This window comes from Cryptomeria japonica, chromosome 7 (assembly GCF_030272615.1).
Source record: "Cryptomeria japonica chromosome 7, Sugi_1.0, whole genome shotgun sequence".
Classification (NCBI taxonomy): Eukaryota; Viridiplantae; Streptophyta; class Pinopsida; order Cupressales; family Cupressaceae; genus Cryptomeria; species Cryptomeria japonica.
Window position 1 is genome coordinate 210,277,637 of NC_081411.1, and position 144,179 is coordinate 210,421,815.

A 144,179-nucleotide genomic window follows, 5' to 3' on the forward strand; every position below is an offset into this window, starting at 1 on the left:
TAGGTATTCTCCCCCTTTGACAACAATGCCAGAAAGAAAAGAACTAAAACATAATTTGTTTCTGTAAGAAGTGATTTCCTGCTGTTGTGTATCAACTGAGTCTCGGTCAGAGAATTTGTCTTCAATTCCTGTTCCATGTAATATTCTCTATATTATTGCCAATATTAATTCTAGTACACTTTTAGAAAACATCCTAAAGTGTATAACTCAGCATCAACTCCCAAAAGATATTCAATAGTGTCATCAGATTGATGCTTTCACTGAACTCGGTTAGTGAGTAGAAGATAGAGGTAGGACCCCTAACTTACTTCTGAGATATTTAAAAGTGTCCTTTGGTAGTGGCTTGGTGAAGAAATTTGCTATTTGCTCCTTTGTGCTAACATATTCCAACCCCACTTTCTTCTCTTGAGCTTCTTCTCTAAGATAATGATATTTGATAGATATGTGCTTTGTCTTAGAGTGCATAACAGGATTTTTTGAAATATTAATGGCACTAGTATTGTCACAGAATATAGTTACTGGCTCAATAACTTTCTCATTTATACCTTCCAACAGTTGTTTGATCCATGCAATGTTGGTACAATTCAATGCTGTAGCAACGTATTCAGCTTCTGCTGTTGACTATGAAACACATCCTTGTTTCTTGCTAAGCCAACTCACTAGTCTTTCTCCTAAAAAGAAAGCTCCACCACTTGTGCTTTTTCTGTCATCAATGTTGCCTACCCAATCAGCATCAGTATAAACTTTTAAATCAAAATTATTTCCTTTCTGATATACTAAGCAATAATCCTCTGTGCCTTTCAAGTATTTAAAAATTCTTTTGATTGTTGCAATATGTGTTTCCTTAGGATCTGCAGAGAATCTTGCAACTATACCTATTGCATGTGCTATGTCTGGTCTGCTATGAACAACATATTGTAGTTTTCCAATCATGGATCGGTAGAGTGTCTCATCAACAGATGCAGATTCATCATTCTTTGATAATTTACAGTTGGTAGTCATAGGAGTACTTACTGGTTTTGAATCATCCATTCCAAATTTCTTCAAGATTTCCTTTATGTATTTGGATTGAGTAATGAAAATCTCATTTTTCATTTGCAGTATCTATAAACCTATAAAATACTTTATCTCACCGATTAATGACATCTCAAATTCTTTGTTCATTTCATTTCCAAAGTTCTTGCATAAAGAGTCATTTCCACAAAATATAATATCATCAACAAATATGGCTGAGATCAGTATTCCATTTTCATCATTCTTCATGTACACGTTGTTGTTCTCATTTGTCCTTATAAAACCAATCTTAATCAAATAAGAGTGCAATCTTTCATACCATGCTCTTGGTGCTTGTTTCAAACCATATAAAGCTTTGTTCAACTTACATACCTGATCTTTATTGTTGTCTTCAACAAATCCTTCGGGTTGCTCAATGAAAACTTCTTCTTCTAATATTCCATTCAGAAATGCAGATTTGACATCCATTTGATATACCTTGAAGTTCTTGAAAGCAACATAGGCCAACAATGTTCTTACTCCTTCAAGTCTAGAAATAGGTGCAAAAGTTTCACCATAATCAATTCCTTCTTCTTGTGCATAACCTTTGCAAACTAATCTTGTTTTGTTTTGAATGACCTCCCCTTTTTCATTTAGCTTGTTTCTAAAAATCCACTTTGTACTGATTACATTTTTGTCCTTTAGTCTTGGGATTAGTGTCCATGTGTCAGTCTTCTTGATTTGATCAATCTCTTCTATCATAGCATTTACCCAATCTTCACTATTAAATGCTTCTTTTACTATTCTCAGTTCAAATTCAGATATCAAACATGTGTTCTGTCTCAGTTTGTTCCTTGTCATTACTGGATCATCCTTATTTCCTATAATCTGACTTGGTGCATGATGTCTTCTAACATACTTGGATAATACAGGCTCGGTAGGCTCTGTATGATCTTCTTCATCACTCGGTAACTAGATATTTTCTTCAACAGTTTTCTCGATAGGACTTCTCGGTTGCACATAGACAAATTCATCATAGTCTTCTAGTTCTTTGGAATTTCCTTCATCATTTCTTTCTGTAAATTCATCAATTTTCACATTTGCACTTTCTGCTATTTTTTTAGATGATTTGATCAGACATTTAAATTATTTAGATGATTTGATAAGACTTGGTAGACCTCTTACTCTGTGCTTCTTACTTATCTTGATCAGGTTATCAAAATTTACATGACAAAACCTCTTATGCCATAGCTAGGTATCATCAATCTTTGCATGCAAACACTTATTCCGAGTTGAGTCAACGTGAAATGTATTACCTTTTGTTTATGTCCCAGTAGCAGCTAACTTTCCATTCTTGTCATGAACTTTTACAATTCCTTTATGAAATTCTATTAGGTAACCTGTGTTGTTTAGCTATGCTACACTCAACAAATTGTATTTCAAACCTTCAACCCAATAAACATCATTGCATCTTGCATTATCAAGAAGTGTTACAAATCCTTTACCTCTTACCAGACATGGTGCATCATTACCAAATCTAACATAGCCTCCATCATAATCTTCTAACATAACAAACTTGTGTTTATCTCCTGTCATATGATGTGAGCATCCACTATCTTTAATCCAAGAACCATTAGTGTTTATGTGAGATATTAGGGCTTTTTCTTCATACCTTTCTTCATCTGATCCATCCTTGATAGCCACATAAACAAATTCCTCTGTATCAGTCTCATCTGATTTATCATCATTAGATTCCTCATCAGTTATTAAGCATGTCTTTCTATCTCTTCTTTTGAAGTCTCGGTGTCCTCTGTAATAGTTATCTTTCTGTCTGTCATCTCGATAATCTCTCTTTTCAGTAAAATCTTTGTCAGGATAGTTAGAAGCCATATGTCCAATCTTATCACAATTGAAACATTTCAAAGGTAGTTTTCGTTTATACTTACCTTTGCCTCTCGGTAACCTTTTGGCCAATAGTGCTTCAAATTCTTCTTGCTTTCTGATTTCTTCATACAGTTTGTGTATTGCTTCCATGTTCTTCCAAAATCTTTCACTTGCTCCACTGTGATCTCCTTCAGAGTACTTATACTTTCTTTCATTGTAATCATTAGATTCATCAAGATGAAAAGAACTAAATGCAGAATCAACTTTATTTACCGAAGATCCACTATTATCAAAATTACTTAACTCAAATGCATGTAGCTTACCAATAGTAGCATCCAAAGAAACTAGCATATTAGGTACAGACCTCAATTCATTGATTGCTGAGACTTAGAATGCAGAAGCTAGTAGAAGGGTTCTTAACAACTTACTTGTTATATCTTTTTCTTCAATAGTTCTACATGCTCCTTTGATTTGATTGACAATGTCCTCTAGTCTTGTATTGTACTGAGTTATGTTCTCACGTTCATTCATCCTCATAGATTCAAGTTGTCCTCTTAAACTATCTACCTTTTCTCTTTGAACATGTTCATCTCCTCCATATACTAATATGAGCTTATTCCACATTGCCTTTGCATCATTGTAGCCTTCTAGATCATTAAACTCTGAATCGGTCAATGCAGATGTTATTTCAATCATTGCTTGAATATGTTCTTTCTTTTCCTTTATCTCTTCCATAGTCAATGGATAGGTGCTCGGTGTGACAAAATCATTCTCTAGATAGTATATAGCATATTCTCCAACTCCTGATAGATGTAGCTTCATCCTTTTCTGCCATGTAGAGAAACTTGACTTGTTCAGCTTTGGTGCATCCCTCTTATACATCTCTGGATCTTTAACTCAAGTGCCTTTAAACTTTCCTTTTGGAGTCCAAAGCTCTGATACCAATTGATAATTCTAATACTTAATATAAGTACAGATCCAATAGCCAACAAGATGAGAGGGGGGGGCGAATCATACAAACTTAATCATCCATAAAAACATCAGATTCAACCTCGGTAACATATATATCAGTCATATAACCAAAACTGTCAAACATGCAAACTCAAAAGCATATGAACAATATAAACCTCATAACACCAAATTTAACGTGGAAACCCAAATAGGGAAAAACCATTGTGGGATTTCAAACCCACTAAGAAATATACTCTTCTAGAGTATGCTCGGTTAAAAGAAAATCCTGTTAAAGATTACAAACACATTGCTAGATGTGACCCGGTTAAGGGATTTCCCTCAGATCTATTAGGATCTTCACTTTGTTAGAAGTGATCTTGTCAAAGGATTTCAAACACTCAATCAGAATGTCACCTTTCTAGAGGATTTACATATAAGACTATTAAGTCCACTCGGTTAAGAGATTTTCTGTCACTTTCACAAAATAATAGTAATAAAAATCTATCTGCAACTTCACATCTAAAATGCTAAAGCAGATTCTTATTTGTTCAATACAATTTAGACATAGAACTAATCTTGTCTATCTGCTGGGCTTCTATACTTTGTTATTCTAATAGGTCTTCAAGCTTCTGTGCTCGGTAATCACTATGTAGCATCCCTGTGCATACCCTTGCCCACATACATTGTTTATCAACAATTTCCTATTTATAAACAATTAGGTAACCGCTTAATCTCCTTGATCACATTTCCCATGATCAATCATAGCCATCAGATCTTCAAACTTGTCAAGGTTCAATGCATCTTTCAATCTGAAAATGTTTTACCCCACCTTAGTACTTGCATAATAGTCTTGGAACTTGTGCCAGGGTATTGCGGTTCAATCTAAGCTGTAGATCTTCATGCCAACTTTCCATTGCCTTAGATTCATTAACAAACTTCTTCCATGGCTTACCAATCATTGATTTGCTCCAGCTCATTAGCTTCTTTCATTAAATACTGCATGCAAACATTTAATGCATTCTATTATAGTTCGGTTACAACTCGATAACAACTCGGTGAATACTAAACTTCACTCAGTAGACATTCCGCCTTCATTAACCGATAGCGATAACCTTAGGGTTTATCGACTAGGTTCCTTAGGGTTTACCGACTAGGTTCTTTGCTTGATAAAATAGTATACTATTAACCTTTACATTTTACAACATATGTATGATGTTAAAACAATCTAAAACATCATGATCTTATCATTCTCTGACTCGGTAGTTGTTGCCCTTTGAATACCTTATTCATCCCTTTATTCATCATATTCTTTCCTGTGTCTTTTACTGACTTCTTTATAATCTTCATATCATACTTCTAAAGATATGGCAACATCATACTAAATTAGAAAATCACTTTCTTGACATCAATGACAAAATAATAATATCAAGATAGTAAAACATCTTTAATTAGTTATATCCATAATCATCAACAACCTTCTCAATATCCTTATTGAAATGCTAACAATCTTTCATTGTCTGTTATAATGCAATATTGCCAATAGCTTGTAGTGGGGTCTAACATGTATTACATTATAGAGTTAAAACAATAGTTAACAAAATCATTTTCTATGAAGGATTTGGGGAGAGAAAAATAAATCCTTGGTATAAAAATTTGCATAGACAGGCAGGACAAAATATTGACGCTATCCCTGGCTAATTATGTTGAAAAGGTGTTGTAGAGATTCCATATGCAGAATGCAAAAGATGTGGGCACACCTTTGCCTAGTCATTTTAAACTGACTAAGGATATGTGTCCAAGGACACAATAGGAGTAAGACAAAATGCCCAAGGTACCATATGCTTCACCTACAGGAAGTTTAATGTATGTCATGGTATACACAAGGCCAAATATTACACATGTTGTTGGAGTTGTAAGTAGTTATATGAGTGTAGACACCTAAAATTGTCCAGTCTAATTAAATAAATATATTTATTTAATTAATTATTTTAAGCCTAATACTTCTATTAATTAAATAAATCTTTATTTATTTAATTAATTCATTTATCCTCTTCTATCCTTATTTCTCATTTAAATAAATACTTTTATTTATTTAAATTATCCTTTTCCTAAATTAAATAAATATCTTATTTATTTAATTATCCCACTTCCTCTATTAATTAAATAAATATTTATTTATTTAATTATCTCATTCATCTCTTAATTCCTACACCACCTACCCTCTCATTATTTTCTTATTTCCTCTACCTACCCTTTAATCATAGCCAACTATTTATCTTTTACACCTCTCAATCTTATCCCTCCATTTCATATAGTGTCTTCTATATAAGGAGATGCTTCCTTCATTATCAACCTTGATCAGTTGACTACTCGACTACATTACACTTTCGAACTTGCATATGCAATCAAGCCTACTTGCAACCACATTTCCACTCTTTGTTGAGATCTTCTGCACATATAAAATCTGAGAGCAAATATATCAAGCAAAATCAATGGAGATAGGAAGAATGGAGATGGAAACCCTATAGGACATGTGATGGTATAATCTTTGTGATTTCATTTGATTTGCATTGTCTTAGGTAATCTTCATATGTTATGGTGGATCCTTGTTGTTGTTAGGCTAGGGTTTTTGTGGTTGAATTCATTTAGTCTTTCAATATTGTTGTATCCATTTTCACCATATACATTTTAGCACGCCCGATGGGACTCTTGTCCCCTTTGTATTTAACATCTTTTGTTGTATATTTTGTGCTTTTGAAGTTGCAGATCTAACATTTTAGACAACATTTGGATATTTTTTATGTCTGTGCACTTTCAGATCCTGCTTTTGATTTTCTGTCGCGTCTGTGACATCTATAATCGCGTTTGCATCTTCGACATTATTTCAAATTTTTTGTAGATTGCAGGATCACGTCATGTTCCCAAATCTCATCTGTGAACCTTTGAGCCACATCTGTGTTTCCAATAGTATTTTTATTTTCCAAATTGCAAGCTTTCATTATAGGCGCATCTGTGGGCAATTTAATCGTGTATGTGAGATCTAATCGCATTTGTGATCATTTTAATCACGTCTGTGTCTTGTAGGATTTTATGTTTTATATTTTTTTTTGCATAAATGTGTCTGTGAGTTGTTAAAACGCATCTGTGTTATGGAATTGTATATGTGTAGGGTAAAATTGCGTCTATGTAGGGTAAAATCGCGTCTATGTTTTGAAAAATAAAAAATTCCTGAATTAAGGTTTTCATTTTTTGCCATTTTGTCTTGCATTTAATATTTCAGATCAAGTTTATATTGAGTTAACATTTTTAGATCTAGCTAACTAAATTGGTGCAACTTGTCTTGAAAGCAAAATTGTTTTGTCGAAGGCCCCTATTTCACAAAGTCTTTTGGATCTAAAATTTACCTAACTTATGTGCTTGTAGGAAGGGGTGATCATTTGAAACAATCCAAACTACTAACAGATCTTTGTTGCAGGACCTTGGCAAGGGTTTTGATCTATATTATATGCCTTGTTTTCATACACTAGCAAACACTTCAATTGGTGGACTAAAATTGAACCAGTGTCATTTGTGTCTTGAGCAATAGGCTCTTTTTGTTTAATCTCTAGAGGGCCTCTCTCCCCATGTGGTCATTAGGACTACTAGTGAGGAGAGAATGACCCAAGTGGTAGTGATGAAAACCCACCTCTTCTGAACCACTATAAACAACTGTATTCATGGTGAAAACTATGGATAACATGTACTGATTAGTTCATACCGATACTATGTCTCCCCATAAACCCGTTTGATCAAATTTATTTGATCAGTTGCAGGGCGTAACCCCTACTGGTTGGGAGCCTTCTGTATTTACAGAGTTGAAAGTGCCACATGTATGGCCATAGGAGTGGATACCCTTACTAGTACCTTTTTGTTTTAGAAGCCAAAATCCTTCTAGTTGTTGGGTCAGGAGGTCGGACCTCTGGAGCAACCCACACACATACAGTTCTTAGTAGAGATACAAAGTTCACCACAGGGATTTTTTGTGGCGATTGATGCTTAGCTTCCCTGAGAAGTGAGTGTTGAGGGTGGAGCCAGTGGGATCAAGCATCTAAGTATCAAATCTGAATAGCGTAGCCTCAGGGGAAACCCCATGTGGGATCAACAACTATTGTTCTGGCCAACCATAAGAATTGTGCTTGTCTTATTTTGAACAATCAAACATTAAAGACCAAACATCAAAATATTGTGTCTTTTGTGTCTTCAAGTGCATGCAAAAACACTTTTACATCAAACAACACACTTTTCTTTGAGTCATTTTGAGTCTAAACACTTGCAAACATTGAGTCCTCATCAACATTGTGTCCTGTTGTCATGAAAAATAGTTGAAACATTTAGATTTGGTCACAAAAAAACAACTTTACAGATTGGAAAAATTGCACTCAGATTTGAGAAACATGTCTGTCTCTGAGAGAGTCATGTATGTGTCATATAACCACATCTATGAACGGCAGAAACGCGTCTGTGTTGTCTTGAGCAACATTACATTTATAAACTCTTAGAAACACATATGTGTTTGACATAACAACGTTCATGTCAGGAAATCACGTTTGTGAAGTATACAGGTACGTCTATGTTTAGAATTGAAAAAACTTTTACAGCCAAGCAAACAAAAAAAAATTAGTTTCAGACTTCTTGAGCCTCCTAGGTTATTTCTCCAGGATTTCATCTAGCAGTCAACCTATCTTTGGGTCTCACAAAGTCCATCATTGCTTTACACCTTACATTACATTCACATTTGTCTAAACTTGAGTCAAAAGGCAACTTTCTTGTCCTCATCATACTTTTTCAACATGTAATGCCCCGCCAGGAAACCCCGAAGGGATTAAGCCAAAACACAAGAATAGAGTGCAATTTTTTATTTTTTTTAAAGTTACAACACATAAGATGCAACAAGATATCAAAGATTCAGATTACATAGCAAAAGACAACAACTAACTCCTAAAGAGTTTCCCAACGAGATTACTTAAATTTTACAATTCACTTAACTCACACAATTAACCCAATAAGCTAATTATCTAAACAACGAGATAATTCTTAATCAGGATAATTTCTTTCAAAGGATGGAAATATAAATCACAAGCAAGATTTCATCATTAAGATCCATTCATGATTCTCATTCAAGCTTTTCATTTAAAATTACAAACCATACATCTAACATTTTCTAATACACTAGGATTTCATCATAACATAAGAGATCTTTCCAAGCATATTTAAATTTCTTAACAACAACTGAATATAATTCATTACTCTAAGATACATTATTCCATATACCAACTTATTGCATTAAAAGGACGATTACACACATACATTTACGATAAATCGCATCCCAACCAATTATGCATTCGAACAACATGGCATTCAAGATAGAATTGAATATAAGCATTTAAAGTTAATTCCAATTATCCACTTAACCATTCCAACATAAGTTAATCATACATGATAAAGCTGAATAGAGGAAACATAAGAGAATACATCACATAACACCATAATGATCTCGGAGTTCACCCCTAAAGGGCTACATCTCCGGGTCTGCGCAACTGCAAGACCCCTCTGATAATTAATAAAGTTAAGAGTACAAGAGGTTACACTATACAATCCAGCCATCAAGGCAATACATAAACAATATACAAACGACCGCATCGGTCCAGAAATACATAAACGATCCTTACAAGGAACAGGATCTAGCTGAACATAATCAAGTTAATACAAAGGTCCAGAAGAGCATCCATAAAACTGAGCCATCACCACCCAAGGTCTAACAAGAAACTGACACTCACAAGGGCAGCAACAAAGGACGACTCACACAGGTACTCAAAAACAAGACAAAATGACAACACCCTAGCGAATGTAGGGACAAGTGTCATCACACAAACTGGTATGGATACCATGGCAAGTCTTCATAGGTCCCGGCCCATACACTGGTAACCCTGGCAACCTAATCCGAACTTCCGGCCCATCCAAGCCTCATGTGGACCCACACATCCTCTCGTGAAGACAAGGAAGGTGGTTTGCCATTTCAGGCCTTCTCACAGCATGTCGAGTCTATGCTAGCACTCGTCCCATGTGTGAGGCACATTATCTTATTTATAAATTATTTTCTATTCTACTTAGGTTATCACTTATTAGACTCACTTTTGACGGGTTACCCAGCAGCCACTTTGGGCGCGGCCCCCAATCGAAAGCCACTTTCCCATACGACACTAGACTAAACTCAGACGAACTCAAAACCAAGGAATACACATGGTCAGACGAACGGAGTTCAAGAAGGAAAAACAATCATCTGGTCAAATACGACTCAAGGATGAACACTTACTGACGGTACTCTAACTAGAGACCTGACAACTAAGGTCAACCAGGAATCATTATTCGACTCACTCAAAGAGGATATGATTAAAACGACACTACCACAATACAATCGTCAACTCAAAATCGAGGACTGAAACAGGAACACCAAATCATCCATACGACAGGGTCCTTTTAAACAAAGCAAAACATGCCATTTCATAATTAAAGCGAATACAATAATTAAACTCGCAAGACAACAATCAGAAAAGACAATATTCCTCAAATTGATTTAAACATTACAAGGCGATCAAGTTTTCTACAAGATCCAAATCAGATTACAGTTATCTACCTCAACTGGGGATAAGTTGTTCTTGGTTTTCTAACTCCTAAGGTTCAAGCATTGAATAGGAGAATAAGCCATAATGAGTTTTTAAACCATTTCATAATAATAAAATTCAGACAACCGATTAATTATAAAAAGAGCGTCTAAAAGAAGATAATCATTTCCAAAAGCATATCGTTAAAATTTCTAATGCCCAATGGCTAATATTTCACTACTTACAATTACTCAAATGATATGTTCTACGATAAAATTTTTAACATCATCAATCAGAATGATATCACTGATGTTCAGTTGCAAAAATTCACAGTTTTAGAATTTAATTAAAAGGAGGCATCAATCACGAAAAGAAGTTGAATAATGCTTAATCCCTAAACTCCATTTTAAAATTACTCAATCCCAATTTAACATTTATCATTCCTATGCCCCTTAATCAAATTACGCAACTAATTATACTTAACATTAAAACAACTCTCATTTAAATGATATAAATATCATATGTTTTTTTTTTTTTAATACTAAAAATTACATTGAAAACGCATTTAAAACATCGTTTAAAACAAACTACGTTTAAACAAAAAAAAATGCATTTAAATAAAACTAAGTTCTACAACCAAGAAGCACGCGTTTGAAAATGTGGCTAGGGTTAGGGCTTCGCGCAGGGGGGCCCGTGGGTGGCGCCACTGCGGTGCCCGCAGGCTCAGCGGTGCCCTACGGCCACCGCGGACCTGCGGACCTGCGGCCACCGCAGTGCTGCGGCCCAAGCCTTTAGCACCAGCGAGCGGGGGAGTTAACAGTTGGAGCGAGCGGTAGAAAGGGGAGATGTGCGTAGGGAGGGGAGGAGGAGCGGGGGAGCTCCTCCGCTCCCCGCCCTCCAACCCCAAACAATGGTTTTTTTTTTTTTTAAAACAAAACTCCAAACACCCAGTTCGCCCCAAAACAAATAAAACGCACAGTCCATAAAAACCAATACGTTTTAAATTTTAATTCAAACACACAGTTCGGTTTACATTCCCAGAATGAAATTTGATAAAAACGAACTTGATTAAAACGCCCAGGTTCGTTCCCCATTTAAAAATAACAACGCACAGTTCGTAAAAAGAACAAAATACGTTTAAAATTTCGTTGAACACACAGTTCGATGATAAATTAAATGTTCTCATTTTCCATAAAAACATAGTTCGAACTATTAAAAAACAAAACGCCCAAAAGCAAGGAGGAATTAACAATACCTCAACAACACTTCCAGCCAAGCTGGTTAATTACTAAATCACTCAAAAGCATGGCATTCAATGGAGAAATCCAAAGCCACGATAAAACCCCCAATTCCATTTCAAACAAGAACTAAAAATGAGAGTTGGATCCTACCTGATCTCGCGTTCCTGGCAAGATCGGCTGAAGAATCCCAATCTTAGCTGCCAAGCCTCCAATTTTTCCATCTCCAATCCAAAATCTTCTCCAAAAATGTCCCCCCTTCCATTTTTCCCCAAATTTGGGTTAAATGGAAGAGTTGACCCAAAAATTTCTATTTTTGAAATAAAAATCTTTATTTACAAATAATTCACAATTTCATCCTTTCTAACTTATCACAACAATTTAACTTGCTTTCCAAACCAAAAATCGATTTCTTTCATTTAATCAAATTTAACCTTTCAGATTATAAACGCTAACAGAATGCAATTACGTCTATTGCAATTAATTATAAAACTTTCTTTTCAACAGCATATACCAAAAACCATTTAATATTCAAATTCAATCATTAACTCGAATTTACTCCCAATAAAAATAAGCAATTCATTAACAACGAAAATCGCATAATGAAACCAGAATAATCTAATCCTTTAATCATCAATGCAGAAACGCATATTTAATCAAGACAATTACTAAAGACTAAATAATCAATTTAATCATGCACACCAAGCACGCAAAACGAGAAGGTCAACCAAACAGACGACTTGCAAACCCAAACAAAAAGGGATTACCGACGATGACTGGCGATGCTCACTAGAGCACGACTAAGGTCAACTAGGGTCTTACGACCACCTAATCTGACTCTAAGGATTAAAAAGGGTACACTCAAACCTGCACATCCAGGTGACGACGAACCTCGCACTCATGCGACTTCATACATGAAATCTCCTGCAACCAACGATCATACATGCATACTTATATAAAACTTAATGAATGTGTTAGCTCGATGAATACCATGAAATAAGAACACTAAACAACTAGCATAAAACTAGTGTGAGAACCACATCAATAGCTATGCGTAAAATCAACATCTGACTATAACATAATATTACGATTAACAAATCAAGATTAAACCAAGGTTAGAAGTAGATTAGGGTAGGGGTACTACACAACACATTACATACAACAACATTTTGCTAAGTGGTCCCTCATCAAGGTCTGTCATCTTTGGGTCTCATTTGGTCTTACTTAGAGTCAAGGTCAACTTACCTCATCAAGAGAAACTATCATCTCTTTGGAAGCCACACCTACTCTACTACATACATACTTGGTCTTACACTTTGGACATTGCAAGTACACTTCAGATTCATTTACATTCCATCCAGCTCTTGGTTTTTCATACTCTTTCCATTTTCATCTAGTCTGACACATCTTGGTGAATACCTAGTTCATAGTTGAAAGTCGTTACCAAAAATATAGGAGAGAAGATAAAGAGGCTCAAGAGTCTGCAAACATTAGTTCCTATGAGTAGGACAATGATATCTTTTTCAATTTTGATCATACTACATTACCTGACATGGATGCCTATAGAAACATTACAAATGTTGAGAACATGGACACTACATAAAACAATGACACACATAATGAAAATATGGACAACATTTTAGTATATTCAGTAGAAGTTGAAGACTCCATTATGGATCCCCATTTCAATCGATTGGTTGAGGAAATAATGAGGAGAGATAGACAATACTTCTTACAAGTGATGGCACAAAGTGGAGTCAAGATTCCTCATGATTTTGACATGTCTCAAATAATGGAACGTAGACCTTTGAAACAACCTCACCCCAACATGGATCAAAGGATGCCTAATAGTGGAGGCAATAGAGGACCACATATGGTGCTTGAATCACCATCATCTTTGTTTCAAAAACCTAAGGTCCCATACACACATGGTCAAGCATATGATACTCACCTTCACAGACCATTATGGAAGTCTTATGCAAAAAAAATACTCAATCACATACCAATGCTAAGGATCAACCACCAAAGCAATTGGATATCCAAAGGCATGATCCAAATTTGGACACAAGGAAACCCCATGTCAAATTTGGGGGCAACACACTAGAACAAACTCATGGAGTGCCTGTAGAGTATGGTATACATGTACAAAATAGATATTCTATTCCTTATCATGACTCTATACCAAATGATCCTTACACACAACATCACTATAGACCTCCTCCATATGAACATGTTTATGATCAATATCATCCATATATGCAATATGCTCCTCCTCCACCTGGTGGTTTAAGCATGGGGTATTGTCCAAGAAGTCGATCTCCACCTAAGAACAATTTGGAACAGCAAATTAAAGACTTACAAAAGAAAATGGAGGACATAAATACATCGAAGCCAACTTACACAATGAGAGACATATGTCCCTATCCATTTGACAAGAGCATTCCAGTGCCTCCTTTTCCTACATATTTTGTGACACCTAAGTTTGATAAGTATAGAGGAAAAGGAGATCCCAAAGTACATATCAGACAGTTTTTCATAGCCTGCATTCAGGTAGCAGCAGAAGAGACATATTTAATGAGATTATTCCCACAAAGCTTAGGTGATCAAGCTATGGAATGGTTCTCCCAACTCCCACCTAGAATTAAGTCATGGGGTGACTTAGCAGAGGCATTTATCCAACATTTCTCATACAACATAGAGACACACATATCAGTCACTACTTTGTGCAACACCAAGCAAACAGATGGAGAGTCTTTTTCATCATTTTTACAAAGATGGAGAAATCTAGCCAACAGATGCTCTTGCAAAACTCCATAGAAACAAATGGTAGAGATGTTCACCCAAAATGTTAACAAATACATTGGTTATGACTTGATAAAATATTGTTTGTCCACCTTCAAGGATGCCATTGAAAAGGGCTTAGAAATAGAAAAGGTCCTAATTGAACAAGGAGTTAAAAAAATATTCAAAGAAAACAAAGAGGACTTTAAAGGAAAAGACAAGCCAAGATTTTGGAACAAAAACAAGAACATAGTCAATGATGGTGTTGTTGATGCTAATACAGTATGACCCAAAATCATTTTTTTCAGATCAAGCTCTACAAACAATCAAGTAAATACTCAAGCAACTTCCAAATCATGAAGGAAGTACACCTCATTGGGAGAACCACTGGAGTCAGTTTTCAAAAAGCTAGTGGCAAACAAAATGATAACAATTCCAGATTTGCCTCCATATGAACCAAAGGTCAAACCCAATTGGTGGAATGATGATGAGTATTGTGAATTTCATAAGAGAAAGGGTCATAAGATAGGAAATTGCCATCAACTAAAGAACATCATACCAGATCTCATTGATAGAGGTGACATTGAGATTGAAGGACACTCATCCAATCAAGAACACAAAATGTTTAAAGAACCATTCCCAAAACATGACAAGGGAAAATCCAAAGCCACAAATGACCAGACCAACTAGAACAGAGCATCCTAAAACTATGATTCAACTATCAATCATATTTCGATTGGCAATTACGTCTCTACCATTATTATCAAGGACAAAACACTTGAGAATTCTACTCAAAGACTCAAGATTATCCTCAAAGGTGTTGGATCCTCTTCCGAACCTACCTCTGAATGTAATGTTACAACTCATCGAGGTAAATTCACTTTACAAGGTGCTCCAGCTAAAAACACTACTTCCTCATCAACCAAGCCTGAATATGACCTTGTATAAGAGCTAGAGAAGACACACGTGCTTATCTCAATCCTTGAGCTCTTACGCATATCCCCCACACATAAAGACATTCTTTACAAAATCTTAAGAGATACTTATGTCCCCACTGATCTGAACGTGGACTAGTTCCAAGCCATGGTGGGATACCTTTCTATTCCACACTCTCTTACATTCATAGAAGCTAACGACGCCTCCGTGAGCCAACCACATAATGCACCTTTACACATTGAAGCCTTCCTACACAAACACCAAATAAAACGAGTCCTAATAGATGGAGGAGCTGGTCTCAATATATGTACATTGAATACTCTTAAGAAATTGGGATATTCTGAAAAAGTTGTGAATGCTACAAACAAAATTACCATCAAGGCATATGATGATGAAGAACGTTCATCCAAAGGCACAATCACCTTACCTCTCCAAGTTGGGCCAATTACTAAGGATGTATTTTGTCAAGTCCTTGATCTAGATCTCAAATACAACATACTCTTTGGATGCCCATGGATTCATGAGATGAGCGTAGTCCCATCTACATATTATCGATGTATAAAGTTTCCACACAATGGAGTTGAAGTGACCGTTAAAGCTGATCCAAATCCATTCATATATTGCAACAATCTGTGACCCAGATTAGAAATAACAATCTCAGTCAATAGAGAAGCAATTCCATCATCAACATATGTTGATCCTGAATCATTAAAAGCTTCTACATCAAAGCAAGGAGAGATCAGAGAAAAATTCAGGGTTAAATACATGGGATGTGGTGAGTATATCTTTCATGTTGATCAACTCCCACTATCTTCTAAGACATTTAGTCAACAAGAAGAACCTACAAAAAATTTGCAATGCCAAGGAATTGGGTGTGAGCCACTTAGTGTTGTGGCTACTAAGTCCAAATGTAAATCTCCTCTAGTGGTGCAAGCAATTCTTGATATCAATAGTCCTAAGAGTGGTTCCAACGAAGAATATATTGAGCATATCGCCAACCCTCTTGAGAAGTCACATAGCTCTACCATTTCATCTGCTCATTCCATTTCCACTCCGCTCCCAAACTTGGATCAACAAGAATTACAAAAGCCCTTACTAATTGGGGATGAAAAATCAAGCTTTGAAAAGAAAAATCTAAAAGTAAAAATTAAAGAAAAGTCCTTTAGTTCAAATCAAAATCAAAAGCTATTGGAATCTGCAAAAATCAAGGTCAAGTATAAAAGTTCTATGATGAAAACAGAGCAATATTTGATTTTCCCTAATATCACAATAACTGGCGGTAAAAGTTCTAAAATTTCAAGTCATAAAGCATACTTGTTGATCATAAGTCTCCATCATGCTATCCTACTTTCACTTCTTTTCACAATCATAAGCCTTCATAACTCATCCACTTATTCCACACATATATCCCCTTTTGGCAATACATCATGGACCTTTAATGGAGCTTCCTTGAAGGACTTTGTTATCAAGGATGCCCAAACTTCTTCAACTGACACACATACGGGCCTATGTAGTCCACACGCTAGTAATTTTATCTTAGTTCCTTTATCAAGGAAGATAGTCACTTGAGCTACACAACATTCAGTCAAGGAACGATCCAGTTACTATCATAAATTCAAGCCTCACACATTTGAGGTAGGTGACTTAGTTCTCAAAGAGAATCCTAAAAATCAGCAAGATAGAGAAAGAAGAAGGGCAAGTTCGAACCAAATTGGCTTGGTCCTTACATCATTACAACAGCCTATGGATCCGGTGCATATCAACTCTTGACCATAGAGGGTGACCCCTGGAGGATCCTATCAACAACATGCACCTTCACAGGTTTTACACATAGCTCTCCAGTGTATCCCAATTCAAAAATACAAAAAAATACAAAAATACAAAAAAAAAAAAATTGAAAAATACAAAAAAATCATAAAACATAAAAAATCGTTACTTGGTGAAAACCTGGTAAACAGGCGCCTTGTGACACAAAAAATTTGAAAAAAGAAAAACATTTCATCCAATGGTGAAAGCCACTTTGGTGGTGCCTTTGGCAAGTGCCATGCATAGAGACATTGCTCCTCCCTCCTTCAGGATTCACTTTCATCCTTTCACTTCGCACACACTCACAGCCCATACATCCATAATAAACTTACCCACTCGTATCATGGCTTGTTATTGATCTACCTACATTGGTTTTCCATTCATAATAATTGTTCCTTTTCATCTTTTTCCATCCATAATAAATCATCTCTTATTTGTGGCTAAGGTAAATCCTATGTCTAGTGATGGGTGTGGAACTGAGAGCATCACACATTCTGAGGAGTATAGTTTCTTCTAGTTTTCTTTAGTCTATCCACACACAATCTACAATAAAGCAAAATTTGCATCACCAATCCACAATAAAGTTCTATCTTCTGCACAATAAAGTATCAGTTTCATGGATTCAGTCAGTTTCAGATGAGACACAACAACAATAATGGACGTCAAAAAATCAAATCTTTCAACAGACTCAGACAACATTATGGTTTAGTGCTATCTATCCTTTTGTGAAAGTAAACATTGTGACCACAATCAAATAAGACTTATACAAGTGACAAGAGACACTAAACTTGAGGACTACAGTGGATGTCGGTGTCAAGTCTTGCTTTTCTTTTGATTTTATCTTTCTGGTGACATGTCTTTTAGCTTTTCCAGGATGTCTCTAACTAGAGATTTTATCTCCAGGATGTCTTTGACTCGAAAGGCGAGGACGGGGTATCATCACCTATTTTTGTTTGCTATCTGTCGATTATCTCTTAGTAATGCTATGACTTGTCTAAGGATATGAGGACATTGTGAGTCTAGTATGAACTGGGGCATTCCTTTTTTGTGACTATCTTATCTCCATGCAAATGGGTGTAATGACTTTATGGCTCAAACATATGCCTCGATTGCCATAACCTATTTTCCATAATAAAGCTCAATGATGATAATGCACAAGAAGCTCTTTCACTTTCATATCTTCTACCTTCATCTCCCTTTCTTGATTGACTTCCATCATCCTTCTTGAGTCCGTGTAGCCCACTATCACATGACTGAGTATAATGACATGCCAAAAACATTTGCATTTCAGGTAGTTGCACCTGCATTACCACATGTTAGAATTTCATACATACATATAGATATCATAATTACATCACATCCTACACACACCACGTGTTAGCACATTTTACATTTTCTTTATCATATTCATCTGCATTTCATACATTCACATTTGCATTTGCATAACATATAAAACATAAAAAGAACAAAAATATTGCTTTTTCTCATGTACATATTTGCATCCATATCATAAGCATCATATAGAAACATGAAACATAAAAACACATAGAAGCATAACATAGGTACACATGCATATAGCTGCCGCAAAGATGAATCATCTCATATATATATCTAAAAAATCATAAGTTTCATGATACAATGATGTCAAAATCATATGGATACAATCACCCGAAGGTGTCTACATGATCATACAAAATAGTACAAAACTGATACATAGGGAGCCCTCTAAGGCTATGATGAACTCCCTCCCTCGGAGCCACCTAGCCTCGATGGAGTCTGAGCCCTGGGAGAGCCTGCCCCAGGATCATCTCTCCTATCCCCTCTATCTAGTGGTGGTGGAGGACCCATGACCCCACCGTTGGATGCTTGTCTCCTATCCCTCTCTCCAGTGGTCATCGTTGTCCATGATGATCTACAGAAGCTCCTAGCCCATTGATCTGGTGGCACCGCTTCATAATATAGGTCTCGCTAGTAGCCTATCTCCTCCCCTATCTATAGAACATAGGCATATCCAGCTCCTGTGTCCTTTTTTGCCTACCTCCCTGCCCTCAGTGTTGTGTCAGCCTCTGTGTAATGCTGGATAGCCTGATCTCTATCCCACTAAGTGTCTCTCAGTTGCCACCTGAGCTTATCCCTCTCCCGCTTGAGATCCTAGATATCATCTATCTGTCCCTAGCAGATCTCCCTCAACTCCAGTAGCTCATCCTCCTCCTCGGCCCCCTATACCTATGGCTGTTGTTGTGGCTGCCCCTGTCCATATACCTGTGGCTGCTCCTGTGGCTACCTCTACCCCTATCCCTGTCCCTGTCCCTGTCCCTGTCCCTGTACCTGTCTGGGACCGTGTGCTACTGGCACCTATAATGGCAATCCATCTCTGCCTCTCACCACCTGAACCTGTCTCTCCTCTCCACCCTCTCTCTGTAGAGCCACTCTCCTCTCTCCTACTGCACCTTGCCTCCTCTATCGGCCTCTACCTCTACCATATCCATCATCATCCTCATCACCCCCACCATCCCAATCTATCTGCTCCCCCAGATTTGTTATTTGTGGAAAGGAATACTCAGCCCAATATGCAGTATACTCTACATCCATCCCTGCATCCTCTATCTTTGGCCACATATCCCAAGGCAAGGACACCATCTCTACCAACTACATCACTACCTGATCATATGACAATAATGGCCCGAAGTGTGCCTGATCTCTCACTGCCCGAACATACATCCCGAAACATTGTGGCATCTGCTAAATCCTACTGAAATGCCTGTCCACTTTGTCAACCAACTGTCTCTCAAGCACATAGGGCATTCGCCCAATTAGATACCTACTCCTAAAAGTATATGGCAACTCAACTACGTCATCCTCCCACTCCTCACACTCTCAGTATGGTCTCAATACCATAGTGTCAATCTCATTGATGACTCAACGCCAGTACTACACTCTGCCAATCTGTGGCTGTGATGTAATCATGTCATATAAATGAACAAAACTGCGTCCATGGCCCTTGCCACTGAAGTGAATCAGTTAGGTAGCTGGCAGATTCTCATATGCCCATACCTACAACAATGTCACTCTGCAGCCCAATCTTACGGATCCATGATATACGAACTGATGTAGCTCATAATACAAATGCACCAGTACACACAGTCCCTAGGCAAATCTAGTATGCTATGTCACCAGCATCTCTAATGTGCTCCCCTAGCCCATAGCCAATCCTCATGTAGCCCCATCGAGACATAAGAACCCACTGATAAGTCCTGCCAGTATTGGTGGTAATGCCAATCCAGTCCATCTCATGGTGTCCGATGCCACATATCTAGCCCTCATCTCTAGTACTGGATCTTGGAACACTCATCTCAGGGCATCCCTATCTCTGTCTCAATCATAGGGTATCAACTCCCCATCGATCAATATCCTCAGTATCCTATAGACATCTTCCAAGTTGACTGTCATCTCACCCATCGGCAAATAAAAACTACAAGTCTTTGAGTGCCATCTCTTGGCAAGTGCACTCAGCAACCCCATGTTAACCCGAAACTCAGGCACATACAAAATGTGACGTAAGCCCATAACCTCGATAGCTTCTCTATCCTCAAATGTTAGCTTTGGTCACAAGCTCTGAGTCAATGGGAATCTCTCTTGTGACTCCAGCATAAGTAGGTACTCCTACAGTCAAGCAAATCAACTATGTCAGTCAAAGTAGTATTCACTATTCATCACAAAATGCTGCTTTCTATCTTAGTGCTTATATTTATCATATGGTGTTCTATCCTAGTGACACTCACTGTTCATCACAAAATGTTACTTTTTATCCTAGTGGTACTCCATGTTCATCACAAAGTACTATGTTTTTGCACTCCCTATTCATCACAAAGTGTTGCTCATATTTGCACTCCCTGTTCATCACAAAGTGTTGCTCATATTAGTACTCCATGTTCATCACAAAGTACTATGTCTTGGTACTCCCTATTCATCACAAAGTGCCTTGATCTATCCTATCCTAGGGCCTCTTCTTGAGTGTATCCTCTTGAGTAGTTTCTTAATTGGCAATGTACATTCTATCATAGAATTGTCAATCTTATCCCTATCTGTTATTCTAGTCTTCCTTAGAGGACCTGCTTGAGTGTATCCTCTCAACAAATTATCTAATTGACAACATATGTTCATCACAAAACTGTCGATTTGACCTTGAAGATATAAACGCACTTTCATTACATAAATGTGCTTACATATTGCACATACGTGCTTGCTCTATATAGACGTGCCTGGAATACATAGACATGCCTCTGTTCTGTGCAGACACGTCCATATAACATAAACGCGCCCATATAACACAAATGCACCTACACAACACAGATGTGCCTCACACAAACATAGACACGCCTAGCCAACCCAGACAAGCCTGGCACCAACATAGACACGCCTAAGCATTTTTCGACCTTGTTTGACATTCCTAAATGTGCATTTATTGCTCTACCTAGTATGCATTAATGACAACATTTATTGTGATATTATGACAAAGTACAAGGAGGTTTTGTGGTACTCGTCGGCTCTCCTGCATCTACTGGCCTCTGAAATTGGTGAACACGATCAAATCTATGCACCATTGCCATCGTTGCTGACTGCTGCTGCTCTATTCTCTCTCTGCACTCTGACCTCTTGGAGGTGTGGATGACAATGAAGATGTATTCCCCTCATGGACTATCTTATAGACTGCCCTAGCCCTAGCCCTAGCCCTAACTCGAGTCTTCCGTGTCAGTCTTCATTATCCTGTGACTCTGTCACTCTATTCTATCTGATCAGTCCATTCTATCTCGTCTTTCTTATTGAGAGATTGTCTGCAATCTTTCTAGACATTTTCATCCAATCTCTCAAGGGGGGCATATCATTCCCATCTTGTGGCAACTTTGTATTAGTTCATATTATCTTCTTTCAAACAATGTGACAAGCTGCATTGTCTCAAAGAGGGGCAAAATGTAGACACCTAAAATTTTCCAGTCTAATTAAATAAATATCTTTATTTATTTAATTAATTCATTTATCATCTTCTAGCCTTATTTCTCATTTAAATAAATACTTTTATTTATTTAAATTATCCTTTTCCTAAATTTAATAAATATCTTATTTATTTAATTATCCCACTTCTTTTATTAATTAAATGAATCTTTATTTATTTAATTAATTCATTAACCTTTTCTACCCATGACACATGTCATTCATCTCTTAATTCCTACACGACCTACCCTCTGATTATTTTCTTATTTCCTTTACCTACCCTCTAATCATAGCCGACCATTTACGTCTTACACCTCTCAATCTTTTCCTTCCATTTCATATAGTGTCCTCTATATAAGGAGATGCTTCCTTCATTATCAACCTTGATCAGCTGACTACCCGGCTACATTACGCTTTTGAACTTGCATATGTGATCAAGCCTACTTGCAACCACATTTCCATTCTTTGTTGAGCTCTTGTGCACATATAAAATCTGAGAGCAAATATATCAAGCAAGATCAATGGAGATAGGAAGAATGGAGGTCAAAACCCTATTGGACATGTGATGGTATAATCTTTGTGATTTCATTTAATTTGCACTATCTTAGGTAATCTTCATATGTTATGGTGGATCTTTGTTGTTGTTAGGCTAGGCATTTTGTGGTTGAATTCATTTAGTCTTTCAATATTGTTGTATCCATTTTCACCATATACAATGAGTAATCCTAGATTATAGCATTGGAATGCAGTAAAATGGGTTCTTAGGTATTTGAGAGGTACGTCCAATAAAATTTATGTTTTGGGGGCTAAAATATTAATTTCGCAGGTTATGTAGACTCAGAATTCACAGGGAATATTGATACCAGGTGGAGTACTACAGGTTATTTCTTTCCTATCAGTTGGTCAATGCTGAGTCAGATCTCTAGGTTGGAAAAGGTGGTTACTTTATCCACCATATAGGAAGAGTATATAGCTATTTTATATTGTCATTGGTGTTGACATATTCTTGTGTTGGAGAGAGTTGTTTGGTGTTCTATTTATTGCATTGAGTTAATCTGGTTGATCTATCTATTTTGGATACTGGAATACTTCATTCCTTATTGGTTTCAATGATCCAGAAGTTTTCTTGATCATATTATTTGATTCGGTTTGGAGTTCAGTCCTTCTATTCAATGGTCAGCAGAGCTTGTTATTTGATCTGGTGAGCTCCAGTATGTTTATATCATTGGTTACAGATTTGGGAGAATGTTTTGGATGTTCATGTGTATTTTCATTTTATATGGTCTACGATTTGGTGCTCCACAAGTTATCTTTCAAGTCTGAATTGTTTTTGATTGGTGTTCTTGAGAGTTAGCATATTAATCTATGAAGATTTGAATAAACTTTGTGTTGGTGCATCTATTGGAGATGTTTATAACGTGCTTGTTGTTTTTCCCTACTCATGTCCTATTTATTTTGATGGTCTAAATTGATCCTTGTGTACACTCTTGGTGACTATGTTGATCCGGTGATATTCTTCATGTTATGTCTTATTTTTAAGGGTGTAACATGTTGCAATTGATCTTGGCGAGATTTTCGATAGTGATGAATGCTTACAAATTTTATTTAGGTCCATTCTATGTCATGTAAATCTTTGTATTGGTCTGATGGTTCACATATATATCGTATGATGTAATTTTGTAATTAAGAGTTGAGGTTTTGGATGAACTTGTAGTCAATGTTGGTATTTTGGTATGATTTTGTCATTGATGTCAACACCTACTAAATACACCTACTTTGGAGATCTAGCAACATTCATCGGCAATAAGTAAATTGTTCAAACAATCACCGGTAGGATATAATGTTCACCGGTACCTGCAATAACATGGAAGACACTTGGTAATGTCGAAGACATCATGTGGACACTTTTCCTTGTAGTAATATCATTGGTATATTCTTATTTGCATATTTGCTTTTACCGGCAAATAGGTCCAGGTTATCTAGGGTTACATCGGCAGGTTTATCTTTTCCAGATCAGCATGGCACGCTATGGTGATGATTTATTATTGTTATAAAAACATTAACCCGACATGTTCAATCGGTTATTGCATCGGATATTGTATTATTTGTAAAATGTTTTATTGTAATATCTTGTAGAGCCGACCTACTAAAATTGGTCTTAGGGTATGGTATAAATGTAAGATCTTATTTGTAAGATCAAATATGGAATGCAAAAAAGATTTAAGGAAGGATATATGTGAGATCAAGCAGATATATACATGAAGACATCTTTTGAAGGTGAAGTTAGGTTTTTGTAGAAGCATATCAACATTACACCGGTACTGAATCCAGCATATGGAGATGCTATTTTGTGTAGTACATTCTCATTGGATTTAACCATCCAACTATAGTTAGTGTGACTCCCATTTGTGTTTGAGTAGTGAGCTCTAGGTTGTTGGCCTTTCTGCATGTGCAGACCCCTCTTTGTACACTTACTATCTGCAGCAGTATCATCTGATTATGGGTAAGGTTTCCCACCATGGTTTTTCCCCTTAGAGGGTTTCCACGTACAAATATTTGTGTCATGTGTTGTGGTTGAATTAGTGCTTATGTTTCATACATTAATTCTTACCGGTACAGCATTTCCTGTTAACACTGTTTACCGATACATTTAACTATCTTACCGGTATTAAGCATTAAGTTGGTTAATAAGATTTTGGTTTGAATTTATTAGACAACTGATTCACCCCCCCCCTCTTAGTTGTCCCTGGGACCTACAATTGGTATCAAAGCCTAGTCCTCTTTTTTTTGCAGAAGTTTAACAACTTGAGGAGATCCAATGTCTACTAATTATTTCAAAAAGGATAGTCCTAAACTTGATGGAACCAACTATGGAATATGGAAAATCAAAATGGAGACACATCTGAATTGCATTGGTAAAGACATCTAGGAAGTTACTAAGAATGGTTATACTATTGTTGTAGCTAGTCAGCCTGCTCCTATTACTTTAGCTAAAGATGAAGAAAATGATTGCAATGCAAGAGAAGCACTTTTGAGCGCATTATCAGATCAACAAATCATGGGATTATCAAATAGATCTACTGTAAAAGCTATTTGGGATCATTTGGAAACACTGAATGAAGGGGATTCCACAGTCAAAATTGCAAAACTTGAAAGCTTCCAAGTTAGGTATGAACATCTGAAAATGGAAGAAGATGAAAGAATTTCTGCTTTTATGGAAAGAGTAAATGAAATTGTTTTAGGTATCAAATGTTGTGGAGGAACCTTGAGTGAAGATGAGATTGTTTCAAAAATCTTAAGAGGTTTTCCACCGGCATATAAAATGAAGGTTACTGCTATTAATGAGTTGAGAACAGTGCCTAATACATCAGTAACTAGGGATACATTGATTGGAAAACTTTCAGCTTTTGAAATTGAGGAATTTGGTCCTGTTGCTGCTATAAAAATTGATTTGGCCTTCAAAGCATCAACATCATCTGCTCCATCTTTTGACAAATCAGACTGGAGAGCCTTTTATGCAAGAGAACTTGAAGAAACTAGGAAGGAGAATGAAGAGCTTGAAGAACTTGAAGCACTATTTGCAAGAAAAATGCCAAAAGGTCCAATTGGAAGTAAGTATGAAGGTAAAGCACCCTTTAAATGTTTCAACTGCAATAAGATTGGTCATATGGCTTCAAGATGCCTTGATAGACATGCTAGACTAAGAGAAGAAGCTAGAAGGACATACAAACCTAATCCTGAATATCAGAGATATAGATTTAAGAAAAACAAAGATAAATCTTGTTACATTGCTGATGAAGGTGTGACTGATGATTCTGATGAGGATCCAACAGACAACGGATGGGTCTTTGTTGCTATAACAAAAGATCAACCGGTACCTATTGCTCAAATGGTATAACAAGCCCTAGCAGCTAAAGTTGAATCAAAGGATGAATGGATTATTGACTCAGGATGCTCACATCACATGATTGGAGACAAAGGCAAATTCTTGAACTTTCAAGAATACAATGGAGGTTTAGTAAGATTCGGAGATGACAAAGCCTGTTCAATCAAAGGTAAGGGTTCAATATCTCTTGATGGTAAACATAACACTGACAATGTTTACTATGTTGAAGGATTAAAACATAATCTTTTAAGTGTTGGTCAATTAGTTGAGAAAGGTTTTTAGTTACAATTAAAAAATGGAAAATGCAAAATCATGAATAGAACTGGTTTGGAAATTGCAACCGGTAATCAGACTAGAGGTAATATCTTTCATTTGAATAATAGTGAAAAGGCATGCTTAATTGCACATATAGATGAAAGTTGGCTATGGCATAAAAGACTATTTCATGTAAATTTTGATTGCATGGTAAAAATCAGTACTTCTAAGGCAGTTAGAGATCTACCTAAAATTATGAAACCTCAGAATACAATTTGCAAGGAATGTCAATTTGGAAAACAAGTTAGAACTAGTTTCAAAAGTATTCCAAAAAAATCCAATAATGCTCTTGATTTAATTCACACTGATTTATGTGGTCTAGCTAGAACTAAAAGCTTACAAGGTGATAGATATTTCATGCTAATTATTGATGATTATTCTAGAATGTGTTGGGTTACTTTTCTCAGGGAAAAATCAGAAGCACTTGGGAAGTTCAAACTATTCAAAGCAATGGTTGAAAATGAAACCAGTAAGAAAATTAAATGTTTAAGATCAGATCAAGGAGGAGAATTCACATCTAGAGATTTTAATACATTCTATGAAGTAAATGGAATCAAAAGACAGTTATTAGCACCTCAGACACCACAATAGAATGGAGTTGTTGAAAGGAAAAATAGAACTATTTTGGATGTAACAAGAAGTGTGTTATCAGAAGAAAATCTACCACATGTGTACTAGAGAGAGGCAGTAAGCACTACTGTCTATACATTCAACAAAGTTTACATCAAAGGTGAAACCAGTAAGACCCCTCATGAACTATGGTTTGGTAATACTCCTACTCTTAAGTATTTCCGAATTTTTGGAAGTAAATGTTATATTAGAAGAGATGAGTATATTGGCAAGTTTGATCCTAGAAGTGATGAAGGAATATTTCTTGGTTATTCATCTAAGAGTAAAGCTTATAGATGCTTTAATAAAAGATTATAGAAAATTGTTGAGAGTACAAATGTAAAGATTGATGAACAATTCAGAGGAACTTCAAGGTATATAGACTCTGAACCGGTAACAAAAATTATGACAAATGAACCAACAGTAAATCCACCGGTACAGAATGATGATCCAGTTACTCCGGTATCATCAGAGGATACCATAGTAATTGAAGAAGAACAACAAACTAAGACACCCCAGTATGTAAGACTGAATCATTCTGAAGATCAGATAATTGGAAACAAATGTAAAGGAGTCATGACAAGAAGAAGATTGGCAAATGAAGAAGTATGTCTTATTTTTCAAATTGAACCATTATCTATCAATGAGGCATGTGAAGATAAATTTTGGATTAAAGCTATGGAAGAAGAATTAGGACAAATTGAGAAAAATAATACTTGGACATTAGTTCCCTGGCCTGAAAATAAAAAATTAATTGGAACCAAATGGGTATTTAGAAACAAACTCAATGAAGATGGTAAGGTTGTCAAGAATAAAGCAGGACTAGTGTGTAAGGGATATTCTTAGAAAGAAGGAGTTGATTACAATGAAACCTTTGCACCGGTAGCCAGAATTGAGGCAGTTAGATTATTCTTGGCCTTTGCAGCTCACAAGGATTACAAAGTTTATCAAATGGATATTAAATGTGCATTTTTGAATGGAGATCTTGAAGAGGAAGTCTATATTGAACATCCTAATGGATTTTCTTTGACAGAAAACAATGATATGGTTTGCAGATTAAGAAAAACTCTGTATGGACTAAAACAAGCTCCAAGAGCCTGGTATGCAAGATTGGATAAGTATCTTTTAAAAATTGGTTTTACTAAAAGAAATGCAGATAGCAATTTATATTACAAAGTAACTAATGATGACATTTTGATTATGGAAGTATTTGTTGATGATATAATCTTTGGAGGAGAAGATGGATTATGCAAAGAATTTTCTCTTAAAATGCAACATGAATTTGAAATGTCTATGATTGGAGAAATAAAATTCTTTTTTGGATTGCAGATTTTACAGACTGATAAAGGCATATTTTTGAGTCAATCTAAGTACTTGAAAGAACCACTCAAGAAATTTGGGATGGAGAACTCTAAACCGGTAAGCACACCTATGACTACAAATGACAAATTATCTCAAAGGGATGAATCTACACCTGTTAATCCAACTAGATACAAATCTATGATAGGAGGTTTACTGTATTTGACACAAACCAAACCTGATATTATGAATGCAGTATGTATAGTTTCTAGATTTCAAAGTAATCCCAAGGAAAATCATGAATCAACAGTAAAAAGGATTTTTTGGTACTTACAAGGCACAGCAAATCTTGGATTATAGTATCCTAAAGATGAAAATTTTGATCTATATGCATACACAAATGCAAATTGGGAAGGAGATGTGGATGATAGAAAGAGCACCATTGGAGGAGCATTCTTTCTTGGAAAGAGATTAGTTTCTTGGTTAAGTAAGAAACAGAGTTGTACATCTTTATCAATAGCAGAATAAGAATATGTTGCAGCAGCAACAAACTATACATAGGTACTTTGGCTTAAGCAAATGTTGAAAGACATAAAGGTAAAATGCAAGGAACCTATTACTATATATTGTGATAACACTACATCAATTGATATATCTAAGAATCCAGTATTACATTCTAAAACAAAACATGTTCTATCAAACTAAGTTTTCTAAGGGAAAAAGTTGAAGAAAAGGAAATAAAACTGGTTTATGTGAATACTAAAGAACAACTTGTAGATATTTTTACAAAACCTTTGCCTAAGGAAACTTTTGAGTATCTCAGAGATCAGCTCAGAGTCTTACCTCCACCGGTAGAGACTTAGACAGTTGATGATTGTCATCAACCACCAGAATTAAATGGACAAATCTTTTATTCCAATATTTGATGAGGAAGCTACTTCTCAGGGGGAGTAGTTGGTATATTGAATTGGCTAGTATTTTGTATGAACTTGACCTTTTTGTGACTTTGGCATTTGATGTCAAAGGGGGAGAGATATATGGAAAAATGCATTATCTTTTTGAGGAGAGATTGGTATTGTAAATAAATCTTTGTATAAACACATATTACTCCCAGGGGGAGAATTGGTTTTTGTACTTGGCATTTCTATTTTGGCACTTTGATGGTTTTTCCATCTTGTGTTGCCATCAATGCCAAAGGGGGAGATTGTTGGTATTTTGGTATGATTTTGACATTGATGTCAACACCTGCTAAATACACCTACTTTGGAGATCCAGCAACATTCACCGGCAATCAGTAAACTATTCAAACAATCACCAATATATGGTTAACCGGCAGGATATAATGTTCACTGGTACCTGCAATAACATGGAAGACACTTGGTAATGTCGAAGACATCATGTGGACACTTTTCCTTAAAGTAATATCATTGGTATATTCTTATTTGCATATTTTCTTTTACTAGCAAATAGGTCCAGGTTATCTAGGGTTACACCAACAGGTTTATCTTTTCCAGGTCAGCGTGGCACGCTATGGAGATGATTTATTATTGTTATAAAAGAATTAAGTTGACATGTTCAATCAGTTATTGCATCAGATATTGTATTATTTGTAAAATGTTTTATTGTAATATCTTGTAGAGCTGACCTACTAAAATTGGTCTTAGGGTATGGTATAAATGTAAGATCTTATTTGTAAGATCAAATGTGGAATGCGAAAAAGATTTAAGGAAGGATATATGTGAGATCAAGCAGAGATATACACGAAGACATCTTTTGAAGGTGAAGTTAGGTTTTTGTAGAAGCATATCAGCATTACACCGGTACTGAATCTAGCATATGAAGATGCTATTTTGTGCAATACATTCTCATTGGATTTAACCATCCAGTTGTAGTTAGTGTGACTCCCATTTGTGTTTGAGCAGTGAGCTTTAGGCTGTTGGCCTTTCTACATGTGCAGACCCCTCTTTGTACACTTACTATCTATAGTAGTATCATCTGATTGTGGGTAAGGTTTCCCACTGTTTTTTTTCCCCTTACAGGGTTTCCACGTACAAATATTTGTGTCATGTGTTGTGGTTGACTTTGTACTTATGTTTCATGCATTAATTCTTACCGGTACAGCATTTTCTGTTAACACTGTTTACCGGCACATTTAACTATCTTACCGGTATTAAGCATTAAGTTGGTTAATAAGATTTTGGTTTGAATTTATTAGACAACTGATTCACCCCCCCCCCTCTCAGTTGTCCCCAGGACCTACAGTCAAGGTTGAGGAATTGTATAATTTAGTGTTAGATTCTTATAATTTGGGTATTGGTGTTGTGTATGCACTATCAGGGAGTGGTGAATGTGCTCGTAACAGAACTTATCTTTTGGTGTGGAGTATTGAGAAGAGTCTGTTGCACGACAGATATTTGTGCCTCAGCGAAAGTTTCATTAGGCATTATAAAATGCGATATTTGTAGTTCATGAAATCTGCATTGTAGTCCAAATCTTATTGTAAGCTAGTGAACCTTCCCTGAGGATTAGAGCCTTCTAGGTCATCTTATTTTGAGCAGTGATCTCTAGGCAGTGTGCCTGAATGCATGTGCATTTTCCCCATTGAAATATTCACACATACTACTACAGAGTATCATCTTATTGTGGGTAGGTTCTCACTCCGGTTTTTCCCTTAACCGGATTTTCCATATAAAAATATTGGTGTTATGTGTGTTGTTGTCATTGTCTTTTAATCTTTATTCTTACTGAAGTTGATTGGAATCTGAGATTGTGCTTAATTGGTTTAATCTAGTGAAAATTGATTCACCCCCCTCTTAGTTTTCCTTCATTGTTGCTGGCAACAATTGGTATCAGAGATAGATCCTCCAGAAGAATCTTGATCGCTTGAGGAGATCTGAGATGGAAGCTTATGTGTTCAAGAAGGAGAGTCGAAGATTTGATGGAAATAATTATACTATTTGGATGGATTGGATGGAAGTTCATTTGAAATGTCTTGGAGATGAGTATTGGAAGACCACAAAGAATGTCTACAATGGTCCTCAGAATGGACCGATTATTACTCCTGAGATCAAGGATGTTCAAAATAACATAAGAGCTAAGGAAATATTATTGAGTGTTGGCATTTGCATAAAGATTGCATTAATGATATGTTATGTTGTCATTAATGTTAATTAACCAGTAATGATATTGTTAATATTATTGTAATGTTGTTTTGTAACCAATAGGAAGAGCTAAGTGAAAGGAAACTATAACCAGTAGGTAAGTTTGTGGAGTAAATCGGTATTGCTATGTATTGGAGAGTTGAACCAGTAACTGAGAAACCCTATTAACCGGTAAACCCTACCTATTGATTTGATAAACCCTAACCAATTAAGTTTGGTGAATTAGTTATATTGGTTTATGATCTGATGATGAGCAATAATTAATATGACAAGAATGATCATTGTATGAAGAGAGTTTCAAAGTGATTTTTGTGTGATTAATGAAATAGTTTTTGTCTCTAGAATGCGCAAGTACATTTCATGTAATTCAAAGCGTGTGATGTGTTATTGAGTTTGATGAAGCGATGATAAAGGAGTAGTTGAGGTTTTCTTGATTGATGTGCAGAGATTGCTATGTAATCTAACAGTCATACTTGAACAACCTTGTTTGTAATATCTATGAGAGAATTAAGTTTTTGTTGTGTTACTAACCTAATTGATTTGTTTATAAGGTCGACGAGTTGTTTAATTTTAAAGTTGGCAAATTTTTAGTTGAGTGTTTGGTTGGCGAACCCGATGTTGTATCTGTAGTTTAAGTAAAGGTAGATAGGAGTATGAAAAGGATCTAAACAAGCAAGTGTAGTGCTATTCAAATAGATCAGCAAACTGCTGTTGTTTTCTAAAAATTACATTGGAATTGAGATCCGCTAGCTAGGTAATCTCTAACAAGCTTGGTTCTATTCAAACCTCTAACAAGGTGATCCATTAGCTTGGATTTTAAATCCTCTACCAAGGTTACTCCTTATAGGGTATTGCTTCTAACAAGGCATTATAGTCAATCCCTTAACCAAGTGGTCCCTAACAGGATCTGTTCTTAATAGGACTTTTGTAAAGCTTTAATAGGCTAGGCTCCTAACAGGGCAAACTTTAGAAGAGTTTAGATAGTTATCTTGTGAGTCTCATCTCATTGTGGTTTTTCCCATTTGGGTTTCCACGTCAAAAATATTGTGTCAATTGGTGAATGTTTTTGTGGTTATGTTATTATTGTTAGTTTGATTTACTATTTAATCCACTTTAATAAGTCATGATAACCGGAAGCATTATTAAATGAAGTTATACAGACATAAGCAAAAGCATTTGGATATTTGTGAGTTTGAAGTTGTTTACTGTTAATTTGTTGTAAAACAGTCAATGGGTTTATCTTGAGATTTTTTATCTTGACAGTGATATTGCATTGATAGTTCTAAGTTTACTTTGAGAGATTGATTTTGAGATTGGTGAAGTTAGTATTAACTTTTGTATCTACTGATTAACCCCCTCCTCTTAGTAGTTGACCGGATTATTATTCTTTCATCACACCGTCTATTGGGATCAGAGCATATCAGGGCCTCTAAGTTCTAAGCCTACCAACTTGAGGTAAAGATCTTGTATATTGTGGTGAAGAAGGAAGGTCCAAAGTTTAATAGAGATAATTATAGGATATGGAGTGATAGAATGAAAATTTATATCAACAGTCTAGGAAATAAATATTGGGAACATGTTGTTACTCAATATGTTGAACCTAGTGGGATTATGACTGATGATCAGAAGAAAGAGCAACAAAAAATAATCAAGCATTAGAGGCTATTATTAGTTCTTTGTCAAAAGAAGAGTATGTAGATGTTCATGGTCTAGAGACTACATATAGTGTATGGAAAAAACTTGAAGAGATTTGTAGCGGTGATGAACATGTTAATATTGCTAAAGAAGAGAGTCTAAGAGGAAATTTTGATGGCATGCAAATGGTTTAAGGTTAGAATATCCAGCAATATGATCAAATGATAAAAGAGATATTTAGTGAAATGAAGAGTGGAGGAGATAAAGTGGAAGATGCCATAGTGATTAGTAAGGTACTAAGAACCCTGCTACCGGTCTATTCTATCCAAGTTGTAGCCATTCAGAAACTAAAGTCTATTGACAAAATTAAGGTAACCCTTGACTCCATCATTGGAAAAATTACTACTTTTGAATTAAATGGTTATGATGGTAGTGTACACAAATCTAAGTCTTCATTTAGAGATTTTGTTTCTAACCCATCTATGAGGAAAAGTAGAGATGTCAATCACAATTATGAAACTGGATCCAGCAGAGAAGTTGATGATGAAGATGGTTTAGTTGAGGTTGAAGCATTGTTGGCCAAGCAGTTCCCCAGAGGTACTGGTAAATATAGAGGTAAATTGCCTTTGAAATGTTTTGCATGCAACAATACTGGACACATAGCTACTAAATGTCCTAATGATGATAATGAACACAAATGAGAGAAATTCAAGAAGTATAAGGGTAAAGGAAAAAGATATTGTCTTATTTTTATTGATGGTGGTATCATTGATGAGGAATCTAATGGTGATTCTAATGAAGATATTATGTTTGTAGGCATTAAAGAGGAGATATCTAATCAAAAGGAATTAGTATCTCAGATGGATAACTTTGATAATTGGACCATTAATAGTGGTTGTTCACATCACATGACCAGTGCTCAGAGAAAATTTCTTTCTTTGAAGGAATTTGATGATGGAGTTGTAAGATTTGGTAATGACTCACCTTGATGGTTAAAGGTAAGGGAACTATTTATCTTAATAGAAAGAGTAGTGTAGATGATGTCTATTGGGTTGAAGGTTTAAAGCACAATCTTTTGAGTGTGGCACAAATCAATGACAGAGGTTACCCATTGGAGTTTAAGAATGGTATGTACAAAATCTGTGGGAGCAAAGGTGAACTGATTACAACTGGGAAGGAAACTAAAGGTAACTTGTTTCACCTTAATCCTAAAGTTAGTAACTATTTAATTGAAAATATAGATGATAGTTGGCTTTGGCATAGGAGATTTTTTCATATAAACTTTGATAACATTGTTAAAGTGAGTAAGTCCAAGATAGTGAGAGGTTTGCCTTAGTTGGACAAACTGGTTAATGCTCTATTTAAGGAATGTCAGTTGGGAAAGATGACATCCTCAACTTTCAAGAGAAAATCTTTTTTAGTGGAACATCTGTTAGATTTGGTTCATACAGATCTTTGTGGACCAATAAGGACAAAAAGTATTCAAGGTGATAGATATTTTATGATCTTCACTGATGATTTCTCAAGGATGATGTGGGTCACATTCTTGAAGGATAAGACTAAATTTTTTAGTAAGTTCAAGGCATTCAGGGCATTTTGTTTTTGGAACCAAAAGCTGTGAAAGTTGAAACTAGTAAAGCAAATTCTGATATACCCGTTCAATCAAAATAGATAAATTTAGAAGAAGATGATGATAATGAAGAGATGAACAGGAAGATAATGATCATGCTATTCGAAGATATGTAAGACTAAATCACAATCCTAAGTAGATTATTGGAGATAAGGATGTTGTAGTGTGTGACAAAGATAGGTTGGTTTGCAAAGGTTATGCACAAGAGGAAGGAGAATTTAATGGTGAGACTTTTGCACCAATGGAAAGACTGGAAGGCGTCAGAACTTTACTTGCATTTTTAGCACATAAGAAATTCAAGGTATACCAAATGGATGTTAAGTAAGCATTTTTGAATGGGATACTGGAAGAAGAAGTATACATTGAGTAGCCAGATGGTTATGCTTTGATTGATGAGAAAGACATGGTATGAAGATTGCATAAGGCTTTATATGGTTTAAAGAAGGCACCAAGAGCATGGCATGAAAGGCTTCATACACATCTGATAAAGATAGGTTTTATGAGAACCAATGAAGATAGCAACATATATCTCAAATCTAAAGGAGGTAAAATATTGGTCAGTGAAGTATTTGTATATGGTATCATATTTTGAGGTAATGATGAAATGTGCAATGATTTTTCAAATGAAATGAAAAATGAGTTTGAAATGTGTCTAGTGGGGAAAAAAAATAATTCATAGGCTTGCAAATACAACAAATGAAGAATGGTATTTTCATCACACAGTATAAGTATGTGAAAGATGTCTTGAAGAAATTTAGTATGATTGACTGTAAACCAGTTGGGATGCCAATGGTTACAGGTTGTAAGTTGTCTAAGGAAGATAAAGCCACATCTATTGATGAGAAGGAATACTAGTCAATGATTGGAAAAGTGCACTATGTTGTTCACATGAGGCCAAATATAGCTCATGCAGTTGGGATAGTCACTAAATTATAGATGAATCTTAAGGAAACACATTTGATAGCAACTAAGAGGATTTTTAGATATTTGAATGGTTTTATTGACTATTGATTATGGTATCCATATGGAGGAAATTTTGACTTGAAGGTGTACACAAATGCAGATTGGGCATGAAATGTTGATGACATGAAAAGCACAACTGGTGGAGCATTTTTTCTTGGAGGAAGACTAGTTTCATGGAGTAGTAAGAAGAAGAGTTGTACATCATAATCTAGTGTTGAAGCTGAGTATGTTGTAACTTAAATGAATTGTACCCAAGCTATCTGAATGAGGCACATTTAAGAAGGTTTTAAGATGAAGATTTCAAAGCTTGTAAAGACCTTATGTGATAATACAAGTGCCATAAATATTTACAAGAACCCTATTTTGCATTCACAAACCAAGAATATTGAATTGAAGAATCATTTCTTAAGGGAAAAAGTGCAGAGTAAAGATGTGATCTTGGAGCATGTTTCTACTCAGGAGTAGCTTGGAGATATCTTTATTAAACCTTTGCCTAAGACTACTTTTGAGTATCTTAGAAGTCAGCTGGGGGTTGTACCCCTTGATGAGGTTAGTTGAGCATGATGTAGCTTACATCAGTCCCAAAGCCACTTGAAGAATTTTACAACCGGATTGGTGTAGAAGTGGAATTATTCCATAGGGGGGGCATCAAGTTCCAGGTTGTTGATGCTGAGTAGTGAAATTTGACATTGCATGTTCTCTTTAAATTTGGCTTTATTGTCAAAGGGGCAGAAGAACTATGTGATTAGTATGATTGATAGAGAGAAAGAAGACAAGTTGAAGACAAGGTGAATACTTGGTAATGTAAACCAAGATTCCTACTCACAATCACAACAATCAATGGTATTGATATTTGTTTTGCCATTAATGCCAAAGGAAGAGATTGTTGGCATTTGCATGAAGATTGCAGTAATGATATGTTATGTTGTCATTAATGTCAATTAACTAGTAATAATATTGTTGATATTGTTATAATGTTGTTTTGTAACTGGTAGGAAGATATAAGTGAAAGGAAACTATAACCGATAGGTAAGTTTGTGGAGTAAACCAGTATTGCTATGTATTGGAGAGTTGAATCAGTAATCGAGAAACCCTATTAACCGGTAAAACCTACCTGTTGATTTGATAAAACTTAACCAGATAAGTTTGGTAAATTAGTTATATTGGTTTATGATCTGATGATGAGAAATAATGATTATGACACATGGTTATTGTATGAAGAGAGTTTCAAAGTGTTTTTGGCACGATTGATCAAACAATTTTTTTCTAACAAATGAGCAAGTATATTACATGTTATGCAAAATGTGTGATGAGTTATTGAGTTTGATGAAGTGGTGATCAAGGAGTGGTTGAGGTTTTTTTGATTGATGTGTACAGAGTGCTATGTAATATAATGTTCATACTTGAACCGACTTGTTTGTAATCTCTATGAGAGAATGAAGTTTTTGTTGTGTTACTAACCTAATTGATTTGTTTATAAGGTCAATGAGTTGTTTAGTTTCAGAGTTGGCAAAGTTTTAGTTGAGTGTGTGGTTGCCGAACCGAATGATTTATTTGTAGTTTGAGTAAAGGACGATAGGAGCATGAAAAGGATCTAAACAAGCAAGTGCAGTGCTATTCAAATAGATGAACAAACTCTTGTTGTTTTCTAACAATTATAGCAAAATTGCAATCCCCTAACCGGGTAAGCTCTAACAAGATTGGTTCTATTCAAATCCTCTAAAAAGGCAATCCATTAACTTGGATTTGAAATCCTCTACCGAGGTTACTCCTTATAGGGTATTGCTTCTAACAAGGAATTATAGTCAATCCCTTAACTGGGTGGTCCCTAACAGGATCTGTTCTTAACATGACTTTTGTAAATATTAAACAGGCTAGGCTTCTAACAGGGTGAACTTCAAAAGAGTTCAGATAGTTTTCTTGTGAGTCTCATCTCACCGTGGTTTTTCCCATTTGGGTTTCCACGTCAAAAATATTGTGTCAAGTGCAGAATTTTTTTGTGGTTAGGTTCTTATGGTTAATTTGCTTAACTACTTAATCCACTTTGATAAGTCATGATAATCAGAAGCATTGTCAAATGAGGTTTATTGACGTAAGTAAAATTATTTGGATTTTTATGAGCTTGATGTTGTTTACTGTTAATTTGTTGTAATAGTCAACCAATTTATCTTGAGAGTTTTTATATTGACAATGATATTGCATTGATAGTTCTAAGTTTACTTTGAGAGATTAATTTTGAGATTGGTGAAGTTAGTATCAATTTTTATATCTACTGATTCACCCCCCCTCTCAGTAGTTGACTAGATTATTATTGTTTCATCACACCATCATTGAGTGGCTTGACCATTTTAAAAATGACTAATGTGATTGGTTTGAAGATTGCAAATGAGATTTAGAAGAAGCTAGATACCTTGTATGAAGGAGATGCACAAGTTAATGTTGCTAAGTTGTAGACTTTGAAAGGAAAATATGAAGAATTGAATATGGCTGAAGATGAAAACATAACAACCTTTATGGCTAAGGTGAATGACCTTGTCATAAATATCAGATGTGTTGGTGGAACCCTTGAAGAAGATGAGATTGTTTCCAAGGTGTTGAGATTGTTGCCTCTTTATTAAAAGCATAAAGTAGCTACTCATTTTCTCGGCCCATTAATATGTTCCATATGTAGATGTTGTCCAACACAACTTTATTTTCTCCTCCTATTTAGTAGTAATTCCAACATCAAAGTTTTCCTAGGGTCCTTCATCCTGCTCCTATCCCTCCCAAATGTAAGTTTGAGCTAGGCCAAGTTGCAGAGTGTCAAGGATGACAATCCTCATAAGTATGTTCCTTATACTTTTCTCTTCTTGTTTTAGTGTTTTAGAAGGCTCTGATTTCTCTAGAGTTTGTCACTACCCTTCTCTCAGAGGTTGGTAGTCCTATTGTTGTTTCATCTTCTTCGAGTGAGTAGCCTACTTCCTCTATGGAGGATTTCTTGTTAGATTATTTAGAGGACATCCCAAACTTGTCATAGATCTTCATGTGATTGTTGACCCTTACCTTCTCAAATCCTGTGGATGCAAGTGTGGTTTTCATTGCATGAAAATATCAACCTATTAATGCTCTATATGACCACTAGACTTATAGAATCTAGAGGAGGCAGTTAGGCCATGTCACAAACTCGACTACTACATTGCACAACACAAGGAGACCAAGGGCACACAACTTGCAATAATCACCCCCCAGTGCAAGTGAGGGGTTTGAACCCTAAACAATCTCTTATACCACTTATTATAAGGTTGTTGTTACACCGAAAGACCAACCTATTAAAGACCAATACAACCACTAGACTTATAGAATCCATAGGAGGTGGTTAAGCCAAACCCATGCATTGCACTGCATAGTATAGGGAGACCAAGGGTGCACACCTTACAACACTTCATCACTTGCCCTCACTGCTAGTTAAGTTCCTATTCCCACTCTTTCTATTGTCTCACTTCTATTTTGTCCTCCTTTTCCATATGAAATAAATTGGGAGGAGGATGACTGAATCATTGAAGGCCTATAGGGCCCTATCTTTCTTTATCTTGTAGCATAGTATGTGTGATCTTGATTTTGTTCCCCCATACTTTCTTTATATGTTCATTCCCTCCTGAAGGACCCAATTTTCTCCATAGGTGCTTGGATATAAGAGGTTGATTGTCTTCATCTATTGTGCTCTCCTAGAGGAACTGAGTTATTATATAGGTGCTTGGGTACAGGGGATTTTTCATTGTACACCTTCTTCTATTTGTCTCTCTAATTCTTCTATCTGTCATATTTTTCTTTTCAATCTTTGAGGAGGATGCAAAGTGTTGGTGGCATACTTGGCCTTCTTTCATGTTAATCTGAATTTTGTTTTTTTCTTCATCTTCATGTGCTCTTCTTCAGATTTAAGAACTTTGATGCTATAATGATATACCCATCTTATATTTCTATTACATATCTTTTCTCACTACAATGGGTTTTGATGCCAAACTATCAAATCCTTTGACCTCTTGAATTCATCATTGATGTTGTGGACATTTATGTTTATCAAACTAATGCTAGAATTCCCTGGAAACATCTTTCTATGTTGATGTACCACAACTGCTCTTCTTCTTAGAATAACATTCCTTTCATGCATATCATGCTAAGGGGAGCTATCATATTTGCTATCTAGTATGGTGCATGCTCCTTGTTGATCACTTTTTCACATTTTCCTAGGTGGGGTCCAAACCACTTGATCTTTTTCTTTTTCATATATTCCCTAGGTGGGGCCCAAAATACGTAATCTTTTTATTTATCACATATTGCCTTTGTAGAGGCTAATCTACTACTTATCAAATCTATACTCGATTTCCTTATCACATGGCTATCTTACGTATTTCTACCCATGCAGGTAAAAATATTTCCCTATCGTATGGTTATCCATACTAGCATGATCTCGCCCTATCATAGGGCTATCTAGCATAGCACATTTGGCTATCCATATTGGCACAACTCATATCACGATGGTAACTTATCTTGTATCTTTTTCTTAAAAAGGCCCTTTCCTCCAAAGTGAGGTTTGTTTCTATTACACTATCTCATCTATCATCTATCTTGATTTATCTTTTATCTTATCATCTGACATGTTAGTCTGTAACTAGGATTATTGCAATGGATTGGTTAGCAATATCTATTTCAAAATTCAATTTCATATCGCTGGGGGAAACCTCATCTGATTAATGAAATTATGCCTCCCTATCATGACTCCTTTCTCTATTCTACTTTGGCTTCACATCTCTCAACACAAACATACTCACTAAAGTGAAGAAAAATGTAATATCAAAAAGTGCACCTATAACAGTTTAACGCAATAAGTGGTGCATCCCTCCACATCATCATAGGTTGTGTACCGCTATCTTTTCCTTTTTGTCCACTTGGATTGCTTTGTCCACTTCAGACTAGAATCTTACCAAATTTGTCGATTTATAATCTTCAGGACTCTAATGCGGTGCAAAGACATTCATGTGGTGTGCTAGCATCCCATGAATACAACAGTCCATAGTGGTGGTCTGAGCATTATTCCTATGCCTAGAAGGAATTGAAACCCTCCTACATGTGCCCATCGACATTGATTTTCTTCCCAAATGCTATATCTCTCTTGTTTAAATGTATTTTGAGAATCTTTTGATATTTTTCGATCAATTCTTGCAGGTTGAAGCTTTGGACGATCTCCATGGGTGATATTCACAAGTTTTCATAGCACCACCATTGTTCCACTCTCTTGGACAACTCACAGTATCATCTTCACTAGCATTAAGGGGATATTTTCTTACTCTTCTTGGTTTCTTTGTGTATCTAGAATCTATTACTTTTAATCTATTTATTATCTTAATTATAACTCCTTATCTTTATCATTTTATGTTCCTCGTTGCTACTATCTAGGTTGTCTGTGGAGGAGGAAACACCAAAGCAAGGGTCCGACTAAGGCAGAATCCAAAACACAACAACCACTATTTTCCTTTTTGTTTATGTGCAAGTTCATAATCATACAAAAAGGATCATTTAATGGGAGACTTCAATCATGGACTGGTTGTGAGCTTCCTCCATTCCCTCTTCTCAATTCATTTTAATATTTCTCATTTTGTGTTATTAGATTATTTTATTGCTCTTATACATATATTAAATATTATAATTGTATCTGCCAGCCCTAGTATGGCTTTTATGTTCTATCCACAAAGGATGATAGCACATTGCGTTGGTGTCCTAGCTCCACCCACCTTTCCTAAGGATAGAGACTCAATAAAGTTGTCTGAGAGTCTTGTTTGTAGCCTATTAGTTTATCTTGTCATTTTCATCCCCTAGCTCACCCTTAGTACTAGTTTAAGTGATGTAGTGAGAGATAGGTTTGTTCTCAAGGATTCGTCATCTTAGAGGTAACAAATCTTCTCCTCTATAGTTATTTCACTTAAATAATCATTTCACAGTGTGTGTGTTTTTTATTTAGGGTTTTATACAATTTATTATGTGTTTGGATTCAGAAATTTTGTCATGCAACCATTAAACTACATTATTTTATGGTTGAATTTGAAGGTTTTGTGGGATAACCCTTGGACTATATGTGTGTATTCATACAGTTTCAGTTCATTTGATTTTCCATCTGCATTCGCTAATAAATTCCAAATTCTTTATAGGTAATCTTTTGTTTATTTTTAAATGGGTTGTTGTTTGAATATTTTATTAAAAAACCGTTAAACTGCATTTCAGTTAATTTTTTATAAGTAGAGAAATGGGATAAAGAGATAGCTCATTCTTTCTCTCCTTGGTGAAAGATTGATCTTGGATAGGCCTATGAGGTTGAGTCTTGGTGAACATAATGACCCACTACAAGTTTTTTTGGTATGGGATGTTGGAATAAATATCGTTGCAAGGTGAAACTAGGCTAGGACAGACATTGTTTTTTAATGGTTGTGTTGAGGGTATGGAAGTTGGGAATTTTTATTATTTAAACACATTGGTGGAAGAAGTTTAGCATGAGTTCAAGGACGCTGCTACAATGGGTGATGAGGCAAGTTGAAGGCCGATTATTAAATGGGCTCTTTGTTGGTTGTGACTACTATTATGGGTTTTGGATTTAACTAATGGCACTCTAGGTATCATGTAATCTCTAACTATATTAAATATTCTTAGGGGCATTTTTGTTGCACCTACCCTAGTATTATCTTTGGATGTGTATGGTGAAGGGTTCTATAGTTAGTATGAGCTTGTTTGGTATGTATTGTCATGTGTATTGGAAAAATTATTTCTCATGAGCCTCCGTGTGCACCTACCTATTAGGAGCTACTTGTAGGAAATTATTTGAGTGCAACCTTTGGAATTTTCAACCCTAATTTTCTCTTGATGTTTCAGCAACAATAACTAGCAAAATTTAATGCTGGTAGGTAAGTTTGAATTTGAATTTTGATGGTGAATTTTCATGTCAATAGCCCCAAGACAAAAGAGAAAAATGTTTCCAATTGTATGTTAGTTTATTCAAAATTTGAAGAGTGTATGCTGCAACAAGAATAATTCTTTTTGTTCTCTAAGTGACTGAGAGTGTGCAATAACAACTATGTGTTTGTTTGTGCTTTGTGAGCCAAGTTTGGATTGGATCATTTTAGGTAGATAGGTAGGGAATGTTTTAATTTTCCCAGAAAGGGGCTAAATAAATAGTTTAATATAGTTGGATATTAATATATGCATGTAGCCCTAATAGTGCTACATTAATTTCTAAAATAAAATATATTGAAATTTTATTTATCAAATAATAAATAATATATAGTTAAATAAATCTTTAATTTATATTAAATATATATATATTTTAATCATAAAAATATGAAAACATAGTCTGTTATAGATAACAATCCATTTTTTTAAGGTAGAATGCATTTATAATTTAAATTTAGTTTATTTTAATTGAATTTTTTTTTGCAATAGAATATGATGAATAATTTCATAAATTTTTTAATTCTCTAGATTGAATTGTTTATAGATGTGTTATTTGAAAAAAATTAATTTATATTAAATATCAAAATTAATATTATTTAATAAAAGTGATCTTAAGATTATTTTAGGTCTAAATTGTTATATTTGAATCTTTTTTTGTAAAAGGGTGAATAGTTTGTTTCAAAAATTTACATTTAATTAGAAATATTGATGACAATTAATATAGACAACTTAAATGCATTTATCGAAAAGCTATTTTATTTACTTGAAATTAATTTTATTCTCCATGAAAACTATTTCATTCAGATTAGTATATTTAGACATAAATTTTATACTCCTTATTTTTCAAAATTAATATTTTGATACATAAATTACTATAATTTTAAAATTAAAAAATAAAAATAAAAATTGATAGCACACTCCACTTAATTTTTCTATTTATTTTAAAAAATAAAATAATAATATTTTTTGATATATAAATGGTTATGAAATTTGAAATAAAAATATAAAAAATTGTAAACACAGTCTACCATGTTTTATATTGAAAATATATTATTATAAATTGAATATTTAATTAACTATAATGCATATAGTTCTTAAGATTGTCTTTCTATTTATTGTCATCTCCAGCTTGTCATTCAATCATTTATTGATGTGGAGGTAGGTTACCAAATCTACTTCTCTCAATACCACCTTTTGCCAACATTTTCCTAGAGCAGGTTTTAGGAACTCTTTATTGGCCACTATTACTCATTTCCTTGTGAATGGTTTGAGTATAGAGGTGATCTCATAAAGACCGATCTAGATAAGTGTGATAATTTTAAATAGAATGAATGACTCTATCTATCAGTTGAACTAAGCCACTTAACAACCTATATTGAGGGAATGAAAGGTTTTTACCCTTCTCTCTCAGACTAGATCACTCAAACCTATAATGAGGGTGAAGTTAAAGTTTGGGGAGTGGTTTTTAAACTATCTACATAGTCTATTAGTACTACCACTTGTCTTATTCCCAAAGGGGTGACCTTCCCTAAGAAGCTAAAGGGAAATTAAAAAGCCAAATTTAGGAGGTTTCTTAAGCCAAGTGAAAATGTTCCTTGACAAGAAATTGGGTTTAACATAGATGATCTTCTTGATGTTTGGAAGGAGGTAATGCTACTCTTACTTAGATACATTACTCTAGATGGAAGAATTAAATAATTTTACTCCCAACTCTTCCCAATGCTCAATCATCTTAAGTATGGGATAAAGATGAACTTCTATTGTTGGATTTTCTCCTCCATTTCCTAGTTTATCACGGTTGCTAAATCCGGGGATGTTATCCCCCTATAAAAGAGGCTGATTTTGAGGTTCTATAATTTTCACCTAGCTATGATCCCTTCTAGCATGCCTTCTACTAACCCTTCCTGTTCTGTCCCTAACCCCACTCTAGTTGTAGAAGTTTCTAGAATCTCATAAAATGAGCACTGCTAGTTCAAAGGCACCCCTATGTCTAAAGGTAACCCTACATAGATTAACCCTAACCAATCTATAGAGTAAATTACTTCCAAGGACTCTACTTTTTCTTGGTCCATGGGCTCTATGTGGAAACCAAATAACCCTAGTGTAAACTTTGTTTCCCCTTCAATGACTTCTTTGGGTTCCCCTCCTCCCTCTCCTATTAACTCCCAATCGAAGTAGGATTTAGCAAATATAGTAGAAAAGGTTAAAGAAAATTGTAGGAAAATATAATATATATAAGAAGGAATTAACTTCTAGCTCCTCAACCATCTCAACTTTGTTAAGATGAAAATCAATAGATTGGATGTGTTGGCTAAGGTTGATTCTAGATCCGCTAATTTGTCAAATGAAGAAAAAGATGAGAGAGTTTGGGTGGTAGTGAATATTAAGGTGGAGAAAGTTTAAAAATGGGAAGTGATGGAGGAGGAAGTTAAGGATCTTAATGAAAAGATGAAATAGGGGGAAGGTAGGAAGGAGAAGGCTAGGTTCATCATATAGCTTTAGGAAAACTAGGAGATTCTCAAAATGAAGTTGGAAGAGATGGTGTCTATCAACATGAAAATGGCTAGAAAAAAATTGCTTCTCTGCAAGTCATTTATGAGAAGATTGACAGAAGTCATGTGGAGAAGAAGTGTCACATGGAATTATCTTCTACCATTGCATCAGGGCATACTCTTTCTAAGGTCAAGGCTACTCCTTAGTCCTCAACTATCTCTTTGGGTAAAGGCTCTAGAAAAGTATTTTATTTCTATGAGATGGTAAAACTGCTTAAGGAAGATTGGCAGGCTAATAAGATGCCCACAAGGTAGAGCATCAGTTCATGTCTTATAGGGCTAGTTTTGGTTCCTTTTTTTGGTGTCTAGTTTTGTTCTCTATTGTCAGCTAGTTCTACTTAGTATTTGATATTGGTTATTTTTTGTTAGCTATTTTTTTTGTTTGGTGATCTTACCTTTTGTGAGACCCCTAATTTTAGCTCTATAGTTGTTAGGTAAAGGTTCATAACTCTCCCATTTTTATCTAATCATAACTATAATTCTATATATTTTGTAACAATCTATCAATCTATCTTATTTCACATAATATAATCTTCTAAATATTGTATTTTCATTTTAGTGTATAAATTAATAAGCAAATTTATACCACCATCAAACTTAAGCTTTCAAAAAGAGGTTAGTTTCAAGAACTTAAATTCAAAGTACAACTACTTTAGAAAATTATAATATAATTATTCTAAAAAAGTTCTAATGTATCACAAAATTTCTATTTTTCTCAACATTAACTAGTTATTTTCTTATGAAACAATGTATTCTTTTATTAATTTTAAAATAAATATTAATTTTTTATTTATTGAACTATAAAAGAGTAGAATAGATTAAATGCATGAATTATTGGTTTGTCTTTTAAATATAATTAGAAAAAAATTGATCTTAATTTTTATACAAAATATATTATAACTTAAAAAAAATAATTTAATCCAAACTCAAAAATTTCTTTAATAACTTTGATTAAATAGTAATTGACTCATATCCTAAACCTAACTGAACCCCACTCCTAGTTAAACACTAAGACTAAGCTATAAATCCTAATTGAACTATAATCTTTATTTACTATAGGAAAAGAGATGAAAGTGAGAATAATTTTTATTTATATTAATTTGTTTTAATATTCATTATATTAATTTTTAACTGATGTTCATTGTATTATTTTTTAAAACATTATTAGTTTTTATTATCCTACATTTATTCAATGAAATTTATTTGTTAGGGTAGTTACCTTGTAACATATATCAAATAAAAAGAAAGTTTAGATTATTATCAAATTGCATGAGCATAACTAAAATAAAGCTTTAAAATATTTAAAGATTTAGATATAGCTTCTAAATAATCCCAAGGATTAAGGGGGATTATGAATAAGGGATCTTGAAAAATAGAATAAATCTTTGGGTGAGAAGTTAGTCTGGAAATTATATAAAGAACCTTTTAGTAAATGGGCCTCTCTTATGATTGCCAAGTATTTGGGGGGTTCTCTTAGGGAGAGGATATTCACTGCTTCCTCCCTTTCAAAGGGTTCTTCTATGTGTAATTTCATAAAAAAATATAGGTTGGTCATTCTTCCTCATTTATCTTGGGTGGTCCATAATGGAAGAAAAGCTAGATTTTTGGATGAAGATTGGAATGGTCATGCTACCATGGAAAGTATCTGAGATTGGTCCCCTCTACTTGATACTTTTAAATCCCAGTGGGGTTTATTTATTACGTATTATTGTTATTTGGATGTCTCGGGACCCTATCTAGTGGTTCATCAAAAAATCCATTGATTTTTTTCTTCTGTGGAGCAAGAATTAAAGGATTCTTATGTGGACAAGCTTAAGAAGAGACAACTTATCTATCAAGATTTTGAGGATGAATTGATTTGGATAAAAAATGTGTCACACTCTTATACTCTTAAGGATGGTTATATGTCATTATCACCTCCCTCTCTAGTTTCCTCATGGCCTTCTAAACTTTTTTTGGCATGTGGTTTGTGTCCCTAAAGCGAGATATTTTGCTTGGCTAGTAGTTCAGGACAAAGTTCTTACTAGGATGAGGTTTGATAGGCTTGGCATTACAATTATGTTTCCTTGTGTATTTTGTGGTTTTTTTATGGAGCCTTATGATCACTTGTGTATTCATTGTTCTTTTGCCTCAGATTATTTGTATTGGCTTTTAAGGATGCTTTGTTGTTTTTCTTCTCTTTGCCCTCATTTTTTATCTTAGTTTTAGGCTTGGCCATTACTATACTCCTCCTCCTTTTATTCATGTTTATGGTTGGTTCTTCCATCTATCATCATTAGGAAAATTTGGATTGAAAAAAAATATTAGAATTTTTAAAAATAAATTTTCTCCCCTATCTGATGTGTTAGTTAGAATGCAGTCTTCTATCTTAGAAGTGGTTCTTTCTATTATTTATAAAAAATTAGACCATTTATGTTCCTTCTAAAATCAGGATAATTGGATCACTAGGAATTGGAAGGCTCTTCAAGTTATCCCTTCTCATGGTTCGATGTCCAAGAGTCTTTCTTCTATTATTAAAAGAAGAGGAGCTAAATGGATCCCCCCCCCTCAGTTCAAATTTAAATTAAATTATGATAGTTCTTCTAAGGGTAATCCTGGTAAATCAGGGATTGGAGTAGTCATTTTTTATCATAAATCGAACATTATGAAAGTATCTTGTAGATATATTGGCATTGGAACTAACAATTCTATAATATTTCATGCTTTATCATTTGGTTTGGATATGGCTATTTCCCATAATATTAGATACATTGTTATTGAAGGAGATTCTATGGTAAATTTGCATGATATTTTAAACAAAAAATGTTCCTCTTGGCGGCTCCAATATATCTTGGACCATACCCTTGGGAAATTATAATTTTTCAATTCATTCACTATATCTCATTGCTATAGAGAAATTAATTGCATTGATGATTTCCTTTCTAATAAGGCAATTATTGATCAATCTGATTATTTGGAGGTAGCCCCTTTGTAATCCCTTCCTCTTTTTTGAAGATTATTTAATAATGTGGATTTCATTGGCTTTCCTCCCGAGGTTAGAAATTTATGTGATTAGTATTGGGGGTGGTGCTTTTCACATATATCATGGCAATTTCTGCATGAGTACATGTTGGCATTTCTCTTGAGTTTAGATTTTTAAGTGTTTAATAGTGGGGGTGGAGTCTTACATGGTTATGTGTGTGGGAACTTGATTTAGTATCTTCTATGATTATGGACTAAGTTCCTTATTACCCTTTTTGTGATGTTTCTATCATTACGACTAGCGACATAGTTCATTTGTTTCATTCTCACCTTCATATCCTGGCTTGGTACTAAATAATCATTTCTCCATTACGATGTATTGTTTGATATATTTTTTTTTCTTGTCAAGACAACTGTCTTGGGAATTCAATTATGATGTGCATGGTTTTTTGCGTTGTGATCTTTTATTGTTGTATCTTATGGGACTATGTTGAATTATGGTCAAGTGCTCTGGTAGAGATCCTACATGAGTCGATACCTTTGGCTCATTCGAGATTTTAAGATTTTATCTCATTTTCCTTTAAATTTGATGCACCATTAATGATGAGTTTATTTTATATAGATTGGTGTGGTGAGTTGATTTCACTTCCAATTTTCATCATGGTGTGGTTTCTTCTTTCTCATATGTGGATTGTTTATTCTGTCAAACGTTACATAGTTTTTGTTTTTGCAAAATTTGGAGATTTTAAATATAATCATGCTTGCAATGATGAAAAGCTTGGCATGGTTTTTATTTTGTGCTCTCTAGATGTTTCTTATGCAATTAGGAAGCTAGTGGGTAAATATTGGTTGGTGGAAAATGCAAATGCTAGTTTATCTCAAGAGGTTTCTCATTGTGTGCATGGATTTTATTATGGATGCCTATGGTTCGGGCTCTTGCTGATACATTCTTAGTTTCATCACTCTATTTTTATTCTGATGTGGATTATGCTTTGTCTCTTTACAATTTTGATAATGGCTTGTTTCCTTATGGTGACTTCTTGCTAATGGATAGTGTGGAGAATTGCTCTTTTTAGCTAGGTGTGGACTGATTGGTGACAGTTATGAGGATACACTAGTGCAATTTGAAAGGTTCATTGATCATGTTCCTCCTCTCTACTTGGCTGCTCGTCTTGATGTGTTCACTAGGATCCACTCTCTTTTGGAAATTAGGGTGGTTGTTTCTAGATTTCCTCACTTGGTCGATCCATTGTAGATGGATCCTCCTTCTTTGGATGATGTTAAGGATTCTCACCCTCCTTTTTTGCCTCCTAATGAAAGTTCCAGTTTATGGTATCTTGGGTCTTTGTGTTGGGTTTCTTATGGGGTTTTTGTAATATTGTTGTTTAGAAGTTGTTGGGTGATTGTTTTATCAGGTTTTTTGGTTTAGTTTTGGGATGGGTTTTTGATAGGGATGATTGAGTGAGAAGTTTCTCAATAAGTCTAAATTGGTTTAATCAATCAAAAAGGACTCAAGGAAAATTCTTTTCTTTGTGTTAACATAGTGTTTTCAATGTCAACCTTCAACACCCACACCTCTTCTCTAGCAACCACCCCATTATGATGTTCCACTCCCTTGTTCTAGATGTTTGCTTCAATGCTACTCAAACCCTCCACCATAGGTCCACATGTGAAGATGGTATCTTAATGGTCAATTTTGATTGAATTAAGATCCTTGAGTGCCTTTCAACTGTTTTTCAAAAGTTTGGAAAGGTTCTAACACCCTTGAGGCAATTAGGTTCAACTTTTTATTTAAAACACGGCTAAAAGGCTACTAGCGCATGGAGGCCTGATTGGATTCAATTTTGCTTGTATAATGCAATGATGGCCATAAAAACTATGGAACCTGACTTGGAAGGTGTCAAAAAGGTCCAAACTCAAGGATTTTTATGGTGTTAGCTGCTGAGAAGGTAGTGTAATGACTGTCCACATTTTGAGGCAAAGAAGTACGATTTTGAGAGGGTTTTGCTCATACAACATAGGAAGTCTCTCCTACACCATAAACCAAGCTTCCAAACTCTTCTAGGGCCTCTCTAACATCATTTAGAACTATTCTCTAACTCTTCCCTACATGACATTACATCAAACATTTTCTATACAAACTGAAAAAGGCAATAAAATGATTGTTACATGCAGTATCACTGCTAATTCATTGTCTTATATTCTACACTTTGAAAGGTTAGAACTTCATTGAAAACTTCACCCAAGTATGTAGAAACCTCCAAAAGTATTGTTAACACTTGTCACATGATTCCAAAGTATGGACACATCCATAAAGCAATTTTTGGATTCAAAAGACATTAAATTCCCAAAATAGGGTGCTCACTGCCAGCTACAACTTGACTCAATTCCAAGGTAAAAGAAACACTGTTTGGAGATCAAAATGCCTATAAAACTCCAAGGAGATTAGTGTGGACCTCTAGCTTAAGTTTTCTCACTTAAATTGACCTTTGAGTACAAACAAGTTTGTTCTTTTTTCACATTTGCTAGCCAAATCCATCTCCAACTTGCCTAGCATATACTCAAAGGCACTTCTTTTGCACAACCCTGGCTAAAATATGATATATTTACACTGCAAATATGCAATAAAACTTGTCTAAGTCCATCCATGGGAGCCCAAACCTAGATTTAGACAAGTTGATGCATTTTGGGGTCCAAAACCCTTGACAGGGCAGTCAAGGAGCAAAATGAAAACAATTTTATAAAACCAACTTCCAAATGCACAACTTGCAAACTAATTACATAAAGAGAATTGAATAAATAGTAAATCAACTCTTGAAAAGGTGCAATATGGAGAAGAGGAGCCCCCGTATGGACTGCTATCCAAATGGAGTTCAAAACATGAGAAGAGACAGAAAAATGCTTGCTCTTTCAATTGATTATGATAGAAAGTACAAAAGAAAACCCTATAGAAAGAAGAGGGAGGAATATAAATATAATTTTCAGGTATTTATCAATTCCTATATGGACATAAGGTATTTTTGTCTTCTTTTTACAAAAAGTGTCCAAAATGACAACTTTTACAAGCAAGAATGACAATTTTTGTTGCTCCAACTGGCAATTTGAGCAACCTAAATCAACCAACCTTCCAAAATCACCTAGGAATGATTAAAAAAACTTTCTAAACATGTTTCAAATCTTTCCAAGGCATGGCTAAGTCTATAAGGCAATTTTCCACTTTTTAGCCTTATTTGGCCTAGGAGCACAAAACTGACAACTCAAACCTTAGGAAAACAAAACTTGATCTCTCTGGCATAAAATGAGATCAAAAATCTATGAAATGACTCAAAACAACCTATGAAAAAATTTAAAAACTAACAAGACACTTAAGAATGAAAAAAAACCCAAAAATGGACAGTATAAGCAAAGCTAGGTGCTCCTGCACTAGTTTTTGTCTCCTATTTTGTAGTTGTTGATTTTGACCCATTATATATGTTTGGGATTTTCTTTTATAGTTATAACCAGAGGTTTTCTTCCTATTTATTTCTTCCTAGGATGTTCTTTCAAACCACGTTTGTAAAAAAACAATTAATAAAATTGTTGAGTGGCTCTGCCACTTTTATAAAAAAAATAAAATTTATTTGAGTCAATTAGATTGAAGAAAAACATTTTTTTGTAATTTGAAAAATTAAAAATCATGCATCTTAACTATTTAAAAATTGAAAAAAAACATAAAAAAAATTACATCTATATAATTGGTAGAAAAGCAATTGAATAATAACGAATTAATGAAAATTGGATACAATTGATTGCAATAGTACTAGCTTAACAACAAATACTAATAAAATGAATTATGCATGACCCCCTACTATTCTATTTTTTTTTTTCAACCTTCCATACAACTGTCAAGTTGATAAATCTATCACTTTTGTTGCAAAACCGTCGAGATTTATATTGCATAAACTTTTGCTTTTTCTCGTTGCACTTTTTGGTGGTTGTGATTATTTCTCTTGGCCATTTTTCTATTAACAAGAGTTTCCAACCAAAAAAACCTGGAGCTCCACTTACAACCTCAATTTTATTTTAAATAGCTCGTAATTTAATAAAATATTCAATTTTTAGTACATGATATTCCTCTAAAATTTATGATATAAACTAAGCTTATATATAGAAAATTTACATGACTAATTTTAACCTTGATTTAGTATCTTTTATGTATCCCAAGGGTATTCTAAAAGGGTGTGGCAATTGATTTTGGAGAGATGTTTGGAAGTATAAAGAAAATCCTATAGTTTAAAAATGCCATTAAACATAACTCCATGTTATTCTGAATTTTTGCACACTTTGGAATTGGTGAGAAAGAGTTGACCTTCATATCTAAATAAAGAAGAGTATTTCAATGGATTTTTTTGGAGGAACTCCCTCAAAAAATATTTTGAGATATCTTAATAAGAGTGGCATACAAATCTCAATAAAAAATTAAACAATTGTTAAAACCTGCCAAATAAATGATGGAATGTTTACAATTTTATCAAAATAAAATTAAGTTTGGACTAGCGAAGAAATATATATTCTTGCTCCAACCTCTTAGAATAGCTATATACAACCCTCTTAATAATTCATGTGAAATTCTCCCTCCTATTCCCTGAAATATTATGATAAAATTGAGAAACACTCACAAAACATATATTCTGCTGAAGGACTGCAAAGGTAAATTATTTATGAAAAAACCTGAATATGTATGCAAACTGTTATTAAAAGAAGAATTGATTAACTTAATAAAAAAAATATACAATGGGTTTTCTTTTATAGATAGACCTTCTCAAAGTGACGATGAGAAGAATTAAACAAAAAGCTAAAAATAAAACTCTATTTTATCTATACGTAGAACTTTGGATAGAGGAGTTGTTGTTCAAAAATTTATTTTATTTAATAAAACTAAAAGCAAAAAAACAAATCGCCTTCAAACTTTATCTTTATGATATGTTGTATCATTCGAGCTTATCTTCAACCTCCCCCCGAATGATCAATGGAGGTGAGTCCCAAGTGATTTTTGAAGGCAATAAAACTAGTGGTTGGAAGAGCTTTAGTAAAAATATTAGCAACTTGTTCAGATGAAGGATAGAGCTGCAACTCTACTTATCTGTCTTGAACCAAGTCATGAATATAATAATGATGGATCTCTATGTGTCTAATTTTGGCATGAAACAGATGATTCTTTATCATGGCAATCGTGCTACTGTTATCACAATAGAGGGTGGTTGGATGCTCCAAAACTAAATATAGATCTATCAATATCCTTCTTATCCATACCACTTGAGAACTTGTCGATGAAGCTACCATGCATTCCACTTCAGTTGAAGAAAGATCCACCATTTCCTATTCCTTACTACTCCAAGATACAACTCGAGAGCCAAATGAAAAAACATAACTAGATGTAGATTTTGTATCATCTATTGAACGAACCTAATTTGAATCTATGTAACCAACTAGTTCAAACTTGTTAGTGGGAAAATACTGAATGCCAAAAGTCTGTGTACCACTCACATACCTCAAAATTATTTTAGTAGTCAGTCAATGTGACTCATGGGGATCTTGTATGAAATAAGAGACAAAGTTCATAGCATACATAATATCAAGTCTCATGGTTGTGAGGTACATGAGGCTACAAACCAAACTCCTATAACAAGTTGCATCAACCTTGGGACTAGCATCTTCCTTGGTTAGTTTTTCACTAAGGGCTATGGGGGTTTTGAATGCTTTGCGTGCCACCATATTAAACTTTTACAATAAATTAGCTACATACTTGGATTAAAAAATAAATATGCCTTCTCATGCTTGTTGTATTTCCACACCAAGAAAATAGTGCATGTCCCAGATCTGACATTTCAAACACTTGTTTCATTTCTTCTTGAAACTTCTCCATGAGAGATTTTCTATTACCTGTATTAATAAAAGCATCAACATAGAGGAAAACTATGAGAATACCATTACCTATACGTTAGACATACAAGGTAGGCTCTAAGTGGCTTATGATGAATCATTTCTTCATGAAATAACTATAAATTCTAGAATATTGGGCATGAGGAGCTTGCTACAACTCACAAAGGGGTTTCTTCAACTTGTAGACTAATTTTTTTTTTTATGCAACTTCATAACACATAGGTTATTTGACATAAACTTCCTCATCTATGTAACCATTAAGGAACGTTGATTTCACATCCATTTGAAATATTCACCAGTTATATTGTACTGAAATAGCAAATAAAATCTTGACCATATCAAGTCGAACCACAGCAGCAAAAGTTTCTGCATAATCCACTCCAGGACTTTGTACAAACCCTTTGGCAACTAGTCTTGCCTTATGACATTCTACTGAGCCATCTGCATGATATTTCACTTTATTAATTCCATTTCACACCAATCACATGCTTACCTTTGGAAAGTGGAACTAATTCCCAAGTACTATTCTTATGAATGGAATTCAGTTCATCATTCATAGATTTAACCCATACGAGTTCTTTCACTTATTTTTCATACACAGAGGGTTCAACTTTATTTGTACTAAAAAAAGCAAAATTAGCAACTTGATTTATATTGGTACGCCTCTGATAAATATCAACCAAACTCTATACTTTTTGTGGAACAAATGTTGGAGGTGATGGTGGAGGTGAATCTTCACTTGAGTTTGTGTTACTTGAAGAGCTAGGTGATCTTGGAGGACTGGAACTGGAGCTAGAACTTCCACTTGAGCTTGTGGGGAGAGGAGGAGGAACATTATTATCTTCTATGTTTATGATTATTGAAGGATTTTTATGCATATCATATTTCCACTGCCATACTCACCCTTCATCAAAAATCACATCCTGGCTAACTATCCATTGCTTTCTCTTCGAATTATAGAATCTATAGCCTTTAGTTGTAATATAGTAGCCCTCAAAGATACTAAGTTAGGATTTGGCATCCAACTTCTTCTATTTCTGATCTGGAATATACAAATATGCCAAGCATCCAAAGATGTGAAGATGAGCCACTAGAGGATTGTGACCACTCTAGGCTTCCTTTGGAGTCAGATTTTGAACTGCCTTTGTGAGATTACGGTATAGAATATACACTATAGTGGAAACTAATTCTCCCCAAAACTATTTGGAATATTTTCTGTCTCCAACATGTTTCATACCATTTGCATAATGGTATGGTTCTTTCTTTCAAAAAAACCATTTTGTTGGGGTATATATGCACTAGTAAGTTGTATCTGGATGTCATTCTTAGCACAAAAATCAGCAAACTCATTAGAAGTAAACTCTCCCCCTCTATCTATTATGATTATCTTGACAAGATACCTGCTTTATTTTTTAGCAAATACTTTAAAATTATTGAGGCATGCAAAGGCTTTACATTTTTGCTTCAAAAAATAAACCCAACTATGGCGAGAGTAATCATCAATGAATGTAAAATAATAAAGGTTCTTACCTAATGGTGGCTCTTGCATATCACCACAGATGTCAACATGCACAAGCTCTAGAGGAGATTTGGCTCTCCAAGATTTGCCCACCAAAAAGCTATCTCGGTTATGCTTGCCAAGTGCACACCCTGAACAAACTTCTTCTTTTGCCTTGATTAGAGGAAGACCTCGCACCATATTCTTCTTATTCAACAAAGTTATCCCTTGAAAATTCAAATGATTATATCGTTGATGCTATAACCATGAATCATCTATGGTTGATTTTAGTGCATGCAACTTACTAAAAACCAATTTGAGAGGAAACAATCTATTCTCTATCATATAAGTCTTTTCTACAAGATGATGATTATTGAATTTATCAAAAATCTTGCAGCAACTATCTTCAAATACAACTTTATAGTTCCTTTTTAGAAGTTATCCTATTCTCAGAAGACTATGTTGTAATTCTGGTATAAAGAAAGTATTATGGATATTTCTAGTGTCTCCTTGCTTAGTCTTGACTGCAAGCATACTTTTTCCCATTACATCAACCTCGTTATCATCTCCAAATTTAACTTTACTCATTGAATTATCTAATTTAACAAAGAAATCAGATTTAGTTGTCATGTGATTTGAACAACTATTTTCCAAGAACCAAACATCCTCTTGGGTTTATTTTGCCAAATTTTATGCAAAGAATGTATAATAATTTGTGTCAGAAGACTCTTCTACATAACTATCTCTTGACTTATTCAAGTCAGATTTCTTCTTCCTACACTCAGATTCATAGTGCCAATATCTTTCACAATATCTGCACTACATACTCCTTCTATCAACTCTACCTCTTCCTCTACTTCTTCCTCTGTTATTACCAAAAGATTCACCTTGAAATTTAACAGTATGTGAGGGAGGAGATTTGGATTTTTCCTCAATATACATAGAAGATTGGAAAGCTCGCACAAAAACTTTCCATAGAATGTTGCAAGCGCTCTTCATGAGATTGCAAAGAACCAGTTAATTGTGAAACTTTGAAAGTAGTTAGATCTCTACTTTCTTCAATAGCAATTACTACTAGATCACATTTAGGGGCAAGAGACCTCAAAAAAATTTCTACAATTTTCTGATCTGATATAGTTTCAGCCTGAGTCCTAAGCTGATTCACAATACCTTGAGTCCTTGTAATAAATTCATGAATAGACTTAGATTCTTTCATCCTCAAATTTTAAATTCTTTGCAAAAAGTTTGAAGTCTTACCAATTTGATTTTATTTGTACCTTGGTATGCAGTTTCTAGAGCCTCACATGCATCCAAGGTAGATTGAATGGTGAAAAGAGATTTGTTATCCTTCTTTCTATCTTCTTTCAACTGATATTTCTGTTGTGGTGTCAATGTATTGAATGTATTATGATCAACAGGTTCTATGTATCCACCTTCCACAAATTCGCAAAGATCTTGGGATAAAATTAAGGTCTTCATCTTGATATTCCAATAATCATAGTTTACTGAAATGCTAAATCTTTTCCATTAGCCATCTGGAAATAATTGTTGTTCTAACCTGCAACCTACATAATCGGAACTCTTGCAACCTTGTCTGATACCAAATGAAAGATTGTGATAAAATTGAGAAACACTCACAAAACAAATATTCTGCTGAAGGACTGCAAAGATAAATTGCTTATGAAAAAATTTGAATATGTATGCAAACTGTTATTAAAAACTAAATTGATTAACTTGATAAAAGCAGATACAATGCGCTATCTTTTATAGACAGACCTTCTCAAAGTGACGATGAGAAGAATAAAACAAAAAAAAACAAAAAAAACCTGTTTTATCTATACGTAGCAGTTTGGATATAGGAACTGTTGTTCAAAAAAACTTTTTATTTAATAGAACTAAAAGGAAAAAAACAAATTACCTTCAAACTTGATCTTTACGATATGTTATATCAATCGATCTTATCTTTATTCCCATCGGATTCCGACTCATGTTAGCTTCTCAGATGATTTGTGTTAGACGTAGGATTGTTCTTTTGGGCTTGGAATATAATAGTTTTTAACTTCAAAGATTTTGATACACGATTTATTATCTAGTACATGGAAGGAAGGTGCTAAAATTGCCACTTGGAGTAATGTATTGGCTAATGCATGTTGTGCCTCATGGCCAATATATGTATTATGCAGCAGTTTATAAAGTAGATGAAGACAAGTGGGAATTTCTTCCACGGATGTAGGAATATATGAACAATTGTAAGGGCGTATTTTTTGAATAAATGTTTTGTCCTAAAACAGGAGTGTGGACAACAATAGTAAGTGTTTTGTATGCATTCGAACGACAACTTGTGCTTGGAAGCAAAGGAATAAAGAAATATGATTGGGAAGGAAATGTGTGGAGAGAATTAGATCCCTTTCCTCAACAGCTTTGCGTTGTTCATGCCACACTGTGGGTTGATCGATTTTTCCTATGTGGACATAAACCTCTCAACTTTTAGAGTCTCCAGATTAGTATATGTATCAACCTGGAGCACCTTTATATGAGACGTGGATTTCTGTTTACAAACTAGAAAAGTTTCAGGAAATGTTAGTCATAGTTGTTGACACGATAGAGATTTAGTATACCACTGCCTGCTATATCATTCAAAACATTTTCTGTTGTTGGTCGCCAATCGCTTTTCTAAAAGAGAAGGGAAAAACATAAAAATAATATAAAGTAGTTCTTAGTGATAGATTGTGTACAAAACTAAAATAGTTTTTATTGAAAGGTCTATTAATTTCGATTTGTTTAGCAGTTCATGTAGGAGGCTTGTTATAAGGAAATGCACTATTTGATAATTTGAATTTGATGAACTTTTTAGTTTCTTTCATATATTTCATGTTAGATTTTTTTTGAAATGTTACTATTAACATCAAAAGAGAAATTCAACTAAGCTAAAACATTTTATTTTTTTTATAGATTATTAAAAGGATCAAAATATTATGCCATCTGTAAATAATAAGTCAAATATAAAATTATTTATTGTGAAATGAAATCTAAAATATCATAGCATGGTGTTTGAGAATTGTTATGATTTTTTGATGATTAAGGGCATAATAATTATTTTATGTTCTTTTATTAAAATGGAGAATTAGTTACAACCTATTAGCAACCTAATATCTTGCAATATATGTTATTAGTTGTCTATGATTGTTGATAGTAGTTGTGTTGTCATTGTTGTCAACCTACAATTTGTTAGTTGTCATTAATGATATGGTGATTGATAGGATAGAGATTGTTGTATTTGTTAAAAAAGTGATGAAGTTCTATGTTATTTTTAGTTTCCTTGATATATTTCATATTCATGAAAATAATATTGGATTTCAAAAAAATATTGAAATCTTCTTATTGATATCAAAAGAAAAATCCAACCAAGCAAAAATGTTGTCTTTTTGTATAGATTATTAAAAGGATCAAAATATTATAACTTTTATAAATAATAAGTCAACTAAGAAATCATTGTTAGTGAAAAGAAATCTAAAATGCTAGTAGCATGGTGTTGGAGAATTGTTATGATTTTATGATGATTGAGGGTATAATAATTATTTTACTTTCCTTCATTAAAATAGAGAATCAATTACAATCTATTAGCAATATATGTTTTCACTCATGTCGACCTCATATCTCACTATATAAGTTGTTAGTTGTAGTTTTTAAAAAAGTGATGATGAATTTGTATGTTGTCATTAATCATATGATAATGTATGATGGGTTGTTGGAAATATGGTGCCATGCCCACATTTTAAGCAAGTGAACATGACACAACACTAACAATTATTTTTACTTGAACACAAATAACATATTAATTCACTGGAAATGCAATTACCAAAACGTGTACACTTAGTAAACACAACAAAACATAAATGAGATGCACCTTAGTTTACTATTTTTCCAAATTTATTTTTAACCACAACAAATACGTTGTACACTTTGAGCAATAGTAGCAAATAACAAGTTATCATTTCAAATAGGATTAATTGATAAACATTAACTTAATTATTTTTTCTTTAGTTCCCAACACCATATACATCTTTCTTACCTAAGTTTCTCTTGCATTCCTTTGTGATATGATTGCCTTGTCTCTTGGACCTGCACCTACATGATGACTATATGTCTAGAAGTTCAAACACAAGATAAAGGATAGTTAGATACATGATTATTATGAACCATTACTATAACTAGATCAATTTACAACAATCATTTACCAATTTGCATAGATGAATAGAGAATGCATAAGATTGTGAAGGAGTGGCAAGATCAATCAAAACTCAGACATGGAAGACCTAAGGGCCGGACCTAGTGTCTTGGGGGCTCATCAAAGATGGGCTTTCCTACGTGAAGGTGCATAGACCTCTTAGTTTGTAGAAACAATTTAAAACCCATCTAATATGATGGTATAAGAGTGGGTATGCAACCCTTTCTAGGGTCAACTTCCCTAGACAATTTACTCGTCGAATGCCACCCACTTAGGTGAAGCAGAGAGAAAATCATGTTTAAGGATATACTATACCTAAACATTCCAAGAAGGCTTGAACCTTTTAAAAATTAAGATGACAGTCACCAATTTAATTGCATCCCCAATTTTCACAATTCAGTGAAGTAATGATATTGAGGTCTAAGGTTTTTAATAAAAATGCATAAAGGGTCTCTCAAGTAATTTTGGAGCAAGAAGATGACACACACAACCCTCCCATCCAACCCGTAACCCAACATTTAAGTAAGAGAAAGTTTTCCCCACTAAAGTACAACAATAATAAAGCTTATGCAAGAGATCATCATTTAGATCACCCATGGTGAACCCTCCCTACATTATTCTCATCTTGTCTCTATTCACATTATACACTCAAGGAAAAATACACAATATTAAAGAATATCTCGTTGCTAAATACTTAAATGAATTATATAGATATGAATATATGTTTGCATATGCCCAAAATTAAAAATCCATTTGATCACATCACATAATAGACACTATCCTTTTATGAATCAAAATATTTTAAGGAACTAGATTATCCCCACCTACTTCTCAACCTTTCAAGTCATCCATCTCAAATATCTGATAAAATAACTAATTAGCACAAGGCTTTTCTTATAATTAAACTTGATACCTACTGAATAAATTGATAATTTACAAAATCAATAAACGACTTTAGTTTAAATTAAATACTATCTGCCTAATATAATCATGGGGAGATAACCACAAGTTAATATCAAAATTGAGGTTCTTCAATATACCTTGATTTTAATTTGAAGGAAGAAATGGATCTTAATGATATTTTATACTTGATAGCCACTATCTTACCCTTTGGGTGTATCACACGATTTCAAGATCCCGTGATTCTTTTTAATCCATTTATTTATTCTAAATATGTCTCGCATCTATATGTACAAAGTAGAAACCTTACTTTAAACTCATTTATAACTAGAAGATACATTTAGCTTTATAACTCAACTAGTCTTCATTATTTTAGTAGTATTTGAGTATTTCTAGAACTTTTTCATAAATAATCTCCATGCTTCAAATCATAACAATAATAGAAATAATATTAAATAAATATACAATTCAATAGGGAATGTTATTATTCAAAGAATTAAAAATATTATTAACGTATGGAAACTTTAATAGATCTATATACATTCTTGATTAAAATTAACATATGTGTATTTCCAACTCAAAATGTATTGACACTAGAAATCTAATAATAGAAACTTAAACAACGAAATTATTTATCATTATATTATTTTTATGTAATCCACAACACATTTGAACTAGAAGAAATCAATAAAAAACTTTTATTTTCAATACTACCTTAATGATAAATTGAAAAAGATTGAATTTAATTTTAAAATAAGAAAATATCAATGCATCAACAACATTTCTATTTTGGCGAAGATGTTTCTTAAAGTGTCATATAGAAGTCAAGTTTCTATTATTTTTTAGAACGATCTTAATGTTTAAAAATTTAACATGTTTAGAAACTGCCAATAGAATATTAATACTGTTAATAATTTAAATAGAAACTGTCATGCAAATGAAGAACTAGAAGTATATCCCGAAAAGGGAGATGTTAAAAGAAAAATTACCAAAATGAAATCAATTTGAATAGGGTATCGATGCCACTAGACCAAACTTAGTGGAGAGAAATTTGCCAGACATTAAAATTGATTTGTTATGCTTGCAGGAAAATAATGAATCATGCGCAACGTACCTGAAGCGTTTGACAGAATGCCCCAGAATGCCCCAGGGAGACGCCATCTCTTGGAATGCAATAATTGCAAAATATGCAGAATCCGGTCGATCTGATGAAAGGGGTTTAGCAACTTCCAAGAGAATGCAATGGCCCAGGTTAAGCCAAATTCCTCAACCTTCGCCTGTGCCCTCACCACCTGTGCTAGTTGGGTATATTTTTTTAAAAGTTGCCGGTGCAATCTGATCTATTTTAACGTGGGCTTAGTGAGTGGCAACGTTTTCAGGAATTGATCTGACATATTCGTTGGGAAGGATCGCCTAACTTCTAAGCAAATACGATTGGCACAGAACAACAACATTTCCCCTTCCAGGCTGAGAAGAAGGGGAGCTTTCTTTTTGCAGACACTTTTAGAAGCTTTCACACAGCTTCCCTCACCTCTCCCCCATGGCATGTGCACCGGCTATCCCCGAAAATGGGTCCTCTGAAAGCTCTCGAACTTTCCAGCCAGAACCAATGTAGTTGACCATTGCAAGATACGTCCAGCATGAGTATTTTTGCATACCCCCTTTTTGCAACTTTCAAGCAAATGCTATTCGCTAGCGTAAAAGCCCCATCACTCACGCCATCCCTCTCATTAAAGCATTGTCTCCTAGTCAATGTGTTAATGTCCTCCATTTCAAGCTTCTGCCATCGCTTTTAATGGAAGTGTTGCCCCTGTCGTCGTCCTTACGTCTCTTGCAGGTTTTATTTATTTTCCAGAATGGATGGGCGTTGGATTCACATGAATATAATGGCTTCTGTCTTGACTAAGAGTCATGGTCGATGGAATAATAATGGTAATTGGTGCCTTAAAATCTCTTAAGCCTTGTTTCTCCAACTACTAGTAGTTATTTGAACAATTTTATATAGATTTACGAAGTCATTCATCATTTAATATAATGTTCTAGATATCGTGTAGTCTTACCTCCAATTAGGAGAAATTGACATGACGTTCTAGATATATTGAAATGAATATTGTTTAAATTCATCATTCTATTTATATCTACTTTCTATAAGAGAAATTTATGAAGATTAATGGTAAGTTTCATGCACAACAAACATTCATTAACAAGAGATATACGAAATAAATAATAACAGTAAACAGTTACAAAAATAAAACTATTAAATATTCTCTATTTTATTTATAATATCTAAGACATAATGCATGACACGGTGTTGACACAAATGTTGGTCAACTCTCTAGTTTTCAGGGCTATTATTTCAGTAATTCAACATGATTGACGAATTTAAGAATATCTTAGCTACCACTGTATTATTCTCTCTCCTATATCCATCTCACCTTAAATAACAGATACATTACTACAAAGTTAACTATGAATTCATATTGCTAACACACCATTCACATATTCGGTAAAATTCACTACCCATAATTATTTTTACTTTGCTAACTTTTAGCTTCAAGTTTGCCATTTTTTTCTTTTTAATAAGATCTAATGTCTCCCACAATCTCCTCAATGGTCAATCCACATCCAATATAAAATCTAATGGTAATCCTTATAACTTATATAAAATAACATTAAACTAATTAAGGTATAAAATTATTTTCTAATTGAAACCGTTCTAATTTTGTCTATATCATAAGTTTAAATTTAACAATTTCATTCTATTTGTTAATAAAGTAATAGAGTGAAGAATGCTCAACATAACAGCAATATGAATAAAACAATCATAATTATCTTGTACTTGCATTATCATGTAACTTTAAATATCCAACCGTACTATTATTGCAGAAATATCGGTTCATTTATATCTTATCTAAATATACTTTGGATTTACATTCTTATGAGATGAACACTTCTTAGGCCCTTCCTAAACCTACTATTAAATATAAATAAAATACCTCCTTAGTACTTATTACATCCTTGGTATTTGGAAATATATATTTTATGAGGACTCACAAGGTAACCAACTAACCTTCATATAGAAAAGTATACACTTATTTAAATCATAACCTTAGTTAAAATGGATGACAATGTCATATAATCGCTTTCTTTTTTGTAAATAATTACTCCTCATATAAAGGCAACTAGGCCTTCGGACTATAATCATTAGTTTAGTTTCCACACTTCCTTAATCACGATATTGTAATTTTCATAATTGGGCAGGCATCTCACATTCCATATTTTCATTATTATTATCCTTCCCGTTAATGATATTAACATGGATACTAATCTCAATTGTTTTAATAGTAATCATTCTAAAGGCATTGGACTTCCCAACTCTAGAAAAGTTAGTACTTAGATATTTATTGCATTAACATCTATAATGTGGATTAGGTAAATGGTATTAGTTGGCCATTGTTTTAAATTGAGATAAAAGGTCAATTCCAACACATATTTTGATAAATTGACAATAAGACTTGATTTCTACTCTTAGTCTTCTATCCAAAATAATAGAGCAAGGTAAATAGGAAAAGTACTCACCTTCTTGCCATGAGGTTTGATTCGAGCCACTCACTTCTCTTAAGTCTAAGATAGGATCAGACTTAGTCAAAATCATTACTACTACATAGCATCCTATCCAAAGGAGCATGAGATTATTAGTCATCATAGAAACAAAGAATCTCCATCCACTATAGGCAAAATAACCATACTTTAGTCTTTAAAGTCTTTGTTAATACTAGGTTGATACTGAATATCAACTAAACCAAATTGTATTTCTAAATTTGCATACTAAGTATAAAGATTCTCTACATAAGACTATTCTACATGAGGAACAAAATCATAATTAAGATGTAACCATAAAAATTAATGTTCGTTCCATCATACTTGAGAAAACAACCTCAAAGTAGTATCAAGATATAAAACATCAATGTCTAGTTATCGGTGGGCATCACATATGGGAGATTGTGATAGATGTTATCACTAATTTTTAGGTGTTGTCACTATAGTGTGTTAAGGATTGAAATTATTCCTTGTTGTGGATATTTGTCTTTTCAATATTGATGTCTACAATCAATACATTATGTTGGTGCTAAGTATTATTTATTTATGTCACATCGTGCAATTGAGTGCAAAGATATGATACAAAGGATTTTTTAAATTGTTAGATATTGTTATTATTAAGATGTTATAAGTACATGTAGATGTTGGTATTGATGTTGATTAGGCAAATTTCTTTCTTGATGAAATTTATGTTGCTCTTTGTTGGAAAGGATACTATACCTGTCAGATGCAATAATTAGTGGATAATGCAGACTGATATCATGGGTACTCATATAGTGAATCTAGATGAATGTATAGATTCTTGATATTCTTGTACAAAGAATTTGTTTAGATTGTGTTGACATTTAATGAAGGATCTTAGATGATAGTTGAGTATATCAAAAACTTGAGTTGTTGGATTTTGATTGATGTCAACTTGTTTAATGTTTTAGTTGTGATGTTAGTGTGTGTTTTATGAATGTTGCAACTGGTCTAGATGTGAAGGTTTTGATGTTGTTGTGTGGTTTGATGGTGATATTGACCAAGTTTGACATGTTTCCTAAAGGTTGTTGTAGTGGAAGTTTCAATATATAGGAAACAATATTTATTTAGCAAAGAGTTTTTAATGTCCCAACGAAAGATGTTTTGTATTATTCCTCCAATATGTGGAGAATATGGAGTGTGGTTTTGCATGTAATATTTATGATTTGTGTATGTTGTACTATCATATTTGCAAGTCCTCTATTCTGAAAAGCTAGATTTCATTGTTGTCATTTTTAATAGTGGGGTGTTTATCAAAACTTGTCTAAAGAATGGTCAATGGTTCTCTAATATTTGGTTTTCTATGATATGTCTTCGAGGATATTTTCATTTGGTCTGTGCACTATTCCAATTCTGTTTTCTAGTGATGGTTTGATTGGTAGATAAATTTATTATAAACTTAGTTCTTTCTTGTCAACTAGGTTGGGTTTTGGTTGATTGAGATGGTATGTCCTATTTCGATCATGCCCTTTGGGTAAGGATATATTTTGGTAGTTGAGTTTGTATATTGATATGGGTCTCACTATGGTGTGTGTAGATCGACCCTGATTTTTGTGCATTGGAGAATATTTTTGGGCCAACTGGTTTGCATGCTACATTATCTATCCTTGGAGGATGTTTTGGCATGTGTAGTTCTTTATGTGTATGATTGGTTTGGCTCACCTTTATCTCTTTGAGTGGACCGTAATGGATGTTATAGGTCTAGGTGGCCAAAGTTATATAATATTATTTATTCTATCTATAGCCAACTATCAACTAGGTTTTCAATTAATTATATTGTATATATCTGAGTACAAATGTATGAGTTGAGTACTAGATGGATGTGAATTGATGTGAAGTGGATGTGAATGACGCACAAGGAGATTTGGTATACCAAAAGTGTGAAGGACCACCTGTAAAGAGTTTAAGATAGTGTTTGATTTCAGATATATTTTCCATAATTTTGGTCACTTGACACAATGGTTTGAGGATAAGTTTATGACTAGTAGATTTTTCTCATTTCAATTCATTGATCCCTTCTACCTATCAGACTAACGTGTGTTTCTTTTAGCAGTCAATGCACTCATTTGTATCTTTCCCTATGATGGTGAGACTTAGTACTTGAAGTCCTTCGTATCTTTCCCTAAGGTTGTGTTTCTTTGTCTTACAAGTCCTTTCAAGGGTAGTGATCTCCTTGTCCTCAAGCCTAAACATTCTAATCAATTATTTATATTGTGAGTGTAATTCTCACCATGGCTTTTTATAATTTAGGGTTTTCCATGCAAATTTAGTGTTTATGTGTTTGTTGTGGTTTGTGATCATATATTTCATAATTGCAACAATAAGTTAATTCTTATTTGAAGTTTAATCAATTAGAAGAGAAGTATTTTGAAGTCTAATTTGATTCCATCCCCACTCTTAGTCATGTGTTGTGCTCAACAATGGGTATTAGATCTTGGTTCCTCTTAATGAGGATTAACGGTTTGAGAAAGATCTACAATGGTGCAAGAAGTTAATTTCAAAGAACTGAAGTTAAATGACACAAGTTACTCTTACCAGATGGAAATAATGGAACGTCATTTGGAATCCTTGAAAATTAGAATATGGGAGAGTATACTATACTACTCCAACAAATAATCCTGAAACTCTAGATGAGGTTAATGCATATAAGGAAAAATGTGAAGGTGAAATTTTTAATCATCAAGTTTTTAAGTGAGTCAATATTTATAAAAGTTATAGGGTTGAAGTCAATTAAATAGATTTGGGAGATGTTGAGTAGAGTATATGAAAGTGATTAGAAGACAAAGCAAGCCAAGTTTGAGAACCTACAAATGCCTGATGATGAGAACATTGAAGGCTATCTGGATTGAGTAAATGAGATTGTGGGTGTAAACACATGCATTGGTGGTAAAGTAGAAAAAAATGACATTGTCAGAAAATTGATGTTGACATTGCCTAAATGCTAAAAACCTACGAAATATCTCACTAGAGAAAGTCAAGATATGGAGAAGTACACCTTGGATCAGTTGTATGGCTTGTTATTCATCTTTGAGATTATTGATCTAAATGATCTGTGGAAAGAAATGAAAGAAGAAACATTCAAAGCTACCAAGAAGACTAAAAATAAAACAGAAGCAAGAAATGACGTATATGATGTAAAAGGAAAATTTGTGACAAGATTGAAGAAATTATCCATAAAATAAAAGGGTAATTTATACTTCAAGTGTTTCAATTTGGGATGAATTGATAATTATTCTTCTAGATGTACTTATAGGGAATATTATGGTAGAAGATGTGAAGATGGTAAGAAAAGAAGAGATAATCAAAGGTGGAATAATAGAAATAAGAAAATAGACCATAGAGACAAAACTAGGAAGAATTTCTAATCAATCAAGATCTATTTATTTGAAGAAGAGGATGGTGATGACTCAAATTAAGAATCATTGTTTTTATCTATATAGAAGAAAATTGATGAAAAGTTTGTTAATCTGAAAGATGTGGAAAATAGTGAAAAATTAGTGAATGTGAAGAGTTCATTGCATGCAAAAGTAGATACTAAGGCATAGATTATTGATTCCAAATTTTTGAATTACATGATTAGTGATAAAGGAAATTTTATTAATTTTGAGAAGTATGATGGTAGATCAATAAAATTTATAGGTTAGGAAGCTCTACCAATTTGTGGTAAAGGTACTATTACAATTTATGTTAAGTATAATATTGATGATGTTTACTATGTTAAAGGTTTGAGACATAATTGTTTAGTGTGATTTAGATGTGCACTTTGGGCTACAAACTTATATTTCATTGGTTTGGATGTGAAATTAAAAAATGAAGTTTTGGAATATTATTTACCAAAGGTATAAGAACTAATGGCAATGTTAACTTTGTGAAGAATAAAAATGGAAGAAGATGTATGTTGGCATAAAAAAGTGAATGCTGGTTGTGACACAAAAGGATGGGACATATCAATTTTGATAATATGTCGAAGATGAACTCTAATCATATTGTAAGAGATTTATCAAAGATTATAAAATGTGTTGACACTAGTGCCATACAAATATCAATCAAAAATTAAACAATTGTTGAAACATACCAAAGAAATGATGGAATGTTTATAATTTTATCAAGATATAATTAAGTTTGGACTAGCGAAGAAATATATATGCTTGCTCCAACCTCCTAGAGTAACTATATACAACCCTATTAATAATTCATGCCAAATTCTCCCTCCTATTCCTTGAAAGATTATGATAAAATTGAGAAACACTCAAAAAATAGATATTTTGCTGAAGGACTGTAAAGATAAAATATTTATTAAAAAAATTGTATACGTATGCAAACTACTATTAAAAACTGAATTAATTAACTTGATACAAATAGATACAATGGGTTGTGTTTTATAGACAAACCTTCTCAAAGTGATGATGAGAAGAATAAAACAAAAAAATAAAAAATAAAACTCTATTTTATCTATACATGGAAGTTTGGATAGAGGAGTTGTTGTTCAAAAAACTATTTTATTTAATAAAACTAAAAGCAAAAAAACAAATTGCCTTAAAACTTGATCTTTACGATATGTTGTATCTTTCTAGCTTATCTTGAATCTCCCCTTGAATGATCAACGGAGGTGAGTCCCAACTGATTTTTGAAGGCAATAAAACTTGTGGTTGGAAGAGCTTTAGTAAAAATATTAGCGACTTGTTCAGATGAAGGATAAAACTGCAACTCCACTTGTCCATCTTGAACCAAGTCACGAATATAATAATGATGGATCTCTATGTGTTTCATTCTGGCATGAAACACATGTTTCTTTGTCATGGCAATAGTTATACTATTATCACAATAGATGGTGGTTGGATGCTTTGGAACCAAATATAGATCTGTCAATATCCTTCTTATCCATACCGCTTGAGAACTTGTCGATGAACCAACCATGTATTTCATTTCTATTGAAGAAGGAGCCATTGTTTCCTGTTTCTTAATACTCCAAGATATAACTCAAGAGAAAAATGAAAAAACATAACTAGATCTAGATTTCGTATTATCCACTGAACCAACCCAATCTAAATCTATGTAACCAAATAGTTTAAACTTGTTGGTTGGAGAATACTGAATGCCAAAAGTCTATGTACCACTCACATACCTCAAAATTCTTTTATTAGTCTGTTAATGTGACTCATGGGGATCTTGCATGAATCGAGAGATGAGGCTAATAGCATACATAATATCAGGTCTCATGGTTGTGTGGTACATGAGGCTACAAACCAAACTCCTATACCGTGTTGCATCAACCTTGGGACTAGCATCTTCCTTGGTTAGTTTTTCACCAAGGGCTATGGGGGTTGTGAATTCTTTGCATGCCATCATGTTAAAATTCTACAATAAATCAGCTACATAATTGGATTGAAAAGTAAATATACCTTCTCATGTTTGTTGTACTTCCACACCAAGAAAATAGTGCATAAGTCCCAGATCTGACATTTCAAACTCTTGTTTCATTTCTGCTTGAAATTTCTCCATGAGAGCTTTTCTATTACCTGTATTGATTAAATCATCAATATAGAGGCAAACTATGAGAATATCATTACCAATATGTTCTACATAAAAGGTAGACTCTAAGTGGCTTCTCTTGAGTTTTTTCTTTATGAAATAACTATCAATTATAGCATACCAGGAACGAGAAGCTTGCTTCAACCCAAAAAGGGCTTTCTTCAGCTTGTAGACTAAGTTTTCCATTTAGGGAACTTCATAACCCAGAGGTTGTTTCACATAAACTTCCTCATCTATGTAACCATTAAGGAATGCTGATTTCACATCCCTTTGAAATATTCACCATTTATATTGTGCTGCAATAGACATTATAATCTTTGACTGTATCAAGTCAAGCCATAGGAGAAAAAGTTTCTTCATAATCCACTCTAGGAGTTTGTGCAAACCCTTTGGAAACTAATCTTACCTTATGGCATTCTACTAAACCATCTGCATGATATTGGACTTTGTAAATCTATTTCACACCAACCACCTGCTTACCTTTGGAAAGTGGAACTAATTCCCAAGTATTATTCTTATGAATGGAAGTCATTTCATCATTCATAGCATTAACCCATACAAGTTCTTTCACTACTTCTTCATACACAGAGGGTTACACTTTAATTGTACTAAACAGAGCAAAATTAACAATTGGATTTATATTGGTAGTCATTTGATAAATATCAACCAAACTTTGTACCTTTTGTGGATTGGATGTTGGAGGTGATGGTGGAGGTGAATATTCACCAGAGTTTGTGTTACTTGAAGAACTACGTAAGCTTGGAGGACTAAAACTAGAGCTAGAACTTCTACTTGATCTTGTGGGGAGAGGAGAAAGAACACTGTCATCTTCCATGTTTATGATTATTGAAGGATTTTCCTACACATCATCTTTTCACTGCCATACTCCCCATTAATCAAAAATCATATCTTGGCTAACTCTCCATTGCTTTGTCTCTGGATTATAGAATTTGTCGCCTTTAGTTGTAGGAGAGTAGCCCAGAAAGATACTAAGTTGGGATTTGGCATCCAACTTCTTTCACTTGTGATCTGGAATATGCACATATGCCAAGCATCTAAAGATGCGAAGATGAGCCACTGACAGCTTGTGACTACTCTAGGCTTCCTTTGGAGTCAAATTTTGAACTATATTTGTGGGACTACGGTTGAGAATATACACTCTAGTGGAAACTACTTCTCCCCAAAAATATTTAGATTATTTTTTGTCTTCCACATGATTCATGACATTTGGATAGTGGTACAGTTCTTTCTTTCAGTAATACAATTTTGTTGGGGTGTATATGCGGCAATAACTTGTCTCTAGATGCTATTCTTAACACAAAAATCAGCAAACTCATTAGAAGTAAAATCTCTCCCTCTATCTATTTTGAGTATCTTGAGAGGATACCCACTTTGTTTCTTAGCCAATGCTTTAAAATTCTTGAAGCATGCAAAGGCTTCAAATTTTTTCTTCAAAAAATAAACCCAACTGTGGTGAGAGTAATCATCAATGAATGTCAAAAAATAAAGGTTCTTACCCAATGATGGCTCTTGCATACCACCACAGATATCAGCATGCACAATCTCTAGAGAATATTTGGCTCTCCAAGATTTGCCCACTAGAAAAATGTCTCGGTGATGCTTGCCAAGGGCACACCTTGAGAAAACTTCTTCTTTTCCTATGATTGGAGCAAGATCTCGCACCATATTCTTCTTATTCAACAAAATTAGCCCTTGAAAATTCAAATGACCATATCTTTGATGCCATAACCATGAATCATCTATGATTGATTTTAGTGCATGCAACTTACTAGAAACCAATTTGAGAGGAAAAAATCTATTCTTTGTTATATAAGACTTTTCTACAAGATAATGATTATTGAATTTATCAAAATCCTTATAGTAGCTATCTTCAAATACAACTTTATAGTTCTTTTCTAGAAGTTGTCCTATTCTCAAAAGACTATGTTGTAATTCTATCATAAAGAAAGTATTATGGATATTTGTAGTGTCTCCTTGCTTAGTCTTGACTGTAAGCATACCTCTTCACATTACATAAACCTCATTATCATCTCCAAATTTAAATTTACTCATTTAACATCTCAATTGACAAAGAAATCAGATTTACCTATCATGAGATTTGAACAACCATTGTCAAAGAACAAAACATCCTCTTGGGGTTCTTTTGCCAAATTATATCCAAAAAATTGATAATTCTTTGCTTCAGAAGACTCTTTTGCATAACTATCTCTTGACTTATTCAAGTCAGATTTCTTCTTCCTGCATTCAGATTCATAGTGTCCATATCTTGCACAATATCTGCACTATATACTCCTTCCATCAACAAAACTTCTACCTTTTAATTTGTTATTTCCTCGTCTTCTTCCTCTACCTCTTCCTCTGTTATTACCAAAAGATTCACCTTGAAATTTAACAGTATGTGAGGGAGGAGATTTGGATTTTTCCTTAATATTCATAAAAGATTGGAAAGCTTGCTCAAAACTTTTCATAGAATGTTGCATGCACTCTTCATGAGACTGCAGAGAACCAATTAACTCTACAACTTTGAAAGTAGTTAGATCTCTACTTTCTTCAATATCAATTACTACTGGATCAAATTTAGGAGCAAGAGACCTCAAAAAAAATTCTACAATTTTTTGCTCTGATATAGTTTCACCTTGAGTCCTTGCAATAAATTCATGAATAGACTCAGATTATTTCATCCTTAAATTTTGAAATTCTATTCAAAATTTTTGAAGTCTTACCAATTTGATTTTATTTGTACCTTGGCATGCAGTTTGTAGAGCCTCACATGCATCCTTTGATTTTGTTAGACTGGCAATTCGAGGAAAATTGAAACATCCAAGGCAGATTGAATTGTGAAAAGAGATTTGTTATCCTTCTTTGTATCTTCTTTCTGTCGATTTTTCTATTGTGGTGTCCATATATTGAATGTATCCTGATCAATAGGTTCTATGTATCAACCTTCAACAAATTCCCAAAGATCTTGGGATAAAATTAAGGTCTTCATCTTGATATTCCAATAATCATAGTTTTCTCCAGTAAACAATGGAAGCTGAAATGCTAAATATTTTCCATTAGAAATCTAGAAATAACTGTTGTTCTAACCTGCAACCTACACAATTGGAACTCTTGCAACCTCCTCTGATACCAAATGAAAGATTATGATAAAATTGAAAAACACTCACAAAACAAATATTCTGCTGAAGGATTGCAAAGATAAATTGCTTATGAAAAAACTTGAATACGCATGCAAACTATTATTAAAACCTAAATTGATTAACTTGATAAAAATAGACACAATGCACAAACCTTCTTAAAGTGATGATGCGAAGAATAAAACAAAAAACTAAAAGCAAAAATCTGTTTTATCTATACGTAGTTGTTTCGATATAGGAACTGTTGTTCAAAAAACTTTTTATTTGATAAAACTAAAAGAAAAAAAATAAATCGCCTTCAAACTTGATGTTTATTATATGTTGTATCATTCTAGCTTATCTTCATTCCCATCGGATTCCAACTCATGTTGGCTTCTCAGATGATTTTTTTTAAACACAGGATTGTTCTTTTGGGCTTGAAATATAATGGGTTTTTAATTTCAAATATTTTGATATATGATTTATTATCTAGTACATGGAAGGAAGGTGCTAAAATTCCCACTTGGAGTAATGTATTGGCTAATACATGTTGTGCCTCACCTGAAGGATTAATTTACATTGCAAGAGCATATGGTCAATATAGGTATTATGCAGGAGTTTATAAAGTAGATGAAGACAAGTGGGAATTTCTTCCACGGATGGAGGAATATATGAACAAGTGTAAGGGTGTTTTTATTGAAGAAATGTTTAATGTCGTTGGTTTTATTAATAATATAGGTCAAAGATTTGATTCTAAAATAGGACTGTGGACAACAATAGTAAATATGTCTTTACACAATGAATGGTATGTAAGTGTTTTGTATGCATTCAAATGACAACTTGTGTTTGGAAGCAAAGGAATAAAGAAATATGATTGGGAAGGAAATGTGTGGAGAGAATTGGATCCCTTTCCTCAACAGCTTTGCGTTGTTCATGCCACACTGTGGGTTGATCTAATTCATGAAACCCTAATTCCATGTGGAGGCAAGCAAAAATTCACAAGGAGTTAATAGAATTTTATTTTCAATCAATTCAACATCCCCTCAAAGAGGAGGATTTCTACTTTTAGTCATTTCATTTATATTATTTTAACCACTTGCTTAATTCCAAATTTGTGGTTTGACCTGAAGGCAAACCCCTATTCTCAACACATTTCCCTTTCTTTCTATGTGCAAGAAATAGGTATGCGACTATACTTCTGGAATTAAGCTTTATTCACAAAGATAGAAAAACCCTTTTCGACATGTGGAAAGTTCAGAGGACGAATAGGAGGGCACCCCTATCCAGACACTCAGTCCCTAAAACTTTTGATCAAAGATGGTTTTAATAATAATATAGGTCAAAGATTTGATCCTAAAACAAGAGTGTGGACAACAATAGTAAATATGTCTTTACACAATGAATGGTATGTAAGTGTTTTGTATGCATTCGAACGACAACTTGTGTTTGGAAGAAAAGGAATAAAGAAATATGATTGGGAAGGAAATGTGTGGAGAGAATTGGATCCCTTTCCTTAATAGCTTTGTGTTGTTCATGCCACATTGTGGGTTGATCTAATTCATGAAACCCTAATTCCATGTGGAGGCAAGCAAAAATTCACAAGGAGGTAATAGAATTTTATTTTCAATCAATTCAACATCCCCTCAAAGAGGAGGATTTCTACTTTTAGTCATTTCATTTATATTATTTTAACCACTTGCTTAATTCCAAAATTGCGGTTTGACCTGAAGGCAAACCCCTATTCTCAACACATTTCCCTTTCTTTCTGTGTGCAAGAAATAGGTATGCGACTATACTTTTGGAATTAACCTTTATTCCCAGAGATAGAAAAACCCTTTTCAACATGTGGAAAGTTCAGAGGACCAATAGGAGGGCACCCCTATCCGGACACTTGGTCCTTGAAACTTTTGCATGATTTCACAGAGTAGATCTGAATCATCTTAAACTTCTTAAATCTAGGTGCACAAATTAATCCTGAATATGTAGCTCATTGTTTTGTCATACTTTATCTTCATTTCCAATACTTAATCTTAATTCAATTAGTCAACTTACAAAAGAGGGTCAACTTTATTCCAATCACAATCAATCTACTTAGTCTTTAGTTTTTGCATCATTCAAGATTGGATACAGTAGATTCAACCCCTCTTTTGAATGTAAATTCCCCCTCAAGTGAACATTGAGCTTAGTGAATCCTCCCTTCTATGTGGACAATGGGCTAAGCTCCTAATTTTCCACTTTACAAAAAGTCTATTGATGTTACAAAATAGGATAAACAATATTGTGGAATGTTCAAATTTATGAGTTAGTGAAGAATGGAATTAGACTAGGATTGTACCTGAATCTAGGACTAAGATAGAAGTTGCTATGGTTGGTGCACGAGAGAAGGCTTCTCCAAATTAAAAGGAAAAAAGATGATTGTAATAGAGAAAGAACTTGAATAAGCACCTATGACACTAGCAGAGTATGTGAGGAAAAATCACTTAAAGGAATGTCCATCATTGGAGACAAATATAAAGAAGTTCAAATAATAAGAATACTTGCATAAACCAATGAACAAGAAAACCATTATTTCTTATCTCAAGTGTAAGCAAAGACCTATGTGAAAGCTAGTACTGATGAAAGTTGGATTAAGGCAATGGAAGATGAGTTGAATCAAATAGAGATGAACCTAACATGGGAACTAGTCCCTATATCGATGGATAAGTATATGATAGGAAATAAGTAGGTGCTCCCAAATAAGCTTAATGAACATTGAAAAGTCATGAGGAACAAGCCAAGATTGGTATGTAAGTGTTATTCATAGCTTGAGGGGATAGATTTTGAAGATAAATTTACCCTTATTGCAAGAATGGAGGCTATAAGTATGCTTCATGCATTTTCTACTTAAAAGCATTTTAAAATATATTGGATGGATGTCAAGTCAATAATCTTTAATAGATAACTTGAAGAAGAAGCATACACTAAACAACCAGATGAATTTAATCTATCAAAACATACAAATATGGTTTGTAGACTAGAGAAGACAGTTTATGGAGGTAGTCACCGGCTAGGAGGGACCTCAAAGAGATTAGTCTAGACTGATAAACAAGAGTAAACACAACAAAAATATAGGGACATAATGGAGGCAATGCAAAAAATATTGAATTATATCATGAAAACTTATTACAACCAACCAGTAACAAAGGTGCCTTGCTAAGCCAAGTTGGCAAGCTCCAGTTGCTCAAAGCCTCACTTCAAAGCCTCCAAGTTTATGCTATGAGTCTATTCAAAATCCTAGCCAAAATAACTAATAAATTCGTAAGAATTCAAAAAAAAATATTGTGGATTGGAACTGAATCTAAGCATAGATTACACCTTGTGGCTTGGAATCAAGTTTTCCTTCCCAAATCCATGGGAGGTCTGGATATTCGGAACCTAAGAGACTTCAATAAAGCCCTGATGGCCAAGTAACTATGGAGATGTCTTAAAGAGAATAATAAATGGACTGATATATTCAAACATAAATACTACATTCCAGATATCCAAAACACTTTGGAAACTTATGATCTTCCCAACACTGTTTTTGATTTATGGAGCAATTTCATTGGCTCCTCCAAAGTTATCTTGCATAGTTGCAAATGGATGCTAGGTAATGGTACCAGAATCAGTTTCTTGGATGAATGGTGGATTGGTGATGGCCCCCTATCGGACTCTGTTTGGGCTCCTCCCTTCAAAGAATTATGCCTCAAAAAAATTGGGGTCTGGGTGGTTTATTACACTAGAAATAGAGACTGGTTGGACCTCTTTTCTATTGATAATGCTCTGATTCCTATGCAACCCTGGTTGAATTTTATTCACATCCACTGCTCTCAAGGGGAGGATGAAGTGTACTAGAACTTCTCTTCTTCTAGGAAGTTCAAGGTTGCTGATGACTATAAGTTCATCTCTAGAAGCTTCTCCCCCTCCTTTTGGGCAGGTATCTGGATCAAGTACTTAATTCCTAAAATTAACATTTTTTCTGCCTTTTTATGGAGGGCAAGATCTCTACCATAGATAATATTTGTAGAATTATTCCTCTCTCTAATAGATGCTTTCTTTGTAAAGAGGTAGAGGAAAATGCTGGCCATCAGTTGCATCATTGTGCATATGCCAAAGATATCTAGAATCACTTTCTTGAGATCTGGAACATTGACTGGGCCTTCCCTGGTACTACCCATCGAATGTGGTTGGAAATGCCCCTCTCATATTCAAGCCTTAGGAGTTCTCTAGAATTTATCTCTTTTGCATATTGCCTAGGGCATCTGGAAAGAAAGAAACAACAGATTCTTCAGGGATTTGGAAACACCTACTTTTGTTGTGCCTACTAGAATTCACATTGCTATCAAAGAGAACTTTCTCCACTCATGCCCAAGCAAAAAGAATGACTATCCCATCCCTACTCTCTAGGTGGATTGGCATACTATCAATCAATGGCAAATTGATTCGAATATTGCCAATCCAGTTCAGAAAACCAAGCACTACAGACAAAATGTTATATGGCATCCTCCCCCTATGGGATGGATCAAAATCAATATGGATGGCGTGGCTAAAGGAAATCCTACACCAATCAGGTGTAGGGGAGTTGATAGGAATCATTTTGGTTTGCTAGTTTTTGCAATGGTCCTCCCTTGGGCACCCAGTTAAACCACTACATGGAAGCCAATGCTGCCCACATTAGGTTACACATGGCTAAAAGAGAACGCTTTACTAAATTCTAGCTAGAGTCTGACTTGCTAAACACTGTCAATTGTTTAAGTGGACGCACAGATCCTACCTGGACGATAGCCAACCTGATCAAGGATTACCAAAATATAATTAATGAGCTGACAGATTTCAAAATCTCATACATATACTAGGAAGGAAACAAGGCGGTATATCTACTGACCAATCTGGTAGTGGGATACATGGCAACCAATTGGTGGAGTATCAAGGATGCTTTTCCCAAAAATCTATGCAAGCTGGCACGTGATGATTATTACGTTAATCAATGATCTCTCATTATGACTTGACTGAGTTGATGGCGAAATGACTCTTTTTGGTTTTCCCTAATCAAAGATTTAGAAACCTCCTCAGCGACTGTATTTGTTGCCTCATTGTGTGGCTTTTTGCTACAGTGGATATTTTGTGGGTGTGGCCCATTTTTTGCCACTGGTCGGTGCCTTCCTTGGTGAGCCCCATTACCTACTATTCGGTGACCAAGAGCAAATGAGAGGGGATAAGAACAGAAAAGAGCCCTCTACTTGCGAGAAATAGAAGAAGAACAAAGATGTCTAGTAGGAAGTCATCGATGGGGGTCTCATCCCTTACTTTGATCGACTTCATGGCCACTCTCCTCTACTTACGAAGGCCTTTGTCAACGGATGAAAAAAGGGAGTCTCTGGGCTTATGGTGCTGATTATTAGATTAACAAAACTTTGGTAGCGATGGCCACTGGTCTAGCTATGATTGATAGAAGATTTTATAGGGATAGGAAAACCGGGAAGGAGGACTTGTCGACTTTCTTTGAGAAAGACAAGGAGAGCTCTAAAGTCACCAAGATGGCCAATTGCGGCTACAATAGGAAAGACCTCATGGCCCACTAGGCTGACATTGCTGAGTTTATAATGAGGTATATTACTCTCTATGGAAGGTATGCTAGCATCTTTTACTACCATTTCACCATCTTAGATTATTTTAGGCATGGTAAAATCATCTTTGTTCCCATCTATCTGGCCTCCTCCCTTGAAAATAGCCTAGAAAAACATTTGGAGAACCCTAAAAACCTTGTTCTACACAAGGGACTTATTATCCTCATCATGGAGCATGCTAAATCATTTGAAATTGTGCCCCCTCTTTCTGAGACTAGCCTACAGACTGATCTCCAAAATGTCTCTGACTCGAAAATGGACCTTGAAGAAAGTGGGGTTCCTTTTGATGACCCTGAATACAAACTTGCAGATGAAAGGGAGATGATCGTCATCCTTGGGATGCTTGGTAGCAAGAATCCTCCAAGATGGGTGGCCAGCAAATACAAAACCACCAACAAACTGATCTCTAAGGCTGAGCCCCTCTCTAAAAAGGAAAAGATGGTGGCTAAGGACCATAGCCCAAAGATTACGGATCAGGGAATTAAATTGGACATTCCTATCAATGTCTTGAAATAAAAACAAGGGACCATAGCCAACAAAGAGAACAGTGGGATTTAGAGGATTGGTAACCTAATGAATCTAGTAATGGAAGCTACCAGAAGCAAGGAGAGTTGTTGGAAGTGGGTTGAACATGAAATTGGTACCCTCAAAATGGGGGTTAAAGAGATAATTGATATCTTCACTGCCTGGGCCCAACAAATTCGAAAAACTCATGATTATGACCCAAAAACTCTCCTAGGACATTGAGGTGATGAAATGCAATCACAAACAAAGGATTGAAAAGGTGGAGAAGTCCATGAAAGAAATTAAAAAAATATCAAGAACCTGGTCGACATAAGCAAAGAAGCCATGATAACAGTATAGAGGGGCTTGAAAAGATTAATGCCACGGTTGTGGGTTATAGATTCTACCAAAACGAACTGGTGAAAGATCTTAGAGGGGAAGATATGGTTGCTGGAGGCAGCAAAACCACTAGACCTAGTTCCAAAACCAAAAGAAGGAGCAGCAACAAGGGTGCCTCCAAATTCATTATAGAGGAGCTAGAGGAAACCAATAGGATATCCATCCAAAAGAATAAGGATCTGGTGCTTTCCCTTAACTAAGAGTTTTTTCTTTTATTTTGTCTTGTTAGTTTGTGTTTCCTTTGGTCTCATGATTACTCAGGGATGCTCCCCTATTTTGATGTTGGTTCTGTCTATTTGGCTAATGGTCGGTTGTTGAAAACTTTTGGTTTCAGGTCCATGTAAATCCCATTTATCTTTATCAAAATCAACTTCGTTATAGAAATTGGCTCACAAGGCTGCTAAAACATGCTCAAAATATAGAAGAGGTCACAACCGAGACCTAAATATTAAGATCTATCTTCTATGCTTAGACTTACTTCTTGATTACATTCTAATGCTCTATTAAAATGATTTATATGATCCAAGGGGATCTGGTCGTCCCAAAAGGGGATCAAAACCCGAAGAACAAGACCTAACATTCAAAACCAACAAGGTCAGCCTCTGTCAAAGAAAGTCCTCCAAAAACTCCAAAAGATAAAGTGTAGATCATAGGAAAAGTTTGACCATATGTTAAGGAACATCAAAATCTATGCTCAGGGCTTTGCAAGATACGGAAGGGATTCAGTCAATCACCAATGCAAATAGGTCCAAGCAACCAGTAATAGAAAACTGTCTTAGAAACCGGTAACAATAACTTACCAGAAAATGATCCAAACGCTCTATCGTTTGGGAATAAGGAAGATGATCAGGTCTTCAAGAAAAATACAACTCCACAGGTTCTAATGAGACAAATCTGGGACACTCAGAAAGAAATGTTAAAACTTCAAATAGAAAGCAAAATAGAAAGGAAATATTTTTGTTTGATGCAAGATTGGTATGAACTGGGGATGCTCCTACATCAGACATCCGAGGTTGTTGAAAAAGTGAGTCTCTCACTTTGCTGGGGTCAGAGGAAAACCATGGTGTTCTACCCTTACCTAATAAATCTAAGATGAATCTTCAACTGGTTTGTCCTTCCACTTCACAAGATACTCCTTATACTAACTACTCTAGGTACTATGCCCAATCCAACTATCCAAAATATCTTTAATCCAATCTGTGATGAGTAATGATGAACAACTAATACCCTAATTGGTACTAAGAGGGGGGGTGAATCAATACAAATAAAAACTTGCTTCAATATTTTTACGCTCTCTCTATATAGATAACCGATTGTCTATACTATTGTACTTAACCATAGCAATACCGATTAAACAAAAATACTTCAGACAACTAAACCAGTTGACCAAAAGTACTTAAAACAACCTTCAACAAATCTTGATAGCTACTTTACCAATTTAGTCATGCATAAGTTGCATCAATAATACCACAATCATTTAGCACTGCATGCATATTCAACTTTAATAAAAAACTAGTCAATCATCACATGAAAACTCACAACCCATAACACACTGTTTTTTCACATGGAAACCCAAATGGGAAAAACCATGGTGGGGATGAATACCCACAAGCTTGTTTTGATATTTTGAAGTCCACTCTATTAGGAGCCTAGTCCTGTTAAAGATTTTACAATAATGTTCTGTTAGGAACCGATCAAGTTAGGGATCACCTGGTTAAGGGATTGCTATATACCATGTTAAAGGTTGAAACCCTGTTAAAGGTTACCTCGCTAAAGGATTTAAATAACTCAGTGAACTTGAGTCACCTGGTTAGAGGATTTCCAACATGCTTGTGAAAGCTACCCGGTCAAGAGATTTTCCTTCTGTTGAAATGGTTAGATGTCAATAGGTAAAGCTCTTCTTTGATAATAACACTACTTGCTAAGGTAGATCCTTTTTAGCTCCTCTCCTCTGCAATCACACTCTGTAGAATCCACAGCTGGGTTTGGCAAGTATCTCAACATGCGGACACAAACAATAACAAACATCATAGACCTTATAGACAAGAATTAGGTCGGTAGCATAAACCCTAAACCCTAAACAATTTAGGTTTACAATTACAAGTTGTCCAATCCTGACCGTCAAAACATATTGCATAGACTGAAACGATCTAAAACAAATCTTAATTCATTTTGCATCGTCCAATCTTCACCACATCTAGAAAATAGTAACCCATCACGCGCTCTTCATATACCACCCAGAAAATCGTGCATTCCTGAGGTAAGCATTCAATGCACTTGATCTTCATGTGCAAGATCCTCAAGGAAATCCTTGACATGCACATAACTGACATGGTATCCTGATCCTTATCCTTATTTCTCACAAAACACCATCGGTTGCACCGCATAAGCCAAACCGGAAACCCTAGAGCTGAACAGAGACTACCAACTGGTACTCACACTTACTGAACCCTGATTGCAAACCTCGACACTGGTTCACACCATCTCGGTTGACTATAGCCGCTTCTAGTATTCATATAGGTACACCTATTTGAGCACATATTGACATCAATGACAATATACATTGTTACTGCTTCATCATATGCCAACAATGTCCCCATTTGGCATTGATGGGAATACTCAGTGTATCATTGCTCAGTAACATATACCAGGTAAATTTCAAATGATCACCATCACCACCATCTAGACTAGCCAGTGTGCACTCTGCTATATATCTTCTCCCCCATATATCCATCATCAGATATCTTCTCCCCCTTTGACAACAATGCCAAAGTGGAGGCACAAGCTCCCAAGATCCATGATGTTGCTCCCCCTGTGGAGTAGCATCCTTCAACACATCAATCTTGTAAGATTTTTCATGGTAGTACTTGATTGATGTGGAACACACATTTTTAATTTACTTCATGAAGGGGCAGAACCCCTAATTCACCTCTCAAATAGGTACATGTAGTCTTTGAAGGGCTTAGTAAATATGTCTACTAACTGCTCCTTACTACAAACATGTTCTAATACAACCTCTTTATTCTAAACCTTTTCTCTCAAAAAATGATACTTGAGCTCTTGTGCTTTGTCCTAGCATGCAATACTGGATTTTTGGAAGCATTGATTGCACTAGTATTATCACAGAAAATACTCACTGGTTCAAATATAAGCACTTTGAAGCCATTCAGTACATGCTTCATCCAGATTGCCTGAGTGCAGTTCATAAATGCTGCCATATACTCTACTTCAACTGTAGACTGGGAAATACAACTCTTCTTCTTGCTCATCCATGAGACTAGTCTTCCACCAAGGAAGAATGCTCCACCGGTTGTGCTCTTCAGGTCGCCCATATTACTTTCCCAATCTGCATCAGTAAATACTTTGAGACCAAAGTCCCCACTGTATGGATACCACAATCCATAATCAATTGTCCCTTTTAGGTATTTAAGAATCCTTTTTACCACTACCAAGTGAGATTCTCTTGGACTCTTCTGAAAACTAGCTACTATGCCCACTGCATGAGTAATATTTAGTCTGTTGTGCACCACATAGTGCATCTTACCGATCATCGACCGATACTCCTCTTCCACCAATGCTATATCATCCTCCTTTGTCAATTTGCAGCCAGTCACCATCAGTGTTCCATCCGGTTTTCTCTCCTCCATGCCAAAGGTCTTCAATACCTCTTTGATATACTTGGACTGGGTAATAAAGATACCTTCCTTCATCTGTTGAATCTGTAGACCAATGAAGAACTTTATCTCTTCAATCAGAGACATCTCAAACTCTTTCTTCATTTCATCTGTGAATGCATGGATTATTTCATCATCTCCTCTGAAGATTATGTCATCTACAAATACTTCACAGATCGGAATCTAATCACCTTCAGATTTTAGGTAGATCTTGTTGTCCTCACTTGTTCTCTGAAATCCTATCTTCACAAGATGAGAGTGTAACCATTCATACCATGCTCTTGGTGCTTGTTTCAATCCATACAAGGCCTGTGTAATCTACACACCATGTTACTATCTTCTGACAAAGAAAACCCATCCGGTTGCTTAATATACACTTCTTCTCCTAGGATTCCATTCAGGAATGCATAATTCACATCCATCTGGTATACTTTGAATCCCTTGAATGCTGCAAATGCAAGTAGCATTTAAACACCTTCCAGTCTAGCCATTGGGGCAAAGGTTTCTCCATAGTCTTCTCCCTCTTCCTGAGCATATCCCTTGCATACAAGTCTTGCCTTGTTCTTTATCACTGTGCCTTCTTCATTCATCTTATTTCTGAAGACCCATTTGGTACCTATTACATTCTTGAGTTCTGATTTGGGTACCAAGGACCATGTTGCATTCTTTTCTATCTAGTCCAGCTCCTCTTCCATTGCCTTTATCTAGTCTTCATTGGTAAGTGCCTCTCTAGCGGCCTTAGGCTCAAATTCTAAAATCATACAAGAGTTTTCTTTCACCTTTCTCCTTGTGAGTATCCCTGCATCTTTTTCTCCTATGATCTGCTTTGGATCATGATGTAGTTTCACATACCTAGGAATGACCCTAGCTGGTTCTGCTTGCTTTTCCTCTTCTTCTTCCACTTCATCTTCTTCTTCACCTACTGTAGGTTCTACCGGTATAGGAACACTAAGGTCTTTCTGTTGTTTGAAACTTGTTTTCTTCTTAGCCAGATCCTAGAAGGCTACACCCAATTCATCTTCCGCTTGCTTGCTGCAGGTTTCCTCAAGCTCCTCAGAGGATTCATCAACCCTGACATTGATACTCTTAATAATTTTTTGAGTCCGATTGTTGTAGCATTTGAGATATTTTATTTTAGTGGAATATCCCAAAAAATATTCCTTCATCAAATTTAGCATCAAATTTGCTCAGATGCTCACCTCTCCTGATATAGCACTTACTTCTAAACACTTTAAAATAACTCACATTAGGAGTTCTTCCATTCCAGTACTCATAGGGGGTTTTGTCTTTACCTTTATTGATGAGTACCCAATTCATAGTATAGATTGCAATGCTTACCACTTCTCTCCAAAAAGTGTGAGCTACATTTCCTTGGATCAACATAGTTGTAGCTGCTTCAACTATAGTCTTGTTATTCTTTTTTGCTATGCCATTCTACTATGGTGTCCCTTGGGGAGACAATTGTCTCTTGATGTCATTCTCTTCATAGTACTTGTTGAATTCATCAGAAGTGAATTCACCTCCCTAATCGGTTCTTAGGCATTTTATTCTTCTACCACTCTCCTTCTCCACCAATGCTCTAAAGGCTTTGAACTTTCCAAATGCCTCAGACTTGTCTTTCAAGAATGTGACCCACATTATTTTTTGAGCAGTCATCGATAAGAATCATGAAATATTGATCTCCCTCAATGCTTATAGTTTTCATCAAACCACACAGATCGGTGTGCACTACATCAAGTAAGTTCTCCACTGAAAAAGACTTACCTTTGAATGTTGAGGAAGACGTCTTCCCAAGTTGACATTCTCTTCATAAAGCATTCTACGGTTTGTTCATCAAAGGCAATCCTCTTACTGCCTTGATCTTACTATCCTTTACAATATTATCAAAATTCATATGACAAAGTCTCCTATGCCATATCCAACTGTCATCAAACTTCACAATCAGACACTAACTAATCTTGTCATTCAGCTGAAATAGGTTTCTTTTGGTCTGCTTACCGGTGGCAATAAGTTCACCACTCTTTCTAATTATTTTGCAAACTCCACTTTTGAACTCTAGACTGAGTCCTTTGTCATTTAGCTGAGAAACACTCAAAAGGTTGTTCTTAAGGCCTTCCACCTAGTAGACATCATCTACACTGCTCTTTCCATTTAGTGAGATGGATCCTTTTCCTTTCACCATGCAAGGTGCATTGTTTCCAAACCGGACAACACCTCCATCATATTCTTCCAGAGACAGAAACTTTCTCTAGTCACCGGTCATGTGGCAAGAATACCTGCTATCAATGATCCACTCATTAGAGTTGTCAATGCAAGAGACAAGGGCTTTCTGATCAAACACCTCTTCCTTCAAAGCTACAAACACTATATCCTCATTCTCTTCATCCTCAGATTATTCATTAGTAACACCTTCATCCACTACAACAAGAGAATTTCTCCTACATCCTCCTTTATACTTTCCAAACCTTTCCTATTTATCCTTATTGCCATTGTTAGGACATTTAATAGCTATATGTCCTATCTTATTGCAGGAAAAACATTTTAGAGGAGCTTACCTCTATATTTTCTGGTGCCTTTTGGCAGTCTCTTGGCAAGAAGAGCTTCAAACTCCATCAGATTCCCCTCATCATCAATGTCTCTGCTTGGCCTAGATTCATAACTAGTGTTGATTTCCTTCCCTCTTCTAGTTGGTACGGAGGAAACAGACGCTCTAAAGGCTGATTTTGTCTTCTAAACACTACCATCATAGCTATTCAATGTTGGATTAATGATGATTGTAATATATTCATCACTTGTTGTCATTAATGAAACACTCTCACACACATATATGATTACATTGACTACCGGTGTAACTTCAATTGGTTTACACTACCAACTGGTATGTTTAAGGTCTATCTCTAATTGGTACTTTGTGTCAACTGGTATGCGCATAAGAGATAACCTGTGACTACACTAAGTCGACATGAAAATAAAGATGAAGATCAAGATCAAGATCAAGTGGAAGATTTTAGGACAATGATTCACTAGTTTTATTCCAATCGGTATTGACTGTTCTAACCGGTATTTGATTTTTGGATGAGTTATGTCTAAATATCTAGATACATTGCACCTAGGAAATTGTGTTCCTATGGCGGACATAATATTTGTATGTCTATTTAAAGACATCTTTGTGAATCATTTTAAAAGAGGAGATGATGATGAGAGAACATATATAGAAGAGGTGATCTATGCGAGTACTTTTATTAAAGAGCGATAAGTGTTTAGATGGAGAGAAGTGTTGAATGTACTTAGAATGATCTGATCAAGCAATTTTTGTGCTACTCAGAATAGATCAAATCTTTCTTGTTATTTTCTAAGCATTACAACATAATAAAATCCCCTAAGAAGGTAAGCTCTAACAAGATTCATTTTACAAATCCTCTAACAAGGTGATCCACTAGTTTGGATTCTAAAATCCTCCAAAAAGGTTACTCTCAAGAGGGTAGTACTCTTAATAGGGTATAAGCTTCTAATCAAGTTTGGGATCTCTAACAAGATTCGCTCCTAGCAGAGCTCTTTGTAAGACCTTAACCGGTCAGTTTTCTATTACTACAGATAGTTAACTTGTGAGTTCCATTTCAGCATGGTTTTTACTTATTTGGGTTTTCCATGTATAAACACTTGTGTTATGGTGGATATTGTTATTTCATTTTGGATAGCATGTATTTTGTTCAAATTCTTAGTTAAGTTCATCTATCAGTTGGTGTTTAAAGTTGTTCTTATTTTGGTGTCACTGATTCACTCCCCCCTCTCAGCGCTTTTCAAGACCATCAATTGGTATCAAAGCCTAAATTATTTGAAGCCTAACTGCTTAGAAGGAAATCTTGAAACTACCATGGGGGACATAAGCTACTTTGAGATGGTTAGAGAGCTAGATGCTAGCAGAAATGAGATTCAATCCCTCAGGGGAAAACTAAAAGTTTGTCAAACCAAAAGGAGAGTTTTATCTGAAAAACTGTTAGAAATATCTAACAATAGTTCTTCAGATGAAGCCAATATTGATGCTTTAGCAGAAGAAGTTGAAAATTTGCAGGGTGAGAAACTGAATCTAAGGAGAGAGGTAGAAGGTTTCACTATCTACATGAGTCAGGAACTGGAAGCCAGAAGAGTTGCTGAAGATCTGATTTAGGTAAGAGATCAGGAGATCATAAAGATCAAACGAGAAAAAGATACTATATATGAGGACTTAATTGTTGAAACAGAAGAAAAGGAAAACCTAAAGCTAGACCTTGATTTGGCATCATCTCTGAAAGAAAATGTGTCTAAGAATAATGAAGATCTTGTCAAAAATCTTACTAAAGCCAATGAGAAATTGGAGAAGTTCGTCAAAAGTTCTACCATGCTGGAAGAACAAATTCAATCACAGAGAATGAAGGGTGATATCTCTGGACTTGGTTTTCATACAACTAAAAAAGGTGAATCCTCCAGTACAAAGAGTAACTATCCAAAGAACAAAACTACTTCTAAAGTAAATAAGACTACCGGTAAGAAGGGTTTTAAACCTGTCTACTTTATTTTCCATAAGCCCTGTTATACTGCAAATGTTTGTGCAAGAAAACCTAAAAGAAATGCAAGTTACATTACTAATGCTAGGTATGTGTCTAGAAAGTTTGAAGGTCATTGCTACACTTGTGGAATGTAAGGGCATAAATATATTGAGTGTAGATATGGATCAAACAATCCTATACCACACATGCATTCTAAACCAAATGGTGACTAGATAAGGAATTTTGATAATCAGGTGAACAGGAACTGGCGAAGATCCTATGACAACCGGTTTAGTCCATTTGAAATGGAAAAGGTAACAAATGTTGTTTGTACCTTTTGTAATAACTTTGGTCATGTGGCTATGAACTATAGAAAAAGTATAGGAAGAGGAAATGTAGGACCCTAGAGATCATCTTGTATGGTCTATTATCACTGCAACAAACCAGGGCACTTACCAAAGTTTTGCAGATCAAGGAATAGTAAACCGGTCAACTCTTTCAAGGATCAGAAAGGCAAGCAGAAAATTGATGTTGAGGAAACCAGAGAAGATATGAACCACACTTGGAAAAAGAAAAGCAAAGAATTTCCTCTAGAGGAAACCTTTCCTTCACCTAGTGAAAGGAATCCAACACTGGTAACTTAAGCATGTCTAACACAGCTAAGGGGAGCGTAATGGTAAAACATCTCTGAACCCCTTTTGTAAAATGAGTGGGAAAGAATTTTTTAATTTTGGTGGCTTTTTTTTGATGTGTTATCAACTGGTATTTCACTTAAGTGGTAAATAAAAACTAGGGTTTGTAACCTAAAAGTGGGAGCATTTATTGTGGTTGGTAAAAAGGGTAAAAACAAGTTTTACCTTATCATTTTTACCCTCTCTTTTGAAAAAGGAAAATTGAAGTGATTGCAAAGCAGAACAAGATTGTCTTGGTGTAAATTGGTGAATTGCTTTATGATTAAAGAAATCAAGTTGAATCAGAAGTTGCAAAGAAGCAAACATGTGTGCATTTGAATAATTCAACCGAGAAACAGAGAGACATACAAGATACAAGGTATTTCTTTGTATACCACTTCAAAACTTGTTTATCTAGAATGGCATCTACTTATAAGTCTGTAGAGAGGTTGATGATCACTACTGAGCTTGAAGAAGATCTAAAGGTAGATGAAATTATGTCTTATAATGCATTACCACAAGTCCCGAGTGGTGTTGTGGTCAAAGGTGATTTGTCTAGCTATATAGATTGCAAAATTGAAGACTTGGGAACTCTTCACATCTATACTCAGTTGAAATCACTCTGTAATAAGGATGGAAAGACTGAAACAAAATATGCTAGTGTTTTTGAAAAAGGGTTTCATAATGCCGCCTACTTTTTTGAATATTTTGAGGATGATCACATAAGAATAATTTTGAGTCGATTCCATGGAGAGAATATGTATCTGGAGAGGACTCACACAATAACTAGGGAAACTATTAGGGTTGTAACGGGTTATTGCTCAACCGGTGAAATTCCCGTGTTAAGGAGAATTTCAAAAGATACTGTCAACAAGTTAACCGGTTCTACATCTAATGGGCATTCTTTTTCTATCAACAATATTAGAGACCCTGCAGTAAAGCTTACAACAATGGTGATAGGCTACCAGGTAATTTACTCTAGTAGACTTAACAATGTTCCATCTGCAACAATTCATACAGCATATAGAATGATTGTTGGTAATGCAGATTATGATATTTATGAAGCTATCAGAGTCAAGTTATTTTAAAATTTGAAATCCATTAAGAAGGACAATTCTCAAAAATTCAAATATGGTCAGCTATTAGCCGTGTTATTTTTCTATTTTCATAACTTTCTACCGGGTATAGGTGACATTGAATGGTCCAAAGAACAACTGGTCAATGCATAGATCAAGAACAACATTAAAGCTATGAAGAATACTTTTCTGCTGCCATGAAAAAGTACTTTAATGAATTCTAGAAGAAGATGAGCTTGAGAATGAGGTTACTTGAAGATGTGGTAAAACACTTTGAAAAAGACATAGTCTTCACAGTTACCACTGACTTTTGCTTGATGAAAGCAATTGCACCTAGAGAGGAAGAGATGGAAGATATGAGCTACGAGGTTATTCATGACTTACAAGTTGGCTATGCTAATACCCTATTAGCATCACCAAAGATAAAAAGAAGGCAAAATTGGACACCTTGGTAGTCCAAGTTGCACCAACTGAAACCGATACTGCACCTGTAGCTAAAGAAAAGGGAAAGAAAAAGAAATATGATGAAAAATATCCTATGAAGAAGACTACAAGGGTGACTCGAAGTGTCCTAACCAAGAAGGAACCAGTACCTAAAATATCTGAGAAGAAGGAGAGTTCACCAAAGAAGAGGAATAGGAAACTGATTTTCCAACTAGAGTCTGAGGGTAGAGATTCTTAAGAAGAACCAAAGAAGGAAAAAGCAACCGGTAGAACACCTAAGAAGGTAAAGGTAGTGCGAAAGGCAATTACACCTATATATATTGCCACCTACAAACCTGACACAATATTTGAGAGAACAATGAAGTCATTGGGAAGAAACTGGTATGTCAAAGAACATTATGATTCTTTTACAGAAGATGAGAAAAAGCATGTACTCCAATAGGTAATAACCTATTTGGGTCATTATAGTAGATTTCTGCATGAGTTGGAGAAAGATATTTCAGTCTCTTTGTATAATACTTTGTTAGATAAATGGGAAAAAGCCATTCAATTAGAAAAGAAGATTATTGATGAAGTATTTGTACAGTATTTTCCCAATCTATCATCAAATGGAATTAGTGCATTAACTGAGGAATACAAAGCATATTTTAATTTTAATGTAAGAAGACTAAAGCTTCTTAATGCAAAAAGGTCATTTGTTGAGTCTGAGACACATCAACTAGCCTATATAATCAAAAAGAGGGAAGAAGTCATCCACTCAAGTAGTAAGGATGATACTACAGAAGATGTTCCTCAACTAGAAATGGATGAAGAAATTGTTCAAGCTAACGTAGTCTATCCAACCAAGAAGAAGGATGATCCCATTATTATTGTTGATGAAGATGTTCAAGACATAGTAGACTTATTTGGAGACATTACTACACCAGATATGGATCCTCCTACAATCACAGAAGTACAGGTTACATCAGGTGATCAACCGGGTAATCAACTAAAAGTGGTCAATGAACTGGCAACTGAACAACTAGAGAAACCCCAATCTCCACTGGCCATTGATATTAGTCAAAAGGAGTCTACTGAGGAAGCTATTACTTAGCAAACATAAGATACAATAGAGAAAAACATAGAAAGAGCCATCATTAAGAGTATACCCTCTGAACCGGCAAAGCAAGAACTACTTGATGATGATGATGATGACTCTTTAATTATTTCAGGACCTATTGACATGAATCCCTTGAGTGCATCTGAAATGATGAATATTTCTAATGTTATGCAATCTCATACACACAAGAAGAGATTTAAAGAGAAAAGAATTGAGGCAGAGACAATCCAGAATGTAATTGAAATTTTGTTTGGTTTACTACCAAAAACCTCTGTCGTACATCTTCCCACTCCTATCAGCAAACTTGGTTAGTTAGTTGCAGATGCATCTAATCAAATCAAATCACTTGAAGATGCAGCTCAAATATTTGCTGAGAAGAGCCACAAGAAGGCATATGGAGATAAACTGGCTAAGCACATTGAAAATAGCAAAATGGCTTTATCTCATAATGGCAGTCTGTTAAAGAAAGCTATTGAATCTAGAGGAAAGTATCTTGCCTCTACCTCCAATATTACTTTATTTTATTATGATATTTCTAAGAATCAAGTTGAAACTAAGTAGGAAATTGAAAGGTTATGCAAGGCATATGTCCCACTCTAGGACTCCATTTATGCCTTTAACTGATCTATCAATGAAGTGCATGACATATTGAACCAAAATGATAATGAGAGAGCTAATAGATTCTAATCTCTATGAGATCTCAAGAGACAGCTCACCTCATAGATTGACATTCTTTAGAGAGCCTACTCCAATGCAGAAGCTATTCCTCCTACTCCTGAAACCTGCACGATCGACTCAATGAAACAATTCTATTCCTAGCTATTGTCTAGCTTTGACTAATAGATAACATACTAGAACCATGGGATAATGGTCTATCCTAGATGAAGCAAAACTTCAATACTATTTTCATGAGAATAGCCAATGCATGAACTTGTTTAAAATTGTAATATATGATGAACACTTTGATACAGATTTTTTATATATGTATATATTTTGCTTTTTCATTTTGGCATTGTTGTCAAAGGGGGAGTAATAATATGTATGTGTGTTTTTGAAAATTCTATATTTATGCATGCATTAAGGGGGATTATTGCATTAAAAGGGGAATATGAGTATATATGTAAATATGTTGTGTATGCACACTTAGTGGTATTGTATTACTATAAAATTTTCTAAGTGTTTCCATCAATGCCAAAGGGGGAGATTGTTGGTTTGATGATGATTGTAATGTATTCATCACTTGTTGTCATTGATGAAACACTCTCACACACATATATGATTACATTGAATACCGGTGTAACTTCAATTGGTTTACACTACCAACTGCTATCTTTAAGGTCTATCTCTAACCTGTACTTTTTGTCAACCGATATGCGCATAAGAGATAACCTATGACTACACTAAGTTGGCATCAAAATAAAAATGAAGATGAAGATGAAGATCAAGTGGAAGATTCCAAGACAATGATTCACTAGTTTTATTCCAACCGGTATTTGATTTTGTGATGAGTTACTAGCACCGTTTTCTTAGCAGTCATTTTTGTGATGAGTTATGTTTAAATGTCTAGATACACTGCACCTAGGAAATTGTGTTCTTATGGCTGACATAATATTTCTATGTCTATTTAAAGACATCTTGGAGAATCATTTTAAAATAGGAGATGATGATGAGAGAACAGATATAGAAGAGGTGCCCTATGTGAATACTTTTTCTAAAGAGCAATAAGTGTTTAGATGGAGAGCAGTGTTGAATGTACTTATAATGATCTGATTAAGAAAGTTTTGTGCTACTCAGAACATATCAAATCTATCATGTTGTTTTCTAATCATTACAATAGAATAAAATCCCCTAACCAGGTAAGCTCTAACAAGCTTCATTGTACAAATCCTCTAACAAGGTGATCCATTAGTTTGGATTCTGAAATCCTCCAGCAAGGTTACTCTTAATAGGGTAGTACTCTTAACAGGGTATAAGCTTCTAATCAAGCTTCGAATCTCTAACAAGATTCGCTCCTAGCAGAACTCTTTGTAAGACCTTAACCAGTTAGTTTTCTAATACTGTAGGTAGTTAACTTGTGAGTTCCATCTCTCCATGGTTTTTACCTATTTGGGTTTTCCACGTATAAACACTTATGTTATGGTGGATATTATACTTTATCTGGATGTTGTTATTTCATTTTAGATAGCATGTATTTTGTTCAAATTCTTAGTTAAGTTCATCTACCGGTTAGTGTTTAAAGTTGTGCTTGTTTTGGTGTCACTGAGTCACCCCCCCTCTCAGTGCTTTTCAAAACCATCATTCAATTCATATGTAGTCAACTTTGCAATGATAAAGTCTAGACATACCTTTGTCTTGTCGATAGACCTTAACTCCTGAATAGTGGCAACCATGATTGCATAGACCAGTAACAATGATCTCAGAACTTTACTGACAATGGTGGCATCATCAATTGTTCCACCAGTGCTCTTGATATCTCCAGCCACTGTCTTGATCCTTATGCCATATTTCTAAATGGTCTCACCTTCAACCATCCTCATGTCTGCAAATTTTCCTCTGAGGCTTTCTTTCTTAGCCTGCTTGACATGCTCATCACCACCATAAATGGTTTCCAGTGTGTCCTATACATCCTTAGGATTGTCCTTATGTTGTACATAAATGAACTCAATATCAGATAGGCTACTAATAAGGGCTTCCATGACTTGCCCATTTTCTTGAATCTCTCTTTTTTGATCATCGGTCAGAGTGCTAGTGGGGATTACATAGGCATTCTCAACATAGCTCCATTGTTGAACACCCAAACTCTTGATATAAATCTTCACTCTGTCCTTCCATATTTTGAAGTTATCCCTATTGACCTTAGGACCTTCCCTCTTCATTATTAAAGTAGGATCTTTTGCCTCAAGTGGTTAAGCTTATATCACTGAGGACCTAGAGTTGCTCTGATACCAATTGATGAATAATGATGAACAACTAATACCCTAATTTGTACTAAGAGGGGGGGGTGAATCAATACAGAAAAAAAATTTCTTCAATATTTTGACACTCTCCTTATAAAGATAATTGGTTGTCTATAGTGTTGTACTTAACCATAGCTATACCAATTAAACATAAATACTTTCGATAGATAAACCAGTTGACCAAAAGTACTTAAAACAACATTCAATAGATCTCAGATCTTGATAGCTACTTTACTAGTTTAGTCATGCATGAGTTGCATCAATAATACTACAATCATTTAGCACTTCATGCATATTCAAATTTAATCAAAAACTACTCAATCATCACATGAAAACTCACAACTCATAACACACATATTTTTCGCGTGGAAACCCAAATGGGAAAAACCATGGTGGGGATGAATACCCACAAGCTTGTTTTGAACTCTTTTGAAGTCGGCTTTGTTAGGAGCCTAGTCTAGTTAAAGACTTTACAATAAGGTTCTGTTAGGAACTGATCCTGTTAGGGATCACCCGATTAAGGGATGGCTATATACCCTATTAAAGGTTGAAACCCTATTAATGGTTATCTCACTAGAGGATTTAAATAACTCAATGAGCTTGAGTCACCTTGTTAGAGGATCTACAACAAGCCTGTTAAAGCTACCGGGTCAAGGGATTTTCCTTCTGGTGAAATGGTTAGAAGTCAATAGGTAAAGCTCTGATCTAATAATAGCAATACTTGCTAAGGCAGATCCTTTTCAGCTCCTCTCCTCTGCAATCACACTCTACAGATTCCACACCCTGGTTTTGCAAGTATCTCTGCAGACACAAACACAACATTTGCCAATACAAACAATAATAAACATCATCAACCTTATAGACAACAATTAGGTCAGTAGCATTAACCCTAAACCCTAAACAATTTTAGTACAATTACAAGTGGTCCAATCCTCACCGTCCAAACATATTGCATAGAGTAAAATGATCTTAAATAAATCTCAAGTCATTTTGCATCGTTTGATCCTCACCACATCTGGAAAATTGTAACCCATAACAAGCTCTTCATACACTGCTCAGAAAATTGTGCATTCCTGAGGTAGGCATTCAATGCATTCGATCTTTATGTCCAAGATCCTCAAGGAAATCCTTCACATGTACATAACTGACATGATATCCTGATCCTTATCCTTATTGTTCACAAAACACCATTGGTTGCACCGCATAAGCCAAACCAAAAACCCTAGAGCTAAACAAAGACTACGAACTAGTAGTCACACTTAGTGAACCCTGACTGCGAACCCCGACATTTATTCACACCATCTCGGTTGACTATAGACACTTCCTATCCTCATACTGGTTCACCTTCTTGAACACATATTGACATCAATGCCAACATATATTGTCACTGCTTCATCATATGCCAACAATCTGGTTCCTTTTGGGGTAACTGTTTCTCCAAGTGTGCAATACTGTCCTCACTAAATTCTAGTTCATGATAATTATGAAGATATGCAATGTTTAATATAGGTGAAATACTCAGACTATCCAATAACTCCACTTCATATGCATTCCCAGAACTAAACTTTCTCAAAATTCTGCAAGGTCCAAACTTTCTCATCTTCAACTTGTTATAACTTGCAACTGGGAATCTTTCTTTTCTTAGATACACCATCACTTCATTTCCAACTTCAAATTCCTTGTGTCTCCTCTTCTCATCCACCTTCTCCTTATACTTGATTTTCATGTCCTCCAGATGTTGCTTAACTTGAATATGTAAGTCCTTCATGTGATCTACAAATTATTCTTCTTTTGAACTTCTCTAGTCTTCACTGTTAATATCTCTTAATTATGATATACCTCTAGGGTGTACTCCAGTAACAATCTCAAAAGGTGTTCTTCAGATACTCCTATTTACTAAATTATTATAGACAAACTCTTCTTGTGCAAGAATCAAATCCCAACTTCTGATTTTATCTCCACCTAAACATCTCCACAAATTTCCCAAGCTCTAGTTAACTACTTATGTCTGTCCATTAGTCTATGGATGAAAAGTAGAATTGAACTTCAAAACTGTCTTCATCTTCTTCTAAAGTATTCTCCAAAAATAGCCAACAAACTTAGTGTCTCTATTTGAAACTATACTCTTAGGTAATCCATGCAATCTCACCACTTCCTTTAAAAATAGGTCTACTACTTGTAATGCATCTGATGTCTTCTTATGAGGTATGAAATGAACCATCTTCGTGAATCTATCCACTACCACAAATATAGAATCATTCCCTCTCGGTGTTTTAGGAAATCCAAGTATGAAATCCATGCATATATCCTCCCAAGGTCTTACCAGTACAGTCAAAGGTTTATACAAGCCTAAATTCTGACTACTACTCTTTGCAACTTGACACACTATACAAATTTGCACATATTTCCTAACATCCTTATTAATCTAGGTCCAAAAGTAATTCTCACTTACCAGTGCTATTGTTTTGGCAACACCAAAATATCTAGGTAATCCTCCACTGTGTTTCTCCTTTATCAGATTCTCCCTCATAGAAATCTTAGCTATGCACAACTAAACTCCTCAGAATAACATCCCATCCTGAATGAAGTAATCCAACCACTTGCTTCTATCTACTATAACCGGGTCTCTACATGCTCTCTAAGGTTCTGTAAAATCTAGGTCATCATCATACAATGTTTTCAATTCCTCAAATCCTAATACTGTCACTCTCATCTCTGTCAGCAAATTCCTTCTCCTACTCAATGCATTAGAAGATTTCTTAGATTTCCCACTTATATACTTCAACACAAAGGTGTAACTTTGCAAAAATTCTACCCATCTCATATGTCTTTGATTCAACTTACTCTGACTGTTCAAATACTACAAGGCTTGATGATTCGTATATAACACAAACTCCTTAGGAAATAGGTAATATCTCCACTTCTTCAAGGCTTGAGCTATGGCATAAAGCTCTTGATCATACACTTAATATCTCCTTGGAGAATCATTCAATTTCTCATTGAAATAAGTTACTGCTCTCTGTTCCTGACTCAAGACTGGTCCTATTGTTGTTCCACTTGCATCACAATCCACATGAAATACTTTATTGAAATCTAGTAAAGCCAACATAGGTTGCTCAATCACTTTCTGCTTCAATAGTTTAAAACCTTTGTTTTCTTTGGTGGTCCACTTGAATTCCTTCTAATCTCCCCTCATGGACTCAATCATAGGGTTACAAATTGAACTGAAATTCTTGTTGAACTTTTGGTAGAAACTAGCAAATCCATGAAATGATCTTACCCCTCCAATTCTTTCTGATGTAGGTCACTCAACAATTGATTTTACTCTCTCAGAATCCATCTTAAAACCAACCTTAGATATCACAAATCCCAAATAGAGTAATTCTTCTTTCATGAAAGTACACTTCTTTAGATTTATTAACAACTTTTCTTCCCTCAACCTCTGCAAATTTTGTCTCAAATTCAATAAATGCTCCTCTTTTGTCTAAATAAAAATCAGCCAAGTATATAATAACAAAATTACCCAATAATTTCTTGAATACCTCATTCATCAGCCTCATGAAAGTACTTAGTCTATTAGTTAACCCAAAAGGCATCACCAGCCATTTATATAGTCCTTCATTTGTCTTGAATGATGTCTTCCACTCATCTCCTTCTCTGATCCTGATCTAATGATATTCACTCTTGAATTCTATCTTTGTAAAGAATTTGGCTCTGCTCAAACAATCCATTATGTCATCCATCCTAGAAAAAGGAAACCGTTATTTCAATGTGATCTTGTTTATTGCTCTATAATCGATACACATTCTCCACTCTCCATTCTTCTTAGGTGTTAATATTGTTGGTATTGTACATGGGCTCAAATTTTTTCTAATCAAACCTTTCTTCAACGACTCTTGCACTTATCTATTCTTCTCTTTATTCTCTATCAGTGTCATCTAGTGTACAACTTTGTTACACAAACTAGCTCTAGGAATTAGGTCCATGCAATTACTGATACTTGTCACAGGTGTAAATCCACTAGGCAACTCCATTAGTCTATCAACAAATCTTTTATCTCTTTCAATTGTTCTTCTTCATGCTCTGGATTCTCAGTCTTCTTAAGAACTAAGGCAAAACACACATTCTCATGTCTCAATCTATCCAAGAATTTCCTTCCATCCACCAAACAAATTCTAGCATTCATATAGACTTCACCCTTCAAAGGTTCCTCCAAGGGAAACAAGGTTTGCTTCATCCCTTTGGCCATAATAGTGTATGTATTCTTCCACACATCATGTATTTCCTATCTATAAAACTACCAAGGTCTACCTAATGAAAAGTGACAAATATCCATAGGCATAATATCACACAAGACTTCATCATGATAATTCCCAATTTCTAATTTCACCAAGCATTGGTTACTTACTAACAACTTTTGTTCATCCTGAATCCATGTTATCTAATAAGGCTTAGGGTGCTTCAATATTTCCAATTTCAACTTATTCACCATCTCTTCTAAAATAAGATTATCTGAACTACTACTATCAATAACAACTTTGAAGCACTTACCAGATACCTTACATCTGGTCTTGAACAAATTCTTTCTCTAGAAGGGCTCTTCATCTCTCCCGGTATGACACAAAGCTCTCCTCATCATCAACAGTTCTCCATTTTCTGATTTATTATCTGATCCAGTGGGATTTTCTTCCATCACTGCTACTCTTCCGATATTCTTTGTCATCTTATACTTGAAATCATGGTGTCCTTGTTGGCAATTTGGTGGAATTGATTATGTGTTGCATTGATGTTTTGTCACTGATGTCAACACTAGCTTTTTTGGATGTCTTATCGACACTCTTATGGTTCTGATAGGTTGTGTGGTTTTTGGTTGGATTGGATCTGGTATGATCTGGTACACTCTAGTATGATTTGGTTATGGAACTAGCTTATTCATGATACTCATGTTAATATTTAGTAAGTCAATTTTTGTCTAGTAATCAGATGCTATCCTGTTTGCTTGGAAGCTTGGCTTATGGTTCCAACGAGGGTTTCACCAGCAGAGCTTTATTGAAGATCTTTGGTGATATGCATAAGTGGTGTTTGTGTGGCTTCTAATGGAGATTCAAGATATTGTTGGTGATCATGTTCGGGACTTGGTGGATGGAGATCATTTCTTTATCGTCTGGACCTATATTGGGTCCCGGTTTATCTAGGTTATGGACCGACTTAATGTAACGTGTGGTTTGGACTTCTTGATACATTTCTAGGATGTCTTATGGGTTGGATATTATTTGTTTAGTCTCTAGCCAACACATTTTTTAATTATGCAATTATTTTATTGTCTGGTGGCCGACCTTATTTTTTATAGTCAAGGGTTTGTATATATACGATGTAAGATCTCATTTTAGATCATATAGGTGGTAAGGACATGGATAAGTAATGAACAAATAATGTAATAATAATTCAGACAGAGGATTTGGTTAATCATTAGTGATTGAGTTGGGTTTATGTAAGAGGATTTAGTCTTTTGATATTGAGCTTAACTAGAATTATACTCAAGCATAGGAGATGCTATCATTGCAGTTTATTGATTCTTCCAGATTGTAGTTTGGATTTCTATGTAGTTAGTGAAACTCCTTTTATGATGAGAAGTGTGCTCTAGGTTGTTGGCCTTCCTGCAAGTGCAGACCCATAAATTGTAATTCACATACTTACTGCAGAAGTATTATCTTAGTGTGGGTAGGTTTCCCACCATGGTTTTCCCCTTTACCAGGTTTTCCATGTACAAATCTTGGTATCTTGTGGATGGTATTTATTCTCTGATTATTGTTTATGCTTAATTGGTTTAACTACTATTCTGGTATTTGGTTTAAGTATTTTGGTATTAATGTTTTGGGTTTCAGTGTTAAAGTTTTAATTTCTAAATGTTCTGGTAATCTGTGATAGCTGATTCACCCTCCGCCCTCTCAGTTGTCTTCCTTTTATTTGAACTGTCTAACAATTGGTATCAGAGCCTGGTCCTCTCTATAAAAGCTTAACTACTTGAGGAAAATCCTATGGCATCTAACAATTAAAGTTCATCATGCGCATCTACAACTATTTTCTGAAGAGAAATTCCTAGGATTGATGGAACAAATTATAGGGTCTGGAAGATTCAGATGGAGACTTGTTTGAGATATCTTGGAAAAAATATTTGGAAAATCACAGAAACTAGGGTTACACCTTATAATCTGGAATCTGGCAATCCTCGAATGACAGGCCTAGATAAGGAGCTTGAGAATGATTGTAGAGCTAGAGAAGCACTTTTGTGTGAACTATCTGATATGCAAATAATGGGACTAACTAACAAAGAAACTGCAAAGGCTATGTGGGACAAATTGGAGACTCTTAATGAAGGTGTCCCAACTATTAAAACTACAAAACTTGATGGTTACTGGGTGAGATATGAGAATCTAAAGATGGAAGAAGATAAACGATGCTACTTTTATGGAAAGAGTTAATGAGATTGTTATGAGAATTCAATATTGAGGTGGATCTCTCAGTGAAGATGAAATAGTTTCTAAAGTTCTGAGAGCTTTACCATTGGCTTATAAGATGAAGGCTACTACGATTAATGAGTTGAGAACTATGGCTAACACTATTATTAACCATGATACTTTGGTTGGGAAATTATCTGCTTTTGAGCTTGAAGAATTTGGACCTTCTGGAGCTGTGAAGTTTGAACCTTCTTTTCATGCATCTACATCATCAACCGACAAGCAAGATTGGAAAAATTTGTATGCAATAGAATTAGATGATATGAAGAGAGAAGATGAAGAATTTGAGCAAATTGAAGCCCCATTTCTAGAAGAGTAGCTAAGGGACTAATAAGAAGTAAGTATGAAGGAAAATAACCTTTTAAATGTTTTGCATGTAATAAGATAGGTCATTTTGCATCTAGATATCCTAAAAGGAATTCAATATTTGAGGAAAGAGCTAGAAGATTTTTTAAGCCTAATCTTGATTATCAGAACAAACATAAGTACAAGAGAAACATAGACAAATCATTCTATATTGCTGATGAGGAAGGTGTGACTGATTCTGATGATGAGCTGACACAATATTCTGGTAGTCATTCTGGCAATCGAAAGGAATGAATGTTCTTCACTATTAAGGAAGATGATCCGGTAATGGAAGGGAAGCAACCTAAAGAAAAGACACTTGCTACTAAAATAGAAGACAAGGATGAATGGGTAATAGACAATGGATGTTCACATCATATGACTGAAGATAAAAATAATTTTCTATCTTTGTAAGATTTTGATGGTGGTATGGTTATATTTGGAGATAACAAAGCATGTATGATCAAAGGAAAAGGAACTATATCACTGGATGGTAAGCATAACACTGAAAATGTTTATTATGTTGAAGGTTTAAGATATAATCTTTTGAGCGTAGGACAATTGGTGGATAAGGGATTTCAATTACAATTCAAAGATGGAGAATGCAAGATTATTAATCGATCTCGATTGGAGATTGCAACTGGTACACAGACTAAAGGTAATATATTTCATTTGAATTCTGGTGACAAGGCATGTTTGATTGCATAGATTGATGAAAGTTGGCTATGACATAAGAGGCTATGTCATGTGAATTTTGATTGCATTGTGAAAATCAGTTCTACTAAGGTAGTTAGAGATATACCTAAGATTGTGAAGCCCCATAATCTGGTATGTAAGGAATGTAAAATGGGAAAATAGGTCAGAATTGACTGATCATTTGTTCGTATCCTCCTCAAATGTATTTTGTAGGAATTTTTATCTACAATATGTTGTTTTTGTTCTTGTTGTGTTCAAGTCAAAAAAGAAAAGATTATCAAAAGGATAAAATATTTGCAAGATTTGGTACCTTGCTTCAATAAAGTAACTTGTATGAATTTTCATTATACTCCACAATTTATCATGTGCCCTCCTCTGCTCGCTTTAGTTATCCAATATGGTAGTTATCGATTTAAATTGACTTTTTGATAGTAGGAATGTTCATGTAAATTAACTTTTAATGACGTACTCCCTTTTAAGGAGATTATATACTAGTGTAATGCTTATAAAAATATATGAATTTTTCAGTTATTCAGTAATTTTTTACTTTGCTTTTATTCCTTTCATATTATAGGCAAAGTTGTTATCATTAATTACATACAATCTTTACCCAGAAAAACTGAAAGAAAATGTTAGAGGGTCAAAACTTCCAGTCCAATTGAACTATTCCATTAATCTAAGAAGAACAATGCAATTTGATACATTGACAAGTGACTAATTTTACACGGAGCTTTTATATATAATTCTCATTGAATTTCATTGTTTTAAAACATTTTTTAAATTTGTGTTTGTATTACATAATTAGCTTATATAAAGAGATATCCTTCTTGACACGCTTCTTTATAAGTGTCTCACTCACTTATTCTATATAATACATGTTTAAATCTGCACTCATCCAGTTCAAACTATTAATAATAAAAATTAAAAATCATAAATTTATTAGTGCAAAATCATAAATTTATAAGTATTCAATTCAATCAATTAAGTTAGAACATACAACCAGCTATTACCAATTTTAAATAAAACATTCAATTAAATCTATAATCATAAGTTTAAATAATCCATAAATGAAAACATTACATCCACTCAATCTATGGATACAACACATAAAATAAGAAAGTGTGTGTGAAGCCTTGGAGAAAGAGAAACAACACATAAAATAATAAAGTGTGTGTGAAGCATTGGAGAAAGGGAAAAAGAAACAGGAAAGTGTGTGGTAACTAGTGGTTGCACTGTTGTGTGCAGCACAAAGAAAAGGAAAATAATTTTCGGAACAGAAAAAAATAGGGTGTAGAGTTTGGGCATAAAATTGGTCTTTAAATCTCATTGAAACTGGATGAAGAATTGTAGAGATGCTGTAAATAGCTCTTGATAGTCAATTAATTTGCATTGTATTTATTAGTATTGCATTGTTCTTGAAACTTGGCTGCAACTTACTAGTTTATTTACCATTGAGCTGATCTGATAATATAAGATCATCTTGCATTGATTAATATAAAACACGACTATTCATTTTTGTGCACGTCTGTTTAAAAAGAAAATAATATATTTATATTTCTATGAAAGGTGGGTAGATACTAAAGAAATTAGAAATATTAATACTCTTGCAACAATGCATAGTAATTAGAATTTATTTATTTGGTAATAAATTTGAATAAAAAGAAAAGAAACTAAAAATCCTTAATACTAATAGCTGTGGATTCTACCTCCTTTTCTTTTCGTTAATGCCGTCTAATGTGAAAGAACACGCAATACATTATAAAATAGAGACCATTCACAGGAAAATCAAATAGAAGCAATATATTTGAATGGTGGTCACACCTATTTATCCATATGTTAACAAATCGTCATAGCTGTCTAGAAATGCATAAGACCAATTTTTTTTTCTCTACTGAATTGCTCGGTCTTATTTGGCTCTACTGAATTGCTCTACTAACGCATTGAATAGGGTTAGGGTTGGAGGTGGGCGATGCTGGATTGTACACCAATACTCAGATTGTTGGGTGCTGCAAATATAATTCTTCTCCTTTTTCCATTAAGGTAATGATTAAAGAAACAAAGACAATTCATAAGGAACGAAGGTGTTACATTTCATTTATGAAAGTAACTTTTTTGTTGAGATGCAACATGTATAACCATTTTGGAGAGATGTAATATTAGTTAAATTATAATTAATAATGAGAATTTGTCAATTACTTGCAAAACATAACTACTAATTTAGTAGACAGCAAAATGGACATTAAATTTATTCAAAAATCAAAATATTAACTTATATTAGGAAGCCTCTGGACTTAATAATAGTTCATATCAATGAAACTGGGAGCTTCTAATTCTAGACTGGTTTTAAACAATTTTATTATTATGTTAGATTCTGAAATATCAGTATAATCATGTAATCAATCTTATCTGTATGACCATTAACTTATCTCATGGTTGCCATTATTGTTATTGACTCTTTTACCTGATTTTGCATGAATCCTTGTAGAAGCCAGACTATTTGTAATCCCAGTCCAGGTCTGGACTGTGTTCAATGGGATGCCTCTTCTTAAATTTAGATTGTTATTTTTGTGGGAAGATGAGGAAATGCGTTAAAGACAACTCAACGAAAATGAGAATGATTTCTGTTTTTATAGCACATTATGCAAATATTAGTGACCGTAGATACTAGAATTGGATAAGTTAATTGTTGGCGTAGCTTAGGCGTTCGGTTTAATCTTATAATCTCCAATTCTTCTTCCAGCCACTCTTTGTGACTATTTTGCATCTCTGCCTTATAGAGAGTTTCAGTTACTATGATTGAGTCTAAAAAGACTTCAATAGTTTGAGGGTTGCAGGTGAATTTGATATGGTTTTGATTGAATGCTTCCTTTTTCGAGCATTTGCTTGGAGTTTTTGTCCATGTTATGTGAGATGATCCCATGGTTAACGGTCTTGTTGAAAGTTGATTACCTTCTTTCTCACTCGTTTTCATACTTATTTAAACTTTAAAAGAAGTTGAATATAAATTAATTGTGTAAACTGAATCTAGCAAACTCAAAGACGGTTCTCGTGTTGTAAATCCTATAAGTATAGATCTGCAAGCATGGGCATATTTTTATGAGAGAGCCAAACACTCGATGTATTCTCATGGTTTAGATCCTGTAGCGGTATTGACAGAGTGAATAATTGATTTTCCTCTTTGGTAAGGCTGCAGAATTGTGATGTAAGAGTTATCATTTAATATGTTGTAGTGTCCTTAAAGACACAGATTATGATGACAGTGCTTCAGATGAAAGTATTTATGTATTTTTAGATCCGAATATGGAATTTGAAGTTACAATGAAGTCAGGCTGTTTCTCTATTCAATATATTTTTATTTCCAAATGTATTGGGCATTGTATGTATGCACACGCAAAATTTTGTTTTCTATTTATAATATTTTTTCTTTTGTATTTTATACTACACATCTCAGCCTTAGTAACCAAAAAAGCCCTTCTAAATCCAACAAGAAAGAAGGAATTGCCTTTTACTTTTACAACAATGGTGTAGCCTATCCTTATATTGTATATGTTAAAAGGAGCATATCTTATCTATGTGGACCTTTTGGAGAGTTTAGGCATTGCAAGTAATTCGTGTGTATAACTAAATGATTGGAAGGTGGATGTTTTGAGACTCTTCGCCAAATTCTCTCCCAATTTATATTTTCTTTTATCCAATTTTTAGGTGTCGTGTGAGTACCAAAAATATGGATGAGCTTTAAATTTTGGCCCTTTAAGCAATAGGGGTTGAGTGGTGGGTGGATGAAAGTGAGCACATATAAAGTGTTCAAGCCTAGGCTTGCATGAAGACTTTAAACAGAATTTCAACTATACATGAAAACTTTTTACTTATTGTGTCCATTTCAACTATACATGAAAACTTTTTACTTATTGTGTCCAAGTATGAATGGAAATTTGTAAATTAAACAAGTGAAGTGGTTGATTCGTTATCACCATTTGTTAGCTGTTTATAATAAAGTTTCCCTTACTTTACTTTAGATGAGAAAACTTATCTGCAAAATTGACAGTGAACAAACTATGACAACTTGGAGACAGTATAAGGCGTATATTCAATGGCTCTCAGCTTGTTATTAGTTCCTGCCCGCAGGAAACTATAGGGGAGGCTTTCTCCACTAACTAGTGATTAAACTGTCTAGAAGCAACCAATCAGAAACTGCTTTCTTTCTATGTTATTATTTGTATTTATTTTAATGTCATTCACTAAAAGATGAAAAAATTTTAAACCTAAAATTTATCTAATTTATTTTTGTCTTATTTCTTAGGACTAAAACTGTTAGGAACAGATTGTCAGATGAGTAATGTGAATTACGATAAGAGAGAACGCACATTCCCCAATGTCACTGGCAGTATATTGCAGGAGCTGATGGAATCCAACGCTAAAATGGGTGTTGAGCTGTCATGTCAAATAGCTGTGCACTTGCAGCCAGGTTATAGCCACAACATTAATGTGTCAATATATAGACGTTCAAGAGCAATTCTATCTCTTAAGGTGATATTTGACATATTGGAGTTTCTTCACAAAGACAAACATAATTGTGCCTTAAGCAGGGTCACCCTCTCTCCACCTCTTAGCCACTAAATCGTGCAAATAAGAGTTCCGAAGCCACATAAGCTGAAATTTAAAAGGAGGATTCTTAGGGCCAGCCAAAGAAGATAGGAGACAAAAAACCTATCAACCATTTAGAGACCGCCTCATGTCCACTCCGTCTATTGTTCCAATTGAAAGTCCCCTCAGAAGGCTTGACATCCACTTGAGCTCTAAAAAGGTCAGAGGATGGACCTAACCTAGGCAGCTGCCCTCTTTTCTCATCCAAACTCAATACAGAATTAAAATCCCCACCTAAAATCCAAGAAAGATAAGGAGTACATGACCAGACATATCTTATGTGAGTGCAAAGCTAGATTTTACCATGGATGTCAATTGGAGCATAAACATTAGAAAGTAGAATAGTCTAACCGGAATCCAAAGAAGTAGCAACCATAGAAATAGAAGAATGGCTGAAAATCCACCATAGGGGAGCAATTTTGCGTGGATCCCAAAAAAGCACCAAACCTCCACAATTACCCTAAGAACCAATGCACTGACATTGACCAAAATACCAAATATGAGAAGCATAGTGAAGCATGTCATCAACAGAAACCTTAGTCTCCTGAATACAGAAGATGTCCAGAGAACTAGCTGCAATCAAATTATGAATAGCCTTTTGTCGAGGGAGGCTGTTCAACCCCCTAACATTCCAAGAAAGAACAATCATTGCGAAGGTTAGGAGAAGTGAAGATCAATGGGCTTGACAGCTCCAGATTCCACTAACAAATCCCCAGTAGATTTAATCTTCTCCTGGTCCTTCTTATGACCACCTTTAAAAGAATTATCAAATGAGACTTTCTTATGAGGGCGTTGTTGCAAACCCAAACCCAATGACGAGCCTTGCCCCTTGCCAACCAACAACACCTCCTTAGACAAATCCATCATAACAATGTCATATTGTAAGTCAATGGAAGCATAGGGAGCCCCCAACACAAGGATAATAGAAGATCCATCCTGTTGCAGTCCAACATACTGACTCATAACAGGGAGCGTCTATTCCTACACAATGTCCATACCTACTCTAGGTGCCCCGAAAGAAACATCAATTGGAATCCCTTCTTCGAAGGTCATATTGTCTAAGACCTAAAAATGATTAAAGTTGTCATCAGTCTACCTGTCTGTAAAGGATCTCTTTTGGCCTCTCCCCTTGGCACGAGATTTGACAGGCATGAAACCATCCTTATTTGGGCCATTTTCTTGCATAGGGGACCTACCTTTATCTCCTTTATCCACCTTTGGACCTAAAGGAGGAGGAGAGACACCAATAGAAGAACCAACATTTTTTAGAGATTCATATCTCTTCCCCGTTAGCTTTGACTTGTGAGGCTTGTCAATTTTATTCTGCTCTTTTATCTAAAGACTCCCCTCATGCTGCGAAGGAGGAGAATTTGATCATTTCTACATTCCCTCTCTTATCTCCAATGTGATGAATGATTCTTTTACTCATCTGGTTCTACTGCCTAAGTTAGAAGAAGTTGTTTTTGGAATGAACAAAGGTAAAGCTCTAAGCCCAAATGGCTTCCCTGTTGCATTTTTTCAGGACTTTTGGGATATCATTAATTTGGATCTTTTGGAGGTAGTTAGGGAATCTCTTTGTAATAAGAAGATACTTCGATCCTTGAACTCTACCTTCTTGATTCTCATTCCCAAAAAGGAAGGTGTAGACAAACTTGAATTTTTTTAGCCTATTTCTCTCTGTAATGTGGTGTATAAGATTATCACTAAATTGATTGCAGAGAGGCTCAAAACTTGTCTTCCAGTGATGATTTCTAAGGAACAAGGGGGTTTTGTGGTTGATAAATAGATTCTAGATGGGGTGGTAGTGGCTTATGAGGTTATTCACTCTATGAAAACTTCAAAGGAGAGATCTATGTTCATTATATTGGACATACCCAAGGCCTATGATAGAGTCAAATGGATTTTTCTTTAGAAAATTCTCTTAGCCTTTGGTTTCAATGCAGAATGGATGAGTTGGATTATGAGCCGTGTTACTTCGGCTTCTTTTTCAGTTATTGTGAATGGACAACCTTCAGAGCCTTTTAGTGCTTCTAGAGGCCTTCGCCAAGGGGATCCTCTTTCCCCTTACCTATTTATTATTTTTGCGGAGGGTCTGGGTCTTTTTCTAAAATTCTGAGCTTCTCATGGCTGGATTAATGGATGGCAATGGGGAAATGGCTTGCCACAACTCTCACATCTCTAGTTTGTGGATTACACATCGCTTATGGGATTGGCACATCTTCGGGAAGCTAAAGCTTTTAGGAAAACCTTGGATATTTACCTTGAAGCTTCATCAGGTCAGAAAGTCAATGAGAATAAATCCTCCATTTTCTTTTTCAATACCCCTCAGGCCATTCAGAGGCGTATTGCTGACATTCTATGGTTCCAGATTGGGTCTCTTCCTTTTGTTTATTTGGGCATTGCTCTTACTGTTGGTAGACATCCTAGAGCCTCTTGGTAGATTTTTCTTGACAAGCTACGTCAGAAGGTTAATCATTGGACTCACCATTGGTTATCTACTGTTGCTCATTTGATTCTTTTAAAGTTAGTTATTCAAGCTCTTCCTATATATAGGTGCTTTGTTTAGGTTGCTCCCATGTATTTTCTTCAGAAATTTGATGCTCTTTTTCGTCAATTCCTTTGGAGTGGGAATTTATCAATTGCTAAATGGAGCCTTGTTAAATGGGAAACTATGTGCAGACCTAAGAATGAGAGCAGCCTTGGCTTATGTTATGCTATTTCAAATGGGCAAGCTCTTGTTGCTAAGTTATATTGACACTGGTGTTCTAGCCAGAATCATCTTTGGGCCCTTATTCTCACCCTTAAGTATCTTCCAGGTGTTAATGTGGTTGATATTCCCTGCTTTCCTTTGGTGGGAAGATGTTTAATGATCTGGAACACTTTGAAACTTGGGGCTCAACTGGTTAAGAATGGTCTATTTTGGATTTGTCATACGAGATCTCAAGCTCTATCTTGGCTAGATTTTTGGGATGGAAATCCTTCTATCCTTTCTGCGCATCTCCACCTTAAGGTACTTTGTGATTCCTATACTGATGTTGGCTAGGACACGGTTGACCATTATAAGATTGCCCATAATTGTGGGTTGATAGTTCTCTTTCATTGGAAACATCCTTCTGAATGGCCTGTAGGAGGATCTGATGAAGACAAGCAGGAGCGGGCTCAGATTCTAGAGTCTTGGGAGTGCACTACCTTGGTTAGGAATGATGTTTTGGCTTGGGCTAGCAGTTATTTGTCTGGAAAGTTTTTTGTCTCTGCAGGGTATGTGGAGCTAGTGTGGGAGAGGTTTGGAGACATTCAGGTTCCTTGGTGGAATGAAGTTTGGTACAAGTTTTCTTGGCCCAAGTGCAGTTTTTTCATGTGGTTGGTTGTCCACAATCGGTCCCTTACTTGGGATAAATTAGTTAAATGCGGCTTTAAGGGCCCTTCGATGTGTGTGTTGTGTCGTAATAGTGAAGAAACTATCTCTCACCTTTTTTCCAGTGCTCCTTCACTAGGCATATTTGGCACTGTTGGTGGGAGGTGTGGAATCAAGCTTGTTGGTATGTCTCTTCTTTGGTTGAATTCTTTGTTCGGTGGGGTAAGGCTCTTGTCAAGACTTCCTTTCTTTAGGTTGCTTGGACTCTTGGCCCTTTTTTTATCATTTGTTATATCTAGTTGGAGAGGAATTGTCAGATCTTTCAAGATGTGTTGTTGGGGTCTCACCACTTGTGGGGAAAAATTTTCCATTCTCTAAGGGAAACTGTCTCGGCTAAATGTGACCTATCAGAGGTTGTGGATCCTGGTGACATTATATGTTATAACCACCTTAATATTCCTCCTCCACAAAACCATATTATGAGGAATATATGTAGACACCTTCTTTGAAATATAAATAGGGTGGGGAGGTGGATTCCTCCTCCACAAGGCATTCTAAAAATCAACATGGATGGGTCTTCTCAGGGAAACCCAGGTACTCCAAGTATTGGTGGATTTGGTAGAGATAGTTTGGGAATTATTTAGTGCATGTTTTCTATTTATAGAGGTCATCATACGAACAATTTGATGGAGGCTATTGCTATTTTGTATGCTATGGAATGTTCTTGTGCTCTTCGATAGAGCAGGCTCATTTGCGAATCCGATTCATAGGTGGTGGTGCATTTGCTAAGCCAGCAACATTTTGAGGATGTTAGTTGATAGTTAGCTTTTGTTGTTAACTAGATTCTTAATTTTTGTGCTTCTTTGTATTTTGTTACTTTCTCTCATATCCCAAGGGAGTGGAATGGAGTTGCAGATAGTCTGGCCAAATGGGCTTCTGATCACATGCAAAATTGGAATATTGTGGAAAAGGGTCAATTACCTCTGGGCTTGTCTCAACAACTTGACTACTTAGTGGATCTTGATAGGACTAATTGATACCTATGCTCTATATTTTTTTCTTGTTTGAATAAATTTTAACCCCTCTTTTTTATTTAATATATGAATATCTAAAGCTCGCATTCTTTCACTTTTGCCATTGTCATGTTTGTCTAGATTTCTCTATGGGTGTGCAGAAATTGGCCAACATATAGCCCTGGTGGAGTCTTATTTTTCTGAGAATGTGGGTACCACTTATGGCTTATCATATTTGTATAATTGCTATTATCTCTGGTTTATGTGGTTCATGTTAGGTATACCCTAAAAATATTGTTAGGGGTATTAATAAAGTGGTATCGAGCTTTCCTCTCAAAAACCAAAAAGCTAAAGATAAGTGATGCTGAGGTCCCAGTTCCATTGTTACAAGTTTACTAGGATTTCCACTATAAAACACCACCATCCATCACAATGCTTCAGCTCAACCATCCACTGATCATGCACAACCATCCACCAATCACCGATCAAGGCATATGTAGTTTGTTTAGGCTAATTTTTAGTTTTTGCATGAGTTAGTTGTTTTGTCTATTCTTAGTTTGAAGCTTTCTTTATAACCATTGAGGAAGCTCTCAAATTTCTTTTAGGTTTGTTGAAATTATTAAATAGATTTATAATGTTTTATCAATCTTCAATAATAAAACTGTTAAGTTTTGGTGTTATCTTTTTTCTCTAGATATAGTCTTGGGAGTTTATCAGCTGGCTACAAGAATAGGGAGTTTGATTTAGATTCTACAAGTGGTATCAGAGAAGGTAATATTTCTTTGGGTTGAAGTTTTTTGGTGTAAAAGTTTGCCAATATTAATCATGTCAAATTTTAATAGCATGCCTATTTTAGAATTTGATGGTAATGACTATGATTATTGGTGCCTTAAGATCCTAACCTTTTTGATAGGATAATATTTGTGAGAGATTATTGAATCAGGTTATGAGGAGCCAACTTATTGGAATGCCCTTTGTGTCAATGATAGAGCAACCAAGAAGGAGGCAAGGAAGAAGAATGTTCAAGCTTGGCTTCACATTCAAATAGCTGTTGATAAGACCTTATTTCCAATAATTTCAAGAGAAACAACTGCCAAAGATGCCTGGAAGAATCGATAAGAATCTTATCAAGGTACTTCTCAAGTTAAGGTGGTCAAGCTTCAAACAATGAAGCAAGAGTTCAAGAATTTGAAGATGTAAGAAGCTCAAAGTATAAACAACTATTGTGTCAGAGTCAAATATGTGGTCAATAAAATAGCTACACTTGGGGAAACTATAAGCATTGAAGTTTTGGTAAAAAATGTGTTGATATCTTTGACACCCAGATGGAATCATGTTGCCATAATCATAGAAGAAAGCAATGATTTGACAACCCTTCAGTTTGATCAATTGGTTGGATCCCTGATGTCTCATGAAGAAAGATTGAAAGATTCTTTTGAAGGTGTAGAGAAAGTATTTTCCTCTAAATTTCAAATCACAACGAATGAAGATGCCAGCAATAGTAGCACCTTAAGCAATCAAGGCCAAGGTAAATGGAAAATTCAAAATTCTTCAAGAGGAAATAGAGGCAAAGGTGGCTCAAAGTGAAAAGGTGGTTCTAGTGGAAGAGGTAGAGTTAGATTTGATAAGAGAAATGCTCAATGTTGTCATTGTAACAAGTATGTCCACTTTGAAAGAGAAGGTAGATTGAAAGAAGGTAAAAGTGCTAACTATGCTCCAAATCACTTATTTTTATCTTATAAAGGTGAAAATACTAGTAAAGATGTTTCGTATCTAGATTATGGATGCTCTAACCATATGATTGGGAATTAGAAGTTATTTTCAACAAAGGATGGAAGTCTCAAATCTAAGATCCAACATGGTAATGATAAATCATTGGAAGTTGTAGCTAAAGAAGATATGGAAATCCACACAAAAGAAGGTATAAAGAGTACTCATGATATTTATTATACTCCACAGTTGAAGCACAATTTGTTAAGTGTTGGACAATTATGTGAGAAGAATAGAAAAGTTTTCTTTGAGAATAAGACATGTGCTATCTATGATAAGAATCAAGGCAATAGGGTGATCATTGTTGTGCCTATGACAAGGAATAGGATGTTCCCTTTGAGGTTTGGTAAACATAACAGCAGTTTGGAAAATCTGGCATATGAGGATTCAAGTTGGTTATGGCATCTCAAGTATGGACATTTAAATTTTCACAATTTGAAGCTTCTCACCTCGCATGCATTAGTTTCTAGTTTTCCCAAGGTTGAGGAGAATAAGGAGGTTTGTGAAGATTGTGCTAAAGGCAAGCATGCAAGAGAAAAGTTTCCAAAGGGAAATGCATGGAGGACCCATCACCCACTTTAGCTTGTTCATCCAAATATTTGTGGTCCTATGCAAAATAAGAGTTTGGGTAAGTCATCATATTTCATCACTTTTATTGATGATTACTCATGAAATTGTAAGGTATATATATTTAAGGCCAAAGATGAAGCTAGTGTTACCGTTTTGAGGACTGGCCGTGGAGGATAATTTTGTTCAAAGTCTTTCGAGAGTTATTGTGATATGAATGGCATCAGGAGGTATCTTACTACTTCATAAACACCTCAACAAAATGGAGTAGCTGAAAGGAAGAATCATATAATGGTTGAAATGGTAAGGTGCATGTTACAAACCAAGGGTTTGAGAAATTCTTATTGGGGAGATGCAGTTTCTATAATAGTGTATATATTCAACTGTAGCCCCACTAGCATACTTGAAAATATGATTCCGCATGAAGCTTGGTATGGGAATGTTGGGATATAAGAGCACTGAGAGAGGGGGGGGGGGGGGGGGGGTGAATTAGTGTTCTATCGGAATGAACATTTTTTGACTTTCTACACTATGCAAATATGTACTGGTAAACAAATAAGAATATAACAAGAAGCAAATAAATCATACACATAAATGAACACCATAACACACAGAATTTATAAGTGGAAAATCTCAATGAGGAAAAACCATGGTGGGATTTGTGACCCACAATATAAGTTCATTGGCCATTTGAAAAGATATTACATAAACACGGGCCTACACTTGCAGGAAGGCACACTTCCTAGAGCATACTGCTCATCAATGAAGAGTCTCACTGAATACAAACTTTTCGCTAAAGTAAATTACTAAAAATGAACTCAGGAATGCATCTGATATGCTAGATATAGTTCTGATTCTTGTTATTCTATGTACCGGTTCACAGTCTTGAACTAATATAGGTATTACTTCACCTCCAAGAGTTCTTTCCTAGCTATCTATAGATCATTACATTATATAATGTTTGAATACAAAACTGCTATACCTATTCACCTATTACATCATTCTCACATTTGCATCCTATATCTCTTCTTCTTCTTTTCTTATTTTTGAAATTGACCTAGTAGACTGACTTATATACCTATTACATATTATATGCCTTATGCTGGCTTACAATGCATTTACAAAAGATATTAAATGTTGGCCTCAACAATAATTACAAAATGGTTTACAAAAACAAATCTTCCTTGATGTCAAATTCCTTGAAGTTTCGATGCCAGATGCCAGTGTCGGTGTCGGTGCCAGTGTAGCCCTAAATGCTTCCAATGCCGGTATCTGCCAGTATATGCCTCCTAGTGCCGATTTGTGAATTCGATCAAATCTTGATGCCTTATATCTGATCTTATTTCCATCAATGACAACAAAATGAATCCAATGAGTGTCGATTGCCAACAATCTCCCCCTTTGGCATTGATGGCAACACTCATGTGAAAAATGGATTCCTTGTCGGTGTGCTCCCCCTGAGAAACACACTTCAACTAATAACATAGTCCTTGATATTTTTCACATATGTACATACTCCCCCTTTGACATTAATGACAAAGACCGGTGAAAGAATAAATAACGAAATAATATAGTTAGAGTCATTTGCACTTAGTCATCTTTAGAATTTGTAGGTATACTTTTTGCAGCAACTGAAGATATGTGCCCTGACTTGATTTGAAAGTGTCTGATACCAATGCAAGTCCACTGATTAGGTGGGCAAGTGATTCCTTCTCCTGGGTATCTACCGATGTGGGCTTGGCTAGCATATCTATGCATTCTCTCTTGTGAACACCCAAAGAGTCAAGTCTTGGACTCACCAGTCCTCTTAAATTTATTGCTCTCCTCAGTATTTTATCCTTTTCTTTCTGAAAAACAAAAACTTGGTTCTCCAAGGATAAAATTTGTCCATCAATGGATGTAGTTAGTTTAGTTAGCCCATCAAAATAATTAGCAATAGTAACCGTTTTGTCATATAATTATTTGAATTTGTCATTTACATTATTTGTTAGATTTCTTATATTGCAACATACTCGGTAAATATTGGTGCATTGTTTCAAACAAACCACAATAGAGATAAGTTTCTCCTCTATCTTCTTCTTTCCAGTTTTTATAAGTTGATCAAAATTTGCCCTCTTTATAGCAAAGAAACTGTCCAAAGCCTGTCAGTTTGCAATTTGTCTCAAGTATTGATAGTTATTTGATATGTGTTTTGTTAAAGCTTTGAGCTTACCAGAAGGGCTTGTTCCATACTCTATCTAACAGTCAGGCCTTATTTTGTGTAATATAGAGATCGATTGATCAATTAACCCTTGTCTATAGTTCCTTCCTTTAACAATTTTTGAGTGGCCATCATCATTAGTTCTGTTGGACCTAACTCAGAAACTAATTTCTTCTCAACCTGTGAAGTGTCAATTGCCAAAAATCTTGTTGAGGAATCTATTTTTCCTGTCGGTATGGACTCAGTTGATTTAACCTTGTCCATCTCAACCTCTTTTTCATTGGTGTCTTCGCCACTTAGTGCAGTGTTGGTTACTATCGGTGGAGTATTATCCATAGTGTTTCCAGTGTCCTATACACTCTCTTTCTCAAAATTTGTTTGTGCTGATATAAACTATACACTCTCTGTGACTTATGATTGAGGTTGTGTACCTGTAGTTACAACCGGTTGTGATTGTGTCAAAATTGGAGTAGAACTACACAAAACACCCTTTCCTTTTGATTTGCCAAGAATTGTAGGGGATGTTACCTTTGCAAATTCTTCTTGAGTTGTGACAAAGTATGGGTTTTTCTGAAAGAATTTTGTCCATTCCTTACTTGTCTCATTTACCACCTCATTCACTCTACCCATCATAAGACTTATCTATCAGTTTTTACTACTAAATTTTTTCCTATTGGAAGTATCTATACATCTTTTCATCTCTTCATTATTTATAGTGCTACTTCCTTTATTTCCCTATCCCTCTTGACAACATCAAGTCTCCTATCTTCAAGTTTTTTGTATAGAGATAAAGGTATCTCTTTCAAAATTTCAACTAATGCCTTCTTATAGTAATCTATATACAATAAAATAGCTTCCTCGAGCTCATTTTTCTCACTCTCTTCAGAAAGTTCATAATATTTTGATAAATTCTTTAATATCCCATCTTTTGTCACTTCATCAATAATTTCAGTACAGGTCATTGTTGACTTACCAGATCTGGTATCATCACCCTTCTTCTTTTTGCTTGTTGTTGCCGGTGTGACTAGTTTCCTCTTCTGCATAGGCTTCCTTACCGGTGGTGGAGGTGCAGTAGGATGAGATGCCTTTCTAACAAGTCTCCTCCTTGGTTCTACCTTTTGTCTCTCTACTAGTGGTTTTACCACATCCTTCCTTTGTACCCTTCTGAACGCCAGAGGCTCATTATCCTCAGGGTCAGAGTCAGAAGTGATTGGGGAAATGTGTGCTTGTGGCTTCTTCACTTCTTTAGTAGCAATATTTGATGATTTGACTCCCTATTTAGATTGGGAACCTAGCTGAGTATCTATATTATAAATCACATTCTGCACATATGCAAACATTTTCTCAATTTTCTTCTCTCTCCTTTTTCTATTGAAACCTTTTTTCACTTCAAGAACCTTTTCTCCTATTGTACCGAAGTGCTCTATTTTATCATCCAAATGGGCATCTAGCAATGTCTTTGCATAGACTTCAAAGATCCTGTCATCTACCCCTTATCCTAGCTCAGTGATCTATATTTGCCTAGATTCAACAGCTTCCATGAGTGTTTCATCAGTTTTCACCATGAATCATATGTCAGTAGAATACTTCTCCATAATGTCCTTAGAGATTCTTTCCCTTTGCCTCATGTTCTCCTAAAATTTCTTGAAGTAACCCTAGAGATTCTCATCCCTGTCGGTACCAAGACCAGTGATAGCCATTTTGATTTGCATACCTACTGGTATGTCATGAGCCCATTGCTTCTTTCCTAAACCGGGTAGCTCATTCAGGAAATCAAGCATTAAACAAACAATTAAGTTTCTATATTTCAATGTCCCTTTCTTGGTTCCTTTGATCTTTTTAAGGTTTAACATTAACTCACTCCTCATCAATTCACATAAGTTATACTTCACATTATTTTTTAACATTTGATATGCGGCATGAATGCATGAAATAGAAATAGAATTCAATCAATTAGATTAAGTTACATTATATTCTATGATCATGCTTGCAAATTTCATGTTTGAGTAAATGATTGTTCTTATCCTTATAGATCTGTTATCTGGTGTAGAAACAGTGAGTTTTTGAACCTCTGTGTTGGAAATTTTCTTACTAGGTTCTTGTCCAACCCTAGGTAAGTCAGTGACAACTTGAATAGCTTCCTTTGTGATCATGTAGGGTTTGTCTAACCAAATGAATTCATTGTGAACCTTGCTCAGGATGTATTTGATAACTTTATCCTTGAATTCAAGTAAATATAGAATATTAGTTAACCATAGATCATCAGTTGCCTTAAATTTTGTTTTAATATTTTTGGTGTCTCCTAGTATCATTGATTGATACATTCTTTTTATGTCTTTGGTGCCCAAATCCTCAAGAGTGCAGTGGATGTATGCCCTCACATCTTCAATATACATTACTACTTCAGGAACCCTAGAAAATGCTCTCGCAGAGTCTTCCTTCTTCATAATTTTGGGAACCTCCTTAAAGACTAGCGTTAACCTATCCTTAACTTTGGCAATTGTCGGATTTGTAACAAAAGTAGGAGCGGAAGATCCAGATGCCATTTTAGAAAATACCTGAGTGAATGCCGGTGAAAGATTTGAGTGCTTTAGATAACTTCTCGAAATCCTCTCTCAATGATTTGCTTGCTCTTAGTTCACCTTTACTTCTCTCTGATTGCTTGAATGCTTGGTGAGTGAAAATGAATTCACTTACCCTCTTTTATCAGCAAATAAAACCATAGTTTTTTGTCATTAATGCTTCATGAACAACCCTATAGATGTCAGTTTCACAGTTAAGTGCCGGCGTAACCTTCATCGATGATGAACACAGTTCTCCAAATTTCTTTCTAGATCTCCTTAGATCTTTTCCAGGGTAATATGCAAAATTTAGTAGTGACTTTGCCAACCCCTAAGGCTTATTCCTCAGTTACCGGTGGAGGATTACCCTTTTCTACCAGTGGATATACCAGTATAGATCCATCTCCACTTTGTTCTTTAGATTTTCTAACCCATCTCTTGGTGTGATCTTGTTGTATTTTATCTACCTTCTTCTTTCCTTTCTCATTGTCTTTATCATTATTAGCTGGTTGAGTCTTGCTTCTCCAATAATTAGCAATATGAGCTATTTTGTTGCATGCATAACATGTAACATTGTTCTTCTGAATTGCTTTGACATATCCAGTATTATTATTATTTCTTGACCTACAATTATTAGAAAAATGCCCAAACTTTCTACATGCCATGACATTTAACATTCATTTTGTAGTCTTTAGATTTATGACCATTTTTCTTGGAGTTTGTGCGTTGACCGAGAACATAATTGTAGTTTTGATTTGCCTTATTTCTACATTGTTTAGCCATGTGCCCAAATTTATTGCAAAAAAACATCTACCATTGAAGTTATAAGCATTAGATTTCCTTACTGGTTTCCTCTGTTCTGATGAGTTTTGCATACCAGTTGTCTGATCTTCATTAGCAGTACCAAAACTTTCACCTTGTACAAATCCAAGTCCTCTAGAATAATCAATCTGTCTTTGTCTTTTCAGGAAGCCATCCAACTGTGTAGTACTGATCCTAAAATTTTCTTTATATTCACTTGTAGTAGTCACATCATCTCTCAAAGTAGTTATTTGTCTGTCAAGTTCTCGTTCATTGTTTCGGGTGTTGGAACCCTAAATTTTGACAAAATTTAGGGTCTCCTAAATGAGATAATTTAGTGAACACCCCCAAAAATGAACCCATGAATCGTGATATCGATGGGAAATTTGACCTTGCAATTATGTTTACCACCCATAAATAAGCATGATCATCCATATTGAGCTTCCCAGAATCAAATTTGGTACCTCTATCGAATAGTGAAATCTAGGTGCATACTAGTCCAAGTCACAAAACTATTCCAGGTAGTCACTTTTGAGAGTTAGTAACTTGGTCCCTATAAGTAATCACTCTAATCCAATTGTTCCCCTCAATTTTCTATATGAAAATGAACTCCCGTGTCAATTTTTAGAGACCTATGACCTCATTTGCTATTTTTCCAAGGTCAATTCCATTTGTGATTTATTCATTTTATTACTTACACATTGCAAGATCTACCAAAGTGGCTTTTTGTTGAAATTATTATTTCACACTTGGATTACAATTAGAATGAACCAATTGATCCACATTTGTTTGTATCACAATAAACCATAGTGCAAGGTTTTGGAACCCTACCAATCCATTTGATAACTTTCTTGAGCTTAAACCAAATACAATCTATGCATATCTGAAATTTGCACAAGGGTAAACTCAATTATGAAGCCCACTTTAAAAATTAATACTTTTCAGCTCAAAGTGAATGCCTCAGTCAAAAATGCACAAATTGAACAATGTTTAAAATTTCTAATCACGAACTCATTCCAAATTATTCCTTTCACCAGTACAAGTGTGTTTATTGGTGAAATACATTAGAACAAGGTATGGAGTGTTAATTCAAGAAGAACGGTTTATTTGATCATCAGAGAAGGTTAGTACTATTTCAAGTTCATTAAAGAAAGACATCTTCTTTATGAAAGTTGATAATTCAAATTAATACATTTGATATTATTGAAACCAAATGTTTACTATATGTGGGGATAAATGTGGCTCCCATAAGGGTAGAGCCCAGCATATGGTTTTAAAATGAGATCTACTTTCATCTGTGCAAACCCATAATGGCTTGTTATTAGATTTCTAATAATAATATTTCAAATGGCCACATTATATGTTTGAAGAGGAATAACACTCAAGAAAAATAAAAATTTAAATCAATCAAAAAGGATTTAAATTAATCATTATGGAGCATTATAAGAGATGATCTTATATATAAACTATATATGTGATGGTAAAATGAAAACCATTACGTTGGTTAATATGAGCCAAAATGGTGGACCCCGCAAAGAGAAGAGTTTGCTCAATTGTGTTATCTGTGAAACAAAGATAATCCACATAACAAAAAATAGCTTCTCCGAAAATGCAAAGTTATACCGAAAACATGAAGGAACCCTATTTAGGGCATATGGTAGATGAGTATGCAGAAAGACTAGGAGATGTGTATGGAAGCACAAATAACTTCACAGAAGCCAAATACCATGACTTTCATTAATATCCTCTTAGCCATGCGTAAGTAGGGAATGGTTGGCATCCATAAAATCAGGAGATCTATGTGAAGTTGGTGAAATTGACCCAGCCAATGAAGGCAACACGATATGTGTAGATTCAAGACATCAAGTTAATATGGTGGAATAGAAGATTTTTTCAGGCATTAGAATAACAAGTACCCTGCCAGAGATGCATACGAAGTAAAAAAGTTTAAAATAGCATATGAACAATTTGACGAGACATTTCCAAGAGATGTAATATCATCGCATTACGTGATTCCAAGCGATGCACAAAATAAATTATTTTGACGATTGCAGATGTTAAGAAAACATGAATGAATAGTGTTTCTAAGATAACATTGTTGTTTTAAATATGTTTCTCCAACAATGACCACATTCTCAACAACACTGAAGAAAGCTTTGTCTAAATCTTCAGTGCACACCCATGGTATTCACACTTGCCTGCAGTAATAAAATTGGCAGCAGGCACACAAAATATGGAAGCATAGGAGCAATGTGTTAACAGCTTTACAAGCCGCTTCGAGGAGGTATTATTTTATGGTGCGGTGTGATTATAGGATATGTATGAATGAGCTCATTGAAAATTAATAGAAGTTATCAAGCGAATGCAATTAGCAGGTGCAAAGCCATGATCCTCAAACCATGACCACCATTTTTGCACTAAATGTGAAATCTTTGAAGCAATTTATAAATATTCATTAAAGTGTTAAATAGAAGAATTACGTCCAAGTTTGCAACCACACTGCAAAATATTCACAAAGCAAATTCAGAGAGAATCTAATAGAAACTACTAAGAAAATGCAACCAGCAACATTCAAATTAAAGTTTACAGTCAACATTTTTTAAATTGGATTCAAATCTGTCCCAGATCTGTTTTAAATCACGTCCAAAATGTTTCAAGGCCAATTTTGGAGTCATGCACAAGCCAAATACTATTTTTTTTGTTCCCAAAAAGTTTCTAGCATGATCTTCCATGAGTTAGAAGAATTTTCAAGAGGATTTTGATCATTTTTGGAATACCAAAAGGCTAGAAAATGACCCAAATATGTTAATCATGATCTGCACTATTGTACAGTAGCTTAATGCCCATTTCTAATGTTCGACAATGAATTAGTTCATCGAATCTCTTCTCATCCAAGGCGCATAAACTTTGGGGCATTACGGAACTTAAACGTAGCACATGAAGTTAAGTAAAATGTTTCTAGGCAAGATGTGGGCAAGAATAAGGAGAAGGGTAATTGTTTTACCTAAAAGGTGAATAACTGAATAAAGATGAGGCTGAACTACAAGATGAAATATTTTGACAGAGAAGTTAAAAGGGTGAATGATATTATATGGTAAGTGTAGAAATTTCATAAAAATTGAGATAGAGTGGGGAAATAACTTAATTGGTGAAAACCTCAAGAAAATAAACTATTTGGCACATGATATTGATTAAACATATATATTACCAAGATTTATATATACTGGGATTAAATTATCAATGTAAAACATTTGATATGAATCTAAAAATATCGAGTAAAATATTGTTACCCAGTGTAAAGTGTTTTCCACAGATAAGGAGTACGAAAGAAGAATTATGTTCTCCTAGGTAAAGATGTCTTTTGGAATGTTTCGTATAAATAACCTATAAATTGGTGAGATGATTCAATGAGATTATGAAGGCCAACATCAAGTAAAATCATTATTTTTAAGGAATCAAAAATGTGGTGAGTGAAATAAGTTCATAATTACAAGTGAAAGAATATGAGGGAAATATTTTACGAAAGGGCTTTATTTCACTTATAAGAGTAAAATGCAAAGTTAAAGGGGATTTTATTCCTACTTGTACTAATCCACAAAAGAAATGGATGTTAGAAATTTTTATTCATGGGTGAGGAATTTTTACATAAATTCCATATGCGTGAATATAAGAATACAAATGTGAAGATATTGGGCGAAGAGGAGTGATAGTCATTACCAAAGATTAATATATTATGAAATAATTTAGTCATAAAGTATTATTCACAAAAAAAATATACAAATTAAAGAGTGATTAAAGAAGTATCCAAATCTTGGAGCCAATTTCCATAAAAAATACAAGCACGAGGATTGCCAGTGCAGGAAGAGTTTTATTATTTTGAACTCTAAAGATTGAAGTGATTAAAATTAAATATTTTAAACATAGTTAATTAAATGTATAGTTGCATTGAACAAAGTGAAGGGTCATAATCCTAAAAAAATGTAATGTATATGTGTGAAATCAAGACCAGAGAGAGAGGGGACATTTTTTAAAGAAATATAATATAAACTCTGGATAATAGAGTTCTATTTTGAATCTTTAATACAATTAGTTGTTTTTCTTTGCATATGTGCTCTGAGTTATTCCATTTTCTATAGGCAATTGTTTGTGATATTATCTTTGAGAAGATAAGGTTACTTATATTCTTGCAGTGAAGTTCATGTTCTTATGTTATAAATCTGAATCAAAAGATTACTAGTGTATTGTCATTGTTCCTTGTAGCTCTTTCTTGAATAGTCCCTTAAGGATAGGGTTAAATTTATCCAGGCTGTCTATAACATAAACATCTGACAAATCTCTTTTAAGAAACAATAACAAATAGATTTACCAAAGGGGTAAGTTTAAGAATTGTCTCATAGATCATACATTAGGTCCTAGAAGAATATAAGACTCTGTAGTCCAAATAATAGGGAAGACACTGGTCATTTACAAATCACAATCTTTACCATATTAATTACCTTTACATTAAGGCAATAGGACTAGTTGAGTAGGACACATAAAACCAATTAGCAATAGTATACATACTTATAAATTTTAAGTACAAAGATCGAATAGCTTTCACAACAACAATCTTGAACTCATCTAAAAGCCAACTATCCTAGGAACCTATTCCATTATGAGGTAGGAAAGAATTTAGATCAAGATACTCAATCTACTATAAAAAAACATGAGTCATCAAAAGCCACTAGTGAATAGGTATACCCGCCTAGGTCTTGCAAAGCCTAAAGTGAGGGAGTTAGTAACCACATAGGTTCACTCTATAAGTTGGCCAAGTCAATTGGAGGGTTTTATCATAGAAGTTGTCATTTCCTTATAACTTATCCAATCTATTGATTTGAGATCCAACACCGAGATTGTGCCAAATCAGTTCTCAAAAGATTATTCTCATGAGTCATTCTTCCACATTCATCAAACTTGCTCTTCAAAGATAAAACAAGAATATCTTCCTTCTTCTTTATGCCCTCAATATCTTTTGATAACCTCATGGTCAAATCTTGCATTTCATTCTTCATGGGCATATTTGCTTGACTTAGTTTCTAACATTGTTCCTTAAGAGCATTCTTCTCGTCATCATCCGGTTGTTGCCAAAGTTCTTTCCTTTTGGCTTGATTAAATGAAAACCTTTCTTGCAGAATAGAAATGAATTCATTTGCAAAATTCAGCTCTTCTTGCAATTTCAAGTTTTTCATCCTTTCAGCATCATAATCCTTAAGAGCCATCTCAAGTTGTTTCTCCATAGCCATGTTCAAAGATTCTAGTTTCAGGATCTTCCTCAAGCTGTTAAACTTGATCTGAGGTACCAGGCTCTGATACCAATTGGTGGGATCTAAGAACACTAAGAGGGGGGGTGAATCAATGTTCTACTAGAATGAATAGTTTTTAACTTTCTACATAATGCAAGTATGTACCGGTAAACAAATAAGCATATAACAAGAAGCAAATAAATAATGCACATAAATGAACACCATAACATATAGAATTTATACATGGAAAACCTCAATGAGGAAAAACCCCGATGGGATTTGTGACCCACAATATTAGTTCACTGGCCATATGAAAAGATATTACATAAGTAGGGGCCTGCACTTATAGGAAGGCACACTACCTAGAGCATACTACTCATTACCAAAGAGTCTCATTGATTACAAGCTTTCTACTAAAGTAAATTACTGAAAATGAACTCAGGAATGCATCTGATATGCTAGATAGAGTTATGGTTCTAGTTCTGCTCTGTACCAGTTCACAGTCTTGAACTAATATCGGTATTACTTCTCCTCCAAGAGTTCTTTCCTAGCTATCTATAGATCATTGTATGATACAATGTGTGCATACAAATATGATCTCCTTACATATAATTCGCATCATAGTTCTGCTATACTTATTCACCTATTACATCATTCTCATATTTGCATTCTATATCTCTTCTTTTTTTTTCTTGTTTTTGAAATTGACCTAGCAGACTGACTTATATACCTATTACATATAATATGCCAATGCATTTACAAAATATATTCAATGTCGGCCTCGACAATAATTACATGATGATTTACAAAAATAAATCTCCCTTGATGTCAGCTTCCTTGAATTACTGATGCCAGGTGTTGGTGCCAGTGTAGCTCTGAATGCTTCCAATATTGGTATCTACTGGTATATGCCTCCTAGTGTCGGTTTGTGACTTCCATCAAATCTTGATGCCTTCTATCTGATCTTGTTGCCATCAATAACAACAAAATGAACCAATGAGTGTCAATTTCAAACAGGGAAAAGTCCTAATTTTAATCATTTCAAAGTTTTTGTTTGTTTGTCTTATGTGCATGTTATCGATCAGAATAGACAAAAGTTAGATGCAAAAAGTGAGTCATGTATTTTTATTGGGTATAGTGAGAAAATCAATGATTATTATTTGTATAATTTACTCACTAATAAGCTTATTGTCTCAAGAGATGTAATTTTTTATTAAGGGGGATTTTATGTTCATCTAAAAGTCCATGTTGAGAAGCCAAAATCTGTTTTGCATGATGATATAATTGTTGATATTGATCATGAGCATCCTACTAATGTTTCTATTTCAAGTGCTACAAATCAACCCAACAACCCCTCATCTTGTTCTTTAGCTCCAATTTCAAGTCCACTTCTTCTCCAAGTTCTACAAGGAAGTTAAGGAGATTGAGTGATATCTATCATATGAGTGCAAATCAAGTACATGAGATAGGTGAGAGTGAATTTTTCTTTATTAACCAAGGTTGATTTTGAATCATTATTTTTTGAAGATGCATGTACTAATGATATTTGAGTGCAAGAAATGCAAGAAGAGATAAATTCTATTCATAGGAATGACACTTAGGAGCTTACAAAGATTCCACATGACAAAAAGAAGATTGGCACCAAATGGGTCTATAAGAAAGACACAAGGAAAGATTAGTTGCTAAAGGATTCACATAGAAGTATGGAATTTATTATGAAGAGACATTTGCACCATTAACAAGACAGGAGACCATTAGAATGTTGATTTCATTAGCAGCTCAGAAGAAGTGGAGCATACATCATATGGACATGAAAAGTGCCTTCTTGAATGGGTACTTAGTGTAGAGTCCTAAATTGTGCCCGGTGTATTTATGACACTTACGCATGATGCATAGTGCATTTTTGACAAATCCATGATCAAAATTATGTTATTTTGGCATCTTGGATTAAAAAGACAAAGTGCCTCAAAATGCCTTAAAAGCTCTTTTGGGCCTAACTTTAGATGGACAACAATGTGACGCGAGGACATTTGTGTGCTGCACTAACATCCCAAAAAGATGGCAGAATCTTGAATCTGGCAGTGAGCTAGATGTTGGCTGAGGCGTGTCGTTTGTCTTGCATTTCTGCATAATGACTCTTCATGCTCCTTTTTCAAGTTTAAGAACCCTTCATAGCTTATTTCAAAGGCATCCCACTTGGGTTCTTGTCTCTTGGAATTTGGTTGCAGTCTCACACTCTCATTGCTCTCTTTCTCTCTTCATTCTCTTGGATACACACTCTACTAATATCAAGTCGCAACTATCTTGTGGTGAATCTTACCAATAAATATTATTGCGGGCTAGTCACACTTGCATATTCAACAAAGTGGGGTTTATCTTTATGCCTCGTCCTCTCTTTTACCCATTTTATTGCATGCAATGAGTCCTTTGCATTATTGATTATATCTATTATCTAGGTGCATTCATTATTGCCAATATTGCCAACATTTCTAATATTTAATGCATGCTATAGGGATTCACTTTCATTAAGTGAAGCATAGTTTCTATTAGCATCTATTTCCAATTTACCAATTTATCAATTTATTTATCTCTTTCCAATTTATCTATCTAGTTGTTCGTGGCGATAGAAATACCTAAATGGGGGTCTGACTGAGGCAGGCCCCTATACAGCCCCAACCATTTCCCCCATCTTAGTATGAGTAGGTGATGAACATATTCTATGTGTACGGTGCTTTGCGCAAAACCATATGTTGATCCCTCTATCTGCAAGTTGTATAGACAACACTGCTGCATGCTGGTGTCCATGCCCTGCGCTGGCATCTAAAACTCAAGAGCTCCCCAACTAGAAGGTATAATTTTCTTTTGGTGTTACACTATTCTATAAACTCGGTTTTTGTACATTTTTTATTCATACATTATAATTATATGTTTTAGTTAGTTTAGTTGTTATCCCCTGGATCATCTTAGCATCATTTCTAAGAGGTAGAGGAAGATTTATTTGCCTTTTGACATTCATCATCTTGGAAAGGGGAAAATCTCTTCCCCTGCATTTTGGTGAATGTGACGTGAATGAATAATGTCAAATATTTTCCTCTTAGAGTGCAATACCTTTGATAAGGCATTCTTGAAGGATGATTTTGATATGCTGGATGAAGTCTTGCATGACTTCCTCTAACCACCTTCTCCTAAAAGAGATGTAAAGGGTGAGTCATCCTCCATGACATGCTCATTCAAAACTGAAATATTTGTGAATATTATTGTTGTTTCTGTATCTCCACAAAGGCCTAGGAGACCTTACATCCATGTGACAGCGGCAAGTCCTTTGCCTAAGAGAGTCAAGACCATTAATGGAAAACCATCAAATGTGGAAGGTTCAAAGGAGAAGTTTCTGATTTATACACTAGATTTATACAATCAAATAAACCATCTTATAATACTATTGCTCACACGTGTAACACTCATAAAAGAAAACAAGTTCCTGAAACATCTCAAACTTCTCTACCTCCTTCCCAATCTGTCCTTCCTAAGGCACCTATGCCAGCGGACAAGCAACCAAGTGACTATGATCTTATCAAGCAACTTATAGGTTACTCTCGCTAATATCTCACTTTGGGATTTGCTTCAAACTACCCCAATGTACCAAGGTATATTACAAGAAGATTTACAAAATATTTTTCTACCTTCCTCTACAAGACCAACTGATGTGAATGCACTCATGGATCATATTCATCTAGATTCATTGAATAATACCTTTTATCCACATGAAGTCCCACCTCCCGAAGTAAGAAATTTAGCGGATCAGTTGATGATTATTGTTCATGTGAATGTTGCTGGTATTAGATGAACACTTATTGATATAGGTTTGGCACTGAACATTTGTGGTTTAGACAAGTTACCAAAGATTAAGGTGGACCCAAATTCTTTGGCAGCCTCCTCCTTGTTCATTCAATTTTTTGATAACAGTGACAAGACCCCTGTGGGGACTGTTATAGTGTCCTTGAAGGTTGGACCCCACTATTCCAACCATTGTGTACATTATGCCACACCCTTTATCATACAATCTTCTTTTAGACAGACCATGGCTACATTCTTTGGGAGCAATTTCATCTACACTTCATGGATCCGTGAAGTTTGTGGCTAATAATAAGGTTGTCACGGTTAAGGTTGATCTTGAGGCTATGCAGTTATGCCAAATAGCCACAGTCGGTCAAGCTTCTGTTACACCTTTATTTCAAAATTATGTACCCACTTTGTCTTCTTTAATAATAACTTAGGCTTCTATCTTATCCTCTAAAAAGGAAGAGCGCAAGAAGTAAGAAGTAACTAAGGAAGTTGTTAAAAAGGAGAGATCACCTAAGAAGCAGGATTCTTTGAAATAAAAATACCCAAAGGTAGATACTCCTAAGGTGAAAATGCTGGAGTCTACACCCATAAAACCTTCCCTGGCTAAATCACCTTCCCTATCAAAAGTGAATGCATGTTTGGGTGATGATTGGGGTTCTTTGGATGTTACCGACTCTCATAATGGTGAGTAAAAACTAGATCGTGTCCATTTAAGCTTTCCTAAGATCTCACTCACCTCGGTTATGAAAGATGATTATGCGTCTATAAATATAGGTGATACTTATCATGTCGATCATCTCTTCTATACGAAACCACCATCATTCAGGGAATTACAAAACATCTATGGTCTTGGATACAAGCTTGTGTCTCATCCTAGATATGATGGAAAGGATTGTGGACCTGATGAACAAGGCATCCAAATTCCTTTCGAAGTTGAACCTCATTACCACAATACCGGACTAGGATACCATCATACATATGTAAAGGTGAAACCATGGTTAACTTTTAACATGATTTTGGTTGTTCCCCTTCCTTTAAATCCGTTCATCCAGAACTCAATGACACTAGTGTATCACCTAACGAGATTCCCTTGGATCTTTTCCCTTTGGAAGAATCCTTGAAGGAATTTATTGGTGCATATGATGGGATGCCCTCTTATCAACATAAGCTTAGATTCCCATATTGCTTGAATACCCAAACATACTTTGGGGAATCTATTTCATAGGGGACATCTCTATCTCATAATGAATAAAAAATGTTTATGCCTCATCTAGAAGACCGTATTGCGCTCCTTAGTGGAGAGACTACTAATGCCATCATGAGCGATAACACTCCCAACAAGGTCATAAAAGTGGGAAAATGATTATCCCCCAAAGAATTCAAAGAATGTTCCAACTTGCTACATCAATTCCCTGACATATTTTCTTGGTATCACGAAGAGATGACTGGCATTGATGAGTCCATTGTGGTACACAACATTATGCTTAGTCTTGATACTAAGTCGGTGAAGAAAAATATTCGAAAGATGAATCCTAAGGTGGCTTTATTAGTCAAGGCTGAGATACAGGAGCTCCTAAAAGATAACTTTATCCACCCCATTGACTATTCACCTTAGATCTTGAACATTGTCCCAGTAAGAAAACCCGATGGTCGCATTTGTATTTGCATTGGTTTTCGGGATGTGAACAAAGTCTCCCTCAAGGATGACTTTCATCTCTAGAATATCAATATGATCATGGATTGAACCGTGGGGTATGCTTTAATCTCATTCATGGACAACTTCTCAGGCTATAATTAGATCTATATTAACCTAGAAGATAAATATCAAATTACTTTCACAAGCCCTAGGGGGACCTTTTTCTATATCCTCATGTCATTGGATTGAAGAATGCGGGAGAGACCTATTAATGAGTCATGACTTTGATATTCCATGATTTCATCCATAAGGTGTTAGAAGACTATGTCGATGATATCTTGGTAAAATTATTAGCATGTGAAATGCATATTAAAAATCTTCGTTTATTCTTTGAAAGACTCATATTATATAAAATGAGACTGAATCCTCTCAAGTGTCTCTTTGGTCTTTGCATCTAGAAGCTTTGAGGATTTATTGTCTGTTGCTTAGGAATAAAAATAGATACAAATAAGATCGATTCTATTGTGAACATGCCTCTACATAATAATATCTCTCAACTTCATATACTATAGGGGATTATCCAAGACATTCGTAGGTTTGTGGCAGAATTGCCTGATTGTACTCTGCCTTTTACGTGATTGCTGAAGAAAGATACCCATTTCAAATGGAATAAGGAATGTCAAAAGGCATTTGATTCCATCAAGGATTACCTAGATAATCCCCCTATCCTAATGCTATCTATATCTGATAGACCTTTCTTCTTGTATGTTTCATCTTCATCTCATGCTTTAGCAACATTATTGGCCCAACATGATGATGAAGGGAAGGAAAGAGAAGTCTATTACATCAGTTGCACTCTAATAGAATATGAAACCCGATATTTTTTTATGGAAAAATAGTGCTTGGCCTTTGTCTTCATGACTAAGAAGTTGAGACACCATATCCTCCATGTAGAAACACAGGTCATTGCTAAAAATGATATCCTCAAGAACCTCTTTGCAAAGTCTGATCTCTTAGAAAGGCTAGCCAAGTCATTGATGCTTCTCTCAAAATATGACCTCAACTTCATAAGTCAGAAGTCAATCTAGGGGCAATTTGTTTCTAATTAGTTAGTTGATGCTCCCTAAGACAAGTCTTTTCCCACCTTAGACCTCTTCCCCGATGAGGATGTTTTGATCATCAACCAGGACTCTGTATAGGAAATGTATTTTGACTGTTCGAGGTGTCAAACTGGCTTAGGCACGGGTGTGGTTTTCTTCTCACCCAAAGGAAAGCCAGTTCCTCTCTCTTTTTGTTTAGAATTTTATTATACCAATAGGATTGCCAAGTTCGAGGCCTTCATTACAAGACTTTGTGCCATGATTGCCATGGGAGTAAAGAACATCGATATCCATGGAGATTCTAAACTTATTGGAAACTAAGTGATGGGTTCATATCATGTTAAGTAGTTGAAGTTGTCTTTGTAAGAGAATTTGGTATTGAACTTACTAAAGTAATTCGCTACTTACATGATCCATAGCATCTCACAGAGGGAAAATTGTCATGCAGATGCAATGGCAAGCACTACCTCCCTTGTAGGCCTAGACTTTGGTTAGGAGGAATATTTCTTTGTGGTACAAGTCCTTCACTCTCCATTCATATCTAATGAAACTCAATTTTATGACCTTATGTGTGACCATGTTGATTCGGGAAAATGGTTTGCACACATTTTGAATTATCTAAAGACCAGAATTTTTCCTAATGATGCCAATAAAAGTTTGTTCATGTGGATTCAGAAGCTGGCCACTTAATACATTCTCCTATATAATGTTCTTTATAGGAGATCATCCAATAGTCTTCTTTTGTGATGTCTAACAAAAGCTAAGATCCCCTTACCCTTCAGGATGCCCATTCAGGCTCTGGAGGTGGTCATTTTGGAGGAAAATATTTGATACACAAACTGATCAACATGTTGTACTATTGGCAAATTATAAAATAAGATTCCTTTGCCTTTGTCAAAAAGTGCCCCCAATTTCAACACCATAGTAAACCGATTCGAGCCCCAATACAGGAGCTTCGTATTCAGGTCTCTCCATGGCCTTTCTAGACTTGGGGATTGGATATCATTGGAAAGATATTTCCCCCTTCGTCTAAAGGTCACATCTTCATTATCACCATTATAGATTACTTCACAAAGTGGGTTGAGGCAGTGCCACTCAGATCGACTATTGCTGATGTGATTTGTGGCTTCATCGCAGATAACATCATTTCTCGATTTGTCTTACCTGTTGCCCTTGTTTCTGATAATGGTACACCTTTTATGAACAAGGAGGTTAAGCAATTTCTTGAAAAATTTTACATTCAACACTGCTTCTCTTCACCTTACTACCCGCAATCTAATGGTCAAGTGAAAGCATCTAACAAAACCATTGAACAAAACTTACACAAGACCATCACTAAACATGATAAACATTGCTATTTTTAGTTAGTATATGCATTATGGGCCTATCACATGAGTGTTCGTACCGCTACAGGAATGACTTCCTATAACCTCGTGTATAGTGCCAACACAATTATGCCTCTTGAATTAGAGATTCCATCTTTGCAGGTCTCCTTAAATGGGGTTATTGATGATGATTCATATCACACTCTTCACTCAAATCAGTTTGAATTGTTGGATGAGCACCACTTAAAGGCCCTTCAACATTTTCAAGCTTACCAAAAGTCTCTATCCAAACAATATAACCAAAGTATGTTACCTCAGACCTTTAAGATAGGTGACTGGGTTCTTTATGAGAACAAGAGAAATTTTAAGCTCACGGATTGACCAAGGAGATAAATTTAGCTTTAATTGGTTACGTCCATACACCATCACCTCTATTTATGTTTCTAGTGCCTATGGTTTATCCTATATGGATGGAACTCCTCTTAAAGAGCCAATCAATGTTGCACACCTATGTAGATACTATGCATAAAAGATGTACAGTATGTGTCTTGTACATGATACCTAGATGCCTATGGGGGGCTCATGTCCTAACACATATCCTTCATTAGCATGAAACTCATCTTTGTGTTATGAATTGACTATGCATTATTACATCCATGTGTGTGTGCGCATGTTCATGTGTTTTATCTCTACATATCTCAGGATAAGATTTAATCGTGCATATGACCATATATAACTTAAACTATGATAAGCATTTACATCTAAATCATCCATCACATGATCATATTAAATAACAACATCCATCAATGGGAACACAAGATAGAACCACAATATCGAATCTTGTGTGTGTGTGTGTGTGTGTGTGTGTGTGTGTGTGTGTGTGTGTGTGTGTGTGTGTGTGTGTGTGTGTGTGTGTGTGTGTGTGTGCGTGTGTGTGTGTGTGAATGTATTACCAATGTACATGACCACATCACTAAAAAAACATGTGATGTTGTCATATGTGTCTCTGATATATATAAATACATATGTATATATACCAAAAAACAATGTTGTAAGTGGAATGAATAAAAAATGTGTCATGATTTCTCTATTGGACGTGTCCTCAAAGTTGTTGGCACTGGTGGATCTTGGTCATGGCATGGAGGCTCTCTAGCTAAGGTCGAATGTGATCTCATGGCAGTGGTGTTCCATGATCATATACCCCTCAGCTCTCCTTATAACTCAGTGAAAATCTCTTGCTGTGTCATTAACTCCTCTCGTACCTCCATCTCTCACTAGCATGATGCCTCAAGATCTCCCACTAGCTGGTGCACTTGGGGGTGATGTAAGTGACTTGCGACACCCTACTATACAGAATCCACCTATCACCAAAGGTCATGGACTTGGATCTATAGAGCGTCACGTTCCCTCTTGGAACTCTCAGATCACATCATTTCTTGGTCTCTCTCTCCGAGATCAGTACGAACCTCCTGCAAGGCCTGATCCCATTGCCCCGTCATATTGGCTAGCTAGGTTTCTCCTTGCATGAACTCCACTTGACCGTCCTCCTATGTTATTTGTAGTCATGCTACAAGCTCAAAAAACTACACCTATCTCCCTACTGATTGGAGGGGCTGGTAGATGTCCAACATAGGACCCAAAGTCTACATTAGGGACAACCTCTACAAGTGCCTAGTGGATGAAGCTCAACCACTCGACTATGCCCTCTATAGGAACAAAATGTTTCACATCAGTATCCATCATATCAAAAATATCTCTACATCTATGCATATATAAAGAAAAGAATAAAGTACATATATTTAAACTATAAGTACATACCAGGATCAACCCTCTACCAGTCTGGATCGTAAGAAGTATCCTTTTGCACTGCCTGTAGCTACTAGTCATGCTTGTGGCATGGCTAGTGGTGCAACTAGCGATGGTGGAAAAGCCATATTAGCCAATAGAGCTCAGTCTAGACTTGGACTTCTCATCTGTCATCTACATTGTGGCCTCTCGCCCTCATAGCTCGTAGAGGCTTGGTCATTTTTGTCTCCCCCTAGAGATCCGACATCTCCTCCCTCTGCATCTGGCGGAAAGATCGATGTCGGACCTACTCTGCCCAACGAGCCTATGAACCCCAACGTAACACTAACATCATCTATATCAAGTTGTGGGGCGATGTCGTCATCATCACTCCCTGTAGAATGTCTTGTACATCTTCAAGGGTAGGATGAGGTAGGTCTTGAGGTTGCAACCCACTCTTGTCTGATCATTAATAGGAAGGAACAATGGGTGGAATAGTCTACACCCATCTAAACTGTCACATGCATCATCACTAGTAGTATGACATCACCACATGGTCTTTGTGGCTGAGTAGGAAATGGTCCCTCTACATCCATGAGAGATGTGTGCGGTCTATCGTCTAGACCCCCATGTCTCGGTACAAATGCCAGATCACATCCCCAATCCCAAGATGATCGATGGTGACCCTCCAGTAGGTGAGGTCCCCTGTCCACCATCCTCCATGGCCTAATGGATACGCATTTTCCCATGGCATTTCCAAGGGCATCGGTGCAATAAATCCAACTGGTCACACGCAAGTGATATGCTCTAATGCCTAGACCTATAGCATGGTGCACGCTTTCATGCTCTAGTACTCATGGTACATATACTGAGAGAGCTTGTAGTATAGATGGGCTAGCATACTACGACCCCATGCATACACTGTTTGTCTCTCCTCCATCTCTCAGATCAAGGGGACAAAACCTGCAGTCAACTCTGAACCACGACCATGTGTCAATACCCATTGTGTGATAGTCGCGATCATAATGCACCATACCAAAGTAATCGACACTCATCCCTAGCCTAGTGCTCGCAAGTATACCTGACCTATAGCGCCTATTCTCTACCCGAGGGCCCACTTCTATTGTGTGACCAGCTCCAATGTAGAAAGGATCATTGGCGACACTCGCTCTGCTTGGATGGGAAGCCATAGAATATGGTAGACGTTAATCAGTGTCACACTCATCTCTCTTGTGTCCAGTTGGAATGACATGGTGTCTGCATCCTACCTCTCTATCAATGCCCATAGCATCAGGGCATGGAACTAAAACTCGAGAAACATGTACATACACCATAACCCTAGTCTATAGAGGATTCATCTATCAGCAACTAATAACTCATCTGCTCAACTCTGTAAAATTTGTAGCTAGTGCCCCAATGTATGCTCGAACATCTTGGACAATGTCTACATGTAAATGATTTTTGATTAGTTCCAGTTCCTCTTTATCGGTTGATGCCTGAACGCCCAAAAGATGACATTGCGTCTTCTGGATGCCTGCACCCTTTTAGGATAATAGTGCATCATTTGGATGAATGCACCCATCTTAGACAAAGCCGTGCAGACCAGATGATAGCACATTCCAAGGATGCCTACGCAACCATCCTAATAAAATGCTCTAAAAATGTACTAAAAATACAAAACAAGGCATGTTTCGAGTCGTACCTAGTCGAGCTCACTACCCTACTCGACCGTGGTCCACAACTCTTCGATCCTGCTAGCCTTAAGTTCTCATCTGCATGGCATTTTTTCTCAGAATTTTCCCGCAATGAATAGTGACAATGAACCTTCTTGGGGCCCACTTTTGAGTATAAAGCCTAATTTTTGCTTGAAATGACTTTTGCCCATTTTTGGACAATTTTGGCTCGTTTTCCTTCCTATTTTCCCTGGCTCATTGGGGGAAAAATATGAGGGTCATATACTCACCTTCATCTAATTTTTCTCTTTTATTCATACTAACACTCTGTAAGCATTCTTCTCACCAAAGTAGCTTCCTTTGTTTTCTGTGCTAACAACTTTTCTAGTCTCAATGGAGTATGAAATTTGTCATACCAAATATTTGGTTTCCCCATGGATACTTGGGGGCCTTTCTCATGATTGCTGACTTGACCTCTATGGTTTTACTATATCCTTTTTGACTAAGTATTTATTGCATCTACTACGTTTATTGCACTACATGAGCTTAATGAACATATATTTCCAAACTACTTTACTATGATTGATCCTTAGAGCCGATCAGTCCACTAAAGTGGGGAAAAAATGTAGTGTCCTAAATTGTGCCTAGTGCATTTATGACACTTACACATCATGCCTAGTGCATTTATGACAAATCCATGATCAAAATTATGTTATTTTAGTATCTTGGATTCAGAAGACAAAGTGCCTCGAAATGAGTTAAAAGCCCCTTAGAGCGCACTTTTGGGTGGATGGCAGCACGATGTGGGGACATCCGCATGCTACGCTGTCTCAAAAAGCTAGCGTAATCTTGAACTTGGCATTGAGCTGAATGTTGGCTAACACATGTCCCTTGGATCACATTTCATCATAACAGCTCTTCGTGCCCCTTTTTGGGTTTAAGAACCCTTCCTATCTCAATTTGAAGGGTTCCCAATTGGGTTCTTGGGTCTTGGACTTTTGTTGCACTCTCACACTGTCATTTCTCTCTTTCTCTCTTTATGCTCTTGCATACACACTCTACTAACATCAAGCTGCATCTATCTTGTGGTGACCCTTACCAACGAATACTATTGTGGGCTTCGTCACGCTCGCATCTTCAACAAAGACGGGTTTGCCTTACCGCTCGTCCTCTTTTTTATCCATTTTCATTACATGCAATGTGTCCTTTGCATTGTTAATTGTATCTATTATCTAGGTATACTCATTATTTCCAATATTAAATGCATGCAATAGGGATTTTTTTTTATTAGGTGAAGCATAGTTTCTATTAGCATCTATTTCCAATTTACCAAGTTATCAATTTATTTCTCTTTCCAATTTATCTATCAGGATTTTCGTGGTGGTAGAAACATGTAAGCGACGGTCTCACTAAGGCAGGCCCCTATATAGCCCCAATAATTTTCCTCGTCTCAGTATATGCAGGTGATGAACATATTTCATGTGTAGAGCACTCTGCACAGAACCAGATTTTGATCCCTCTATCTAAGGGTCGTATAAACTATAGCGCATCGCACTGGTGTCCATGCCCCATGCTGGCATCTAAAACCTAAGAGCTCCCCAATTGGAAGGTATAATGTTCTTTTGGTATTACATTATTCTGTAAACTTAGTTTTTGTACATTTATTATTTCTGCATTGTAATTATATATTTTATTTAGTTTATTTGTTATCTCCTGGCTCATCTTAGTGCGAGTTCGAAGAGGTAGCAGCGGACCGATTTTCCTTCAGAGATTCATCATCTTGGAAAGGGGAAAATCTCCTCCCCACACTTAGAAGAGGAAGTATATATGGAGCAGCCACAATATTTTCAAGTGGAAGGAAAAGAGAATCATGTCTATAGGTTGAAGAATTCTTTGTATGGTCTCAAGCAAGCACCAAGAGCTAGGTATGCCAGGATTGATGGATACTTTCAGGAGAATGGCTTCAAGAGAAGTAAGAGTGATCCTACCCTTTATTACAAACAATAAGGTTCTAATATTCTTATCATAAGTATGTATGTTGTTGATCTATTGTACATGGGTAGTAGTTCTAAGATGATAGATGGATTCAAAGTTTCTATGATGAATGAATTTGAGATGAAGGATCTTGGTGTCATGAAATATTTTCAAGGATTGGAGGTTTATCAAAGTAAGAATGAGATTTTCATTTGTCAAACAAAGTATGCATAGGATATGCTGAAGATATTTGATGACTGATGGTAACCCTTCCTCCACTCCAAATTCTCATGGAATTATACTCTATAGAGATGATGGTGCTAAGTTAGTTGATTAGAGATCTTATTTAAGCATTGTTGGGAGTGATGTTTCTAACCCACATGAGACCCGATATTGCATATTCAATTTCACTTGTTTCAAGGTATATGACAAATCCACCAGAAATATATATGAAGATAGCCAAGAGGATTTTGAGGTATGTGAAAGACACTCTAAATTTTGGTATACGTTACTTCTCTTCTAAAAAGTTCAATCTTGTCGGCTTTAGTGATTTAGATTAGGGATGTAATATGGATGACCAAAAATCTACATCTCGAAATTGTTTTTCTTTTAGTTCTGTTTTGATTACCTGGAACTCAAAAAATAAAATCATTGTGGCCCTCTCATCCATAGAAGTAGAGTATGTTGCAATTATCTCAACAGAAACACAAGCTCTTTGGCTCAAAAAATTTTTGGAAGAAATTGAAGAAAATAAAATTTAGCCTACAGTAATTTACTGTGACAATGTGGGTTGCATCAATTTAGCAAAGAATCTGGTTCATCACAGTAGGACAAAATATTTTGATATGAAATATCACTTCATTTGAGATTTGGTATAGAAGAAAGAAGTTGAATTGAAGCATATAAACACTTAGGACTAGCTAGCGGATATCTTTACCAAGGTAGCTGCAAACGCTCAGTTTTTGGTACTTCAAGATCAGATTGTGAGCCTTCTCAACTTCAAGGGAGGGTATGAAGATAAGTGATATTGACCTCCTAGTTCCACCGTTATAGGCTTACTAGGATTTCCATCGTAAAAAACCACCATGCACCCCAATGCTTCAACTGAACCATCCACCGATCATGCACAACCATCCACCAATCACCGATCAAGGCATACATAGTTTTTTTATGCTAATGTTTAGTTTTTGCATGAGTTAGTTGTTCCGTTAGTAATTACATTCACATAGATTTTTTCTATTCTTGAAAATAAAGCATGATGTGCATGCAGTTAGTCTATTCTTAGTGTGAATATTTAATTAAATAGTTTTGTAATCTTTTATCAATCTGCAATAATAAAAATGTTAAGTTTTGGTGTTATCTTTTTTCTCTTAATATAGTCTTCGGAGTTTATGAGCTACCTATAAGAATAGGGGGCTTGATTTAGATTCTACAAAAGCACTATTTAGGTTTTGGAAAATCCCTTTGGAGATATTTGGAATCCAGGGTAATCCTTTAGAGATATTTGTAACCCAGTATAAGGAAACTCTTCAAGATTGATTGATGCAATATGCTTAGCAGTGACACTCTTCAAGATTGACTGTTGATTGATGCAATATGCTTAGCAGTGACACTCTTCAAGATTGACTGATGCAATATGCTTAGCAGTGACAAATGTAAATGGCACTGATTTCAAGACTGACTGATGCAGAATGAAAAATTAAAGATGACTTTAAATTTTGGTATTTGGTTTCTTGTTAAATTTTTGCAGCACTGATTAATGGGATATGTCACCATTGGAGGACTTGTCAACTAAAATTGTGTGAAACAAAATTGGAGATGGATATCAACCATGCAAAATCTTTGAGGAATTTTTGGACTGTGTTACTAGTATGGTTGATTTTAGGAAGCATTATTAATATGGAATTTTACCTAGACTAAGAGATGTATGTTGTATTTTGACATTCCCAAAATAATATTACAATTTGTGAAAGTTGACTAGTGCTTGTATGCCCCACCAAGTTATCTAGTAGTTTTAAAATAACTAAGCAGTGTTTCCATTGCATTGATTGAATTTCATGTCTCATTTAAAATATTTACTAATTTTTATCTATATTTGTAATATAGGCTATATACACTATATATTTCCTGAATTTTATCAAATTAATAATTTAATTGCAATGCCCTACTATTATAGGGTTTGCATAAAGATTTTTTTATTACTCAATCAAAATGCATTCCACTTGCAGGTTCATTGATACAAAGAGAAATTATCAGACCCGAACTCTAAGCATTAAATGTGTTTTAAAATTATAATGGATGGCTTACAAAGACAATGATTACCCATGTTTGTTTTCTTGAAATATAAATTGTAGTTTGAAGGATACATTGCAACTATAAGTTGGCTCTAATCAATTATTTTTTATTAAAGGAAAATCAAATTTTGAAGGGATCCGAAACTCTTTACACTCAAATTTTGAAAGGATCTGGAACCCATAACCAGAAAGATGTCCAACTTGAAAGTACAGAAAACCAAGGAAAACTGACTGCAAAAAGAACAACATGCAACCCTTTACACAATGCTGAAAAAAGAACAACTTGCAGCCAACAAAAAACCAGCCCCCGAATAAGAACCATCATGAAAAAATATGTTGTCACTCGAGAAGTAATTATGATCAAAGTAGACTATTATTATTATATATAATTTAAATGGTCACAAAACTAAATCATGTTTCTTGTGATTATCATTTCTCCACGTATCACATCAGAGTATTAATGAAGCGCAGGTAGAAATAATCGGAGGAATAGGAAAACGTGAAAAGGTAATCCTTCATTTCGCTTATTTATAGGAGGTTGAAAACCGCTTACCACACCTAATAGGTCAGTAGAGATATTTTAATAGTCTTCATAGGCAGTCAAAGAAAATTGAACAATGCAGATGATTTTCATCGCCTTGCATCTCCACCCTTCAAGGGGACCACTGACAAGCCTTGAAACCACAAACAAGAAAATCCCCTTAACAGAGAGTTTCCCAAAAACAAAACATCGCTCACCGCAACGTAGCCCACAAAGCCCTCGACCCCAACAAGATCTTTAGCAGCCCCTGCACCCACAACATTCCCTGAAACCCTAGCCATTGACCCCTTCCGCTAAGAGGTCCAACCACAGAAGGAAAAAAATAGCTCATCGACCAAGCTCTGACCAGGGGGAACCAACCCATTACCATCATCGTCATCTGCAATGTTGCCATGATCAACATCTCCTCCGACGGTATCCCCTGAAATTCTCACACCCTCCAATAAGCCAAACACACAACAAAAGCTAAAAGCCATCATGGAAAAAGTGGGTGAGGGAGGGAAAAAATCCTCTCCAGGGAAAAACCCACACAAAGCAGGTCCAATGGCAAAAGGAAGCCAAATGACCAAGGGCGACTCGACAATGGCCACCAAAACTTAAACACAGGAGCCGTCCACCCCGCCGCACAAAAAACTGGCAGTCTTTAAATAGCAAACAGTGATAGCTCAGGGAATAGAGCATCGAACACCTGCCAAGAAGAAGGGGCTCGCATCCACGCTATCCACCTCGTCATTCTCATCTTCCTCGCCAAGGTCCTCGGCTGCTGAAACCCTAGGGTGCCCTCCGACTCACCTGTTCCTTACGCTGGTCATGTTTTTTTTTTCGATGGATAATCTCGAGAAGGAAGAAATTGCTGTAGGCTAAAATCATTTGTTATTTAGCATGCAGTCAGTGTATTGTTCCTTTAGTTGAAGGACACTTACTATTTATTCTCAATCCATCTACTTTGGTTCATCTAAATCAAGAAAAGAGGTAGTGAAGATATTGTGCTTCTATTGGTTTCCCGGGTATGGGTTCCCTGATCATCCTGTTGGTTGATGTATACCTCTAGTCATGCCATCAACTTTTGTTTACTGAACTTAATCAAAACCAGTATACATAGCCCCAGTATTTCTGACTTTATGATTTGTTCTTACTATTAAGAAGAGCAATCACCTTCGATCCTAAATTGAAACACTATTTTTTCTCGAATATACGAATGTTGAGTGATTGCTCTCCAAATTCACATCTTATCTTAGAAGCTAACTTGTTGAATTGGTTGCTTATAGTCATTGGGATTAATACATTCAGTGATGCCAAATGCCTTTCCTGCATAAAGGTCATAATGCCCAGCACAAACTCAGAATCTATATTTTTCTGAATTCCAAATTACCAATCATATAAAAATAATTTACCAATTGCAAGTCTCCGGACTGGCCGATAGAAAGTGTCTACAAAGCCTAAGAAAAATGAAACACTAGCATTATATATAAGGCAAAACACCTTACCCCTTTCATCTTTCTCAGGGTTTATATCAACAGCAATTATCTCAGATGCCCTTCTTCATTTTGCATCTTGAGCTACCTGTTAAAACCAGAATATAGAATCCAAGTTGTAATGGACGAAAATAGAATGCACTAAGAAAGCCGTACAATTTTAGAATGTTTTAATTGGAAGTCAAATAAATTTCATAGACTTTGTATCTAGGTTCTTACTAGTTTGCACTTAGGATAAGCCTACTGTTCCAAAGCCAAAAAATACAACAGTTTATCCTTTCTCAATATTAGCTACTTTCCAGGCAACCCAAATCCTATAGAAAATATGAACTCACTTGTAAACTATGATGATATACAGTGCAAAGATTCACAATTAAATGTTAACAACTTTCGGAGACATAGTTACATTTTAAAGCCTTAGATAAGGAATGATTTAATTTCCAAATCAGCTTCTTTTATTTCTTTTATATGGTAGCATTAAGGGCAGGGGGCGTCAAATCCTCATTACCAGCTCATGGGATGGACCACTTTGATACTTAGGGCATCAACCCTTCCACATTCTTTAACCTCTACTTCTTCAGTCTCTCTGTGAGGACTGTTAGCGTCAACCCTTCCACACTCTTTAACCTCTACTTCTTCAGTAAAGAGTTAGCGTAGGAAAATATTTATGTATTTACCTATTCTAATAGAGAATAATAGTTATTCAAGATTGGGTAGAACAAATAATCGTAAATATATAATACGAGCTGTGCATAAGTAGGGACATATCCCAATTAGATGTCAACTAATACTAATCAGGTTTCAGCTAACAATCTTTATGTACAGGAATAATCTCTCTTCTCATTTTCCTGCTCGTGGAACATATCTTGAATTGGAAGCCATAAAAAGAACTGAAAATAGAATGCCCTATTAAGATTTGGGTATCTTGGTGGTTGCTTTACTGAGTAATAAGTATGTAGCAAGACGTCATATTGGGCCTTTTTCTTGGACTCACTGAAGCAAAGGTCATTCAGCGAGTTTGTTTGTCCATTTCAAACTCTATTCTATGAACGGATGGATGTTCAATACCTAAGATGATCCACTACTTCTCTAATAAATGGCTAAGATGATCCACTACTTGTCTAATAAACGGCTATGGCTAGGGATATATAGATATTTTGGTTCTCCTAACTAATTATATCCAAAACATCTCAATTGTAATATCTAATAAAAACAGAACAAAATGTAGTTTCAGGGACTACAATAAAAAAAGAAGTGAATTTAGCCACCTTCTAGCCACCTTAAGTTATAAAACATTCGTGGAGTAGAAGCTCCATCATCCTTCTCGTCCACATTACGGCTCCATAAGATCTCTCCTTGAAGCCCTGATAATACTGTTAAGAGACTGTAAATTTACAGACAACCAGCCTAAAGGATTACTCGGAGGCTACGTATATACAATTAGTAACCCATTAGTTGCAATGTCTATATCTTTTGTCGAGATCTGTGACTAAAGCATAGTGGTTTGATCACTTAGTGACACAGTCATGTTTCATTCTTCTATGTTTGCGTACCCATAACGCAACTTTTCATGACACATGGAAATTCGGAAGTAACTTTTAAGGACTTTCTTTTGCCGCAGAATTATCGAACTATTGTATTTTGTTAAAAAAATATAACTAAGACTACCAATGGAAAATCCTATAATGATGACTTTGTTTGTTTTTGGTTATTTTTTTGATTAATTGAATTGTTGAGCATTATCTAGTCATACCCCATGAAATAATGTATTTTTTATTGAAATTTTAAATAAATATTAATTTTGTACTCGCCGAGCTCTTAAATGGTAGCATAGATTAATTGTGAGTTAACTTATTCCGAATAATTTGTAATTGAATCCAACGTTTATTTTTGCACAAATATTATTATTTGTGATGTAAATTAGGCTTATTTACACAAGTACGTTTACCCTTAATTTACTCTCTTTACGTATCCAACGGACATTTCCTATGGGTGTAGCCATTGAATCCAAAGAAACATTTGCAAGTATAAAGCAAAGCCTACAAACGCCCTTGAACACAACTTTGTATACTTCTCCAAGTTTCTGAGCACTCCGGACTCGATTTAAAGAGCAGAGCTACATATTCGATTTGAAGAGCAGAGCTGCATATTTTATTTAAGATTTGATAATGGATTTTATGGAGGAACTCCCTGAACAAATATTTTGGGACATCTTACTGAGAGTGCCATACAAATCTCAGTCAAGGATTAAGGAGCTGTTGAAACCTGCCAAAGAAATGATGGAATGTTTCAAATTTTATCAAGATAGAATTAGGTTTGGGCTGGCTACGAAATATATATGTTTCCTCGAGGGCGTTGGGATATCTATATATGACCCTATTAATCAATCATGTGAAATGCTCCCTCCTATTCCCACTGGATTTGAAATCGTAATGGTTTCTTAGATTGTGTGTGTTAAACATAAGATTATTTTGCTAGGTTTAAAATATTATGGCTATTTTACTAAAAAGATTTTGATATATGATTTATTATCGAGTACATGGAAGCAAGGTGCCGAAATTCCCACTGCTACATCTCCATCCGTGTTTCCATGTTGTGCCTCACCTCAAGGATCAATTTACATTGCTGGAGGACATTCCGATTATAACTCCTCCACACGTACGTTTGATGAACTCCATGAAGCAGCAGTTTACAAAGTAGATGAAGACAAGTGGGAGATTCTTCCAGAGATGCACCAAGG